The 133,975-nt window shown below is 45.4% G+C and overlaps 2 protein-coding genes and 2 long non-coding RNA genes across 7 annotated transcripts; 1 reads left to right on the top strand and 3 right to left on the bottom strand.

Moving 5' to 3' along the window:
* Positions 1 to 3,331: 3,331 nt before the first annotated feature.
* On the bottom strand, positions 3,332 to 14,537 carry LOC146180272 (uncharacterized). The gene is made up of 3 exons (XR_014700968.1): positions 14,457 to 14,537; positions 13,611 to 13,716; positions 3,332 to 3,528 (listed from the first exon to the last, which is right to left on the bottom strand). It is a non-coding gene; the product is annotated as an uncharacterized LOC146180272 (long non-coding RNA).
* Positions 14,538 to 42,784: 28,247 nt separating this feature from the next.
* On the bottom strand, positions 42,785 to 49,410 carry LOC146180271 (uncharacterized). The gene is made up of 5 exons (XM_084579480.1): positions 49,136 to 49,410; positions 48,682 to 48,810; positions 48,443 to 48,453; positions 45,566 to 45,694; positions 42,785 to 44,806 (listed from the first exon to the last, which is right to left on the bottom strand). Exons 1-5 carry the CDS (start codon positions 49,323 to 49,325, stop codon positions 42,830 to 42,832), a joined length of 2,436 nt encoding a protein of 811 aa, XP_084435606.1. The 5' UTR covers positions 49,326 to 49,410; the 3' UTR covers positions 42,785 to 42,829.
* A 2,753-nt stretch (positions 49,411 to 52,163) lies between these two features.
* LOC146180270 (uncharacterized) lies at positions 52,164 to 55,586 on the top strand. The gene is made up of 2 exons (XR_014700810.1): positions 52,164 to 52,650; positions 52,746 to 55,586. It is a non-coding gene; the product is annotated as an uncharacterized LOC146180270 (long non-coding RNA).
* Positions 55,587 to 60,683: 5,097 nt separating this feature from the next.
* On the bottom strand, positions 60,684 to 133,708 carry LOC146180269 (uncharacterized). Of its 4 annotated transcripts, none has more exons than XM_084579482.1 (7): positions 133,361 to 133,708; positions 119,806 to 119,967; positions 107,354 to 107,529; positions 106,695 to 106,772; positions 104,480 to 104,647; positions 78,910 to 79,200; positions 60,684 to 64,530 (listed from the first exon to the last, which is right to left on the bottom strand). In XM_084579482.1, the coding sequence occupies exons 1-7, from the start codon at positions 133,537 to 133,539 to the stop codon at positions 64,307 to 64,309; spliced, it is 1,278 nt and encodes a 425-aa protein (XP_084435608.1). In that variant the 5' UTR covers positions 133,540 to 133,708; the 3' UTR covers positions 60,684 to 64,306. The 4 variants fall into 4 exon arrangements, with proteins under 4 accessions (XP_084435608.1, XP_084435607.1, XP_084435609.1 ...); XM_084579481.1 differs by having other exon boundaries at positions 106,611 to 106,772; positions 133,361 to 133,706; XM_084579483.1 differs by lacking the exon at positions 133,361 to 133,708 and adding an exon at positions 133,182 to 133,343 and having other exon boundaries at positions 106,611 to 106,772.
* Between the last annotated feature and the right edge of the window lie 267 nt (positions 133,709 to 133,975).

Genomic DNA, 133,975 nt, shown 5'->3' with positions numbered 1-133,975 from the left:
ATGGCCATGTCACAAAAACGTAGCAGCCGCGGGCAAAACCAAGCACCCAACAACGCAACAGTGTCTTCTGCAGTCCCCCCCCCCCCCCCCCCCCCCCTCTTCCGCTGTGCTGGTGCAGTTGGCGTACTCGACTTCTGTGTACAAGGGTGTGGGATTCAATCCTGACTGGGGTGACTGCTTTTCGATGGGAGCGAATACTAACAAGGCGCCCGCGTGTACTGCGCGGTACGGTAAAAACCTAGCTAGATGGTCGAAATTCTCGGAGCCTTCCACTCTATACGGCGTATCTCATAGCCTGATCGAGTTGCTTCGGGACCTCATAAACCAAACCAAACCATCTTTTGCAGTGCAGTTTAATTCGTCCCCCACGTACCCACCTCGCATACACAGCATATGTAACGCGACTCATTCGAACATTTGACCTCGAGAGCTATTATTCGAACTGAAGTGGAAGCGCGAATTTTCATGTGGCACTTGATCTCAGTGCGTGGTTATGCATGTTTGTTGTGAACATAAAATATGGAAAAAGAAGTAATTTTTTTTTTACTATATATTTTGCGCGGCCGGATTTACAAACAATGGTATAACCAGCAGCCAAATGACCGTTTATATCGAACAATTTGTTCAAATTATTCCATGTTGGTCTCTAACAAATCCAGTGCGTAAAATATGCATCAGAGTGAATCGCCGAACTTTCATCCTCTGATGTGCTCTTTATTCGCTTCGCCGGTTACGCGACTGCCATAGGGCTGCGCTGTAAACTAAACTCGATAAAATATTTTATTTATGTGCTCAATTAGTAGAGATGGCTTACCTGCTTATAGTGCAATAATCAGCGAAAATTGATGGCCATTAGCAACCAAACTGGAAAGAGGGTTGAATCCGTGCCGCGGACGGCGTGGCGTCGCTAGGAGAATCGACGGCGACGATGCGCCGGCCGACAGCTGCCAGTCGATGACCAGACGCATAACATGCTTGGTTTGTAAAGGTGACCACTGCACAAGTGCTGCCAATACTTTACGTCGCAGTCAACAAGAAAGAAGTGAAAGCGATTAAGTTGACTTACGTTGCACTCCCTCTAGGCGTTTTAATTGAGCAGTAGCCCGTCCATGTTTGGTGTCAGTGCTGCGTTTTCATTTTTAGTATCAACCAAGCAGCTCGATTAGACCACTATTAATTGTGCTTGAGGGAGTATATATGACAAACACTAAGTGACGACTAGATATATCAAATTTTCTTTATTAAAGTTTATTATACCTGCAGGTATACTTAAAGCCTGATAGCATCTGGTTTAAGCACCCTTCCATATATATTTCATGGAAATCAGGTTAAGCCTAGCTGAGTCCACTTAGAAAGGTACCCTCTCGCAAAACATATGGCTTGCCAGTGCGAAAGCACGAAGGTGCTGTATAGAAACTAGCAGATGTCGTCCTTGCATGATGGAAACTGGCAGCTTGAAATATGAAATCTATGTGTGCCAGGAGGAATTCTATGTAATATTAAGCATTGCAATACTTTGCTTGAGAGCATATGCTTTTTTTTTTTTGCTCATTAGTTTCATTCACAGTGCACATATGAGGTGTCCACTCGGAGACATTTACTCTATTTTCCTTTTCCAAAAGCTTGCTTCGTCCCTGACAGAGTACTGCCAAATTTTTCACTGTTTTAAGCTAAGAAAATTTCTCACTGCAAAATTGGAAAGTGTGCCAAGTAATTAAGTAAGGCAACAATGCTATGCTTCAGAATACTCAGGCTACTGGAGGCATTAAGCTGAAAGTTTCATCATTAAAATCTTGTCAAACATGAGGATAGTCCGAAACTGAATTGATAAACTACTGATGTTAATACTGCATTTATGGTTCCAAAAATGGCTGGGATCACACGTGTATGCTGATGGTACAGTGTAGCAACTTTTGCTGCTATACGTACCTTAATTACTATTTCTCAATTTTTTGGAACGCTGTCATCTTGACAATGCTATTTTTTTAACTGCCGATTTTACTTACAATTACTGTGCCTAAAGGTTAAAGGTGTGGGAAAGGTTATACCAGAAACTGAAATACACAAATTGAGCAAATGCAACAAATATTTCGGGGGCACTTCAGCACCGCTGTTAAGGAAAACATGCCACAGCATTTACGACTCCTGTACCCTCATCCCTGTACATTTAGTTGGCTACTTGTTGACTCGCCAATCTTAGTTTGCACTTTTATCACACATACCAATTTGTAAAATTACTAATTACCACATTATGTAAATGAACTCCCAACTCACACATCTGACTTGGGATTCTGAAAGGCAATGAGTTTTTCTCATGTCAAAGGAGCTGCTTGGGTAGGCAGCTGGACCATACCATGGTCCTCACATCACACAGACCAATCCATCCGGTCATACTATCTGCCACTCATCCTTGTCGCTCAAATTGCCTTTTTTGGTAAATATGGCCTTTTAATGCAGTCACATCAAATTAGGCGAGGGCTTCAACTATTGTTACATGTAAAGAATTACTGCACACGCTTTTTTTTTATGCCCTTTTAGTATGCTGCCTCACCATCCCAGTAGCATAGAGGCACAGCAATAGTGTATTAAGCAGGTACCCAAGGTTAGATCTAATCTCATTGCTACAAGCATGTCACCTCGCTATTGAACACAATTCACTTTGAAGGGCCAAGAGTTCAATATTTTAGTAAAGTGATTAGCACTGCCAAATATTTGAGCATTACATGAGGTGACAGTATGGGTGTAAGTAAGCATTGCAATTAAGAAAGTTGCTGCTCATCTGCAAAATACTGAATTAAACCAATCTTATGCAATTCAACAAACACCGCCCACTTTGCCATTTTATCATCAGTCCCTGTCTGCAGTTCGAAACATCTTCATTGGGCTTATCTCTAAAAATTGTCTACGAAACATATCTGTGAACTTTTCTTACTTCACTGGTTTTGCGGATTATTTCCAGTCTCAAAAGGAATAACAAATACAGTGTGGTTCTATGACACATACAGTAAATACTTACCTTTCGAGGTAGGTTACAAAAGGGAAGTAATGCAGAAGGTTGGCAGTCTAAACATAAATGAGTGTGTCAGCATGGTGTTTTGGCACTGGAGTGTTTATTACTCCAATCATGTGCGTTAATAATGAATGAAAAGGCACATAAGTAGGAATACTTTATTTTGACACAGAAGCTATAGGAAGCTATGGCTTCAGCAAGATGTGTTGTCGGCCTAGTTGGTGCAGAACTTCAGACATCTTATAGTAGCGCGAAAAAACACACACAAGACAGGGTACAGGACGAGCGCTATCCTGTACCCTGTCTTGTGTGTGTTTTTTTGCGCTACTATAAGATGTCTGAAGCTATGGCCAACGTGTGTGTGTTGCCATTACGCTCGTAAGTGAAGTGCAGACTTGTGAGTACACTGTTGAGCCAGTAGCACAGGGAGCAGTCAACTTGGGCCAGGGAATGCCATGCTTTGAAAGGTGGGCAGCTGTTCTGATCTCTCGACTAGTATCAGTCACGTGCAGGATCGGCTGTCATGGGGAGAAAAAACAAAAGAATGCAAGCTCAGAACAATAACAAAACACCCAGAGAAACTCAGAGACGTACCAAATTTAAATAAAAAGATAACAGGACTGCAGACTATGCAGCAGCTCATATATTTTAATAGTGGATTTGCATATGGTCACTACACCCTCAAAAAGGAAAGAAGCACAAATGCTGAATTCATGACTCGTCAAAGGAACCAGACCAAAAGAAAAGTGTGCACCATGTAGCATAGCTCAAGAATGAGAAAAGCCAAAACAGCAAAAAGGTTACCCTAAGTAAGGCCAGTACTAGTGCTCTCTGCATGCGTGCGACAATGTATCACTGCAGTGCACATGCACAGCAGAAATGGACACCGTGGGTAATAAAGAATTGATATGAAGTTATCAACACTGGCCACAGACATCAGAACAGACAGGTGATTGTGTTTTGGTATAACGCAAGCGTGCGGGCTTTGGTAGGTTGTGAAGCATATAAATAAACGTTGAGACATCTTGAAAACCATGTGTGCACATTTTCATTTGCTGCTGCATCCAAGAAGTTTCGCTTGCACTGTTCATTAGACGACATGCGTTGCTCTCGGATTGTAGCGTTTGTCGACTACACAGCATGATTCCAGAATTGTGACTAATTCAGCTGTGGACTTTTCATTTTCTAAACTTCCGAAATCCTTCCTATGGGCTGTGAAAAAGAATGAGGAACTGTTCCACCGAAATGTAGTGGCTCACCCTCTATAATGCACATGATGGCAGCCATAAGTCATTTTGTGCCAAACAGTAATTTCCATAGAAGTAACAAGAAGTTCTCAAACTATGTGACAGGACCATAGCTATTTACTTTGAGGGTGGCCACAGCAAACAGGCAACAACCACAAGATGGCCAAATCCCTCACCGAACTACAGCACCACAACAGTTGCTACAATGCTAGCATCATAAAACCTCTGGCTGTCTTTGATATATGGCCCTCATCACAAATACACCAGTTCATGTTGTTAAGGAAGCTGTCCATGAGCATCATACTTCTCAAAGCAGCTAAAAAATGTTGCAAACAGAGACCAACACTTGATTTTAAGTGCAGTAGCAGCACTACTAACATTCAGTGTGTTAATGGAGTATAGACATCCTGAAACAAAAGACAAAAATTAAATTATAAATTATTTAGCGGTTGAAGATAAAAACCAGGTGATGATCTGTACAGAGTAATGTTTTGCATGTCGTTAACAAGCAAAATGCGACCAAAATTAGGTGCATATGTTCCTGTAAGATGAAGTGCTGCACTGGCCTAGCCCAAGCAGTGCGAGTACCTCCAGTCAAAACGCTTTCAAGTGTCATCATCCATGAGATGGTTGCCCAATAGCAATCGGAATTTTCATAATGCAGCGTTCCTTATCTTCGGCCAGCATTTTTCACTCTTCCCAATGGATGCAACCCTCCCCAAAACTCCAAATTGAAGACATCAATTCAGTCATGCAGGATTGTCAACTGAACCACAAACCAACTTGGAGAGGTGGAAGCAGGCTCGAGCACTTTGAAGCTACAAAACGGGAGTTTTGAAGCAATCAAATTGTTTTGGAGCATGTTTCTAAAGTCAAAAGATTTTATTAGCTGAATTTTTTATACCTGACATACCAAAATAACCTATTTGATTCCTTTTTATTCAAAGATCAATGCATTGCTGAAAATACAAGACTAACAGCAAAAACACGTACAGATGTTTAAAATAACACAAATGACCTTAGCAACAATTTGGAACAAACTAGCAGAAAATGCAATGCTTGTTTCTATACTTGATGCCCGAACGATAAGTTTGACTAAAAACATGACTCTTTTAGCTTGAGAAATGTGAACTATACCACTATGATGTGGTAAAGCACCACTAGACTAGTTCGGAGTTCACATCAATAAGCAGTACATTTCCACTCTCTATCTTGTGCATATCATTCTTTTTTTATCCATGCCTGTTCTGATAAAATTTCCAAGGCACTGGTCAGTAATAACTTCAGTGAGGATAGACTGCACTCAAGGATAGCCCTTTCCTCCTTCCGATGCTCTACTCCATGGCTTTCTGTCAGTGGCTTCTCATGTTTTCGCTTGAGTGGCACCGGAGCTTCCTTAATTTTAACATGTTAATGATAGGCCCTCCATGCCTGCCCAACACTTGTGACATTTCTAATGATTGACACCTTCATGGTGTCACACCCATAATACTGTATGTTTTTGTCTGACGTATGTTTGACAAGCTTATTATTAACAAAGAGGTTCAATGAAATAGATCTACGACTGCCAGAAACGAGGCTCATGCTGGTCTGGCTTATGGGATTTAATGTCCCAAAGCAACACAGGCTATGAGAGGCTCATGCTCTTCTATTTAGCAGAAAAGGAAAAATATATAAAGGCCCTGTTACGACACAGGTATGCAAACGAACAGAATGAAGTTGAGGAAAGCATATAATTAACTAATAAAACAAAATCTGCATTGGTGATGAACGGTAATTAGCAGTGTATCTACTCTCAAATGAGAAATAACTCATTGCAAACTAGGAAAACAAAACAAAAACAAGAAACATGCCACTGTTGCGAGTACGATTTTCGCAGTGACGCTGGGAACAAGTACACTGAACACGCAAACACCCAGATCAATGTTTTTGAGGGAGCGCGCAGCGCGAGTCCAACAGGGGGGCGTGGTTTTTGCCTAAGGGCGACAACAACTGCACGGCGCTAGGGGGCTGATCCGCTAGCTGAGGGAAGCGAGGGCTCGTCTGGCATGAAGTCAGTGCCACTGCACTCAGAGCGCTAACTGAGGGAAGCGAGGGTATAGCGAGGGCTCGTCTGGTGGTACACACCAGTGCCGCTACGCCAAGGTCCGCAATGCCGGACCCGCTAAGCTACTCTAACTAAGCCGCGATCCATCGGAGCAGTGAGGGCTTTTGATAGCTATCAGTGCCACAACGCTCACTCCGATAGACCACTGCAAGCTGACGGAAGGGGAGGTGTTTACTCCTACTCTCCTCGGTAGCCCCGGGCCTCGACGAACTCCTTTGGCTCCCGGCTGCCCTTCCCTATCAAACCTGCTTTACTCTCTGTGAGAGTTTCTGATAATCTCTCCTCGAGGCCTCATGTAACTTAACTGTCCTCCTATATTGCGCTACATTATTTGGTAGCGCAGGCTGAAACCTCTTTACTCTCCGAGGCTCTACTCGCCTCGTCATAACTGCCAGTCCTCATATACCCTCATATTACATAATCGTTGCGCCCAGCAAACTAAGAGATAATGTAATAATCCAAATTCAACGAATATAGCTGTGGCTCCACCTGTCGGACATCAGCGCAGCCTGCTCTCATAATTTTATTTTCAGTTAGGGCTCATAGATGGCGCTGCTGCGCTACACCACCGTTGAGGTCCGAGACCTCCACATTATGCATCCCATGCTTTACAAACTAGCTACAATAATGGCTGTGCAATCTTTTACTTTCAAGTTATTCATGTTGCATGTATCCCAACATACACAGCGTTCACCAGTGCTAAACTAAACCACAGCAGCAGACGCGGGAATGCCCTGTAAATACAGCAACAAGGTTAACGACTGGGCGAGTTGGTAATCATTCATTTTAAACCAGCCAAAAGACGAGAAACAGAGAAGCCAGCCTCATCTCGTTCGCTTCTATTCTCTGTCTCGTCTTTTGGCTGGTTTAAAATGAAATACAGCAAGTGCCAAGTAGAACATGATGTGGAGCATGGTGTCTGAAGGGTTGCGTATGAACGAGCCGCGCCGGCGCGGCACGCCACTGTTCGTAGTGTGCCCAACCTCCGACAGGCAGTGAGACTCACGGATTCGGGCAGTACGGCCAGTGTGACTCTTTCGTCTTCCCACGACAACTCTAAACTGTTAGAAATTCGCTGAAAAAGAATGTATTAGTTTAGGCTGTTTACAGTCTCCAAACACACCACGAACATGTAACCAATCTTCTAGCTGCCCAATTAGTTCAAGAGATAATGAAATTGTTCATAATTTGCAGAAATAATGAAAAATAACAGCACTACAAAAAATTCACATGGACACTTTGCTAGGTACTAGAAAGCGTAATGAATACAATGTTAGGAGCATTTTTTTATTTAACAAATATTAGCGATGTTATAGCAGTTCAGAGTTTTCAATTTTGCTCTAAATCAGACAGGAAGGCACTCACATTTGGAACAGTGAATTGCTATAACATCGCTAATATTTGTTATACCAAAGTGCGCCTAACATTATATTCGTTATGCTTTCTAGTACCTAGCAAAGTATTCATGTGAACTTTTTGTAGTGCAGTTATTTTTTCATGAACAATTTCATTTATCTTTTGAACTAATTGGCCAATTGGAAACCTAATTACATATTTGAAATCAGGGCAAGAAACTAAATCAGACTACCAGGTTTTATCAAATTTGTTGAAAAACGTAGGAAAAATAGCTTTAAAAGTCATGTCCCCCTTAAAAGCAACCAGTTTGGCCATGATTTCAATTCGTGAAATCGCATTCAATTAGACAGAAAAAAAAATTGTCATTGGACTTCTTGCGAGGATGCTTCAATATTTAGACACCGTGTGCAGCAAAATATAACTGAATAAAATCTCGAGAAAACGCAAAGTAGCCAATAGTGTGCGTATGTAGCCTTCACGCCATGCCAAAACTGCCCTTCGTCAAGCGTAGGTACCACCTCCGTCAAAGAAAGAGAAAGCCAATATTCTTCTCGATTTAATGTATCTGTGAACTGGAGGCGACGGCGGTAGACGAAAGACAAGAAGCTCAGGCGGCGTGCCCGCCCTGTGGTGTGCGAGAGGTGTCGTTATATCATAGCTCACAACAGCACCGCTGCCAGGGCCGGCACGTGTTCTGGCTGCAATGCTCTTCACTGATTCTGCATGTCGCATCTGACGACGTTATTGTAAATAGTTTGTAAACAAGTGTAAACAAATGTGTACAGTCGAGAAGGGAAGTCTTCATCTCCGCACCGCAATGTGTCGCTGAGCCACAAACGCAGCGGTGGTCACCAACACCACTCGGTACGAGCGAAGGCAGAAGAAACAGCAAGAAACACCTGCTGTATAGGGAAGCCCATCTATTCCCCACGCCTTCACCCGAAGATTTTAACTGCACCCAGCGAACCTGCGACCACCAACAGTCAACGCAGTCTCTCGGCAGCCTACGGAAATCAGAGCATCGGTATCGTCACTTACTGTTCGGTGCGGAGCGGCCCGTTCACACACTTCTAACACCACGATGTGGAGGTTGTGGGTCCGAGCCGACCAATGGCATATGGTAGCTTTTTGCTAAACAATTACCTTTCAGACAAACTCATTATGAATTATCCATTGACCCCCTGCCATTATGGGCATAGAGCAGGGGGTCTCAAACTCATATTGCTACGTGGGCTGCATTGAGAAAGCTTTTTCTCTCATGACCCAGGAGCCAGAAATTAACAAAACAACAGGAAACAAAGTACAATAAATAACAATAAAATGAACAAAAATAAGCTAACTTCGTTTTGTCAGACCAAGCCCTCCTATTATTGCAAAAGAAAAGCAATGTGTGCTCCTTTCCACTTCAATGCTGGACAAAAGCCGCTTCAGGATCGCTCGGAGAGAGGTACTGAAATGGTACACCTGTTAATAAATACTACCACACTTATATTCCTCAAAAAAAAAAAAGAAAAAAAAAAAAAGCACACTTGGAAATAAAAGAGAAGGCAAGGATGTCTGGCTCCTTGCTTTGAAGGCATAGTGATGTCAAATGAAAGTTCACGCAGATTAAGTGGTCAACGCCTTTTCAAAAATGAACACGTACTAACTGGTACAAATTCTGAGTTTATTTTAGTTGGAAATTAGGGCTGGTGGTAATGCTTTCAAAAATGTCAGCTGAAAATTTTGAGCTGGCGGACTGCATCACGCAGCTCTGCGGGCCGTGCGCCAAGGCCCCTGGCATAAAAGGATAATCTTTGATGAGCGGAAAGAAAGTGTTCGATGTTGGCGAGAAGATAGTGGATGGAGTGGAGGGGCTGCATTCCCCATTCTCAGCAGGGAAAACTAGAATGCTTCTTTGCTCGTCAAGTGAAGAGGATATACTTTAGGCAGGCATTGCCTCTGCTACGAAATGGGCACCACTGTAGGCAGTGTACACCTGGCCAATGCTTTTAAGGGCCACTATCCAGGGAAGGCCCTTTTAAGCAAAGGAGCCCAGTGTTTCGATCAGGTACCGGAGATAGTCTGTGCAAAATGCTACAGTGACACGCGAGCCGCAAAGTATCGAAAATACAATTCAAAGCTCTCTCATGCTCTCCTTTGGGAAGCTAGCTTCGCCGTTTCCTGCGCTGGCCCGACGGGCCCCAGTAATGACGTACGTACCGCGAACGACGTCCATTGGTCCGTCTCGCTGACTGACGGCAGAAGGATGGGTGTCTACTGCTCGCTGCACGCTTTTCCCTCGCCACGGCCAGACTGAATCTAGCGGCGCGCGCTCCCTCGGCCTTTTTTTCTTTCTTTTTTTCGTGCTCGCGGAGTGCCACGCCCCACCTCCCGCTAAACGCGGAGCAGGAAGGGAAATTTGTCTTGCGGAGGCTAGACGACCTCGGGCAGGAGAGTGAAAAACCTTTGCGAGGGAATGGAAGGAGAGAAGCATGACAGAATCGGGTAATTGCGGTGGCTGTAACTTCGGTATTAGTTACTCTTTTCAAAAACATATTGCGGCCTTGCGTTCTAGGGGCGAAGTCTCACAGTCACCGGGGAAGAAAATATTTTCGACCGGAGGGTGGACAGTGGGCCTTTAACAGTACCACGTGACCGTCAACTGCCCGGCGCTGCTGCGCCGGAAGATGCAGGAGTGCGAGGGCGTGCTCACAATTCTTGCTGCTGCAGTGAACCTCGTTTGCTACGCTGCTTTGATCAATGTGAAGCAACCCTGCCACAATTGGCTGGCAGGCATGTCGGTGCCCGGAGAAGCTGTGATTGCTTGCTTTTAGCCGCAATAATATCTGCATATCATGTGAATAATATCTTCAAAGTACACACATTTCCAATAAAAAATCCAACTTGCCCCATAACTCTTGCCATCAATACTTTTGAAAAATTGTTGTATCGGTACTTTCATTGCTTAAAAAAAAAAAAAAAAAAGAGAAAAGAAACCTTTGAGACAGTATCTGAAAATAGAACCAGGGACAAGTATAATATTTGGAACGTTACAAGTTTGCACAGCTTGAATCCACAAGCACATAGCAGAGCGCTCTCAGAACTACAATATGAAACTTCATTCAAGGGGTTGCTGCCAACGGAGCAGAACAGCCAAGCAGACAACACTCGCTGAAGCAGCATGATTACATCTCCCTGCTTGTTCCCTCTCCTGATTTCCCCTTTGCTTCTGCTCGGACAGTCGACGCTCGAGCGATACTGTTAAAGAATCCGCCTTTTGCGCGAGTTTTCTGCGCATGCGCGACGCCCCAGCGGCGACTGATGAAAACACACTGAGCGGCGTCGACGGCGCTTCTCGTCGCCGCACTCATAGCCAACGCACGGGGGCTGGAGGCGCGGTCACGTTCACAGCCTCGGTAAAACGATGCCAACCACCTGTGCCGCTTACGGCTGCCACTGTCGAGGCGTGCCGTGATGCAAGGCGCGTTTTGTTAGGTTTCCTTCGGCGAGCCGCGACCTGCAACGGCGTGAAGCTTGGATTAGGGCAACCAAGCGTCAAGACGTGAATGGGCGACCTTGGCAACCGACTGCGTGCTCTCGACTGTGCGAAAAACACTTCGTTACAGGTATGTATGCATCTAAAGGAAATGTGCATGATGAAAAGTATCTACCGGAATTTGCATCAAGCCTATAACCCACCAGTGATAGCCGCAATGAGCATTTGTTTGGCGCGTCTGATGGCGATGTATTTTGTCGTTTGTTTTATTTATGTGCGAAGGGCGCGGGTAGCGCAGATATCACAGGTGGCTGTGTGCGCTAGACCGTAATATTTAGCATGTTTTATCGCGACTGCCGCCTGACTAAAAAGAAGAAAAAAAGGGTGTTTGTTGTGATGCACCGCCGTTAGCGAGCCGAGTGGTTGAGCTGGTCATGAGGCTCGCGAACGGCTTTGCATTAAAACACCGTATTTTTTTTTCTTGTTAGTGAGGTGGCAGTCACGATACACCATGCTAAATATTACGGCCTAGCGCACACAGCCGCCTGTGATATCTAAGCTACCTAGCCCTTTCGCACATAAAGATAAAAAGGGACAAAATACATCGCCTTCAGGCCCCGGTGCAACTGAAGCAATCACGCACCGAAGAAATCCTCATTGCAGCTATCACTGGTGCGCTACAGCCTGGGTGAAAACTCCAGTAGGTACTTTTCATCATGCCTATTTCGCTTAGATGCATACATACCTGTAGTATCTGTGTTTTTGCCGCTCGGAGCATATGACGCACTTGACACTTGCACGACGCACAGTATTTTTTTTTTTAATTAAAGGCTTGCCTTCGTGCACGCCAAAGCATCCGGACTTTGTTCCTTTAATGTACGCAATCAGATGCACTTCGTTAGGGAGCTTGATAATCGTCGTCTTCGTCCAACCGTTTGCAACGGCAAGGAAACCGCCCGGCACAATAAATGAGTCTCCTAGAGGGTTCATGCTCGTTCACTTGCAGAGTGGATCGCTCTGGACGTAGAACAGGGTTGGTTCCTGACCGAGATGCGCATCCGATATGTAGGAGATTCACATGTGTCACCAAGTTGTTGATTCCGCAGAAATCGCGGCGGAGGCAGAAATGAACGTTGGAGATCCTTTCACAACAGAATGACCATTCTCTGCTCACCGAGTACCTTTTCACTACTGCGACCACATCCGTTCTGACTCCTGAGGCCAGAAACCGGCTACAGCTCTGAATCATCTATTGCCAGAAAAATGCAGCGCGTTTCCTGCAGGTGTGCATTCCGGCCGGGACAATGCCCTTTTCATGGGGTGTGTACATGTGACTCTCTGCCGATCTTCGTGGATGAAATCCTATAGCTGCACGGTTGTAGATGACGCGAGGAGGAAGCGACGCCCATTGCACCATGCCGGCGCCGCGGTGACCGCGTTGTGCTCAGTAACTCAAGACACCCCGCGCATATGCGCCGCTCAAAGTCACAGGAGACGATTCCACCTAGCTCTGCAGCATCAACAAACCCCTGGCTGCTTTGCCCTTTGAGATCCCTCTCTCTCTCTGCCCCCACGCTCTCCTGTCTGCCGAAAACCTGCACGCTGAGAGCGTCTCATTCTGTCACGTCGAACACTGCCCGCGCTACACGCTCTTACAATACGAAGATAGTATATGCGTACGTGCGTTATGAGTGGATTGTGAAAACGCTCTACCTTCCCCCATACTGCGTGAACATGATATGCTGCAATCACTGTCACTACTTTCCGCTCCGAGGCCAAAAAAGGGGGGAAGCTTTCGCTTTCTACCAGCGTTGGCGCCACCATTTCGTATGGTGCGTTTTCGCGTCGTCTGCTACACTGCCGCTCAATGTGTTTCCCGCCCGCTCCTCGCGCAAAAGGCGGATTGGCAGGGTGTATATTCTGTGCTGCTTGTCTTGCAAGCCATTGATGCCAATCTTGCAGACCTCATTTTATCTTTCACAGTGGTTTCCAAAGCTATAAAGTTCTTGCAGCAACATTGTCACACGCACAAAAAAGCAACACAACCAACCTGTGCAGGAATATCATTCGGTGGCAGCTTTGCCAGTTTTCCACAGCGAATTGAGAAGACAATATAGCGTGGTTTGATCTTCCATCTTGCGCAAACATTTGTTTGTTTTTGGAGCTAGTCTGCTTTTCTTAGTCTGAATCAACTGTTACATTGCACACTGTTTGCAATGCATTAGTTGCAACTGAGAAAGAAAGGCTGCAAACTACAAGCTGAACACTGCAGCTGCAGGAATGCTTGCTTGTTTGATTCATTCATGCACTCTATGCAAACTGGGGACCTGTGCCCAAGCATGTTCCCCATGTAAAACAAATGACCAGTCGTGGTGGCACAGCAATTGTTTTGAAATTAAGTACAGGGCTCACCTTGTGGCGTTAGAGCATATGCTGCCTCTGCCTTTCATAGTCCCTTGTTCAGCCTCAGCAACCAGCAAGCACATGCTAGACTCCAAAACACATATCAGGAAGGTCCCTGCGTACCAAATATTAGACGTCAGCTTATAAGCGATCTTCACACACACAAAACAAATTGAATTTAAGACAAGTACATGTTGATGCACTTTAAACACAAGGCGAAATCGCTTACCTCACCGTAATTAGAAAGCGGCCCTGCATACATTTGACAGTGTGCAGTCATAAAATGAGGTATGAAATCATTACACCGCGTCATAGCAACGAGGGCCACACAAAATGATAGTACGTCGCACAAATGGTTAGCACGTCGTGGTGCATCAAAACAAAAGCTTCCCACACAGGCCTGTGTGATCCTCGCCTTTCCTGCTTCTACGCGTTGTTTTGTCATGTCCTAGTACCTCCTAAAGTCCCTCTATCAGCTCAGAGACGTTACAATCATTAACTATTCACCCAGACAGCTGCGGAAAGCTTACCCAAGTTTCCCGCCCTTTTCAAGAGCACGCAAGACTGATAGTCAGGCGTGCTTTACATGATTGAGATTTCCGTGCGGTTGGCCTAATAAACGGTATTCAACCACATGTTCCTTAGTGTCGAACTGCGTTGAGCTTTCGATTGAAACCTTCGATAATACACCTTTGGGGCGTTCGGGCCGACTGCCGGCCAAGCAGGCTCAATGGTCGTCAACAGAACATTCGGGCGCACGGAAGCTGAAACCTAAATGTAGAACTCCAGACAGCGGGTAATGACTCAATACATGCACACTGAAGTATCTAAAGAATAGAAAAATTGCTTACGTACCGTACAACACGAGAGCACACGGCTGACACGGCGACACAGCTCTCACGGCTCCCACCATGAAGGACGACGACCAGCCATTTTGCTACTAAAAGCAACACAAAACCCACAAAACAATAGCCGGATGTGACGTTTATTCTAAACCGGATAAGACGTCATGGGTTGCAGCAAGCATTTTGCTCCTGCAACCGGTTGCAGGAAGCATTTCGCTGCTGCAACCGGGTCGCAGCAGACGGCGCCTTTTACTGCTGCTTCTGCATATTTGTGAAGTAAAGGTTATTTTATAAAACTAATGTTACTGTGACTTTTTTACTCCTTTTCTCTTGCGTCTCCAAGGAACCTCTCCACTGTGCATGCTTGCAATATACAACAATTGCAAGGTTATTATTCCTATTATCAAAGATAAATAAACACAAAGTAAAAGGAAAAACAATGTGCCGATGGTGGGAACCGAACCCACGATCTTTCCCCTAAGCACATTACATTACTAATTTATGAGATTATCAAGTAATAATTAAAAAAAAAGACAAAGTACAATCCCCAATGCTTTCCTTGGCCTCGCCGAATGTTGGCTTCTTTCCTTCATGTATTATAACGAGCACCCTCATTCTCCCCTTCATTTATCTGCTTGTAGCTTACGGGAGTCTCGGTTCTGGCAGTCTTGAAGCCATAGATAGCGTAAGAGGGTTCTAGCACAGCTTTCGCCCTCGCTCTTGATCACGTTCTACGTGACGCTGGCAGTAACAAAGGACGTTAAGGGTGGCGCTGGTGAACACTCTCAAGGTTCGTATAAAGACAACATTAATACCCAAGAAAGTAGCTGGGGGGACAGCGGCCGATGTAGATCAGTTGGAAGAGCACCGGACGCGATATTCGGAGGTCGTGGGTTCGGTTCCCACCATCGGCACATTGTTTTTCCTTCTACTTTGTGTTTATTTACCTTTCCCTTAATCAGATTACATTACTAATTTATGGGATTATCAAGTAATAATTTAAAAAAAAAGACAAAGTACAATCCCCAATGCTTTCCTTGGCCTCGTCGACTGTTGGCTTCTTTCCTTCATTTTCCTAAGCAGAGTAGACGAATTGATTGCCAAAAACTTGCAAGGGCTGGGATAGGAATCTTTCAGTAGATGATTTCCTGGTCTTTTACAAATATTGCAATAGTAGCTCAACACCTATGAATATTCTTAAAGTTTTTCAAGAGCAAGGGCTGGGACTGAGATTTACATTTGAACGAATGTCACAAGAAAATAAACTGCGTTTTCTAGACCTCATTTTGAAGTTTTGTGCCTATCATGTTTGTTGGCGGTATTCGCCAAGGAGTGCACAGCCGTTGCTAGATTATGGATCGCAACATTCTAAGCTCGTTAAAGATGGCATCGCTCTGTCCAGCCTGGGGGCAGTTCTGTCAAAATCATGCTTTCATAATATGCGAATTAGCTTTAATGAACAACTGTCTAGGCTAGCGAATGCAGGATTTGCTGTTCACGTCATATTAAGAATATGTGATAAACTAATCACAAAAGTAAACCGTCGTGCGCAGGTTCACAGGAGCAGGAGGGGGCTGGACAGAGGGATACCAAAAGATTTGTGGCCCTGCCGTATGTGCATGGGCTATCACACAATTTGAAAAATGTAGCGAGAAGGTTTAAAGTTAATGTGGTTATCTCAGCACCAAATAAACTGTCAAAAATATGTAGCATAGTTAAGAACAAAGCAGCAAAAAAAGTCCAGGAAAGAAACACGTGTCGGGTGAAGCATGAGTTTTCCTATGTTCCATGTAAAGTAGGAGTGTTATACAGGATTCCGTTTCTCAATATAACGGCTTGAGGGGCAAGTTGGTGCATCATCGTATTCAGATATGTGGCGCAAATAAACACAAACACAGGAGAAGATACACAGCACACGCGCACACTACCAACTGTAAGAAGAACCGGAAAACACTTCCTCTTCTACACTCAGGCACGTCTCAACTTCCTCTTTTTCTCATTTTCCTCTTCTTTGCCCAGGGGGAAAAAGGCACTCACTTCCTCGCAGACCTTAACCTTGTCCAAACATGGCGGTGACCAATCTCTTCTTCCTCTTCTTCTATTCTTCCTCTTCTTTCCCAAGGGAATATCGACACTTACTTCCTCTCAGCCCGAAAACATCAACCAAACATGACAGTCACAAAATCTATACTGTCTTGTAAATCCACACCTCTGCTTTGCCCAGCCTACTGTATATGTGTGGTGGTGTTTTTAGTGAATGACTTGTGATTTTGTGGTGATATTTGCCTGTCCAGCGTGGTAGGAGCTGCTGGGCAAAGCAGAGGTGTGGATTTACAAGACAGTATAGATTTTGTGACTGTCATGTTTGGTTGATGTTTTCGGGCTGAGAGGAAGTAAGTGTCGATATTCCCTTGGGAAAGAAGAGGAAGAATAGAAGAAGAGGAAGAAGAGATTGGTCACCGCCATGTTTGGACAAGGTTAAGGTCTGCGAGGAAGTGAGTGCCATTTTCCCCCTGGGCAAAGAAGAGGAAAATGAGAAAAAGATGAAGTTGAGATGTGCCTGAGTGTAGAAGAGGAAGTGTTTTCCGGTTCTTCTTACAGTTGGTAGTGTGCGCGTGTGCTGTGTATCTTCTCCTGTGTTTGTGTTTATTTGCGCCACATATCTGAGTACGAGGATTCCGTTATCTTGTGCTAAAATGTATGTGGGTCAAACGGGCAGGTGTATTAATGTTCGGTTACGAGAGCACGAGAGATCATTAGAGATTGGTAGAGGCTCTAATCTTGTACACTGTAAGGGGTGGCTGCCATCCTTTTCTAACACAGACAGGTATTTTGGATGCCCATCCTGCACAGATTAACCGGGAAATTATTGAGGCTAGACATATCATGCGATTGGGTGAAAAATGTGTTAGTGAACTGTCGATCGCTTTAACAGATAATGAGGTCGGGTTTCTTGAACGTGGTGTGTGTGTGAGGTCATCATGATTTCGTTTTTTGTTTAATGTGTGGTTTGGTGCTGCTTGGCTGGGTTATTTATACTCCGTTTTTTCAATAAACTTCAGTTGCGAGTCAGCACCTGTCCTGTTTGTTCTTGACCTCCGTCCACATCTGTAGCGCTGTTTTTCCATCATGACAATAAATTCGTGCGGGTATACGCCCGTATCTTGTAGCCATTTCATGCTGAGCAGTAGGCTCGTTTCACTCCGGGGCTCATTTCACACTGGGCCAGTTTACATTTATGCTATCTCTCAGCTGGTCAGCAACTCTCTTGTACTGCAGAACCACGTATGGGCCGCACGGATGAATACCTTACGAGTTTTTTTACAGAAGCATGACCGTTTCTGTCGGCCCAGCCACTCCATCTGCTGAAGCTGCGAAGAAGGCAATAAAACCTCCTGATCATAAACCAGCACGTTCACACTGGCGCACACCAAAATGCCTGCTACTGCACAAACAAACTAGGCCACAAACGAAGCATCTTAAAAAAAGCAAATTACAAACTTCACGTCGACTCACAAATAGTTCCACATCATCTCTAAGTCGCTGCGTATGTCCTAAAACCCCGTTGCACCCCGAAGACAACAGCAACCGGCGACCGATCGGTGCACAGCAGCAAATATGCAACAGTTGTTTCAAGCGCAAAGAAATGGGATCGACGCCATTATGCGGTCTCCTCATACCTTCGCCCGGAGACTGTCGCGTGATTACACCGCGTCAGTAATTGAGACTACTACATAGCTGCGCTGCCGTGTAAAAACTCTTTAAAAAAGCTGCAAGACGGTAGCAGAACGATGACAAATGCTTTACCTAGAGCTCGCGGGCATGTACGAAACACCATCATTCGCGTACGGCTCACCATAGTCGGAGGCTGCAGGCAGGCCAGGGACAGGACCGAAGGCTGCGCTGTTGAATTTAGGGCAACAATCCACGAACTGAATCAGATTTTCACTGAGTTTGCATCTATTGGGATGATGGCCCGCAAACTACAGCAAGCCGACGCATGAAAAGCGACCTAGGGCTCGCAAGGCGTGAGCACTTGTCCGAAAAGCGCGCCAGCTTTTGCTCGGGTGCGGTGGCTCGGGCGCTGGCTCAAGCGGTTCGGTGGGTAATTGGCATCTGGGTTTGAGGCTTATTTCCGGAAAAAGCAAATACTAAAAGTTATTTGATGTCACATCCGTCCAGATAATCAACGCATCCCCCTTTCCACTTTGATCCTGGGCGCGCATACGCTGTTCACGGAGCCGGCTCTCTGCAAGTTCAGGTCTCTAAACCCCAGAGCTTCAGGAAAAGTGACTGCGCCTGCATCGACTTCCGGATGGATACCATTATATTCGAGTATAATATTGACACGTACATTAGAGGTGAAGAAGAAGAAGGAGCGCAATCGGTAGAAGTAGAGGATGAAGTGTCGGGTCATTCCTGTTGCCCGCATTCCTGGTTCAGCTCTCTCGGTGCTCTCGTTCAGCGGTTGCAGTTATTGTTCAGTGTAACAACTGTTACACATCTGGTGGAGGTGCTGGGTGCGCTTCCCGACCTGCGTACGCCATAGCACGCGGCCAGAGCGCCGTTGTCGGCTGCTTTCGCGGGCAGCGTCGTTGAGGTAAGCTCGCGGTATCCGATGTGGCAAGCGTTACGAATTTGCCATGTGTTTTCTTGATGAGGACAAGCTAGGGCATTTTTCGACGGGCCTTAATACGCCGAGCGAACGATCTGGCGAAAACGTACGGGAGTCAACGGGGCTGTAGTATGCTGCGCCATAGGGCGATACTCGAAGGTTCTATAGAAGCGCCTTCGGAGAGTACACTAGATACTGCCTATTTTACGTGTTGATGTTGACACTTGCTTTAGTGCGCAAAGTGTATGCGTTGTTGAAACTCGTACGCGTTTCGCAGTCGAGCGCAGACGTGCGCACCTTCCGTGCCCTTTCGTAAACAAACGCCGCCGACAGTGCCGCTGACTTCGTAATCGATAGTCCTAATCAACAGGTTGGTTACAAGGCATGCAAGACAGGAATGCCGATTTAGAGGCTGCTTTCGTTTACAGCGCAGTGATATTCGCAACATTATTGAAGGCGCACCAACATTTGCATGTCAATCGCAGTTACCATACTTTGGAAATGGCATTAGCTTTGGTCGTGTAGCAGCGCGTCGAAAAAAAATGGCATTAACCTGAACAAATGTAATTCGGTGCGATTGCTTGCTTTCTGCGTCGAAAAACCACGATTCACGGCCGCCGTCATTCTCGTGAAGCATCACTGGAAACTTATACAAACGTGTTCCTGGCAAGGTTTTATGTCTGTTTGAAAAATCAACTACGCAGAAATTCTTCCCGGACATTGCTAAAGGTTGACAGCGGCGTTATATCAGTTAAACCACGACCAAAGACGAAAACGCGACGCGCGCGCATAGAGGATGACATGAACAGCGCCCGACCCGAGCCCGCCTACGCTTTGCGGCATTGGCGACAGGCGGCGTTGTCGGCGTTTTGCGCATCGCCTTGCCTCCTGTTGTGTATCGCACTGCTGCGCCGCGCCACTTCCCATGCTGTACTTTGTCTGGCCTCAGCATCGTATTTCGCTCAACACCTCATCCTCGCATCCCCGCGGCTCTTCGGTCCTAGCATGTACGAAGCTACGCGATGACACAACTCTATTTGCTCCCTCTCTCTCTCTGTCTGGACTGTCTACCCTGCTTATACGCTTTCGCTGGAATAAACAGTTTTGCCTCAGACTCCGACGAGAGAACACTTCACTGGCGACGAGGATGGGATCGCCGCGATCCCGAGTGCGCAAGTTCAGTAAATACCGCCTCAGCAAAGCTCCTGGATCCGCTCCAGCCCTGCACAGCCGTCGACATGGCAGCGCTTCTGCCTTCGGCCACGATCGGAGAATTCTCGCCCGCCGAGCCTTCCTCCTGGCCAGTTTACTTAGAACGCCTCGAGTTCTACTTTCAAGCCCACGACATCCAGTCCGATGAGAAGAAACGGGCTTTCCTCTGCAGTGTATGCGCGGTGTCGACGCGTATACCCTGCTTCGCTCGCTCTGCGCACCCAAGGCACCTTCGGAGGTTCCCTTCTCAGAAATTGTTTCCAAGCTCGACAACCACTTCATCGGGAAACCTTCCGTCACTATAAAACGCTTCCGCTTCAACAAGCGAGACCAACACCCTGGCGAATCGGTACCGGATTATCTCGCCGCTCTTGACTCTTGGCCCGCCACTGTGAGTTCGGGGATTGGCTAGATCGACTTCTTTGCGACCGCCTAGTCTGTGGCCTGCGTGAAGAGCCTATTCAAAGACGTCTCCTGGCTGAACCGGATCTAAAGCTCTCTAAGGCCATCCTACTGGCACGTGCTGCAAAGGAAGCGGCCGCCAAGACAGAAGAGGTTCCCCGCTCGAGGGTCCCCTCAGCGCCCGGACGTCAAGCCAGCCAACCATCCTCCGAGTCAGCAATATTGGTGTTGCACCGGCGAGCATGACGCTCGTACTTGCTCCTACCATTCCGTCATCTGTCACTACTGCGGAAACAAAGGGCACCTCGCGAAGGCCTGCAGGAAAAAGGCAGCAAAAGAAAAAACTTCCAAGCCTATTCAGCATCGAAAGGAGTTTTCCCGGAAAAACAAGCACTCTCGTGGACGCAACCACCAAGATGGAAAAATACAGCGCAGAGAAGGACGAGGACAAAATGAAGACACATAGGACACACGAGCGCTGACTTGCAACAGTTTATTTCGAGCCTCAGAGCCTTATTATACAGATGAAAAACCCCAACATCATACATGCGCAGTAGGCGATACATTCATCGAAGTGTCTAAAGGTACGTCCGACGGATCCATTCGATTCTCGTAAAGATACGGCGGACGTCGATATACAGGCTCATGGCTATATGCACGTCGAACGCGGCCACATTCCGCGTGCTACGCGTGAATGAATCTTATCCTCTATGATATCAGCTAGCCGCGACTCTCGATGAGGTGCTACGAAGAGTGCATCCGTTCTAACGTATATCGCATATAGCTGCAGGCGATGCTACGTACTGCACCAGCTCCACCAGCTGGCATCGCGATACGCACATTCACGAGTAGCTTTCGCTTCGCACTAAACTATCACCTCGATTTGCCCGTAATGCGAGCGAGCTATTCCTAGCATTTACACTGTCTTAGGTCCTGCATCGACCTTTGAAGATCTAGCGCCGGCACAACACACACACACCTCGCCGTGCAGAACATTCGGCAGTCCAAAGTATGTATGTGAAATGGCATTATGCTCGTTCCTCACATGCAGACCGAGAAAACAGGATGTTTTTAGCTAAATTCTTCGTTTAAATTCTACCTCAGAGCCGTGGCAGAAGACATGCCGAATCTACTAGAGGCCTGCACATCGACTCGTCGAGGTGAAGACCTACTGCACCGCACCGCAAGAGTGCACAACCGGAAAGCCGGAAGCGTGAATGATCCGAATTCCCTGTGAACAGCAATGTTCTTTGGTATATAGGGGATTACTAGACTAAAGTGCTTAGGCTGCATCTTTTTCTTGTCGCTGAAGTTTGCGTACATGTAGTTTAAACCCCCGCATGCTCGAGGTTAGCGTGACCCGACTGAACGGCCGCGCAGCTTTGAAACGATCGGGATCGATATGCATGCATCGCCGGGCTTAGGTACGCGGTAGAAAATGTGCGCTGCACATTTCGTTGAAGAAGCTGACTCTTGGAATTTTGCAGAGTGTACCATGCAAGCGATCGTTGCTACAAGCACGCATCCATGTTCCCACGGCTGGCCTACCCCGAGGCGCATAAATGTTCAACCGTGGACGTATCAATGATCGAAGAGAGGACAGATTTTCACAATATTGGGCGCGAAATCGATAGCTACCAGTGCTCAGTGTTAGAGAAATTCTGCCTTGATCATGCGCAATTCAGTGTTTCAGGTGTGGTCAGTAGCTATATAAGTTTGAACAGTTCGCCTTTCAAGTCAGCGGCGCCAGCGATGGATCGGCGGAGCGATTTTCCACGCTACACCGCTGTCTTGCTAGAAAGCCTATCTAGGCGGCGTTTGACATTCACCTGCATTTTGTTGGCCCCGTAATTGAAAGCAACGCCTTCAGAAACGCGTTAAATGTTCAAAAATGTATTCTCTTCAACAGTTTCACTCCAGGCTGTCAAAGCAGGCGGACGTTGATAAAACAGTTGAGCACTCCAGTCTTTAGAAATCTGTACAATCACCTTCAGTTTGTAAAATTATTGGAATAGGTCACTTTCCGATCGCTGGGACATAGGCCCTCATGACAGCGCTGTCATGTGAATAAGGACCACACCAGGCCGAAAGCTTGTCTCATATAACATAGCTAACCAAGGTATACCTTACAGCATTGTGTTGATTTTTATGGTGCCTAAGCGACTAATGCTGCCATGCACCAAGAACAAGGTTTAATGTATTTATTTTGTGTGTAATGACTAAAATGTTCTTTAGGATGTAGCTTGTTTAGGAACATTTTAGGAAACCAAAAATGCAGGAAATTTGCACGTCTCTCCTAGGATCATGCTGGGATGGAAATGGATCTGTTGGAAATTGTACAAAATGTTTCCTCTTTTCTCGACTCTGGCGCATGTGTAAGATATGGTTTATTGTTAGTTCATCTCCACACTCCTTGCATATTGGTTTGTCCTCTTTCATAAGTATGAAGCTGTGTGTGAGGTTTGGGTATGTGTTTTGTGAAGATGACCTAAAATGTCCTCCATGTTGTGTTTTTGATTACTGCATGATTTCCATTCCTTAATGACAGGTTTGACAAGTATAGTTTGTAGTTTATTTCAATGTTTCAAAAATCCTGCCATTTCACTCTCACTTTTCTTTGTACAAGCTTCTTGGTATCTTCATGCAGCATATTCACCCTCTGTAATTTAGCATTGCGTCAAGGTAACCTGGTTATTTCTTTTCATCACCTTTCAAGACTACTTTCCCGATTTCATAAAGTTTCTGACGACAGGAACTCCTTGGAAGTCATAGAAATAAATTAGATCCACAATCATGAGCTATCTAGGGTATGCATATACATGTCCATCGCTCAGTGGAATGGCGTCAGTACGCTGTTAGAACAGGTCTTGAGATAACAACAACCATTGTCTGAGGTGGTCCTTTAATGGGCATTGAAATGCTATGTAACTACAGGTACTGATAGAACTCTTGATCATGTTATGTGATGATGCGATCCTTGCATGAATATAGGTATACATTTCAGAATCTGCAGTGCACCACTTACTTGACCATTTGCCACCAGTTTGTGTGAAAATGTATTTTTCATGCATGTTAACCAGTGTTTAACAGATGACCCCTGTGCACAAGCCAAAAGTGCCACGAGCCAAATGTCACGAGGCCACACGACATGGCAGGAGCTGTTAAGCCAAGCTTACAAAGTTATATTTGAAATATTTCAGCTTCAACGTTTCAGCTCCAATTAAGAAAGGTTGAGGCTTACAGAGGTCTATGCCAGGTTGTCTATCACCTAACAGGGCAGCCTACGACCGTATGCTAATGAGTATATCTGAGATAACAGACATGAATTAAGGAATTAGTAGTAATGTTTGTAGCAAAGGGCATGTAAATTAACGAGAATCCACAGTGGGATCTGCAGACAAGAACCATTAACGCTGGCACACCATACCCTTACAGGTGGAGATTAGGAGTCTCCCTAATTTTTTGTCTGCTCAAAGCTTGTCATTTCCTTCGTTCTTCCAGATGAGGAAGATGTGAAAATGATAGCATCTAAAATGCCAGAGACCATCGTTAACAAGGATGCTGATCCCAACAGCGTAAAAAGGAATTTCAGAAAAGATGGGTGACTAGTAATGCTGGCAACAGTTGAAACTAAGTGGAAAGGCATGAAATTGAAATGCAACATATGCAGAGATATGTTGCGAGACGACCAGTCTGTGGTGTGCGACATCTGTCTCCGTTAGTTCCATCAAGTGATTGGCCAAAGCAGATGGGGCTTGTGGTTTTGTGATAAGCACAGTGTAGTAGCATAGATGCAACCTTGCCCATTAATAGTTCGAGTGGAGTAAGTGCATTGTTTTGTTTTGTTCATGGTTTCCATGAAAACATTATGAGAAATTTTTTCCTAGAGAATGTTTGCTGAAATGTGAATATAATGTGCAATAAAACTAGTGTTTTCTTGCTGTTTACTTTTCCTTGTATACATTAGTTCTGTGAAGAAAACCACAGGCTAGAAAGAAATGTAATGGCATGCATTTTGATACTTGGCCCCGTTGTGCTGGCTCAGTAGTTAGAGTGCTTGGCTGCTGAACCCAAAGATGCAGATTTGGTTCCAGCCACAGCAGGGACATTTTAATAGAGGCGAAACAATAGGCCGTCATGCACCGTGCGGTGTCAGTGCATGTAAAAGAACCCCATATGGTCGAAATTATACCGGAGCCCTCAACTATTGTGTTCCTCATAGCCGTAATTATTTTGGGATGCTAAACCAGATATATATCACATCATACTCTGAGTAAGATGCTATTCATGGTCAGTTAATCATACACTAAATGATCAATTTTTTTTCTGCGTGGTACAGCAGCTGTTGTACAATTTTACTTTAGCCTTCATGAAGAATATCACACTGGCTCCACATGGCCTTCTGTTGACCCTTGATATGCGTCACAATCACACACCCGAGTATGTATTTGTCTAAAGGCACCTATGCATGCAAGGAGGGGACCGTTACTTTCCACTTGTCAGAACTGAAATGCATGATCCAGATCATTTCTGTAATTCAACTGCTTGCTATTTGAACTGTCCAGCATTGATGCAAGTTTCAAAGAACTGCAATTAGCAAATTAATCTAAGCAGCAAACCATGCCAAGAACTGCTTCGGTTTCATCTTTAGCAACTGTTTGGGAACTAAAATTAGCCAAATGTTGCAAAACATAGATGAGAGGTTACAAAATCTAAAAAACAATGCAGCCTACCTGTGGCATGTAGGGTTTCACATCCTAAAGTGACATATGTAGCTATGAAGAATACCGTAGTGGAGAGCTCCAGACTAATTTGACTGCCTGGGCTTTGTACTTTGAATTGACATCTTGCAGAAAACAGAAGCATTTGCATTTCACCTGCACCAAAGTGCGACTGCCATCACTGGTATTAAACATCACGACCTTGGGGCAAGTAGCCTAACGTGCCACTAAGATGTCGCAGCGTGTACGTACATGCTATACATGTCAACCTTTCTAGCATTAAAGCTGTCACATGCATGGCAGATATTCATGTTCAGCTTTGGACTGACAAGTTTAAAAGTGTACTATTTGTGTTTGTCTAGCATGAAAAACAAAGGAAACTAAGGAAAAACGAAAAAAAAAAAATGAACATAATATGTTGAAAAAGCATTAGTCATTAACACATAAAGCATATTCGTTCCTTTATTAATGATAAAGTGGCCTTCAACAATAGTACAAAGCCTGAACATTTAGAAAGGTGCTGTGCCAGGCAGCTATTTTACAGAAACCTGAACCATTTCACCTGTAGTAATACGCATCCCGGCGGTGTGGGCTGGGCACTTATTTTTCGGTCCACTCCAACATGCGAAAACTGCATCGTGCATTCCCATTTTCCGAGTTTTGAGCTCTGTAGTACAGGCTAACAAATTGTCGATGACTTATTTTCGTCTGATTGTTGCACAGCGCGTGTAAATAAATTACCACTGCACCTAATAAACACTGACATGCACGTGCAACATCGCCGATCATAAACGGACACACTGATGTCCGTCCGGACATCGGCGCACTCATCACAGCACTCTTCGTAGTCTCACACAGCACTCTAGTAGGACGTAATCCGTAATCACAGCATCTCACGGTAAGCACAAACCACGCCTCCAGTTGTACAACAAACACGAATGACGCGATGCTTGGGCTAGAGACACGCCGGCGGTGCCCAGCTTTTTCAGCGCCGCTTGTACTACGTAGAACTTGCAGCATCAAACCTCAATGCGAGCAGAAAGCGATGCGTTACGTGACGAATCTCATCACAGATGGAAGTGAGGAAACTTTGAAGAATCAAAACTACATAATTACATAACGACCGTCGTAGACGTTAATCCACATAATAACGAGGACCAAATGAGCGGGCGTGCGGGCCGCGGGCTGGCCGTCAACACCGCGATTACATGCGCTTGCGCTCTGGTCGTGCTTGCCACCCTGCCGCGGTCCAACTCACGTAAACCTATCATCATGACATCACGTAGTATATCACCCATTCTAGGCACTATTCTTGCCACTGTACTATTCTTTGTAATTTCACATTTCACGCATGCAGTATGTAGTACGTACTTCTTACACCTCGCACGTACACCTCATACCAACTTCGATTTGGCTACATATGGCTACCATGTTGTTGCTACAACCACATCTGAGTCCGGCTTTCCCGACGGATCCCAAGGCCCATATCGGAGAAAAATGCGTTGGGTCCGTCGGAAGAACCCTACCGATCGGGTCCGTCCGCCGTACCTCTGAAAAATATTTCCCGGATCCGTAGGACGGATCCCGAAGAAAAACGCACCGGGTCCGTCGGACGTACCTTTAAGACCATTGATCGGGTCCGTCCGACGTACCTTTAGCCACAGCCTACATTCATATCTTGTCTTAAGTATATCAACTCCTTACGAGTAAGAGCGATAGAAGGCTTGGCTACGCAAGACTCACCCAACCGATCTATCATTTCAGCTTCTATAATCTCACGAGTCAGTTGACATCGGTTTTTTGCGATAACATGGCATTGTTGGTAGTCAGGATAGCACACGGACATTTCATCTGGATCGTGTTGGTTTACAGTTTCGTCATTACAGTTTAGCTTACATTTCCTGCAGTGTACATCCAAAAACCCTCCTCGCTTTTCAGACACATTGTTACAATGTTCCCGGAGGCGGTCATTCAAGCACCTACCGCTTTGCCCTACATAGCTTTTCCCACATTTCAAAGGGATGCTGTAAACCACTGAACACGAACATTCTACAAACTTTGTGCGATGGTTCTTCTTGCAATTAGGGTTTCTTGAACCACCGGGCCTTGTCAATCTGCACAACTTCTGCAGCTTATCAGGGGCAGAAAAGACAACTTTCACATTCCCCCGTTCACCGATCTTTTTCAGGCGATGAGACAGGCCATGAATGTACGGGATCACAGCAATCCGCTTGTTAGTAGGCGGCAGTGATTAGTAGGCGGCAGTTAGTAGGCGGCAGGTAAAAACTCAAGCAAAAAAGCTCTGTACCAGGCTGAAGCTAGAAAACGTTGTTAAGAGCATAGAAGCTTGTCACCGAGATTATCTAGATGTCTTTTTTAGCGTCAAAACGCACAAGGCTGACACTCCCTTCAGGACAATTGTCTCAGAAGACGGCACTTGGCAAAAATGCATTGCCCTTTTTCTTCAGAAAAAGCTCAACCTTTTGCGCATTGACGACCCTTTCCTAGTTAAGAATTCTGACGCCGTTTTGAATTACCTAGAGTGTTTTCCGCATAAAAATCTCAGAGCATTCTCAGTAGGCATTAAGGATCTGTTCTACTCGTTGCCTCAGTCAAGTTTGCTCACTTGTGTCCAGGACTGCATCGACACATTTGGAAATGTAGCTTTTATGAATGAGACCGGGATGTCCAGCAGTGGCTTCTTGGAACTCCTTAGTTTTTATCTCCGGTCAACTTTTATCCAATGGGAGGGGCAACCTTATCTGCAGAAGGAAGGAATTTGCATTGGTTCCTGTATAGCCCCAGTTCTTAGTGATTTATTTTTAGCTGATCTTGACAGAGCCCTTTGTAGCCGTCTACCAAATTTTGACATAACCAAGATTCTTAGGTATGTTGACGATTTCTTAATTTTCCTTGACTGCAGTTCGGACTCATTTGAAGAACTAGCTGCTAACACATTAACCTTTTTACGCGCAGGTTTTTCGCCTCTAGAATTAACACATGAGATGCCTTCTGACGACAGCATTAGATTTCTGGATATCAGACTTTTATTCCGTAACGAACAGATTTACTGGAAGTATGAACCTCGCTCCAATAAGCCACTGCTCCCATTTGGGTCTGCACATTCCAAACTTGTAAAGAGGGGTATTGCGGGACTGTGCTTAAGGAATTCCCTGTGTAAATCTTGTCCTGAACTTATGGCTGCCAGCTTCAATGAACAGATCCTTCGTCTCCGAGCTGCGGGATATCCCACACATGTCATTATCAGTGTCGCCGAAACCCTACTTAAGCGCTTGTGCTCAAAAGAAACTAGTAAATCACTGCCGCCTACAAGCGGATTGCTGTGATCCCGTACATTCATGGCCTGTCTCATCGCCTGAAAAAGATCGGTGAACGGGGGAATGTGAAAGTTGTCTTTTCTGCCCCTGATAAGCTGCAGAAGTTGTGCAGATTGACAAGGCCCGGTGGTTCAAGAAACCCTAATTGCAAGAAGAACCATCGCACAAAGTTTGTAGAATGTTCGTGTTCAGTGGTTTACAGCATCCCTTTGAAATGTGGGAAAAGCTATGTAGGGCAAAGCGGTAGGTGCTTGAATGACCGCCTCCGGGAACATTGTAACAATGTGTCTGAAAAGCGAGGAGGGTTTTTGGATGTACACTGCAGGAAATGTAAGCTAAACTGTAATGACGAAACTGTAAACCAACACGATCCAGATGAAATGTCCGTGTGCTATCCTGACTACCAACAATGCCATGTTATCGCAAAAAACCGATGTCAACTGACTCGTGAGATTATAGAAGCTGAAATGATAGATCGGTTGGGTGAGTCTTGCGTAGCCAAGCCTTCTATCGCTCTTACTCGTAAGGAGTTGATATACTTAAGACAAGATATGAATGTATCGCCTACTGCGCATGTATGATGTTGGGGTTTTTCATCTGTATAATAAGGCTCTGAGGCTCGAAATAAACTGTTGCAAGTCAGCGCTCGTGTGTCCTATGTGTCTTCATTTTGTCCTCGTCCTTCTCTGCGCTGTATTTTTCCATCATGAATAACCAACACGCCCAGACTGCTACGGTATGCAACCACCAAATCTTGCAATCAGCTGATCCGGCTCAAGACAAATTCTACGACTACGGTTAGTTTTCATCGCGAAATTCAAGACCAGAAGTCTACGGGTAGTGCCAACAACGTCACTTCTTCGGCAGTCTGTGTGGACGTCTTGATGAACAGTAGGCCTCTGACTATGGAAGTTGATTCCGGGGCCGCCTGCAGCATCATCAGCGAAAACACCATGCAGAAACTTCGGCTGTCAAGGCAAGACCTAAATGCCATCTTCTCTACAGCTGCGCTTTTATACACGGGAATGCTTAGAGATTGCGGGATCATTGGAAGTCACTTGTCTCATACAGAACGAAGAGCGCTCGCCTACACCTTCTCGTTGTTCGAGGAAATGGCACCAGCCTTTTAGGGAGAGACTGGTTTTCGGCGTTGGGCATTTCACTCTGCGGGATAATCCACGCGTCTCAAATCGAAGTTCCGATAACCTTGTTGAACGCTGTCTCAATACCCAGAAGTCTTCGCTGAAGGACTAGGGAAGAGCAATTGGGACCATCCGTTCGCATCGAGCTCAAGGCTGAAATCAGTCCCATCTTCATGAAAGCACGTCAAGTTCCGGTGGCTCTACTGCCCAGAGTGGACGAAGCCATCGATTTTCTCGTACAGGAAGGCGTCTACCAGCCCGTGCGATCCTCCAGATGGGCGACACCGGTATTCTGCGTTGTTAAGAACGGCAAGATCAGGCTTTGTGGTGATTACAAAAGCACCGTTAACCAAGCAATCAACATGGAAACGTATCCTCTTCCAACCATCGATCAGCTTTTTTCGAACCTTGCTGGATGCACTGTATTTTCACAACTAGACCTCAATCAAGCCCATCAGCAGCTTGCCGTGGACAATGAAACATCATCATCATCAGCCTGACTATACCCACTGCAGGGCGAAGGCCTCTCCCATATTTCTCCACTTAACTCGGTTCTGTGCTAGCTGCATCCACTTGACTCCCGCGAACTTCTTAACCTCATCCACCCACCCAACTTCCTGCCGCCCCTTGCTACGCTTTCCTTGTATTGGAATCCAGTTTGTTACCCTAAGCGACCATCGGTTATCCTCTCTTCGCACTACATGTCCTGCCTATGCCCATTTCTTCTTAATTTCCACTAGAATGTCGGTAACCTGAGTTATTTCTCTGACCCACTCTGCACGCTTCCTATCTCTTAATGTTACCCCTACCATTTTTCGTTCCATAGCCCTCTAGGCTGTCCTCAACTGGACAATGAAACAGCCGATCTCCTAACAGTCAATACGCACCAGGGACTGTTCAAAGTTACTCGCCTGCCGTTCGGAGTGTCACCCGCCGTAGCCATATTTCAGCGCTACATGGAAGAGCTCCTCTTGGGACTACCTGAGTCCACGTGTACTTGAGCGATATTATAGTGGTAGGTCAAGATGCCTACGAGCACCACAATCAGCTGCGAGCTGTGCTGAAACGCATAAGGGACGACAACATTCGTCTGAGCCGAGAGAAATGCACATTCGGCACGCTGGAAGTCACCTTCCTTGGATACCGCATTGACGCCGCCGGTATTCATTCGACCGAAGAAAAGGTCGAAGCACTTAAAGAAGCTCCTAGTCCAAAGAACAAGCAGCAACTTCAGTCTTTTCTCGGACTGCTAAACTTCTACAAGATTCTTGCACGGTGCAGCTCACACCATCGAGCCTCTATACTGCCTGCTTGCAAATGATCAGACGTGAAGATGGCGCCAAGAAGCCGACGCTTTCAAGCGCGCCAAGGAGCTCATACAGACATCCGATGTCTTAGTCCATTACGACATGCACAAGCCGCTCACGCTTGCCTGCGACGCATCTGCCTACGGCATATGATTTGTCCTTTGTCACGAGGACACTACCGGACACGAATCTCCTATTGCCTTCGGTTCCCGTACTCTCAGTTCGACCGAAAGGAACTATTCTCAGACAGACCGAGAAGCTCTGGCTGTCGTTTCCGGCGTCAAGAAGTTCCATCAATAGCTTTATGGAAGGCATTTCAAGGTCTACACGGACCACAAGCCTCTGCTGGGTTTGCTGCATCACATTCGTCCAATACCTTGCGTGCTTTCACCGAGGATGCTTCGATGGAATTTGCTCCTTGCACAGTACGACTATGAGCTGATCTATCGACCAGGGTGTCAAATGGGCAACGCTGATTCACTCAGCCATCTTCCGTTGCCCTCGACAAATGCTGAAAGTCCCACTATGGCAGACGTCCTGCTGCTTGAAAACCCACAAGAAGCCTTCGCGGATGCATCCAAGATTGCTCAGCTGACAAAAAAAGGATTGTGTGTTGTCGCGAGTACTCAAGTGGATTCGTACTGGATGGCCAACAAAAGTAGAGAACCAGTTCCAACCTTACTTCGTGCGCCGCGACGAACTCTCCGCTTATCGTGATTGCATTCTGTGGGGCTCCCAGGTCGTGATTCCACCGCAACTCCACATGGGGGTGCATCTACTTCACTCATCACATCCAGGAATCGTTCGCATGAAGGGACTCGCGCGAGGATACGTGTGGTGGCCGAAACTCGTGGAGAGCACCGTACGTGCGTGTGAGACCTGCCAAAAATCCAGGAACGCTCCACCACGCGCTGCAGTCCATCCCTGGGAGCAGACTACGCGTGGTCTAGGCTGCACGTGGACTTCGCTGGACCAGTCCAGGGCAAGATATTTCTTATTGTCGTGGACTCGTTCTCGAAATGGCTAGAGGTCGTTGTGGTGAACACTACTTCAGCTGCAGTCGTTATCCGAGAACTCAGAAGGCTGTTCGCCACACACGGACTTCCTGACGTCGTCGTGTCCGACAACGGTTCTGCATTCACCTCAGCTGAATTCCGACAGTTCCTCGCCAGGAACAATGTTCGTCAAGATTTAGTCGCGCCATACCATCCATCTTCTAATGGACAGGCCGAGCGCTTCGTTCAGGAAACAAAGAAAGCCCTTAAATGACTGAAAGGAGGCGACATCGTTTCCTGTTCCAGCAGCACTTGCTGCCCTGCACGACTACAGGAAGAAGCCCGGCGGAGCTACTGTTCTCACGTCAGCTAAAGTATGACCTAGACTACTTGCACCATGATTCCCAGGAGGGTGACCCGCGACGTGACCAGCTGTCACAGAAGTTCCGCCCCTAGCAAAAAAGACCAATAGGGAGCGTTATTGGTTCTATAAGAATCGGTGTTGGTTCTGTAGGTATTCTATGTGTTGTATCTGCATTTCTATGGGACTTATGCTGAAACTCACAATTCTTATAGACTGGTACATATTTGTCCTATAGGCAATAGTATTGGTTTCATAGGTTTATCTGTGGGTTGTATAAGAAAAGTATCAGACCAGTGCAGAAGCCCATACATCTAATAGACTGATACATGCTTGTCTTATAGACCACTACATATTGGTTCATGTGTCTGATACATCAGTATGCCTTTGTTTATGGGTCTTACATGCAGGATCAGTCAGTTGGAGATTTTAGGTCTTTTTCATTGTTTGCTTTTCCATCTCGGACACATCAACAAAACTCACGCATTCATCCCGTTTATTGAGTGTTGCCGTAACGTACAATATTAGCCGCAATAACAATTGAGAACGCCGCGACACAAAATATTCTCACTTAATTCTGCGCGAGGTCTCAACAAACTACGTACGGTTGGAGCCGCAAGACGCCCGACGCTTGGATCACTGAATGGAGATGGGAAAGCACGCGGATATAGCACGGTTCTGTCGGGGCCCAGCTGAGTCACAATCACCTACATGTGCAGAGCAGAGGGCGGTGAAATGGATTGAGAGGCGCGCGTCCAAGCAACTGCAACCGCCGCCGAAGCGAGAGGAGTCGACATCGAGCACACGACGAATACGGCTCGAGCTGCCGCCGCGGTAGCGCGATGCCGGCTGTGCTTCGCAGCAGAGAGGTAGGTATAGAGGTTTCCTTTCTCTCACTCCTAATCCCGCGCAAGCGTTCCCGTCCACAGAAAACAAGTGAGACAGTTACCGCGCCTTTCCCTAGCCTCTCTCATCCTCCTTTCCACCTCTCCTCTGGGCGCGCATGCGCAGCTCCCCTAGAGGCATTGGCGCTGGCGCGATCGTTGATGGGTCTGGCGGCACTTTGCCTGTGTTTATAAGTTTTCGCCGTTTTTTGGGGTGCTTCTCGACGATATCAACGTTCCAGCGCAAGTTCAGCTTTTGACCAGGTGCGTGTGCATCACTTGCAACTTCGGGCTGACGTTTATACTTTGTCAGTGTATGATGTGGCTTTGCGTTGTAGAATGCCGTTGCCTGCACGCCAACAAAGGAATTTGAATCGCGCGGTGTGATATAACGCAGCGCCGAGTTTGAAAGTTGTAGGCACGATTTTTTGAAAGTATTGATGGAACTTTTTAGCGTTAATCTGTTTTTGAATGTCATCCCCTATCTGCATCCGCATGAATACGCGCGCAATCGCGGTTATATATGTGCGCCGATTTTTTGAAGTCATATGGTGGTGTCGCGCTCTTGAAATCGCTTATTTTTCAAGCTGTACCGCAATTTTTTATTTCTTTCAGGTGCATTAGTATTGGAGAGACTACATCATCGGGCCGAAGTCCGCAATCTTGGAATCGAGGGCTACCTGGATGCAGTCAATGTTTGGATTATATGCCAGTATGCGTTGCCGCTGTCATTGTGGAATAAAATGTGTATACATGCGCCTGCTGCGTAACTCATCCCTAGGAAATGGAAAATAGCTGCCCTCTCCCTTCAAGTGTCCGCGGAGAGGTAAACACACGCAGGTACTCGATGAGACCAATATTCCATAGGGCCTACAAAATCAATAGTAAGCCTACTGGTTTTGTAGGTCTATCAGATTATTGACAGCTATGGGTGTACTAGCATTACAGACCTATCTGTTTTACCAGATGCTATAGGACCGATAAAACCATAACCTATACGAACAGTAAACAATTGACCTATAAAACCAATACTCCAGCAGACCTGTAAAACCAATAGGCTAGAATACCCATACGACCAATATTCTGGCAGACCGATAAAACCAATATCAATAATCTGATAGACTATTAGTTTTCTATTGGATTTTTTGCTAGGGCGCTATGCCTAAGCGCCTAAACGGTTTCACATCAAAGCCGTAGCTGGAAGCGCTTTGGAAATAGTAATTTTTTTTATTCCTTCATCAAATTAGGCGCTTATTATCCATAATTAACAGATCATGCGTTTCTGAAGGTGACGAAAGAAATTCGCCGTGTCGGCAACTCGGCGCCGACAGACCGCGGCAGCAGGAGCGACCTGTTCCGCCCGCGCTGGGTGCGGTGGCTACGGATTAGCTGGCAGCAATGGGTGCCAGTTTTTTTTCTTTTTTTTTACGATGGTATTTGGCATATTTCACAAACATGACAAGCTGCACAATTATAGGATCACAGTAGCATTTATTGCAGGTGGCATGTTTGTAGTTTATTTTGGGTGTATCTTCTCATCGAGTCTCTGGAGTCGAGATAACACATTTCCTCGTTGATCGCAATCGGATGAGTACCTCACACTCATTCGATACCCAAGGTCGTTTTCATCGAATGTCATTATATTTTCTCGGGTAGCAGCAAACAAATATCATTTTGAACGAACGTCATTCGATGGAAAAGGTACTAAATTTACCGTGTGGCAGGGCTGAGTGATAACTATTGATAACTATGTTTTTAGTGTTTTCTGCTTGTCATTGCACCTTCCATGAATACTTCTTGTTTAAATTTGGTTGACTCCGCTACCGGGAATATACAATACGCATTAGATTTGTTAAATGCTTAGCCAGACGATCTTTAGCGTGCATTGACATCGCACAGCACACGTCATTTTGCGTTTCGCCTCCACTTAAACGTGGGCGGCGCGGTCGACTTCGGCCCCGTTAACTCGATCTTCCTCAGTAGCCTGAGCTGCTGCGGCAGGTTATTGAACAGACAATTTCCAATATGCGTTTTGAAACTTGCCATGCAATTACTTTGAAGACCAGAGCCAGTGTTCTTGTTGGCTGGCAAGATTACGAAAACATAACATGTCGCTGTACTTGATATTCAATCTAAATGTTCTAGAGCTTGTTATAAAGCGCGCTGTAATTCTGCAGTTGGGCGCGAGGGTGATACAAATGAAATCAACATGATATTACAATAATAAAATAGGATATAAAGTTTAAATCTAATATGCTCTTGGCTAACCTGTGATGCGGCTTTTCAGATATGCTGATATCTCATTCCCCCATGAAATTATCTACCCGATCTGCCTTTTTGACGACGGAATACGTGAAATCCATGCCGTACAGGCAGTGGTAAAGCGCAAGCATGAAACATCTGAACTCTTGCTACAGGAGCCCAATATGCGCTATTTATCTGATGCTCAGAATTTGCAAGCTCGCTGGCTTTTCCTGCGGTCGCACCGCTACGAAACCACTCACAGTTTCGAAGACGCTACCTAGTTTTCTGTAGCAATTTATTGCATGTAAACGAAGCAAGCGTGTACCATGAAGCAAAGAAAGAGCATTGGTTCATAGGTCAAGGAATGAACGAATTAGGGTGGCGTTGTAATGAAAGCGGGGCACCCAAAATGAGCTGCACTTCGTATATATACGCAACCTTGTTTACGCCAGTCTGCAGGAGACACTTGATGCATATGGAGGCGATGCAGTTTCAGACGGCCGTGATATTAAACACATGTCCGCTATTATAAAAGGCGATCCCCTTGCGCACACTGTCACCGCGGAAGTGCCCGCGAGACGCGCACAAACGGCAGATCGCACGCGTGCGCCACGGCCAGGCTTGCCGCATGAGGCCCGCCTCGGGTTCCGACGGCCGCCGCTAGGCGGCTTTCAGTGGCGCCCCTATAGGCGCTGCGCATGGCGAGCACGTTTGGGGCCGCTGTTTCTTTGATGCCGCTAGGGAGTGATGCAGTCGTTTTACGTGACCTAATCAGGTCGATCGTCAGGGAGGAATTACAAGTCCTCCAGCTGCCTCCCAGCGTGCCGTCTCCCTGGTAGCACAATATGTTTCTGTAACATTGCAGCAACATTGTCAATGTTGTACAATGTTGCGATAACATTGGACTACATTTATCCAACATAATGCGAAAACTTTCAACATTCGATAACGTTGCTGCAATGTTAGCAAGTAACATGCTGGCAATGTTGCTCTAAAGTGGTCTTTCCACATTGCAGCAATATTGTCAAATGATGTATAAATGTTGAACCACATATATACGATGACATTACTATAACATTTACTTTATTGGCTAACTGTCGTTCTTTCAGACTATTTCTGCAGCCCAAACAGAAAAGCCGGTATTAGGTCACTCCAAATTGACCTTGTCACTTCCCCGTATGACAATGTTTATTTATTTTTTAGTTTGAATGTAACCTTGCATGTCATGTGCATGCGATGAACAGTACAAGTGAACTGAACTTTGTTACACTGAGATAGAAATAATATATATTTATATGCAATTAATTTAGACTGCTGAGATTGCATTATTTTTCAATTAAACATGCAGACTAAAATTATAACTGCTGAAGAAATTTAGTTCTGTTTTCACTAATGCCCCGCAGCCTAATGGCCATGAAGATCGTCGCGAATCCAAATCAAGTCGAAATCGCGGCCGCGCCGAGAGCCATTCCTGCCAAACCGCGTGTAAGCGGCGATCGCGGCAAATTCTTCACGTGCATGGAGCATTTTCCTTCCTCCATGGCTCACGTGTGTTTCCCTTATTCTAGCATAGTTTTCTTGTGGTCGCCGTGTTCTTGCTGCTGTGTTGCATTGCGGCTTCATAAGAATTCAGCTGAAATGACGGAGGCCTGCACAGAGGATAACATCAGTGGTGAGTGATTTCTAACCTACGTTGTTGAGCTGTGACACGTGTTGCCTGGCACAAAGCCAGTAGTGCATATATGCATGTGTTACTCATGCCCTTCGTGATAGTTTGGTAAAGTGCTACATTCATTGTATCATGAAGAGAGTGAAGTGTTCGCTAAGCGAAGTGTCGATCCGGCAACGACGCCGAAGAATAGCAGAGGCTGTTAACGGCAACTAGAAAACTGTTCGGCAGATGTCAGTCCTGATAATGGTCGTGACAGCTGTCCATGTCTGTGTTCATAGAGCAGCGTAAAATTTTTGTAATTAGAGATGTGCCCACCAAGATGCTTAGCTTAGCAATTCGATTTTTATTTTTTATTTTTTTTTTCAGGGATGCAGCTTCACTTGTGTCAGCATCATGGTTTGGAAGAGACCCTCATCGTGACCAGCTGGAGGCTACCAGGGCACAAGCATTTTTAGACATGCTAAATTGTTCAGTCAAATGCTGACAATACTTGTTTGCAGTTTTTCAGTGCAATGGCGCATGTCCAAAGAAGGAAGGATTAAACTAGTTGTAATGACTCTATTCTGAATACCGAACTAGGTTGTACTCCTACTTTGTATATTTGTGTCAAGTTTCTGCACAAAATAGTGCTACACTGTGTTATAGTGTTTGCGTAAATAGTTTACTGAAGTGTTTTATATTTGTAAATGCAAGTTGAGGGGTGGTGGGTGCATTTTCATGCTATGCTATTGTGCCCAGTAACTGTTCAAAACATTATCTCTGGTTCTTGTTCCTGAGTAGCCTGTGTGTTGTTTTGTAGCTTTGTTGTAAGTTACTTTATAAAGTAATTAAATAAAATAAATCTTGTCTGTGAAATGTAGGCCCATGTGGCACATTTTTCAATCTATGCCAATGTGCCTGTGTAAATGTTCAGTATGTTATATATCTGCTTCCTTTTTCTGAATAGGCAGTACTGCTGTTTTATATTTTGTTGCAAGTTTCTGCAATTAATAATTTACTAAAGTGTCATGTTTGTAAAACTCAAGTTGAGGGACATGCACATTTTAAAGCTATGCTGATGTGCTTAGTAACTGTTGACATTATTTGTGCTTCCTGTTCTTGAGTAGCCAAATCGGCTGTGTGCTATGTATGATTGTTGCAAGTTTCTGCATAAAACGATTGTCTTGAAGTAAATGTCTTACATTTGTGAAACTAGCTGCTGTATGTCAAGCTAATGAGTATACTGGAATCAAGCTTGCTGTTAGGCTAATTGAATAAATTCTTGACAAATAAAATAGCGCTAAAAAACAAATGATGGTTATTTGTAATGCACATGCATATATATAAATCATTCTAATTGCCAGAATAACCACTTTCAGTGCCATTTTCAGGTCACAGCAGCTTATAGCATCTAAATGAGCACTGGTACAGAGCTGATGAATATTACATTTAAGGTCTCATTCAGAGCAAGCGGCTTGAAAAGTGGGGAAAAGCTGTGTTGTCCAGTGCAGCCTTTTAGGTATTCGTACTCCTCTGCACCGCACTGCCGTGTTGCAACGAGTAATGTTCAGTTGCTCATTCTTGCGACCTTAAGCTACCATAACCATTGTGGTACAGCGATACCATTGCACATGGTTTAGCCTTTCACAAGATAAATTTATTGAACAGCAAGCATCGATAGCTAGTGGCCATCAATGCGGCGGAATATTTCAGTAGCTTGGAATGCTGCCTGAAAGTTTCTGAAACATTACAGTAACTTTGCAGCAATATTGCACTAATGTTGTCATGGGAATGTTGCATGTGTGCAAATAAAAAGTTGTACCAATATTAAGAAAATGTTGCAGCCGTGTTGCATTAATATCGTCTTCAGAAGTGGCTTAAACATTGACTAAAGGTTGTTGTAACATTGGTGCAATGTTGCTTCAATGTTGTCTTATGTATGTTGCATCAACGTGGCAAAAAAAGGACACTAGCCACGTTAAGGCAATGTTGAAAGCAAACATTGCGGCCACATTGAGGCAATAAAGTGTGCTACTAGCTGTTACATCGCTGTCTGAAGTCGTCCGGGACAAGGTGCGCCTGGCATCGCAGCAGTTAACTCTCTGAGATTCTTATATTGGGGTTCAGTCTCTTACGCCTTTGGTGGCTAACCTTCGGCTAGGCTTCTGCCCGTCTCCTGTGTAGCTTATCATTATTGGTGGCTGTGATTTAGACAGACTGAGGTCAGACCTACTTATGCATCTGTCCTCTGTCGGGCGCCAGCACCAGTCTTCGACGTGAATACCGTGACTCAAGCAGTGCAGCAGTCTCTTCTTTCACTGCATGCTCGACCAGTCTATCAGCGGCCACGGAAATGTGATGTGTGGCGTGCACCGGACCGGCGGCCACTCTGCTACCACTGTGGTGAGGCGGGTCATCTTTACAGGGCATGCCCGTACCGCCGAGTTGGTCTGCGTGGTTTCTCGCCTGATGACCCTTGCCCATTGAACGGCGAATGACCACTAGAAATAGAAGCTCATCTGTCGGCCCGTCAGAGGCCTTTGACACAACCTGAATACGGCCGCTATGACTCTAGATCGTCATCTCCGCTGCGGTACCGTTCCCCAAGTTCTCGCTGAGACGGCAGCTATCCTGAGCGGCGCATTCTCCCAGTCCACGCCAGGAAAACTAATTCCAGCGGTCTCCAGAGGCAAGGCCACTGCTGTCGGGAAAACTGAAGATCCTCCGCCGCCGATACATCAATACGCTGATTTCTCACAAGGGCAGGGTAGCGACAGCATCCGACGCGCTACTTTTGATTTGTTTACGAGAATTGATGGAACTGACACGGTCACTTTACCTGATACTGGTGCAGACTATTCAGTGATGAGCCACACCCTCGCCCAGGAATTGAGCAGTTTTGACGCCATGGTTGGGCCCTAGCATTCGAGTCACCTCATTAGCCCGGCCGGAAGGTGCAGCCCGAATCGGCGTCCGCGGTTTTAACGCGGTAGCGTTAAGGAGCTCGTGTCGCAGAAAAGCCGGTGTCGTCGGCGGCGTTGGCCGTGAGCGATAAATCCCGGCATGCACTTCATAAATGGCAAACACAGAAGAACCCCTCCTCGCAATGTGCGGCGCTGCCCCGACACGTGGCGCGCCACTGGGTGATGCTATATTCACACCAAATCGGTCTAGGGGCGGGGCCTCCGCTTTTCACGTGACTAATGACGTCATAGCGTCGGAAAAAAAAAAAAAAAAAGAAAAAGAAACTCCGGCGCGGCGGCCGCGTGGAAAGCGTCGCCAGAGTCCTTCAATGCTGGCGTCGCCAAGGTATACGTCAGCTGCTTCTACTTTAGAGCTATAACGGCCGCTTGTGTACCCTGCACTTGTTGTGGCAAGCCAGCAGCGGATACTTAAAATTCCTTACGAACATAATCAGTCTGTCCAGCTATTTATTTACCTTATTTTCTATGTCTTGACCGAAAGAGCGCGCGAATCTCGTTCAGCTTCACAGCTGGGGCAATAGAAATGTGAGTGATGATGATACAAACTTATTATGTGCACTTCATGTGAGTGTTGTTGCACGATACCTTTAAGTGGCGTTTCGTCGGCACTTACCTAGATCATGCACAAAACGGTCGTCATTGAAATCACCAGCTGGCACGTACATATATATCCATTTTACTCTCGGGAAATTAATTTATTCATTTTGTACCCCTTGTCCGTTCTTATGCTGTTGATCCTGTCCATCATATATTTTCTTCTAGTTACAACTCAGGTACGTTTCATGTATTCTTCAATATCATATGGCGGGGCTTTTGCTTCCACTTAACAATATTAATTAAACCGTTAAGAAAAAGAAATAAATAAAATTAAACTGAGCTGATAAGCTAATTATAAAAGAAATGTTTACCATGTCTCTCACAGCAGCATTCATCAAAGATGCCTGCTCTAATTCGATCATACTGAATGTAATTTAAACAATTAATTTTTTTTTAAACCGGACAAAACTCTTGACCAGCTAGTGAAGCTCTTGGGGCTATTCTAGACCTAACTGGCTCAAGCTGGAACCAACTGAGGATTTTTTCATAAACTATACCCTAACTGGTGGAGATTTCTGCCTGATATATATAGTTAAAAAAAATCTCAGAACTGAAAGCATAACACCATAGCCTTCATAAGTTTAGCAGATAATACAGTACCTGTAGCTTTCACACCATGCATCAACTTTTCTATGCAAGTAAAAACAATCGATGCACTCTTCTTCAAGACGGCATGATATATGCAGAGAAGACTTCGAAGTCATTGAAAATTCAAATTTATTTACTATGTGGATTATATTTACATTGGAATATGCAATTTCATTACAAAGAGTACAAAACATGAAGCCATGCACAGAAATTAAAAGACAAACAGATATGCACTATGCATGCAATAAAAAATACATGAGAAACTTGCTGTAATTTCCAGATATATAGCCTGCACTGTCTGTAAAAACCAGCCTAAAGAAAGGATAATCCGCACATGGTATACAGTACTTGTGACTAAGGTGTATGCATGGTATAACACTCTTCTTTTTGGAAGTATTATATGCGTGTTTTTCAATTTGCACACCATTGCCATCACCTTGACCGCACCCACAGCAGGGCAAAGGCCTATGCTATATATGTACTTTCAATAAATTAACCATGTCTTGTGCCAGCTGCACCCACTTTAGTCCTTACAAACTTCTTGATCTCATCTGCTCACCTTTCTGCCTCCCTCTGTGACATTTACCTTCTCTTGAAATCCAGTCAGTTACCCTATAGCGATCATCGGCTAGCTTGCCTGAATATTAAATGCCCTATCATGTTTATTTCTTCTTGGTTTCGACTAGAATATTGATAACTCACGTTTATTCCTGGCCACTCTCTCTGCTCAGTTCCTGTCTCTTAGTGCTAAACCTATCATTTTCTATGCCAAGCTGTCTGCACTGTCTAAAAGTTACGCTGAACCCTTTTTATTAGCCTCCTTATTGCTGCCCAATTGGTGAGTACCGAAAAGATACAGCTATCATATATGCTATTTACTTTTTTTGAGGGATACTACTAGTCAGCTGCCATTCATGATCTGAGAGCTAGTACCTGCCAATTGTTCTTCAAGTCAATTTTATTTTTCAAGTTATTTGACTGCCATCGAAGCGACAGGCGGTTGCTATACCTGTAGTAAGAAGCCATATTTCCTAACTACTTCCAGGTCCTTGCTACCTATCATAAACTCCTGTTTGATACCCTAGCCTGTTAAGTGTTACTTTCATTTTCTCCATATAAAATTTTAGTCCTATTATTCTATCTTGCCTGTCTAAATTCGTCCCCTGAGTTACTTTGCAAGGCACCATTATCAGAATCACAGGTTACTAAGGCATCGTCCTATGTCCTTCAGTAAAAAAAAAAAAAAAAAAAAAAAAAAAAAAAAAAAAAAATTGCTCAATTATTTGGTGAAATGAGAGACAGGGCACGACTGTGCCTTTCTGAGCCAATAACTGTAATGGTGTTATTTGTCGTGTAGCCGCCTTCGTTTAGGGAGAGGTTTCAGAGATGAACATCCTTTTACCGGTGAACTTCGGACATGCAAGCCAGAACTCTCTGGCACAGAACTGGCTAGCCTTCTGAAAGCATAGTCAAAAAAATCATTCATTTCGGAGAGAACTTCCTCATCATGACAATGATAGAGGATCGAACTGCACTTTTCCCAACCTTCCACAATTTTTTTATGCATTTCTGAAGGCCCTGTACGAACTGCTGGCTCAGACACTGTAGTCCCAGAGGTTTCTGTTAAGTTTTCATCTGCCTCAGCATCACTGCAGGACGATGAAAGTGTTGGTGTAGAATGGTCCAAAGTAATATGTGGCCCATTCAGGTAGGCATGAGGCAATGACAAAAAAGAATACCCATCAGCAAATTTAAAAATGGCACAGAAATGTTTACAGGGGTACTTATGTTTACGGAAGTCAAGGCAAGTGCAAGTGGGCTTGCTAAAGTCAACAGTGTGAGAAATGTTCCCACTTCTCTCAGAACGGACACAAAATGTTCTTTCAGTAGGCAACGCAACTATATCAGCTTGTGTGTATTCTTCTGCATTTACAATCCTCCTCAACATATGCTTGATAAAGTTGTGAGGTCGTCCATGAAGGTATGCGGGGACATTCTCGCTGTATTGTCTGTAAAGTGCAGACTGCCTCATTTCTGCTTCCACAAATTTTTTTTCACAGTCTGGAAGGTATGAATGTATCAGCACAGTAACAAGGGAAGTGAGAGATCGCTTCCCACTTGCACTTTTCACGTAGTGTGCCTTTAGTACTCTATTTTGCGCCTCAATGCCATTGTTTGTTGTGAGAACAACATCATATTCAAGGCGGTAGAAAAGAACCCAAAGCTCCTTCACATCAAGCCAAACTGTTTCAAAATAATGTTGAAACTTTTCGTTCTTCCAATACTCCGAACACATAAGTTCTTCCAATGCTGTTTGAAATTCACCTGCATTACAAGCATTGCCTACACGTTTCATAAGGTTCAGAGCTTCGCCAGGATGTGAAACACCATTTTCTGTTCTGCGGAGCCACCTATGCCATGCCTGACACCTGTGAAAATCACAGATTGATATTTTACTTTCAGGAAATGTTTGCCGTATGGCGTTCATCTCGGCTTGACAGTAGTCCACCATCCAATATTGTGGTGAAAGATGACCAGCCCATTTTCTGAAAACATTCAAAGCTTCAGCAATGCAAGCAGCAGTTTCAAAGTGCACAATAAATGCACCAGCAGTTGTGTAGCCTGATGGTGTTTTCACAACGAGAAGAAAAAGGGGGAGGGCATAATCACTTGTTTTGTGTGTAGAATCTAAGCAGATAACTGCACTTCCATATTTTGAAAGCATATTTTTCATAAATTTTGATTGATAACAAAAAAGCAGTGTCTGCTCACACTCACTTGCAACACTCTCTTCCATATTATCAGACATGCAACTACTTTCACTCTTGTTTACAGCATATGGCCGGAAAAGTACTGAACTTTCAGGTTGCTCATTTTGAATTCTTGTGACCAGATTCAGTGCATTTGTTTGGTCAACAGTGCTGAAGCGGTCTTTCCGAAGAGTGTTTTGGATGTGGTTGCTAATGTCCTTAGCAGTAGGGAAAAATGCTCTGCTACTGCTGTCAGGTTTCTCTTTGCCTGGAAAAAGCACATCATGCACATGGTAATGAAGGCACTTTTTCATGTCAGAAACAGATGTGATGCCTTCCCTCACCAGCACACCTATTCGCTCAACTAAACTCTTATCTACAGTCTGGCTGAAACCCTCCATTTCATTGAAGCCATGATTACAATGAGAAGAGCAGTCAGCAATAGCAACATATACTCTCTCCTCAGTGGCCACAGCTCTTGCTTCTTGAAGTGCTTCTTGGAGGTTGTTAATCTTTTCTGATTTTAGTCCGTTTGCCTTAATGCGACCACACGGTTGGGGTATGTCCACCTAGAAAAATATTATCAGGAATCAATTTACGAATTAAGCCATGAGTAAAAATTGTAGGAGACAACATAGGATAATGCGACCAGTGCACATCTCCCAGGTTTTGCTATGCGAGGGAAGAAGGGAATCAAGCAAGTAGTTAACGTCTTCAGGATACGACTTGGCTACAGAAAATTACTGAGCAGCTTAAGTGAAGAGGCATGCTCTGTGGTATGCTTGAACTCACATACATTAAAAATAAAAGGTTAAAGGTCGAATGACTATTGCTGGCTGCACACAATTAACTGGCTTTAAATGGACAGACATCCGGACACATGGGAATGTGCAGGGAGTAGAGCATATGCCACATGGCAATTTGCAACTGTTACTTGATGCAAAAGAAATGCACATCTTGTAAGAGCTGCTAGCTAAATGTAAAATTTGCTTTCATTTCATTCTATGTTTCGAGCTTTAATTAGAGCACAAGAATAATGGTTAGTTTTTACTGTTTGATTGCTGCCAAAAAAAAAAACTGTTACAATGAGAAGAGTAGCAAGCAATCGCGACATAGATTCTCTTCTCAGTGGCCAAATCTCTTGTCTCTTGAAATGCTTTGTGGAAGTGGGCAATGGCTTCTGCGCAGTAAATATGCTAATGGATAATGGACACAGAACTTGGCCCACATACTATAGTGTGTGAATGCAAATGGACAGCATAAGAATACAGATAAGTTCTAGAGATCTTGCTCCTTAGCCTGTCTAGTACATATTGCTGTAAATATACCTTGAAGTCAGGAAAAACTTGAATCCACTTCAGACTCAAGGTTGCTGGGCATCCTTTCTTTTTTGTTCCTTGGATGTTGAGCCGTTTCTTTTCAAAGGTTTCCTTTGTCCAGTCTTCTGGAGCCGGGCTCTGAAATGTATATACAATTTGTGGAAATCAGTATTGCATCCTCTTGTAAAACTGTACGAATACGTGAAGACCGGTGACAAATCCTGTCGGTGCACTTATAATGAAAAAGAAAGCAAAGTATTACATGGCCTAGCGCTTTGACACACTATTACGAACTATCATTTGATAACTGATTATCAACAGTTGAAGTCATTAATTTATGAAAGAAATGTGCAGTAAGAATGTTGTGACTGACAAAATTAGGGTAATTCGATGGTTACTATCTTGTGGTGAATTGAAAAGAAGTGCTCTAGCTGATGATGGTTTAGGGAATTTTGTTCATGCACATGAAAATCACAAAATCAGCATCTGCATTAAATTATTGAGATAATGCAAAGCAAATATACCACTAAGTCAGCGTATCTACAGTGAGAATACAAACTGTTACAGTGGCCTACTTTCAATAGACCTTTTCACTGCACGCACACACACACACACACACACACACACACACACACACACACACACACACACACACACACACACACACACACACACACACACACACACACACACACACACACACACACACACACACATATATGTATATGTATATATATATATATATATATATATATATATATAGTAAGCTCAGATATAGTAAAGTGAATCTGCAGTCTCATTTTTCCTGCCAGAAAACGACTTATTTTTGTTTGCAGTGAACATACCTCAATTTTGTTACAGGAAAGAGCGCCTGGCCATGACCAGGCACTCGGAGGCAAATATGTAATTACATGAGGCAAATACATGAATTACATGAGGCAAATAAGTAATTCGGAGGCAAAAATATGTATACCGGCCAGAAACGATTCAATAGCACCCAGCAGAATGGCCTAACCACAGAGCTTGTGAGTAGCGAGGAGAAGCCAACTTTTGAAAATCAGTGCGGGTGGGAATCGGCAAAGCGGTCGTGGGAATAACGCTAAAGGAAGGCGCCACGGGCCGTTGAGGATGTAAATGACAATAAAAATGGAGTAAACATTTGGGAATGAAAGAAAGTGGGGGAACAATAATAATAATTGGTTCAGAGGAAGGTTAAGATGCAGTATCTGTCACACTTGTTTCTGCGGGCACCTGAACCGCGCCACGTTTACAAGTATGAAACATAGTATTAAGGCAGCGATGACACAGTGTGCGGGCCGCAGTGTTACGGGCTCGCCAATGTGCATGATCACGCAAATATATATATATATATATATATATATATATATATATATATATATATATATATATATATATATATATATATATATATATATATATATATATATTTCACATAGAATAAAACTGATATTTCTAGCCGTTTTGTATATATGCAAGTAACTGACCTCAATGGATGTGACAACATTAATGGTGGTAACTGAAAAATAAGGTATACATATTTAGGGGATCGAGAATTAAGTTGTTTAATTCTAGTGCTCTGAGAAAACGACACAGTTCAATAAGTATATAGACAATTAATTACCACGCAGCGCGAGCTTTGAGATATGCCATCATGTATTAGATATATAAACCCTGTGCGTGCAATTTGACTGCATGATTATTTCATACCATAAGGCCACTCGAACCATGCAGCAAAGATCTTTACTGAATATATATGTGTGTATATATATATATATATATATATATATATATATATATATATATATATATACATATGTGTGTGTGTGTGTGTGTGTGTGTGTGTGTGTGTGTGTGTGTGTGTGTGTGTGTGTGTGTGTGTGTGTGTGTGTGTGTGTGTGTGTGTGTGTGTGTGTGTGTGTGTGTGTGTGTGTGTGTGTGTGTGTGTGTGTGTGTGTGTGTGTGTGTGTGTGTGTGTGTGTGTGTGTGTGTGTGTGTGTGTGTGTGTGTGTGTGTGTGTGTGTGTGTGTGTGTGTGTGTGTGTGTGTGTGTGTGTGTGTGTGTGTGTGTGTGTGTGTGTGTGTGTGTGTGTGTGTGTGTGTGTGTGTGTGTGTGTGTGTGAAAGATCGATATCGCGATGATGGCCGGACAGTTTCATATATCACTAAGCCCGCGCGCGTCGATCTCTAACAACGCCGGAGGCCATCAACAAGCAGCCGACGAATTCGTCTATTCCGGCTGCTTGTGAAGGAAGGAAAGGTGTGCGCGGAGCCCCCGAGGAATTCCGAGCAGTGAACGATCGTTGACCTCGTGCTGAAGGCAGCACACTGATTGCTAGCCCAGTTACAGCTAGGACCGGCGGCCCCTCGATCGCGTTTCCAGTTACCACGAAAGCCAGCCAACGGCCTGCACTGAGCACAGGAAATCACCTACGCCATCAAGCTGATGGGCGCCTGGCTCCTGTCAGCAAACTGAAGCGGTGTACACAATGCATCCGGCACCCCGCGGCCGACGGCGAGAACTCACTTAAAAAAAAAAAAAAAGCAGAGGGTTGGGGGTCTTTACTATCTATGGTCATGGAATGTTGGCGCGGTCGATGCCCTGGCATCAAGCTCTTCTCGTTGTACTATCGGGGGCGAAACTTTTCAGGACGCGTCATGGAATCGAAGACCAATGCATATTACTGGTGTCAAACAGATACAAGTAGACCCGCATATATGCTGTGACATACATGCGGAACTTAACAGAAAAAAAATTATTTTCTCGTGACCTGCATTTCTGCAGCCGACTAATTTATATGCATAATACCGCTTTTACTACATATATATGTAATAATAAATGCAATTAACATCATTGAGCTGCTGCCACACATTTTTTATCTTTTCTCCCCGCGCGCTTTACCTAAGAAATATATATATATATATATATATATATATATATATATATATATATATATATATATATATATATATGCACGCAGATTTGTGCATATTTACAGGCAGTTAGAGGCACACAGGTGAAAGGCTAAATTTCGAATGCTAGTTGAATTAAAAAAAAAAAAAGAAAATCACCTAGGTATAACCATCATCAATTTCAAAATCTTGCACGTACCGCTTTGTCACTCTTCCAGTATTCTTCGCCGAGGATGCAGACTTTTACAACTTCTCTCTCTACCCGGAAAGGCACATCCATAAGAATTTTTCGGCCATGATGAATCATGGAGAACATATATCGTGCTGAAAATAGGCATGCATTTATCAGGTTCGTATAAATGACTCCCGACGCGCGCACGCACACACAAACACTCTCTCTCTCTGTCTCGCGCGCGCGCACACACACGCAAATAAATTTTGCTCAATCCTTGCTACAAACGAAAAGCGAAATTATTGTTCTTATATGTACTGTATAAAGTTCACATTACAGCATTACACAGCTCGCCTTAATTCTAGCCTTCTGCTGTCGTGCTGCAGCTAAATGGCTAAAGAAAAATAGAGTGATGCTTGCATGCGTACACATACATATATTACTGGCTAGAAGTCCGTTACTGTGAAAGGAACTTACCTTTAGATGACGCATCAAACTCTCGTGAAGTCCGCACAGCATACTTTACGTTGCCAGCCGCTAGAGATCTCTCCAACTTCTTTAAATCATCTTCGCATTTCAGGTATCCATGCCAGTAGCCTCCTTCCTCATGTATGTCGCTAAGATAGCGTCGCAGAATGAGCTCCTGACGTTCAGGAGCATCACTCATGGTCGCGAGGAAACAGTGGAACGGATAGAGAAGATCGAGAAGAGCGCGCGCGGATGAACAGCCGAAAAGAGCGCGCGGAGCGCGCTTTTTTTATTTTATGTTTTTTTCTTGCCGAAGCCATGACGTCAGTGGTCACGTGAAAAGCAGAAGCCCCGCCCTTAGCGCTTTTTTATTTTGTTTTTTTTTTCATAGTCATGACGTCAGTGGTCACGTGAAAAGCGGAGGCCCCGCCCCTAGACCGATTTGGTGTGAATATAGCATCACCCCGCGCCACTTGCCCCTGACGTTTCGCCGTGCACCCTCACGGGTTGTAAAATCAAGCGTCTTTCCTTTCTTTAGATCACTATCTTCACTCACCCGCTTCTCCCCTTCGGGCCGCGCGGGTACCGGTGCGAGGATGCCCCAATACCCTTGCGTTTAATAAGTTTTCTCGCTCTCTCCCCTTCCAACATCCAGCGTGCGTCACTCGAACAGTGGTGTTTAGGCGACGCGGCTCCTCTTTCCGCTCACAGCGCGATTGCTAGGTGCAGCGTCTGACGCCGGACGCCTCTGATGTGACCGCTGCGCCGTAGCGCTTCTGCTGGGAAATCGTCCCCTGCGATATGGTGGCTAGAAGGAGAGGTGTCAGCATCGGCGCGCCGGAGAGGGAGCGAGAATTCATCCCGATGCGGCGGCGCTGCCGTCGGCTCCGAGACGCCCGCCGCACGCGCGCTCGCGCGTAGCAGCCGTAGCAGCCGCTTTCCGTTGCAGCTATTTCACGATACCGTACGGATTACAACAAAGGCTAGTTGGCACGCTTTTCTCACGGTTCGCAGCAAAGCATGTATTGGCACTGAAAACTATGTTTGAACTTGCTTCCCTGCATATTAGCTGCGTGCGCCGCTGGCACCCCGAAGCGCTGCAAGATGGTGAATCAAATGAAATGACTTGCCGTGAGCTTGTCACCAAAACAACGTCCGTGCAGTTTTTGCTTTGACGCCGCAGTGTTCTCCATGACGTCCCAATTCAGGTAGAAGCATCAGCAAATAACCATACCTGAATGCTTTGTTTTGATGACTTGCACATCAAAAAGCTAGGTTTATATCGTACAAGCTTTAATAAGAAATACATTTTTTTTTATTTGACGCACTCAAATGAACAGAAAATATGCATCAGTGTAGGGTAGAACTGCAAGTTATACAAAAACTGCGCTCAAGGAAATAAATAAGGCAAGTAAAAAGGAGTTAATATATGCAATGCTAAAATGGGCATACACACATATGGCATTGAGGTTTGATTGGCAAACACAGATGCATTCATAAACGAATTTACGAAACACAACCAGGTAATGGGACCTTTGTAACTATGTGAAGGAGACATTGCAAAAAATTCACAACAGACGTGTGGGTAGCGTACAATAACATGAAAAAAAAAAACTTGTTGGCTGTGTTAACATTATGAATTTAAGTAGTACGCCTCAACTTCAAGAACTTCATCTTTTCTCTCTTTTTTTGATTGGATGCATTTTCTCCAGCAACAAGAAAATGCATCCTTGTCAGTGTGAAGAAGCGAATGATTTGATTTGTCACTTCCGCTTTGTGCTGCTCACAGCCGACCACATTTAATCTCTTCACAGACAGGCAAGAGATGAGGTCCATGATGCTATCCGTTTTCAACTTATTGAAACTGAACCAATAGGTAAGAGAGCCAAGAGAGACGCCTTCTTCCCTTGTTTGCGGGCCGAAACATAGCCCGCTTGCATCCAGGTGCAAAACAGTGTTTTTGCTATTTAGACATCACTGTGGCATGGCCACGTCGGTACGTAGCGATCCCAAATTTAAGAAAAACACCGCAGACATTGCGAAAACACGTGCCAGTACCTGTCTGTAGGGGACGAAACGTGCGGCGACAGCGGTCGGCGGGTGCTCTCGACGCATCTCGGTAGCGACGTGCGCGCCGCCCCGCGGTGGCATGAAACACCAGCACGCCTCTGAACACGGCTCGCCCGCGACGATGCTCACACCTCCCCTTCTAGCCACCATACCTGCGATGTGTGCCGAGCTGCTTCCGATGAATCATGCTTCTGCGTGGTGCTCTCAAGCGAGATAGAGGACGATCCCATCAAGGCGTCAGCCCCATGATCGCGTCCGCCTTCATGGCGCGTCGCTGCCCGGCTTTCTCCCTCCGAGACACCGAGTTCTTTGGTTCGTTCCGCTTGCTCAGGTGCACGTTTCGTTGCCGCGCCGAACATTGCGTGACTCAAGAGCATACCGAGCGAATGAGGGTGCGAACGAGGCGCAATAACGCTATCGCGTTCCACTCTTGAAGGCGAAGCTTAAGCGTCCTCCAAATTTTGGTCTAGTCGGTGAATTCGTAGTCTTGCGCGAGTGTTTGAGAGATTTGATCCTGGGCCTCGACTTTCTACAGGCAAACGGTGCAGCGATCAACCTACATGAGGCGCGAGTCTGATTTTCGACCAAGCAAGCCGTGGCGCACAGTGACACAGAATTCCAGGAGTCAACGCTCTACGTATTGTTGAAGACGACGTAATGCTGCCACCATGGTCCAGTGTGCTGGTGTTGGTGGGCAACGACTCGTTTCACGACTACGAAGGTATTGCGGACAGTAACTCATCGATGTTGCCCGAGAAGGGAGTGGCTATCGCGCGCGGTCTTGTCGAACTGAATGATGGCTGTGCGAGTTTTACTGATGAATTTCACCAATGAAATTCAGCACCTCGCCAAGGGAACGGCCGTCGCCTTCCTCCACGACGTAGATGGGTTGCCGAATCTGCTCCGTGGAGATGAATCTTCGCGATGTTGCCGCACCAGGTAACGCCCTTCAGAAGGTTAAAATCAACGAAGTGTCTAAAGGTACGTCCGACGGATCCATTCGATTCTCGTAAAGATACGGCGGACGTCGATATACAGGCTCATGGCTATATGCACGTCGAACGCGGCCCCATTCCGCTTGCTACGCGTGAATGGATCTCATCCTCTATGATATCAGCTAGCCGCGACTCTCGATGAGGTGCTACGAAGAGTGCATCCGTTCTAACATAGATCACGGTCTTCACTTAGGGTTGTGTACGGCAAACATCGCTGTCAAGCACATAGCTGCAGGCGATATGCTACGTACTGCACCAGCTCCACCAGCTGGCATCGAGATACGCACATTCACGAGCAGCTTTCGCTTCGCACTAAACTATCACCTCGATCTGCCCGTAATGCGAGCGAGCTATTCCTAGCATTTACGCTGTCTTAGGTCCTGCATCGACCTCTGAAGATCTAGCGCCGGCACAACACACACACACCTCGTCGTGCAGCTGAACATTCGGCAGTCCAAAGTATGTATGTGAAATGGCATTATGCTCGTTCCTCACATGCAGACCGAGGAAACAGGATGTTTTTAGCTAAATTCTTCGTTTAAATTCTACCTCAGAGCCGTGGCAGAAGACATGCCGAATCTACTAGAGGCCTGCACATCGACTCGTCGAGGCGAAGACCTACTGGACCGCACCGCAAGAGTGCACAACCGGAAAGCCGGAAGCGTGAATGATCCGAATTCCCTGTGAACAGCAGTGTTCTTTGGTATATAGGGGATTACTAGACTAAAGTGCTTAGGCTGCATCTTTTTCTTGTCGTTGAAGTTTGCGTACATGTAGTTTAAACCCCCGCATGCTCGAGGTTAGCGTGACCCGACTGAACGGCCGCGCAGCTTTGAAACGATCGGGATCGATATGCATGCATCGCCGGGCTTAGGTACGCGGTAGAAAATGTGCGCTGCACATTTCGTTGAGGAAGCTGACTCTTGGAATTTTGCAGAGTGCGCCATGCAAGCGATCGTTGCTACAACCACGCATCCATGTTCCCACGGCTGGCCTACCCCGAGGCGCATAAATGTTCAACCGTGGACGTATCAATGATCGAAGAGAGGACAGATTTTCACAATATTGGGCGCGAAATCGATAGCTACCAGTGCTCAGTGTTAGAGAAATTCTGCCTTAATCATGCGCAATTCAGTGTTTCAGGTGTGATCAGTAGCTATATAAGTTTGAACAGTTCGCCTTTCAAGTCAGCGGCGCCAGCGATGGATCGGCGGAGCGATTTTCCACGCTACACCGCTGTCTTGCTAGAAAGCCTATCTAGGCGGCGTTTGACATTCACCTGCTTTTTGTTGGCCCCGTAATTGAAAGCAACGCCTTCAGAAACGCGTTAAATGTTCAAAAATGTATTCTCTTCAACAGTTTCACTCCAGGCTGTCAAAGCAGGCGGACGTTGATAAAACAGTTGAGCACTCCAGTCTTTAGAAATCTGTACAATCACCTTCAGTTTGTAAAATTATTGGAATAGGTCACTTTCCGATCGCTGGGACATAGACCCTCATGACAGCGCTGTCACGTGAATAAGGACCACACCAGGCCGAAAGCTTGTCTCATATAACATAGCTAACCAAGGTATACCTTACAGCATTGTGTTGATTTTTATGGTGCCTAAGCGACTAATGCTGCCATGCACCAAGAACAAGGTTTAATGTATTTATTTTGTGTGTAATGACTAAAATGTTCTTTAGGATGTAGCTTGTTTAGGAACATTTTAGGAAACCAAAAATGCAGGAAATTTGCACGTCTCTCCTAGGATCATGCTGGGATGGAAATGGATCTGTTGGAAATTGTACAAAATGTTTCCTCTTTTCTCGACTCTGGCGCATGTGTAAGATATGGTTTATTGTTAGTTCATCTCCACACTCCTTGCATATTGGTTTGTCCTCTTTCATAAGTATGAAGCTGTGTGTGAGGTTTGGGTATGTGTTTTGTGAAGATGACCTAAAATGTCCTCCATGTTGTGTTTTTGATTACTGCATGATTTCCATTCCTTAATGACAGGTTTGACAAGTATAGTTTGTAGTTTATTTCAATGTTTCAAAAATCCTGCCATTTCACTCTCACTTTTCTTTGTACAAGCTTCTTGGTATCTGCATGCAGCATATTCACCCTCTGTAATTTAGCATTGCATCAAGGTAACCTGGTTATTTCTTTTCATCACCTTTCAAGACTACTGTCCCGATTTCATAAAGTTTCTGACGACAGGAACTCCTTGGAAGTCATAGAAATAAATGAGATCCACAATCATGAGCTATCTAGGGTATGCATATACATGTCCATCGCTCAGTGGAATGGCGTCAGTACGCTGTTAGAACAGGTCTTGAGATAACAACAACCATTGTCTGAGGTGGTCCTTTAATGGGCATTGAAATGCTATGTAACTACAGGTACTGATAGAACTCTTGATCATGTTATGTGATGATGCGATCCTTGTATGAATATAGGTATACATTTCAGAATCTGCAGTGCACCACTTGACCATTTGCCACCAGTTTGTGTGAAAATGTATTTTTCATGCATGTTAACCAGTGTTTAACAGATGACCCCTGTGCACAAGCCAAAAGTGCCACGAGCCAAATGTCACGAGGCCACACGACATGGCAGGAGCTGTTAAGCCAAGCTTACAAAGTTATATTTGAAATATTTCAGCTTCAACGTTTCAGCTCCAATTAAGAAAGGTTGAGGCTTACAGAGGTCTATGCCAGGTTGTCTATCACCTAACAGGGCAGCCTACGACCGTATGCTAATGAGTATATCTGAGATAACAGAGACATGAATTAAGGAATTAGTAGTAATGTTTGTAGCAAAGGGCATGTAAATTAACGAGAATCCACAGTGGGATCTGCAGACAAGAACCATTAACGCTGGCACACCATACCCTTACAGGTGGAGATTAGGAGTCTCCCTAATTTTTTGTCTGCTCAAAGCTTGTCATTTCCTTCGTTCTTCCAGATGAGGAAGATGTGAAAATGATAGCATCTAAAATGCCAGAGACCATCGTTAACAAGGATGCTGATCCCAACAGCGTAAAAAGGAATTTCAGAAAAGATGGGTGACTAGTAATGCTGGCAACAGTTGAAACTAAGTGGAAAGGCATGAAATTGAAATGCAACATATGCAGAGATATGTTGCGAGACGACCAGTCTGTGGTGTGCGACATCTGTCTCCGTTAGTTCCATCAAGTGATTGGCCAAAGCAGATGGGGCTTGTGGTTTTGTGATAAGCGCAGTGTAGTAGCATAGATGCAACCTTGCCCATTAATAATTCGAGTGGAGTAAGTGCATTGTTTTGTTTTGTTCATGGTTTCCATGAAAACATTATGAGAAATTTTTTCCTAGAGAATGTTTGCTGAAATGTGAATATAATGTGCAATAAAACTAGTGTTTTCTTGCTGTTTACTTTTCCTTGTATACATTAGTTCTGTGAAGAAAACCACAGGCTAGAAAGAAATGTAATGGCATGCATTTTGATACTTGGCCCCGTTGTGCTGGCTCAGTAGTTAGAGTGCTTGGCTGCTGAACCCAAAGATGCAGATTTGGTTCCAGCCACAGCAGGGACATTTTAATAGAAGCGAAACAATAGGCCGTCATGCACCGTGCGGTGTCAGTGCATGTAAAAGAACCCCAGATGGTCGAAATTATACCGGAGCCCTCAACTATTGTGTTCCTCATAGCCGTAGTTATTTTGGGATGCTAAACCAGATATATATCACATCATACTCTGAGTAAGATGCTATTCATGGTCAGTTAATCATACACTAAATGATCAATTTTTTTTCTGCATGGTACAGCAGCTGTTGTACAATTTTACTTTAGCCTTCATGAAGAATATCACACTGGCTCCACATGGCCTTCTGTTGACCCTTGATATGCGTCACAATCACACACCCGAGTATGTATTTGTCTAAAGGCACCTATGCATGCAAGGAGGGGACCGTTACTTTCCACTTGTCAGAACTGAAATGCATGATCCACATCATTTCTGTAATTCAACTGCTTGCTATTTGAACTGTCCAGCATTGATGCAAGTTTCAAAGAACTGCAATTAGCAAATTAATCTAAGCAGCAAACCATGCCAAGAACTGCTTCGGTTTCATCTTTAGCAACTGTTTGGGAACTAAAATTAGCCAAATGTTGCAAAACATAGATGAGAGGTTACAAAATCTAAAAAACAATGCAGCCTACCTGTGGCATGTAGGGTTTCACATCCTAAAGTGACATATGTAGCTATGAAGAATACCGTAGTGGAGAGCTCCAGACTAATTTGACTGCCTGGGCTTTGTACTTTGAATTGACATCTTGCAGAAAACAGAAGCATTTGCATTTCACCTGCACCAAAGTGCGACTGCCATCACTGGTATTGAACATCACGACCTTGGGGCAAGTAGCCTAACGTGCCACTAAGATGTTGCAGCGTGTACGTACATGCTATACATGTCAACCTTTCTAGCATTAAAGCTGTCACATGCATGGCAGATATTCATGTTCAGCTTTGGACTGACAAGTTTAAAAGTGTACTATTTGTGTTTGTCTAGCATGAAAAACAAAGGAAACTAAGGAAAAACGAAAAAAAAAATGAACATAATATGTTGAAAAAGCATTAGTCATTAACACATAAAGCATATTCGTTCCTTTATTAATGATAAAGTGGCCTTCAACAATAGTACAAAGCCTGAACATTTAGAAAGGTGCTGTGCCAGGCAGCTATTTTACAGAAACCTGAACCATTTCACCTGTAGTAATACGCATCCCGGCGGTGTGGGCTGGGCACTTATTTTTCGGTCCACTCCAACATGCGAAAACTGCATCGTGCATTCCCATTTTCCGAGTTTTGAGCTCTGTAGTACAGGCTAACAAATTGTCGATGACTTATTTTCGTCTGATTGTTGCACAGCGCGTGTAAATAAATTACCACCGCACCTAATAAACACTGACATGCACGTGCAACATCGCCGATCATAAACGGACACACTGATGTCCGTCCGGACATCGGCACACTCATCACAGCACTCTTCGTAGTCTCACACAGCACTCTAGTAGGACGTAATCCGTAATCACAGCATCTCACGGTAAGCACAAACCACACCTCCAGTTGTACAACAAACACGAATGACGCGATGCTTGGGCTAGAGACACGCCGGCGGTGCCCAGCTTTTTCAGCGCCGCTTGTACTACGTAGAACTTGCAGCACCAAACCTCAATGCGAGCAGAAAGCGATGCGTTACGTGACGCATCTCATCACAGATGGAAGTGAGGAAACTTTGAAGAATCAAAACTACATAATTACATAACGACCGTCGTAGACGTTAATCCACATAATAACGAGGACCAAATGAGCGGGCGTGCGGGCCGCGGGCTGGCCGTCAACACCGCGATTACATGCGCTTGCGCTCTGGTCGTGCTTGCCACCCTGCCGCGGTCCAACTCACGTAAACCTATCATCATGCCATCACGTAGTATATCACCCATTCTAGGCACTATTCTTGCCACTGTACTATTCTTTGTAATTTCACATTTCACGCATACAGTATGTAGTACATACTTCTTACACCTCGCACGTACACCTCATACCAACTTCGATTTGGCTACATATGGCTACCATGTTGTTGCTACAACCACATCTGAGTCCGGCTTTCCCGACGGATCCCAAGGCCCATATCGGAGAAAAATGCGTTGGGTCCGTCGGAAGAACCCTACCGATCGGGTCCGTCCGCCGTACCTCTGAAAAATATTTCCCGGATCCGTCGGACGGATCCCGAAGAAAAACGCACCGGGTCCGTCGGACGTACCTTTAAGACCATTGATCGGGTCCGTCCGACGTACCTTTAGCCACAGCCTAAAATCAACCCGGGGTTGTCACCTCATCAGAACCTTCTGTCGTCGCTGCTGCTTGATTTTAAAGATTGCTTCGTGACGAGCTCTAAGGTCGGGCATACGCCGGTAGCCAAGCATCGCATCGTCACAGATTCGGCCGCGCCATCAGTCTGTCAGCGTCCATACCGTGCTTCGCCAAAAGAGTGGGAGGCTATTAGAACGCAAGTCGATGAAATACTTGCAGACGATGTTATACAGCTGTCAACAAGTTCGTGGGCGTCGCCGGTGGTCCTGGTGAAAAAGAAGTGATTCTGCATTGATTACAGGAAACTGAATAATGTAACCAAAAAGGACGTATGTCCACTCCCCAGGACCGATGATGCGCTTCATCATCATCAGCCTGATTATACCCACTGCAGGGCGAAGGCCTCTCCTATATTTCTCCACTTAACCCGGTGCGCTTGATCTGCACACCGCTTGATCTGCGCTTGATCTGCACACCGCTTGATCTGCGCTTGATATGCGGTGATGATGCGCTTGATCGACTCCAAGACGCCAGGTTCTTCTCTTCCTTAGATCTGAAAAGGGGATATTGGCAGATCGAAGTGGATGAGCGAGACCGCGAGAAAACGGCTTTCGTGACACCCGAAGGTCTGTACGAATTTAAGGTGGTCCCGTTCGGACTTTGCTCCACTTCAGCCACATTTCAACGCATGATGGACACTATTTTAGCTGGTCTGAAGTGGAAGTCGTGCCTTGTGTACCTAGACAACGTGGTCATCTTTTCGTCTAGCTTCGAACAACATTTGCAGCGACTGCACATTGTCCTTCAAGCTCTCTAGTCTGGACAACTAACTATCAAGCCAGAGAAATTTCATTTCGCCTTCAAGGAGCTCCGTTTCATAGGACATGTTGTCAGCGCACAAGGTCTTCTCCCAGACCCCGACAAGGCTTCCGCCGTCTCCAGTTTCCCACGCCCAACCGACAAGAAGGCCTTCCGACGTTTTTTGGGCCTCTCCTCATATTATCGTCGCTTTTTTAAAGATTTTTTTTGCCTAACTGCGCCAGTGACAGCCTTGACTCGAGATGACGCCCTTCGTATGGGGAAGTGCCCAAGATGAAGCCTTCGAGGAACTCCGCCACCGCATTCAAAGTCCACCAATACTAGCTCATTTTGACGAGAATGCAGAGACTGATGTCTACACTGAAGCTAGCAATGCCGGCCTAGGAGCAATCCTCATACAGTGGCAGGACGGCGCAGAACAAGTAATCGCCTACGCGAGCCACACATTTTTTCGATCAGAACGGAACTATTCGACGACAGAAAAAGAGTGTCTGATCGTCATCTGGGCTCTGAGTAAGTTCCAACCATACATCGATCCACCCAGTTAGTGTCGGCTAACTGAGCGGCATAGTCGGCAGCCTTTTGGGTGAGTTCAATGATGCGGTGTCATGTTGTTATGTTTCTGTTTTTTCCATCGTTTGGCAAGACTGTGGCGGGCCTCATGGAGAAGATGGTTGTCTACTTCTGGGGTAACACTGCTGCGCGCCAGATGTCTGGTTGTAATATGTGGCGTTTGTTTCATGCACTTATAGAGCCCTCTCAAACACGTGCAGAAACGATGTGGCATCTCCACCGTGTCATTCATAACTTTCCCGGTACTACAACACAGTTGGCCCGAACACTGTGTGTCAGATATCTTTGTATCACAATAGACCCTCGTCTTTCCCAATGCTCATACGCAGGCCAAGCAAATCTGGAGCTAGATGTCCCATTCCAGCTCCATGATTTGAAGGAGGCCCTAGCCAAAATGAAGCGTGGTACTGCACCGGGCCGGGACAAGGTTACCGTCAATCTTCTCGCGAACCTTCTGGATGCAGTGTACCATACCCTCCTTGAATTTACCAACCAAATCTGGCTGGGAGAGATTCCTTTCCCCCAGGATTGGAAGACAGTTCTAGTCACATTTATTCCTATGGCAGGCAAGCCAATTGATGTGGAAAACCTGCGCCCTATCTCCCTCACATCTTGTGTTGGCAAATTGATGGAGACTATGGTGCGAGACAGGTTGTCCACTTACCTCGAAACACATCACACTTTTGCGAACACTATGTTTGGTTTCTGACCACAGAAATCCGCACAAGATATCCTTCTACAAGTTCATCAGAGCCTAAAGAACTCCCTCACAATGGCAAGCTAGTTCTGGCCTTAGATTTGAAAGGAGCCTTTGATAACGTCAAACGACCAAATGACACCACATTGAAGGGCTCCAGATAATCTCCACCATCCCAAGTTGTTTAAAGTGCACTGACACCGGACCGGAAGTACACGGACATATTGCCCTCACTGAAATGCGGCCACAACACCCAAAATCGAAGCCAGGTCCCCTTGTTCAGTAGATGGCTGCCCAAACCACAAAGCCACTGTGACAAGGTTAAATTAGATAAATTGAGAAGATACTGCGTATAACTGTCATTAAACCTTCCCATATCTGTTTCTGAATATGAATGCTACCGATAACTTTGTTGACGACACTGGAAGTTATCACGAGAAGGCAGTCAAGAGTATTGCAAGCCGCATGCTCCCATGTCCCTATCAACTTGCAGGTCTGTAAATTGCAAACAGAATGTCAATGAAGTGAAATCTTGGCAGCAAATAGTAAAAATACTTCATTGCAAATATTTGCTTCAACACATTTTTATTGTGCTGTAGAGAGAGCTCCCTGCAAGATATAAGCATGTTCTTTAGCCCCAAATGGATAAAGGGAGATTCTAAGATGCTTTCAGTGCAGCTAAGGTGATAACCTGTATGCACATCACAATAGCCCACATTGCAGACCTCTTTTGGAAATTCAAGGGGAAAAGGAGCGCATTACAGTTACGGGCATCTATAAAAAATAACTCACACAATCTGAATGGAAGTAGCAGTAAAATGGCATATACCCATCACACGCTGTGCCAAGCATATGCCAAACATGATTTAAGCATCAGACATACTTTCGTGGTTTCCTTTCACAACTATTTAACACTTCGCATGAAATCCAGGAATGCTAGCTCTGCCAACAAGCAACAGCACACTTGTTACAGCTGCAGAGGTGTTCAGCATTTACCAAGTCCGAGGTAGCTCACAGTTCATTCGAAGGGAATTATATCATTCACTATGCAATAAAAGTAAAAGAACAAATAAGCACTCAGTGCTAACAAGCAGAGCACAGCAGTTCTTTTCCGAAAAGAGCAGAGTATTTTTCTAAGCAGCCACACCTTCAACTCTGCAAAATGATGGTCCGAACAAACGTGCAGTTCAACAGACTGTGTGCTCACAGGGGTGCAACATCAGTACAGTGGCACTCGCATATAAATTTGTGCTGCTGTGGTAAAACCAATGTTCTTGGATATAGACAGTTGGAAAACTTCCCAGTGCGAAGTGGGCCACAATTATCGCCGATCTGGCATGAGCTGATCGCAAAGCGGCTGCAGTGCCCCTCTCCCCTGCCGCGGTAGATGGTTGAGGCCTAATACACAGGCGGAAATTTTAAAATACTACTAACCCTCTTCTTTCAGCAGTGCAACAGAAGATAAAATTGCATTTGCGTTTTTAAACACATCTTTGTACAGGTGAAATGCCACCGCGTTTGAGACATCTCAAGCGGGCAGGTAGCAGACGAAACTTGAGCCGTGCTTCTGTGACCTCTTTTTTATCTCGCCTCAGTAGACGCGGTGGCTTTCATATGCGTGCAAAATGTGCTTAAAAACGCAAACGCAATTTTATTTTCCGTTGCTTTGCTGAAAGAAAAGGGTTAGCAGTGTTTTAAAATTTCCGCCTCACCCAATTATCGCAGCGGGGGAGAGGGGCGCTGCGGTCGCTTTGTGATCAACCCATGCAGAATCGGCGATTGTTTGATGCCACTTCGCAGCGCAGTGCGCCAGCACATTTTTCCAACTGTTTATATCTAGTAACGTTGGGTAAAACTGTCTAAAGGCTGCATCTTGTAAAGGTAGGAAAATTCCCAAATATATATCCTGCTTGAAACACTGGCCTGCAGTAGCACCCTTTCAAATGCCGCAGAACACAGTATACCAACCGCCAAATTTCATACACAGCCTCCTATAAAGAACAAAGTGTTTATTTACAAGCCTACCTCCATGATGCAATGACTTCTACCATGCATGACAAAAACCCAATCTTAAACAAAAGCATGTTTCTCACACCAAGAAGGCAGGAAACCTAGATTTGAATTTAGTCATCACAATCGCAAGACTAGCTTGCTCTGATAGCCTTGCTCATGAAATTGTAGCTACTCCTTGCCACTTAGATTGGCTAAATGGAGAACATTTTACGGAGCTTTGGTCCCAGTCTTGTGCAGGCAAATGAAGTTGGAAAAAAAAAGAAAGGACTCGCAGGTATCATAAATGTGCTTGGTACATACACGCACACATAAGAGGCAGCAATGCAAAAAAATGGCAATGGCGTTACAGAGCATATAGTGCAGGGAACATTGAGAAGAGCACATTTCAGTGCACACGGATGGAAACTGAATTATGTTATTTTTGTTATCCCAGACATGACAACAATCTGCATTAGCAGTATTACTGCCTTTGATAGAAGTAGGAACATATTTGTTCTTTTAAGAGAAACGGTGAAGTGAAAAAGAAAAGGACTTGTATTAGGGTTCTCTACGGAACTTAATAGCTGCACATAAAATTAGCCTATAAGAATCGTATATAATATGTGCTTTCAAGGACCACAAGCGGAAGTAACTAGAGATTGCTGAGAGGTAGCTGATGCTAGTCTAATAAATTTGTAAATTTGATGCAAATATACGAAAATATGTGAGAAACTTTCAAATGCAGCTTGCATACAGATCATTCACATTTGTACTATGCACACACCATGTGTCTCCATAAAGGTAGCAGGTTTACAGAATCAACTGTACATCTGAACACGATGTCAGCAGTGGGTACAAGATGGCAACATAAACAAAAAAGCTTTATTATATGCTAACAAGCTCTAGTGCACATGACAACCACATTCATATTAAGCAGCTACATCGAGAGCACAGTAAATCATGGTGCCGTGCTATTTGGTTTAACATCTTTTAAAATTGGGAAAACATCCTAGCGTTGTCCCCTCGTCGCTCTTTCATGTGTGTTAATTTTTTGCGTCAGGGTGTTTTCCCAATTTTAAAAGATACATTCACTAGAGTGAAAATAACAAGTCACACAGCACATGGGAACGTGCACAAATACATTTGGCCATCAGCTTTCACTGCAAATATCTACTTATCATGGACGGAAAAATTCTAGAGGGCACTTTGGACCAATAAGTGCGATGAGGCGAAAGCCATTACAGCGCAGTAGATCGTAGCCCAGGGACTGAGGCTTCCAGGGACTGATGTTTGTGTCATTTCAAAAGTGTCATTTTCTTTCAGCTTCACATAGGTTGATCAGGCCTTGAAATACTTGCAGCTTCTCAGGTGATAAGTGTAATGAAACATGCAACGATACAGAGGTTTGATAATTTCCAGCTTATCACACTTTGTGATGTTCTGGAAGCTGTGTAAGTAGTACACCTGCAAAAGTCTGCAATGTGTCCACCAGCGGTGGACTACTGTGTGGCTGCAGTTATATAGGCACACCGGCTCTCTAGGCCATAGTTTCAGCCAACGTTAGAACGAAAATGTAAGCAGTGAAAACAAAGTGCACGATGCCATTTGTCACAACAGAAAAGATACTACTTGTCTTTACTTTTGCCTTAGGGAAAACCACTTTGGGGGCATGAACATAGCCTGCACAAAGAGGCACGCTAGCTTTGCCAGCATTGCATGAAACGTGAAAGGAATACAGAACAGCCTTACAACAACTCACTCCAGGCATGCCAAGCGAGATAAAGCAGCTTTACAAATAACGTGCCGTTTTTTGCAAAAACAACATATAAAGGGGGTGCATTTTGCCAGAAAAGAAGGTCTCAAGTGGGCAAATTTCACCTAGCAAGGAGGTGGAATGTGTCACTGGACACATTATCCTCCCAAAAAGTTCTTGAACCCACTTGGCAGCGAAAGGCAGTTTCCAAGTTTATGGATGACACCGGCCTTTTGGAATAACAGAAAGAGACTGAATTCTTTCTGATCTACAGTATCTATTGCAAATGTCTGACACTGAGCACACCACAGGTACCAGGGTCACTAGCTGTAATGAACATCAAACCCAACACATTAAACAGTCTACATACTTGAAAAGTGTTGAGGAATGAGAGGCGTTCCAGAAGGGGGAAATGTATTGCGTAAAGAAAAATACGCAGATGAAGCTCAGAGAATTGCACAGCATTCGTCACTGCGAATCTCTGGCACAGGAGGCATTACTTCTGGCAGTGGTTCCGGGCGGGCACCGTCCAGGTAGACATGCAACACATATATCCGGTACTTGTTGTGCTTGCCGGGGTTGACAGTGAAGCTTTTCTCAATACCGGCATAGATGTCGCCACCAATGGACAGTCGCGCAGCGACAGTCTCGCAACTCAGCACCCGGGCACCTGCGCATCGTATGGCAAAGTTAAATGTGAGCCAGAATAGACAAAGCCCATTAAGTTTGAACTGCTCTTAAGAGATTTTCCTTGGGATTTAAGCCAACACTGTTTGTTGCAAGTGCTGCAACAACACCATGATTTCAAATGTTTTCTGTCAATGTCTTCATATCTTAACAAACCACACTTTACTACAGTGTGTTGTAACCAAAAAGTTCTGCATTCAGCTCGATTTTAATTAAACTCTGATATAATATGATATGCACTTGTGCTTGATAGGGTGAAGAGGTCAGGAAATGTTTCCACTTTCCCCTTGAATAACCCAAACTACATTAAAGGATTCAACACAGCGATTTGCTGGTTACAGGTGCGTTTCTATCATTTTGTGTACGAAAAGCACCAATAGAAAAGAACGAGAAGTGTGGAAAGCACAAAACAGAGGCAGCATTGAAAACAAAATTACTGCACATGGCTGGCGATCAACTAATGATAGCAACCTGAGAAGTCTGAATGCCAGTCACAAGGCTCACCTTGATGGCCTGCCCAGCCAAGTGGAAACTGCGTTGGCTGCAAAATCAGAATTCTGCCTATTGCGCTGCTGCAAGACAACGCACAGACTGCAGACAGTCTATGTCACACTAGTGTGTGACGGGCATTGCGCACCAATCAATCAAGGCTGAGATCAGACACCAGCTGATGGTTTTCAGGCAATGTGCCAGTTCTCATCAGGTTTTTTAGGTCTAAGCGGCTCTACTTCTGCGAAAGTGAGCATCAAGATCCTAGAAGTCGTGGGGAGGTGCACCTTAATTGGGAGGCCAATGTGCTGCGACTCGCACTGAGGGTTCTGTGTGGTCGTAGATTGTGGTAGCTTCATCGCTGGATCCTCACACCATAGTCAAGGTTCCAAGACAAGGCCATTACTACAAACACTTACTGCATCCCTAAAATGGCTTGTCTGTAGGAAGGCTCTCAGCCAGAAGTATATATTGAGGGCTCAGAAAGTGGCTTCGCAAGATCTATATGCACAGTGCACTTTGCAAAGAAATAAGAACCACATCGTTCTGTGTCTTCCGACACAATGAACACAGTTCATGAGACCATCAGGTTTGTAATAAGTGGGCTCGACTGTACTTCTAGTTTTCGCCCACACATATACAAACTTATTATAGTTCAAATACTAGCTTGTGTTGCCATCACTTGGGGCCTATTTATACAACGTAACTTAAGTAGAACTGGAAGTACTTCAAAGTGAAGTCCTTTGATTCACCCACAGTGCTTACCGAAAAGCATCTGTAACTTCGATACTAGCTAGAGAAGACTTATAATTCTTCGTTCAAAGAAATAGTGTGTTGTGCATTAAATCTTTAGTTGTTCGTAAATAAAGTAATCAAGAGATAGAGAAAGTTAGATTTTTAACATTACAGCTTTTTCCTCTGGGTAGGCTACAAGTCAGCATCATAATCTGAAAACAACCCCTCTTTTCTTTCAGAAATGACTCCTTTTAGTACCTGTTTCTTTTATTATGCTTTCCCAATCAAAAAATATTAAAAAATAATGAAATATTGTTACGTGGTGACGACAAGGTCGATGACACAAATGAAGAGTCGGTGGTTGCACTGAAGAAACTCTTTATTGGACTGGCTTTCGCCTGCAAAATAACTAAGCAGCTTGGCGGCGGTGATAGCAACAAACGTGCTCGTCGATTGTCGAACAAAGAATGCCCGTCACACTCGCCAACGCTCAATTTAAAGGCTGCTCAGAACAATCTAGATAACGTCGCAAACTGCTACTAGTACAACCTGGAACATTGTAGAAACATAAGCAAGTGATCGGAATCTTCGTCACAGATCTCGGCGCATCATTCGCGACAAAGAAAATGATAATGCGTCGTATCGCGACAACGAGCATGAACAAACACGTGATACAGAATTGATACGCTTGCCAGAATCACAGTGAAAAGGCCGCATGCCAGCGGCTGTTAAAAAACAACAAATACAGTTTTGAAGGTTTCGCGGCATTACTCCCCCCTTAAAAAACATTGCCTCGATGTTCCAAAACAAAGCAACTTAAACATAAACAATACAAAGTTTAAACACCACAGATTCTTTAATGCACATAATAAAGCTTCAGACGAACAACATGTACAATTTTTGGCCGCGCGCGCCGCGCCGCCGTTGTGCTGCTGTCGTACCGTCGGGAATGACTTCATAGTCCAGTTGTCCGACGCGGCGAAGGCTTTTGTATGGCCCAAAGTATCGACGCAGCTGCTTTTCACTTAGTCCACGGCGGCGAATTGGAGTCCAAACCCATACTTGGTCTCCTGGATTGTACTCTGCGTGGCGTCGCCGTAAGTTGTATCATCGGGTGTCGGTGCGCTGTTGGTCTTTAATACGTAGCTGTGCTTCCTCTGCCCGCTGCAGGTAGGCGGCGACGTCAAAGTTGTCCTCATTGTTTACATGCGGCAGCATTGCGTAAAGCGTCATCGTGGGCTCCCTGCCGTACACAAGCTTGAATGGGGTCGCTCTGGTCGTCTCCTGGACTGCCGTGTTATACGCGAAGATCATGTATGGCAAGATAGTGTCCCAGGTCTTGTGGTCATCGTCAACATACATGGCGATCATGTCCGCAATCATTTTGTTCAGGCGCTCTGTAAGACCATTGGTCTGGGGATGGTATGCAATTGTTCGTCGATGGCTTGTATGACTGTATTCCAGGATGGCTTTCGTCAACTCTGCCATAAACGCCGTTCCCCTGTCTATCTCTCTCCAGGTTATCCTCATCGTGTGGCAGAATTGCGTCAAGCATCATCGTGGGCTCCCTGCCGTACCCAAGGCTGAACGGGGTCGACCTGGTTGTCTCCTGGATAAGCGAAGAAGACGTAGGGTAGAATGGCGTCCCATGTCATGTGCTCGGCATGGACATACATTGCAATCATATCCGCAATAGTTTTGTTGAGACGCTCCGTAAGTATATTTGTCTCGGGATGGTACGCAGTAGTTTGTCGATGACTTGTATGACTGTATTCTAGGATAGCTTGCGTCAGCTCTGCCGTAAATGCCATTCCCCTGTCCGTGATGAGCATTTCTGGGGCGCCGTGTCGCAAGAGAATTTGCTCGATAAAATATTTGGCAACTTCTGCCGCGGTACCACTGGGCAGTGCTTTTGCTTCGACATAATGGGTGTCTCAGTGGTCACAATGATCCACTTGTTACCCATAGACGAAGCTGGAAAGGGGCCGAGGAGATCCATCCCAATTTGTTGAAAGGGCAGGTCTGGGGGCGGAATCGGGTTTAGTAGTCCTGCTGGTTTGATCAGCGGTGTCTTGCGTCGTTGGCACTCACGACATGTCTTCACGTAGTGGGCAACTTCGGCAGGCAGTCGCGGCCACTAGTGCTTATCCTGGATTCGACGCAATGTGCGTGCAAACCCGAGATGGCTTGCTGTGGGCTCATCATGCAACGCCTGCAGAATTTCCTGCTGGAGGTTTTTAGGCACAACAAGAAGCTGCGCGGTCCTGTTGGGTGCGAAGTTCTTAACGGGCAGGCCATTGCTTAACGCAACCGATGATAAATGTCGCCTGAACACAGCAGGAGGGGAAGCGGTCTTTTCTTCTAAGTAATCGGCTAGCGCTTCAGCTCAGGGTCTGATCGCTGTTGTTCTGCGAAACTGCTGGTGCTTGCTGGTCACAAAAAGGCGTCTTCATCTTCTTTCGCCAGCGCATCAACGGGGGCCAGTGACAAGCAGTCTGCATCGCAGTGCTTGCGGCCTGACTTATAGACAACTGTGGTGTCGAATTCATGAAGACGTAGGCTCCATCGGACAAGGCGGCCGGAGGGGTCCTTCGAATTTTCCAGCCAGCAGAGCACGTGGTGATCGCTTACCACCTTAAAAGTCGGCCGTATATGTACGGGCGGAACTTTGAAGTGGCCCAGATGATCGCAAGGCACTCCTTCTCGGTGGTCGAGTAATTCGCTTCGGCTTTCGAGAGGGACCTGCTAGCGTAGACGATTACTCTCTCCCATCTGGCACTCTGCACGAGAACGGTGCCTAGGCCCAGACTGCTCGCTTTGGTATGTATCTCAGTCTCGGCGTTCTCATCAAAGTGGCCTAGCACAGGAGGAGACTGTAGGCGGCGCTTTAGTTCCTCAAAGGCTTCCACTTGCAGTGCTTCCCATTGAAATGGCGCGTCTGCCTTTGTAAGCTGCGTCAAAGGTTCGGCGAGGTGCAAAAAGTTCTAGACGAATCGTCGGTAATATGCACACAGTCCGAGAAATCTGCACACAGCTTTCTTGTCACCTGGCTGTGGAAACTGTGCGATTGTGTTTTCTGGGGGTCGGGGCGAACTCCTTCCTTGCTGACAATATGACCAAGAAACATCTCGTTGCAGGCGAATTGACATTTCTCTGCTTTCAAAGTTAAACCTGAGGACTTCATCGCGTCGAGTACTGTTTGAAGCCTTCTCAGATGGTCTTCAAAGTTTGACGAGAGCACAACGACGTCGTCCAAGTATACCAAACAGATCTGCCACTTTAAGCCCGCCAGGACAGTGTCCATTACACGTTGAAATGTGGCTGGTGCGGAGTACAAGCCAAATGGCATTACCTTGAATTCGAAGAGGCTGTCCGGTGTTATGAACGCCGTCTTCTCGCGGTCTCTTTCATCGACCTCAATTTGCCAGTACCCGCTCTTGATCAGGTCCATCGACGAGAAGTACTTAGTGTTATAGAGCCGGTCCAGAGTGTCGTTGATGCGGGGAAGCGGGTAGACATCCTTCTTAGTTATGCCATTCAAGCGGCTGTAATCAACGCAGAAGCGAAGTGTGCCGTCTTTCTTCTTCATCAAAACGACTGGTGCCGCCCAGGGGCTGTTGGATGGCTGGATCACTTCATCACGCAGCATTTCCTCAACTTGATCGCGTATGGCCTCGCATTCTCGCGGCGATACACGGTAGGGGCTTTGACGTTGCGGTCGAGCGTTTTCGTGCGTGCTGATGCGATGCTTTGCCAACGGAGTTTGCCACACCTTCGACGCTAAAGAAAAGCGCTGGTTGTAGTTTTCAAGGAGAGTGCGAACCCGGTCTTGTCTGTCTCGGGGGAGCGCTGGGTTAATGTCGAAATCGGGCTGCTTGGCTCGGTTGGGTGCATAGTCTTCAAGTTGGCTGGGGAGGGCGAAGACTTCTCGAATGTCCGCTAGCTCGCCAAGGAAAGCAAGTGTCATGCCCTTGTTCAGGTGCCGGTATTCGTCGGTGAAGTTCGTGACGAGCACAACATCAGCTTGTCCATGACGGAAACGGCGATGCTTCTTGCGATGCCAAGTCCTCTATCCAGTAACAACTGAGTGTTTCCTTCGACAACCCCTTCCGTGATTTCGACTTCTGTTGTAACAACTGGGACGATGACGCTTGATAGGGGCGGTACGGTCAATTCTTCGTCGAGAGCGACGTGATGTGTCGAAGTTTGTTCTAGTAGCAGGTATAGCTTCGTCGGTTGAGAGCTTGATGAGTTTGGATCGGAGGTCGATGATCGCTCGGTGTTTGTTCAGAAAATCCATGCCCAGAATCACATCGTGGGAACAGTGCTGTAGGATGACGAAGCTGTTAGGGTAGGTACGTCCATTTACTGTAACCCTTGCGGTGCATCGCTCTGACGGTGTAATAAGGTTACCACCAGCGGTGCAGATTAGCGGGCCATCCCAAATAGTCGTCACTTTCTTGAGCTAGGCGGCGAAAGCTCCACTGATGACAGAGTAGTCGGCACCGGTGTCCACTAGGGTGGTAACCCTGTGTCCGGGCGGTAACCGTGTGTCCGGTAACGGCTTGGTGGCGCAATCTCACTGCTATGCAGATAGTTGTCGATTTCTTGCGGTCGTTCACCTGGGCGTGGTCGTGGAGCGTCGACTGCAATTCCGCGGAGACCGATTCGTCGGTACAGGCAGTGGTGCAGAATGTGGTTGGCCTCACCGCAGTGGAAGCATAATGGCCGGTTGTTCGCTGTCCTCCAGGTGTCGCACTTCCTGGGGCTTGGGGGTCGTTGGCAGGCTTGGCGGGCGGGGGTCAAGGGCGGCTTTCAGGAACAGGACGGTAGCGGCAAGGGCTTGTAAAGTTATCACGTCGGGGTGCAGGGCGACGTAATGCAGCAGCGTAGTGCACCGCTGTTGCCTCTCGTGCTGGAACTGTCGCAGTCGTCGCTTTAGGAACGCCCAGCGCCTGCTGGACTTCTTCACAGACGACGTCCGCGAGCGTCGCCACCTGGGGTTGTTGCGACGATAGCAGCAATCGGCGGAGCTCCTCTCGCACGATCTCACGGATGAGATCTCGAAGGTTCTCTCCACTTGCAGATGCGCTGGGGTAGTGGCTTGAGTTGTCTGGTTGAAGTGGTCGCTCGTAGTGGCGCATCCGGGTGTTCAGCATCTTCTCGATGGTCGATGCTTCACTTTCAAATTCGTCCAGTTTTCGGTGGGTTCTGGACAAGCCCTGCAAAAAGCGACTCTTTAACGCCTCGCATTAAAAATTTCACTCTCTCAACTTCGATCATGTTAGGGTCGGCGCGACGAAACAGGCGCTTCCTCTCCTCTACGTAAACCAGGACGGGCTCATTTGGGAGCTGAATTCTTGATTGAAGGAGGGCCTGAACTTTCTTTTTGGACAGAAATTGCAAAGGCCATCAAAAACTGTACTTTGAATATCTCCCAATCCTTTAAAGAAGTCTGGTGATTTTCGAACCAAACTCAGGCATGTCCTTGAAGAACAAAGTAGACTTGCCTGAGTTTCGCAGTGTCGTTCCAGCCGTGAATTCTGCCACATGGTCGAAAAGGTCCATCCAGTCTTTCGCATCTTTGTTCGGTCGTCCATGGAAGCAGGGGAGCTCACGGGGTCGGACGAAAGCAACCGGTGCTGTAGGCTGGGCCATTGTCAGCGTCGATGCCTTCCGAGATCGAATGGGGTCCGGCAGCAGACCGTGTTCAGGTGGAGCCCTTGAGGCGGGCGACTGGTTTGATGGCCTGTTGGCTGGCCCTCCAGGGTAACAGGAATAAGGCTGGGGTCTTCGCTGAAGGATCAAAGGCAGCACCTCCACCAGATGTCACGTGGTGGTGACAAGGTCGATGACACAAATGAAGAGTCGGTGGTTGCACTGAAGAAACTCATTGGGCTGACTTGCGCTCACAAAAGAACTAAGCAACTCGGCGGCGGCAATAGCAACAAACATGCTCGTCGATCGTCGAACAAAGAATGCCCGTCAGACTTGCCAATGCTCAATTTAAAGGCTACTCAGAACAGTCTAGATAACGTCGCAAACTGCTACTAGTACAACCTGGAACATTGTAGAAACATAAGCAAGTGATCGGCATCTTCGAGACAGATCTCGGCGCATCGTTTGCGACGAGCATGAACAAGCACAGGATACAGAATTGATACGCGTGCCAGAATCACAATGACAAAACCGCATGCCAGTGGCTGTTAAAAAACAAAAATACAGTTCTGAAGGTTTCGCGGCTATATCATAGTCATAGTGAGATTGTAGTGTAGAACAGGACAGGACACAAGAAGAAACTAACAACACGAGCGGTAACTTCCAACAAATTTTATTCGAAGTGTCTAAAGATACGTCCGACGTATCCATTCGATTCTCATAAAGATACGGCGGACGTCGATATACAGGCTCATGGCTATATGCACGTCGAACGCGTATGTCCTTATTACGCTATGATCCAGCTAGCCGCGGCTCTCGATGAGATGCTATGAAGAGTTTGCCCATTCTAACATACATCACAGTCTTCACTCAGGATTGTGTGCGGCAAGCATCGCTTGTCATGCACATAACTACAGGCGATGCGACCTCCTGCACCAGCTCCACCAGCTGGCACCGAGACGCGCACATTCACGAGTTTTCGCTTCAAACTAAACTGTCACCAATTGATCTGCCCGTAATGCAAGCAAGCTATTCCTAGCATTTACGCTGTCTTAGATCCTGCATCGACCTCCGAAGATCTAGCGCCGGCACAACACACACAGCTCGCCGTGCAGAACATTCGGCCATACGAAGTGTGTATACGCGTCTTGTATGTCAAATGCCATTATGCTCCTTCCTTACATGCAGACAGAAATAAGATGTTTCTTGTTAAATCCTTCCTTTAGATTTTACCTCAGAGCCGTGGAAAAAGACATGCCGAATCTACTAGAGGCCTACGCTGCTACAGCGGCGAGCTGCACGTCGACTCGTCAAGGCAAAGACCCGCTTCACCACAATACATGAGTGCACAACCGGAAAGCCAGAAGAGCGAATGATCCACTTCCCTACAAACAGCAATGTTTTTTGGTATTTAGGAGAAGTCTAGACAAGTACTCAGCTTGCATCTTTTGTCTCGCCGTTGAAGCTTGCGTACATGTAGTTTAAACACCCGCATGCTCGAGGTTAGCGTGACCCGATTGAACGGCTGCAGCTTTGAAACAAGCGCAGGAGATATGCATGCGTCGCCGGACTTCGGCACGCGGTAGCAAATGTGCGCTGCACACTTCGTTGCAGATGCTGATTCTTGGAATTGTGCAGAGAGTGTCATGCAAGCGATCGTTGCTACAATCACGCATCCGTGTTTCCACGGCTGGCCTACCCTGATGCGCAAATGCGGACGGATTTTCATAATATTGGGCGCGAAATCGATAGCTACCAGTGCTCAATGGAAAAATTCTGCCTATACTATGCACAACTCGGCATTTCAGGTGTAGTCAGTAGCTAAAAGTTCGAACAGTTCGCCTTTCAAGTCCGCGGTCAGCGCTGGTCCGGCGGAGCGATTTTCCACCCTACACCGCTGTCTTGCTAGAAAACCTACCTTGGTGGCGTTTGACATTCAACTGCTTTTTGTGGGCCCAGTAATGTAAAGCAACGCCTTCAGAAACGCACTGTTCAAAAATGTCTTCTCTGTAACACTTTCCAACAAACAAAGCAGGTGGACGCTGATAAAGCACTTGAGTACTCCAGTTGAAACCAAACACCCGCGCGTCTTTAAAGATCTGTAGAATCGCCTTCACAGTTTTTAAATTTATGCCAGCATTTGGAAAAGGTCACTTTCTGATCACTGAGACATTAGACCCACATGACAGCGCTGTCGTGAATAAGGACCACACCAGACCGAAAGCTCATAAGCGTTGTGTTGATTTTTATGGTGCATAAGCGACTAATGCTGTTATGCATCAAGAATAAGGATTAATGTAATTATTTTGTGTGTAGTGACTAGTGATCTTTAGGATGTGGCTTGTTCAGGAACAGTGCTTCATTTTAGGAAATTAAAAATGCAGGGAATTTGGACTAGTGCAGTCTCTTCTAGGATCATGCTGGGATGGAAAGGGCTGTTGCAAAATTGTACAAAATGTTTTCCTCTTCTTTTCTCGAGTCTGGCACACATGTAAGTAAGACATGATTTATTGTTAGTTCATATCCACACTCCTTGCATATTGCAATTCAAATGCGTCACTTCTGCGGTCAGCCTTCTTCACAGTCCAACTCTCGCATCCATACATCACAACTGGATAGACCATAGCACGAGTTATACGGATCTTGGTTGGCAGACTAATGTCTCTGCTCTTTACTAGGCGGTCAAGGCTAACCATGGCTCTCTTTCCCAGGAGCAGGCGTCTCCTAATTTCATGGCTGCAGTCTCCTTCCGGGGTAATCTTGGAGCCCAAGAAGAGAAAATCTGTCACAGCTTCCTCTTCTTGTCCCTTGATGCTCCAGGACTTGATAGGGCAAGATGCCATGATCTTTGTCTTTTTAATTTTTTAATGTTCAGTTTAAGCCCAAACTTCTCACTCTCTTCTTGTATGCGCATCAGAAGCCTCTTGAGTTCCACTTCACTTTCTACCATTAAAGTGGGGTCATCCGCATATCTAAGGTTGTTGATACGTTTTCCAGCAATCTTCACTCCAGCTGAAGACTCGTCCGGACCGGCCTTCCTCATGATGCACTTTGCTTATAGGTTAAATAGGTAGGGTGACAGAATGCAGCCTTGTCTCACTCCTTTCACAATCGGAAACCGATCAGTAAGACCATGCCCAGTTCTGACTGTGGCCTCTTTCCCTTCATACAGGTTCCCGAGCAGACAGATGAGGTGAATTGGAACTCCCACCTCTTGGAGAATTTGCCACAATCTGCTGTGATCTACGCAGTCAAACGCTTTCGCATAATCAATAAAGCGGAAGTATATGGGTTTCTGGAACTCTCTTGCTTTTTCCATGATCCAGCGAAGGTTGGCAATCTGGTCTCTAGTTCCTCTGCCCTTGCGAAACCCAGCTTGCACGTCCGGAAGCTCCCGATCCACATACTGCTGCGCCTATCTTGGAGGATTTTCAACATCACCTTGCTAGCATGCGAAATAAGCGTGATCGTGCGGTAGTTGGAACCTTTGGCACTGCCTTTCTTTGGAATGGGGATGTAAACTGACCTCCTCCAATCCTGTGGCCACTGCAGGGTTGTCCAAATCTTCTGACATAATGTATGCAGAGTGTTAACAGCGTCATGGTTGAGGTTTTGAAGCAACTCAGCTGCAATGCCATCAATTCCGCTAGCTTTGTTCTTAGCAAGGCTGGCTAAGGCCCATTCAACTTCACTCTTCAGGATGCCCGGCTCGAGATCAGTAATCACAACCGTCTTATGTTGGGTTTGCACATTCAGGTCCTTCTTGTACAGTTCTTCTGTGTATTCCTGCCACCTCTTCTTTATCTCTGAGGCTTCAGTGAGGTCCTTGCCTCATTTGTCCTTTATCATGCCCAGCTTAGCACAGAAGCTTCCTTTGATATCTTTGATTGTCTTATACAGAGCTCTTGTGTTCCTTAATTGGCTGTTGTCCTCAACTGCTTGGCACTGCATGTTCAGGAAGGCATTCTTATCTCTCCTTGCTATTTTCTGAAAATCTGCATTGAGAACCTTGTATCTTTCTCTTTCCCTCATAACTTTTGCCATCCTCCTTTCCTCAGCTATTTGCAAAGCCTCTTCAGATAACCAGTTTGCTTTCTCGCATTTCTTTTGCTTTGGAACTACCTTAGTAGCAACTTCTTGTATTATATCACAAACATCAGTCCACATCTCTTCAGGCTCTCTGTCTTCTAGATCTAATTCTTGAAAACGATTCCTCACTTCCACAGCATATTCTCATGGAATTTGATCCAGGTCATACCTGAAAGGCCGTTTAGTTTTCTGCGTTTTCCTCAATCGAAGCTTAAATTTGGCAACAGGAAGCTGATGATCAGTGCCACAATCGGCCCCAGGCCTTGTTTTTACTGCTTGTATAGCGCTTTTCCATCTCTGCAGGCAAAGAATATAATCAATCTGATTCCTGTACAGACCGTCCAGTGAAGTCCATGTGTACAGGTGCCTCTTGTGCTGTTGAAAATGAGTATTCGCTATGGTAGGTTGTTTTCTTGACAAAACTCTACTAGCCTCTGCCCAGCTTCATTTGGCTCACCAAGACCGAACTTGCCTGTAATTCCGAATATTTCTTCACTCCCGACCTTAGCATTCCAGTCTCCTATGAGAAAAAGGACGTCTGATGATGGAGTGCGGTCTAAAAGGCATTGCAGATCAGCATAAAATCTCTCAACGTCAGCAGTAGTGGTTGGTGCATAGACTTGGATAACTGTTATGTTGAAAGGGTCACCTTGGATCCAAAGTGAAATCATTCGGTCGTTTTTGGGGTTGTACCCTAGCACTGCTTTGCCCATTCTTCTGTTTACTATGAGAGCGACCCCCATTCCTTCTCGATTCGTTCCCACTATAAAATACATAATGATCTCCTTGCATCGTCGGACTTTCCATTCGCTTCGCAACACATCCACAACTGAGCGTCCTTTTGGCTTTAGCCCAGCCGCTTCATTCGTCCTGGAGGATCTATATTACTTATTGCCAAATGACAAGGTACTCTGCTGCGTTGAGGAGTGCATTGAAGATTTCAGGTGTGTTGTCTTCCAAAACACAGCGGATATATCAGTGGACAGCTTCTTAGAGCTTATGGCATTTTACTTGAAATCAACGTTTATAATCCGGAAAGGGAAACCATACCTTCAGAAGGACGGGGTATGTATCGGGTCAAGCCTAGCCCCTGTTTTAAGTAAGGCGAGAGACTTGTCTGCGTGCAGCTCCACTTCCATGAACCCATCTCTTCTGCTGATTGTGCTAGCCATTACAGTCGGCAACATTCGCTGTGGTTGGTGTTGTTGAACTTGTTACCATCATGTGCTGTGGAAAGGCGTAAGTTCGGTTCGAAGACGATGGTTCTTCCAGGAAGGGTAGTGTAAATTTTCAATCATATATTTTCATTATGTATAGCACAGTGACATGTGATTACTTGCAATTTGTATACTAGAACACATGTATTTCTGCACTGCTTTGTTGGTATGGAATGCATAGAATGAATATGTGTATCATTTATTTCATTTCATATCAACTGTGCACATGCTGACACAAGCAGTGCCGGCAAACTGGGTTCTTTTGTATTGATAAAGCAAGCATGCAAGATTACAATGTTAGCGCAGAACACTACTGTAAACTTTTGGCTATGTAAAATGTGTGTTGTGATTGATACCCCGTCGCATCTTCATTTTCTGTTTCACGTGCAGTTAACAAAAAAAAAGGGAAATGATATCTGCTGTTCTCTGTGCTATTTATTGCCGTGGTCGAGTGCGCTTGCTTGCGAGCACCTGCACCCTCAAGAGCGCTATGCTTGTGGTTTTTCTTTCTGTCACATTGTTCCTGCTGCGAGCCGGTCGCGCCACAACAGGAACGGTAAGGTGAGGTAGAAAATCCGCGGGCAGAGCGGTGCGCCCACGCCACCCACACTGCTTGAAGCAACCTACCGACACCCCTCAGCGCGCCGGTTTTTTATCCTGCTCCGCTATACGGCCTCCCCCGCCAAGTCCATTTTTTACAAGCCCCCTCCCGCTACGATGGGGAATTTGGCGCTAGTGTCTGTAATTCGTGGCCGCTGGGAGGTATAGAAAGTTTCACACCCCTGCTCAAGGCTGCTACAGCATGGGCCTCGTACACCTCGTCAAAGAAAGCTTTAATGGTACATGGTTACCTGTTCATCGAAGAAGCATCAAACACTGTGGCACCATCTAACTGACAGAAGCATTGCTTTTAACTGAAGTGCGCACTAGAAAGTGTGCAAAACAATAAAACATGATGACCACACCTGAAAGTAACTAGTGCACAAAATCAGTGATATTTTCCCAAGTTGGCGTCATGTGGCGGGCTACATTGATAATGGCAGTGTTTCGCTACAGGACAGCACTTGTTTGATTTGTGCAATTCACAATTACAAATTAATATTATAAGCCCTCATTCCTTAGATACTGAACTGGTCGTCTGCACAATATAAGGCAAGATCTTTTCTACCATGATGTCACAACATGTTTTGGTCAATGTGTGTCGGCTATGAGGGTAGTGGAGGAACCACCTGTGTGGTTCGCCTCCATCGAAACATGGCCAGGATCTAACTCATATCCTCAGGATCAGCAGCTGAGTGCCCACACTTCTCAGCCTACACAGCAGGGTATGCTGCATTCTTTTTACTTTAACTGCGTTGCAACTTGTAAGTTTCCTACCATAGTTTGTATTTTTCTTTTTGCATTCCCACCTAGGCAAAATTCCTTCATGAGACTTAGATAACAGCTGTACCACACCCCCACATGTGGGACATGGCTTATATTAACCTCTAAAGCACTCTCTCTAGGATGTACAGTTGAAGGTTTCAGCCAGAGCCCATGAAATCCATGCCATTTAAAGCAGTAATGTAAGGAAACTGTTCCTTGTGCAGCTATCACTAGAACTAAGGTGGATTCTCTGAAAACACAGTCCTTTGAATCTCCTTTCCAAGCTGGCATTATCTAATGGCATACTCAGCCAGGCAGGCACACTGCTGCTCAGGCAAACAGCTTATCTTCTTTCCTTAATGCACACATTTCAATATTACTAGGACTCTGTAAGCAATGTTTTCCTATACTAAAAGAACCACAAAAGATAGAGGGCAAATAAAATAAACAGCTGTTGCCAACAAGAGTGTATATAAGGCTGCAAAAAGAGTAAACATCAAACAAAAGTGCTAATTCAGGCAACTCTCAAATTCCGAGTTTCAAGTTTTCTTGCACGGCAGTTAAAATGGCTACAGGGCAAGCAATGGTAAAAAGTTCCCAATTAATCTCAATCCTTACAGTAAGGAGCAGTCATGATGAACAATTCTTGCATTTGTCCTCCATCGCAGTAGGGCCGCGCTCAGCTCTAGCGCATTATGCATATCCACTGCAGTGGGTATCCCTGTGGTGCCGGGGTAGGCAGGATCCCTTCGACCATGACAAGAAACAAGTGACTGCCACAAAAATAGCGAGCGAGAGGAAGGACTGACCGGTGGCCTTAACCCAGGCTTCAACACGCTTCTTGGTTGCCGACAGGCTCTCAAACTCGGGCACAAAGACACTCCGTGTTAGCTGCATTGGCATGAAGGTCTTGCAATGCAGCGACAGGGGTGGTGATGGGGGAAGGCCGCACTGCTGGGTTACGAGCGCCTTGCTGTAGGCCACTCGCAGCACTCGCACAAAGAAAGTGGCTATCTTGGCATGCTTCGTGTATGACAAACACTGAGTGTCCACCACGGTGTGCTCCCTTACGCTCTCAGTGGGAGGGCCAAGTGCTGGATCTAATGTGAAAGAGAAGAAAAGGGGGGGGGGGGGAACACGCATGGGCTGCTTTCAATTTCAGTAGAAAGAACAAGCTACAGCAATGTAAGCTCACTAAGTGACATTGTTACGCCCTCTCCACCCAAGCAGTTTTTAAAAATAATTCCTGCGATCTGCTGCTGCCTGAGGAGCAGGCATTAAAGATGCAGAGCTAAGATGGCTGCCCTAGTACATTAATCAGCGAAAGCTGTGGAAGCTTTGCTCTAGCCAATCAGCCCTGAAGTTTAACATGACCGCGTTAAACACCACATTCTCGAGAAAAGCTGGCACTGATGTCTGCATTGTGAGTGAAAAGTCATGGGCATTGCAGGAGGTAGCTGGTGGCTCGCATGGCACTGATTAGGCGGACACTTGTCTAACATGGTGCGACCACAAAAGGTGGCCGATTTGTCAGGATATGCAAAAGGGAGTTATATTAGAGGAACAAATTAAGAGGTCAGTAATTGGATGAGTAGCAAAATCCATGTACCTGAACAAGGACTCACACAGGGAGCCATTAATGCTGTCACATCATGCCTTTAAAAGTGGAGCTTAAGTGTCCCCTCAAATTTTTGCCGCCAACTGTACATTTGGCAAACAGTTACTACGGTGGCTATATAACCGTATGTTGTTGGTCCTGCCGTGCCCATGGCGTTATAGGCGCATTGCATATGAACGTTTAATTGTGTGCAAACTACTCCTATGTGGTGATGTAGAAAGCAACCCTGGTCCCCCTCTTCAGGGGGACCAGGTGTTATGGTACCAGGACTCACTTTTGGAAATGCAGTCCTGTGCATGAAATCAGAAGTACAGTCAGGCCTTGAAATCAGACAGAGAAAGGTAGGTAGATTGGCATTGGGAGCACATGGCAACACACCTAAAGAAGGAGTCCAGGGAGATATGGGCTGGGCATCATTTGAGGTTAGAGAGGCAAATAGCAAACTAAAATATGATCAGAGACTAACCGAAATGGAGGAATCAAGGTGGGCACGAAAAATGTACAAGCACCTCTTCATGAAAAGCCTGAATACGAAATGGACTAACAGAACCCGAAAGCTCAGATTTAAGTACCTAGAGTTTGGAGATGCACCGCAGCAAAACAGCAGCATTGAAAAGCAGGTAAAGGAAGCAGAAAGGAAAATGTGGGAGGAAAGAATGCAAGGAAAATCAGCATTGGGTATGTATAGAACTCGAAAACAGGATATAAAGAAAGAAAGTTTATTCGACAACTCACGAGGGAGCTCATTGCTGTTTGAGGCTAGGACAGGGGCCCTCAGAACAAAAACGTACAGGAAAAAATTTCAGGAAGTAGATATATTATGCGTGGCGTGCGGAACTGAGGAGGAAACAACGGAACATGTTGTTCTAAGGTGCCAAAAACTTCGTCCTGCCCTTCCCGCGGGAAAAGCGGCAGATCTGGAGAGAGCGCTGGGATTTGCTGGGGAAGATGGACGAATGGATGAGGAACGCGTTTTGATAACAAAAGAGAGGTTAGAGGATTGGTGGAAAAAGTCAAGAGAATAAAGAGAGGAAAAAAAGGGAGGGGGGCAGATACGGGCGAATTAGAAGCTAAAAATGGAGAACAGATAAATATATTTCTTTTAATTTTTTGGCTAGGCGGCGCAAGCTGCCGTCCGATACAAAGAGCAGAGCCACTATCATCCATCATCCATCCATCCAGATGTTCGATAAAATCATGGAATCCCAAACCATCATACAGCAGGAAATTTCGGAATTGAAAGCATTTCAGAGTAAGCTAGATATACTTCTCAGCTCCTTAGCAACTAGACTAGATCACATAGAACATCTGTTTAGTGACTTCAAGGCCGGTATTGAACCACTTGCTCCAATCGAACAGCATATGAATTCGCTAAAGCAGTCATTTTCTAAGCAACACCAAAAGCTCACTGACTTGGAGGATCGGAGCCGTCTCTCGAATTTGATTATACACGGCATAATGGAAGATACCTCTGAAACGGAAGAGGAACTTAAGAATAAGGTGATATCTGAGGTCCTTGAAAAACATCTTGGTGTCTCAACGTCATCCACTGCCCGTATACATATAGTAGGAAAAGCAAATAGTAACACAAACCGTCCTGTAATCGCATTCTTGCAAAATTTTAATGAAAAAAAAAGGCTTTGTATGCAAACGGTAGTAAACTTAAAGATTCAGCTTTTTCCATACAAAATGATTATTCCAAGGAGACATTAAGAAAATGAAAATTGCTCAGGGAATCTTACAAAATGGAAAGGAAGGATGGAAAGAAGGCTTATCTTGTTCATGACAAGCTCAAAATCGGCAACAGCATGTACGCTTGGAACGATTCAACTGAAAAGCGGATAAGCCTTCCTCCTATCTCTTCTATAAACTCAGATTGACAGACCACCTTAAATAACTCAGCTCTTCGTGACCTTGTTATCTTAAACATAAATGCCCAGAGCATAGTGAACAAGTCAACTGCCCTTGAGATCGCTCTGTTTACCCACAGTCCCGACATAGCTGTTATAACCGAGACTTGGCTTCACTGTGATATCACAAACGATTGCATCTTTCCTCCACCATACACTGTATTTAGGCGTGACAGGGGGTCTCGGGGAGGTGGCGTAGCCATTTTACTAAAACGAAACTTCTCCGCTACAGTTCTCAATTCACCAGAAAACCACGAAAGCCTTGCTCTGAAAATCACGTATCTTAATTGGTTACACTTTTATCTTATGTGCACTTTATAGGCCCCCTAATTCAGACCTGGACTATCTGCATAAGCTACAGGATTTTTTGTTCAACTACAGAAATAAGAATTTGATACTTGCAAGGGATTTTAATCTGCCAACCATCAACAGGTCTAACAAAAACCTTGGATGCTCTGAAAATGCTGACACAATCTATGATATAATGTTGTCCCATAACCTTCAGCAAATAGTCAACGAACCAACTAGAATAAACGGTTCTACTGAGTCAATTTTAGATCTAGTATTCATAAAACGGTTTATTTGTGATTACACAGTGTCTGTTCATGATGGCATATCTGATCAAAAGTTAGTAGTCGCAACTCTATCTGCAGTTCACGGCCGTAAAGAAAAGGCAAGGCATAAGAACGTAAAAGATGATACAAAAGCACTAGATGATTCCATCCTTGACTACTTGGAACTGGCTTATGAAAGCTTTGAGGGAACGAGTGTTACACAGTTATGGAACACGTTCAAGAAACACTAAATATTGTATCAATACCTTCATACCCAATAAAAAGAAGCGCTTAAAGAAAGCAAATCCCTGGAAAATCAGCACATTATTCACCTAAAGCGAAGGCTAAACGGCTGAAAAAAACTAAGAATGCCAGGTCTAGTCTCTTAATTAGCAGAAGAGCTTTCTTCGAACATTAAATCAGCAAAAAAACATTACTTTACAGAGAGAGTCTTCGAAAATTTATACAAAATGATCCCCGCAAATTTTGGGATCATCTTCGAACTTCACACAAGCAAATAAATCAAATCACTGTGCATAACAATATAATTACGGGTCCTCAATCAATTGCTACGCATTTTAATACATACTTTCATTCTTTATTTTTTGAGGAAAGTGCCAATGAATATGTTTTTGACTTTCAACCTGAACAACAAATCATTGTATCCTACGAAGGCGTTGTTGAATCTCTACTCCGGTTAGATGCTAAAAGTTCGCATGGTCCAGATGACATACCGAACGCCTTCTTATGCCGTTATGCTGAATCATTAGCTCATTTCTTAACAAAAATTTTGTTTATCTTTATCATCTTTCTCCTTGCCCCCTGACTGGCTAACAGCCAGAGTTGTGCCTGTGCATAAAAAGAGAGATTGGGCGTGTTTAAACAATTACCGTCCGATTTCTTTCACGAGTACCTGTTGCAAACTAATCGAACACATTATCGCTAACCACATACGTACTTGATATATTAAACTCAAACGAATGCTTGTCTCCATTCCAACACGGCTTCAGGAAAGGATTTTCTACTATCACGCAATTGGTTACCGCTATCCATAACTTTAGTTCCGTATTGGATAAATCAGGACAACTAGACATAATTTTTTTAGACTTCAGCAAAGCATTTGACAAAGTTCCCTACAATAAACTTCTTGGAGGACTCAAATTAATAGGTGTGCCCTTGGCCTTGGTAAACTGGATTGCTTCCTACCTACGAAATAGAACTCAGTGTGTAGATATTGGTGGTATTTCTTCTGCGTCACTTCCAGTGACATCTGGCGTTCCCCAAGGAAGCGTACTAGGACTGTTGTTACTTTTGATTTATATAAATGACATTGCATGTTCCATTCATAGAAATGTTAAAACTGCTTTATTTGCCGATGACTGCATGCTGTACATCCCAATAAGTTCTGTGGCTAACCAAAACTTACTGAATGATGCTTTCCGCGAAATTGTGGCCTGGTGTGACAAATCAGAAATGCCCTTCAATCCTGATAAGACAGTGCTCTTGCGCATGGCAAGAAAGAAACATCCTATGCACTTTAGCTACTCTGCTTGCAGCACTACTATTTCGGAAGTCAAAAATTACAAATATTTAGGTGTCTTAATAAATTTGCAGCTTAACTGGAGCGACCATGTTGATTCCATCTCTTCATCTGCGTTGAAAAAACTTGAACTTTTGAAACACAAGCTCAAAGGAGCATCTAGTCACGTTCAGTCGTGTCCGACTCTTCGTGACCCTATGGACCATGTCACACCACGCTTTCCGGTCTCTCACTATCTTCCTAACATCACATAACTTCATCTGCAGAGCCTCAAGGATGCCATCTAACCATCACGTTTGCTGCCTACCCCTTCTCCGGCAACCCTCAACCTTTCCCAACATCAAATCTTTCTCCAGCGACTCCACTCTTCTCATCAGATGACAAAAGTAGCTGAGCTTTAACTTTAGAATTTGACCCTCCAATGAGCAGGCAGGGTTTATGGTCGACAATATCGACTGATTTGATCTTCTGGCAGTCCAATGAACTCTCAAGAGTCTCCGCCAGCACCACAATTCAAACGCGTCAATTCTTCAGCGGTCAGCCTTCTTCATAGTCCAACTCTCTCATCCATACACCACAACTGGAAAGACAATAGCACGAGTTATAGGGATCTTGGTTGGCAGACTAATGTCTCTGCTCTTTACTAGGCAGTCAAGGCTAACCATGGCTCTCTTTCCCAGAAGCAGGCATTAATCTTGGAGCCCAAGAATAGAAAATCTGTCACAGCTTCCACTTCTCGTCCCTTGATGCTCCAGTACTTGATAGGGCAAGACGCCATGATCTTTGTCTTTTTAATGTTCAGTTTAAGCCCAAACTTCTCACTCTCTTCTTGTACGCGCATCAGAAGTCTCTTGAGTTCCACTTCACTTTCTGCCATTAAAGTGGTATCATCCGCATATCTAAGGTTGTTGATACATTTTCCAGCAATCTTCACTCCAGCTGAAGACTCGTCCAGACCAGCCTTCCTCATGATGCACTCTGCATATAGGTTGAAAAGGTAGGGTGACAGTATGCAGCCTTCTCTCACTCCTTTCTCAATCGGAAACCAATCAGTAAGACAATGCCCAGTTCTGACTGTGGGCTCTTGCCCTTCATACAGGTTCCTGAGGAGACAGATGAGGTGAATTGGAACTCCCATCTCTTGGAGAATTTGCCACAATCTGCTGTGATCTACGCAGTCAAACGCTTTCGCATAATCAATAAAGCGGAAGTAGATGGGTTTCTGGAACTCTCTTGCTTTTTCCATGATCCAGCGAAGGTTGGCAATCTGGTCTCTAGTTCCTCTGCCCTTGCGAAACCCAGCTTGCACGTCCGGAAGCTCCCGATCCACATACTGCTGCAGCCTACTTTGGAGGATTTTCAACATCACCTTGCTAGCATGCGAAATAAGCCCGATTGTGCGGTAGTTGGAACAATCTTTGGCACTGCCTTTCTTTGGAATGGGGATGTAAACTGACCTCCTCCAATCCTGTGGCCACTGCAGGGTTGTCCAAATCTTCTGACATAATGTATGCACAATGTTAACAGCGTCATGGTTGAGGTTTTGAAGCAACTCAGCTGGAATGCCATTAATTCCACTAGCTTTGTTCTTAGCAAGGCTGGCTAAGGCCCATTCAACTTCACTCTTCAGGATGCCCGGCTCGAGATCAGTAATCACAACCGTCTTATGTTGGGTTTGCACATTCAGGTCCTTCTTGTACAATTCTTCTGTGTATTCTTGCCACCTCTTCTTTATCTCTGAGGCTTCAGTGAGGTCCTTGTCTTGTTTGTCCTTTATCACGCACAGCTTAGCACAGAAGCTTCCTTTGATATCTTTGATTGTCTTATACAGAGCTCTTGTGTTCCTTAATTGGCTGTTGTCCTCAACTGCTTGGCACTGTATGTTCAGGAAGGCATTCTTATCTCTCCTTGCTATTTTCTAAAAATCCGCATTGAGAACCTTGTATCTTTCTCTTTCCCTCATAACTTTTGCCATCCTCCTTTCCTCAGCTATTTGCAAAGCCTCTTCAGATAACCAGTTTGCTTTCTTGCATTTCTTTTGCTTTGGGACTACCTTAGTAGCAACTTCTTGTATTATATCACGAACATCAGTCCACATCTCTTCAGGCTCTCTGTCTTCTAGATCTAATTCTTGAAATCGATTCCTCACTTCCACAGCATATTCTGATGAAATTTGATCCAGATCATACCTAAAAGGCCATCTAGTTTTCTGCGTTTTCCTCAATCGAAGCTTAAATTTGGCTGCAAGAAGCTGATGATCGGTGCCACAATCGGCCCCAGGCCTTGTTTTTACTGCTTGTATAGCGCTTTTCCGTCTCTGCCGGCAAAGAATATAATCAATCTGATTCCTGTACAGACCGTCCGGTGAAGTCCATGTGTACAGGCGCCTCTTGTGCTGTTGAAAATGAGTATTCGCTATGGTCAGGTTGTTTTCTTGACAAAACTCTACTAGCCTCTGCCCAGCTTCATTTGGCTCACCAAGACCAAACTTTCCATTAATAACCTTAGCATTCCAGTCTCCTATGAGAAAAAGGACGCCTGATGATGGAGTGCAGTCTAAAAGGCATTGCAGGTCCGCATAAAATCTCTCAACGTCAGCTTCTTTAGCAGTAGTGGTTGGTACAAATTTTTAAAGAATATGTAAAACAACTTTTGAGTTCAAAATCAGTTCGCTGCTAGAGGTCACGTGATCATGTGATCAAAGAAGCCTGCAAAGCTGCTCCTCAGTCAGACGTCTGTTCGGTTGATTTCGTTGTGTATTTTTGGGGGGGAAGGGGGCAGGGCTCCTCTTTTTTATTAATTAACTTACAGAAAAACAAAGAAATTACTAAGGTCAAAAACATATCGAATGCATCCAACATTCCAGTCACAGCCTCAGTTGGTGTCCGGTAAAAATTATAATAATATAACGTATATTCCTCACTTCTACGCGCCCATAGTGCTGCTTAAGTCCTCTGCTATTGTGATGTGGGCTTCAACTTTCTGTGAGTCAGCAACAATTATCAAACAGCACAACTTCATTGATTTCAGCTGTTAATACAACCTCGTACTGTGAAAATATTAAATATGAAGCAGCCCAGTGTCATGCGATAAACATGAACACTAATTCTCATAAATTTATTTTAGACATCTCCAGTGATCAACAACAAAGCGACGGTACCTAAGAATACTCAGTTCAAAAGGGCAGCTATTCAACTGTTGTAACTTAATTGTAAGTTTAGAGGTTCCATGTTGTGCACATTCTTAAGGCACAGTTGTTCTTTAAAGCCTCCAGTGCACGTATACTCCTATGAAAATTTGTCTCTCACTGTGTCGTCTTCATACGTGCTACTTCTCACGCTCAGGAAATTTGATAGCCGATCAGATGTTCTTTGGTCGATTAATGGAGATTTTTCTTCAAATGGCCTGCGGATGAACTTATACACTCAATGTCGTGCCTGTCTCTTGCAGAGCTGAAGACAAAAGTAGGACTGATTAAGCTGACCCTCTTCAGCTGCCTGTAGCCCAAACAACCATTTGCATGGCACATATGTCGCCCACTGCAGATTGGTTTCTTGAAAATAGATGGCAAACACATGCGGTTTCGAACAATGCAGCTACCGCTGAGAGGTGCACGCAGAAGGCATCGCGGCAGGAAGGGGAAAAAGAATGGAAACGAGTCCTTTGACAGCGACCCTTCGTAGGGCAGCCCTTGACAATAAGTGCTTCCAAAAGCTCGGTGATGGCCGCGAACACGGACAACAGGAGGAATAAAACCTCAAAACAGACAGCCCGTGTCGTGCATTCTATGCAGAGGACCGAATGCACTTTAAAAGCTGAGCGAGCTTCACATATGTATTTGCTGTTTTATTTGCATTTATTTGTTTGCTTTTTTAAATGTTTTTATTTGCTCTTTACTTCCCTAACACATTATAAGCATTAATGTGGATTAAAATATTTTTGGAGTCTGGAAACAGTCCTGAACTGCTACTTATATTTACCTGGCACTGCCTTCACCTGTTGACTACATAAAAGAAAAGCAGTGGGCTAAACTAGCCGGTCATTCGCAGGCCCGAACTTGGCCCATCCTTTCACAGACCCCACGGATTTAAAGCCCGGTCCAGGTCCGCCAATAAAGTGCCCAGGCTTTCAGGTAAGCTCGTTCAGTGCTTTAGCGAAAACTTGCATTGAATCGTGTGTGACTTGTGGGCCACCCACAAAGTCAGCGCTGTCAACTGGAGTACGTAGGTGCGGGACATCTTATACCATGCATGTTTACTTTATCAAGACTGAAGCCACTGCCTTGTCTGGCATTTCTAAATGCAGGTCGCGGCTGCCCTTTCTAGCAGCCTCAATTACTTTGGCGGCAGCTTGTCGAATTGTCTTTTGTTTAGCGGGCACCTTTCTTCACAGGTAAGCAGGAACGTCAGCAGGACAGAGGCAAGGAATCTATCGTCAGTCTATGGGAATCTAGCGTGACTATGGGAAGCAAACAGTGTTGCTTTTGTAGTGTAATAACCTTCATCATCATAGCCACTGGCATGAATCGCGTGCTGGTGCACTCGAGGACGAAGAAGTTGGTCGCTGTCTTGGTGATTTTGCTACGCCTGACGCTCCGCTGCGAGTTCATCCTGAGCGGCTGGATCCATCTGGGTTGACTGAATAAACACACCTCTACAATTGGTGGGGGTGCGGGGTACATCCCCATCCACCCTGGAACTAAGAAGCCGCACATTGCCCTCTGCTTCCACCATGCCGGACGAGACCACCTCGACATCGGCGCACATTCCAACCACAGTCCTGTGTTCTGGCGTTCTATGGCAGCCTGATTCATGCCTCTTCAGTGGCACGGCCGACCAAGACGTCGACGATTGTTTGTCGGCGTATGAGCGTGTCAGTAGCTATAACAGATGCTCCAGCCCCCCATGCTCTAGCCCAGCCCTGTGCTGCCGCACAGCCCTGTGCAGGCGCAAGTAACGGCACCACTGACGTACACACAAGTTGAAGCCAGGCCGCTAATGCCAACCGCTTCCGTTTCCTACCAGGCTGCCCTTTCCAACCATCCTTCGCCCTTTGCCTGGGTCTGTATTCCATGTCCCTATTCCAATGGTACGCCAACGCCCTACAGACCCTTGGCGTACCGCAGACAACCGGCCAATCTGCTACTCTTGCGGGCTGCCGGGCCATGTTGCACGCCTTTGCCGCCAACGCCTTCTCTCTTCTCACCCTGACCTCTGGAACTACTCGTACGACACCGACGAGCGCTCACCGAGACCTCCACCCGGTTCCAATTTTGTATCTCGGAACAATCAAATGTATACCACTCACCGATCATCTTCCCCTCATCGCCGTTCACCGTCCCCACTTCTTCGATGTTCTACTGGCACTGCTGAGGAAACTAACAGTCACAGTTCCCGGGGCAAGAACTGCACTTCGTTCGAACTCTTCAAGTCCTCCGTCTTCTCCCGCTAACGTAATACAAGTGCTTGCGGACGGCGTCGCAGTACTCGCCCCTTGTTGGCACGGGCGCTGCCGTATCCATCATTAGTGAAACTCTTTGCCGTCGACTTCGCACTGCACTGTCGACTTTTTGCACTGAACCGCCTCATCCCAGCGCATTCATCCCTCAGCGGCGTGCACGGCCCGTGTTCTCATCCAGTTTATTGTACTGGCTCACTGCTCACACGACATCATTCTGGGCTACGATTTCCTTTCCACTCATCGTGCCGTTATTGACTGCGCCAGCGCGGAAGTTGCCTTTTTTCCCTGTTTGGGATACTGTCTTGTGTGACGTCCTTACCCGGTCTGCAAAACTCCTTGACGCCAATGACACAGACATTCCTCCATTTTCTGCTGCCCTCATTCCACTCTCCTGTGAAAGTGTTACTACTTCGACTGTCTTCTTCACACCTTCCGATGCCGCTTCACGCCACCCCTGCCTCCTGCTTCCATTTGCTGTTCTCAAGTTCGAAGATGGCCTTAGTGCACTGTACGTCTCGAAACCATTTTCGTGCCCGTTCGTCCTGCTACGCAGCGAGTGTCTTGGTCGTAATGAAGAACTTGATCCCGCGTTTGTAAATACTCTTCCTGCGACGCCTACATCACTAGACGTTAATGTTCTCAGCTCTTGCGATATAGCGACCACTTCGACGCCACCCAATGTTTTTCAACAAGCTATTGACACAGATATTCCACCTGCACAATGTGATCAACTCGCTGCTCTTCTACAGAGCTTCACTTCTGCCTTCGACCTTCCTCACACTGCTCTGGGTCGCACGTCTGTCGTTATGCACACAATCGACACTGGTACAAACGCACCTTTACGACAGTGTCCTTATCGCATGTCGGCCTCTGAGCGCCAAGTCATTACTGATAACGTGGATGATATGCTTCGCCGGGGCGTCATACAGCCATCTAACAGTCCATGGGCTTCTCCGGTTGTTTCGGTCACCAAGAAAGATGGTTCCATCCGGTTTTGCGTCGATTACCGTAGGCTAAACAAGATCACGTGCAAAGACGTCTATACTCTGCCACGAATCGACGACGCCTTGGACTGTTTACAGAGAGCCGAGTATTTCTCCTCTTTGGATTTGTGCTCTAGCTACTTGCAGGTGCTGATGGCTGACGATAACCACTCGAAAACTGCCTTTATAACACCGGACAGCTCATACGAGTTCAACGTTATGCCCTTTGGCCTTTGTAATGCCCCGGCTACTTTCGATCGCCTGATGGACACTGTTCTTCGTGGAGACCTGTCTTTGTTATCCGGATGACATCGCAGTTTTTTTCTACCGAATTTTCTTCTCACCTTCTCCGCCTAAAGCATGTCCTCACGTGTCTCGCCGAAGCTTGGCTTCAGTTGAATTTGAAGAAGTACCACTTTGCTGCTCAAAAACTCACAATTTTAAGCCATGTAATTTCTAAGGACAGCATTCTTCCCAACCCCACCAAACTTTGCGCAGTTGCAGAGTTTCCGAAGCCAACCTCCCTGAAGCAGCTCCGAAGCTTTATCGGCCTCTGCTCCTACTTTCGAAGTTTCATTTTGAACTTCACCTCTATCATCGCTCCTCTGACCCACTCCTTGCCGGCAGCTCTGACCTTTCCGCCTTGACTCCAGCCTGCGATAAAGCCTTCGACACTTTACGCCGCCTTTTGGTTTCGCCTCCTATTCTACGCCACTTTGATCTGACTGCACCTAAGGAGATTCACACTGATACCAGCGGTATTGGGCTCGGTGCCGTCCTTACCCAACGTAAGCTGGTTTCAGTGAGTATGTTGTGTCATACGACAGCCGACATTGACGAAAGCAGAGTCTAACTATTCAGTAAAAGAAAGAGAATGTTTGGCCATTATTTGGGCCATAGAAAAATTTCGTCCCTATGCGTATGGCCGACCGTTTTATGTCATGACCAATCACCACGTTTTGTGCTGGCTGGCCTCTCTAAAAGACCCATCCGGTCGCCTTGCTCGCTGGGCTCTCCATCTGCAGGAATATGACATTCATGTCATTTATCGATCAGGTCTGAAGCATACGGACGCGGACGCTCTTTCCCGCTCACCATTGCTTAGTGATTCCTCGTTTGACCACGTCAGTGCTTACGATTTGGCGACTCTTGCCACTGTCGACATGGCCACCGAGCAGCGGAATGACTCATGGATCAGCACACTTTTGGATTCCTTTCAAGTCCTACTCCCGGTCATGCATTCAAATCACTTGTCCCACAAGCCCTCCACTTCTCCATTCGTGACGGTCTTCTCTATCACCGCAATTATTTGCTTCACGGACAGAAATGGCTTCTAGTCATCCCATGTCATCTCCGCGCCGAAATTTGCGCTGCGTTCCATGGTGACCCACAGTGTGCCCACAGTGCTGTATTAAAGACCTACACGCGCCTACGTCTGCGATTTTACTGGCGTGGAATGTACCGCTTTGTACAACATTTCGTGCGCGCTTGCGAATCTTGTCAAAGCCGAAAAACTCCTCAGACGTCCCCTGTTTCGTTGCAGCCCTGTCCTGCTTGTTCATTTGACCACGTTGGCATAGATCTCTATGGCCCTCTTCCTACTACTGCCGCTGGAAACTGGTGGATTATCGTGGCAGTAGACCATCTTACTCGCTACACTGAAGCATCACCGTTACCTTCTGCCTCCGCACGAGACGTTTGTTTCTTCTCAAGAGCTTGATTTCTTCGACACGGGGCTCCGAAAGAACTATTCAGTGACTGTGGATGCGTTTTCTTGTCTGACGCTCTTGAGGCCCTACTGAAAGAATGTCGCATAATTCACCGCAACGCTACTTACCACCCTCAGACGAATGGCCTGACAGAACGCTTCAACCGTATTCTGAGTGACACATGCTGGCCATGTACGTCAACGACGCTCATTCCAACTGGGACCAGGTTCTTCCCTTCGTAACCTATGCGTACGACACTGCGACACAAATCACCACTGGATTCTCTCTCTTTCTTTTTTACGGGCGCGAGCCAACCTGCACAATGGACGCGCTTTTTCCCTACCGCTGTGATGTCTCTGAATCGATGCCACTCTCGGACGCAGCCCAGTACGCAGAAGAATGCCTTCAGCTCGCTCGTTCACTTACAACGGAAAACCAGTGGCAACAAAAACACTACCGGGACACCGGCGAGGCTTCTTCATATGCACCTAACTTCCTGGTGTGGCTCTGGGTCCCTGCCACAACCGCCAGCCTTTCAAAGAAGCTTCTTGCTCGATATCACGGTCCATACCGAATCCTCCAACAAGCATCTCCTGTCAACTAGGTAGTTGAGCCTGTTACACTCTCTGCGAACTTGCATCGCCGTGGACGCAAAACAGTTCATGTGAACCGAATCAAGCCCTACTATGATCCGTCTGTCCTTTCTGCGTCATAAGTCGCCAAGATGGCTCCTTCTCTACCCGTGGGGAAACTGTAGTGTGATAATCTTCGTAATCATAGCCACGGGCATAAATCGTGTGCTGGCGCACTCGAGGACGAAGAAGTTGGTCGCTGTCTTGGTGACTTTGCTACGCCTGACGCTCTGCTGAGAGTTCATCCTGAGCAGCTGGATCCATCTGGGTTGACACTTTCTATTATAGTGTACTAGAACATGTGCTTCTATGACACATTTGAAGTCCTGTTCGATGAACTGTCTGCAGAAATGGCACTTGCACCACATATATTGCGGCTGCAACCTCTGGTCGGCACACTGAAGAGTAAGCTCCCACCTTTTGAACAATTCAGGATCTTGCGGCATAGCAAGCAGAAACTTTCAGTCCTTCACTCATTGACTTGTAGCGAGATTTGCAGAATGTCGCGTGTTTTTTATGTCTTCACTCCGATCACTCCTCTGAGAAAGCGCAGAGTCTGCTTCGTTACGGTGCTTGCGTACGATCGAACTATGACAGAGGGCAAGCAGATGACAAAAAAGGTCAAATGTCATCTGTTTATAGCTTCAGTGCCACACCACAAGAGCATGACTTCTAAATAATATTTAGTAGGAATGGGCCTGCAATAAACACAACTGAAGTTAGCAAAACGCCCAACATATTTGCGACAAGTAGCAAACGATTAGCTGGCGAGCACTGGGCAGAGAACAGCAGCCAGGTTTGTCGTCATGAAGTGGAAGCACAAGGAACTGTGCTTTGTACCTTGCCGATTGGCACACCTCATCTAGCTACCGTACGGTTACCATGGGTGACTGCCTTCAACAGTGGCCCAACCCCTAGCCTCTCCCTCTCTTTCACATCACATCACATCACAAGTGGAGAGGGGGAATTTCCTTCTCTTCATTTTGACATCGGCCAATAATGAGAAAATTAATTTAAATGAACCTAAATTTATTTCAACTGATTGAAATTAACCCATCTAAATAATTCATTATGGAATTACACAATTAATAAGGCCTTATATCTCACGCTGTGGGCTCCAGAGTAGGATGCAATGTTATGGGGCTGCTCCAATGCTATAATAACTTTAGCTATGAAAACAAACCTTACCTAGCAAATTTGCTCGTTTCATGTATTAGTATACCCAGCCAGAAAGTGTGTTTCCGCAGGTTGAGCCAAAAGGTATGACAAAAAGGCAACATGCTGTTTTAGTACACAGTTGCCAGACAACACGACCATTGCTCAAAGTTTGTTCTTTCCAACCTCTTGACAATGGGTTGTCATAACTGCTTTTCAGAAAACATTTCAGTGAAGATTGTACTGAATATGCGGGTTTGTACTCGATCGATATCAATATACGAGAGGTGTTCAATACAGGTCTCCTCTGGCCAACTTCTGTTGGTTACAGGATGTTGAAACGGTGTATGTGTAATGATGGGTATCTAAATATGAACTAAGAATGGTCTCTTTTTGCCGAGGCCAAAGTGGAGCAATGTGTGATAATGGACCGTGTGGTGTACAGAGCAGCCATCAAGTATTCTACTTGAAAGGCTGAGAGCTTTGATGAGATAAAAGAAAATTATGGGCAGGGTTCTCCATCATACAATATACAGTAAAATACCGCTCGAACGAATTTCATTTAAACGAACCCCCCATTGTAGCGCCATTGAACCCAATGCAAACGCCCTTCAGTTTAACGAAATTCAGTGCAGTGCACATTTCAGTTCTAGGAACAGTTTCCGAGGCACCATCCCAAGTCTCCTAGGTCATATTGAGCACTTTAACAAGTACAACCCACCCTTTTTGCCGTGCTTTTTTGCGTTTAGTACCGCGCCGATCGTGCTCGATTACCGTGTTACGAAAAGTGGCCATTTAGCTTTGAACTGGATTGAATACCTAAGTTCGTAGCCAGCCGAAGCCATTGCTGGCTGTTTTTTTTCCATGTTTAGTGCATTTAGTTTGCTCTACACCCATACCTAGTCATAGCCACAGCTAGCCATAGCCACAGCTTCAGCCCTACTAGGGCTAGTCATCCTAGCCAGGGTTGCCACTGGTGGCAACTTTTCGCCAAATTGGCGAATTTCAGAGGCCCGTGGCGACCAAATGTTATATTGGCGACATGGCGAACTTTTGGCGATTTTCAATGAGGTTTCACGATGTGGGTTCTAAGCCTGATAACGAGCAATAATGTTCTCTTTGCGTTTTTAGGACAGTAGAATACGCTTGTGGGGTCAGATATGTATCGTGAATGGTTCGACTCCATGTACTCAGCCGACTCAGTGGCACTTGTGCAGTTTCTACACACTCATGCGCTGCCACGAGTTTGGCTGGCCACCACTCCTGCAGTGCCGTACGTTCAGCTGCGACGTGTTTGAGACAAGTTCCACCGTGGCTGCCTCGCGGTGGAGCGTGGTAAAATCCCTTTGTGTAGCGAATGCTGAAAGATGCACTTTTCAGTGCAGCGGTATTTCCCCCTTAGTGACTGGAAACAAACTACGACAAAGATTGAGAAAAAAAGAAAAGAGACGAAGCATGTTAATTGGCACATTCGAAAGAAATGTTGAATGTGATATCAATCGTAGTACAGTCAATCCCGGATATATCGAACCCGGATATATCGAATTTTGGTTATATCGAACTCACGGAATATCCCCTTGAAAATCCCATGTAAAAGAATAGGAAAGCCGCGTCATATATTGAACTCAATTTCACCGGTCCGGCGTTCGATATGTCGAACTCCACACCACGCACTGGAAGATGTGCCTCTCCCAAAGACGTGCGCATCATCCTCGGCCGTTTGCCGCGTCACGTTTTCAAGCCACGCGCGGAAGTAATGAGAGGGAACAGTTCGGCTAGGGTAGCGCCACGCCCATTCCCGAAAGGCGCGCGCATCTGCAGTTATCGTTTCCCGCGTGCCAGCACGTGACGTTTGCAAGCCATGTGCGTGAATGAACCAGACAAAACCAGTGGGAACGAGAGGGGAAAAACGCAGCAGAGCAATGCGCAAGGGTGTGCCCATTCTTTTGCCGAGCTATCTCTCTTTCCTCTTTCCCGGCCTTCATTCGCAGTAGCACGTGCTAAGCATGCGCCAAGCCAGCTCAGTCCGTTTTCAGACAGAACGTCGGACGCTTTCTCCAGCGTGTGTTGCGAACTCTCTGCGCGCAGCGGCTGACATGGCCATGGCGCCTGCGGAAGTTAAGAAGCAGCAGATCTTTTCTTTTCTTTTTTTGCGAGATTCATATATTTTTATTGTTGTGCTGTACGCGCGGCGTAGCGTAAGATATGGCGTTACGAGGCGGCATTTTTTTTTTTTGTGGGAGTCTTTTATCTTTGTATATATGAATCAACGAAAGCACGAGGTCAGCTGCGATCCTGACACCGGCTTTTAGCATTTTTCGCTTCAAACAGCATTTGCAGCTACTATATCATGCTTTCCAATGATTTTGTGGCAGTGGACTACGCCCTCCCCAAGCGCGGCGTGGTAAATCGAACCAGGCTTGTGCAATTAAGCCATCACGGGCAGTCTGCCAAGTTTGCTCCCCGCCGCCGCAGGAGCTATCAAAGATAAACACGCCGTGACGTTATCGCTGCGCAGCATCTTGGCACGCTGCCAAGAAATGAGCTGTGTATGAGACGACCGAAATGAAGTGCGACATGCAAGCGAAAACGCAGAAACCTTGTTTTGAGCTGCCATGGTGGCTTGAACGGCAGAGGGACGCAGTTTCAAAGTTGGAAATTTTTTGCTCTGTCGCTGCCGCTCGTCGCTGGAGCGAGCTGGCCTTAACGCTTTCCTTCTTTTTTTTTTTTTCAGATTCTCGAGTGCAGAAGTGGAGGGTGGGGTCATTATGGAGTGAGTTAATTACACGACAAATATGGTATCGTTTTTTCACATCGTAAGTGCCATCCCAAGCCGATTTTTGTATATCGAATTATCGATATATCAAACTATTTCGCGATCCCCTTCGAGTTTGATATATCCGGCTTTGATTGTACCAATTTATTTGTGCTGGTGTGGTTCGCTACAAAGCTGAACCGCCACAATCATAACATTTCGCGAGCATGCGCTGTCGTCCCTCGTTGCCAACCATTTGTATGAAGATAAGATAGTCTCAGAGACCTGCCGATACTCCAAGGCCCCGGAAAAAAAAGCAGAAATATTAACGGCGCGAGTGTTTCTCACGTTCGTCTGACTCGTATAAGGCCGTTCTACAAATGCCTCGTTTGACATACACTACTTCCTGTACATTGACGCGGAGACGTGTGCCTCAGGAGCCGTGCACCTCAGCTACGGTGCATTTCAGCCAAAGAAATGTACCATCAAATGCTCTCTCTGCATTATATTTCTAGAGTTAGATAAAAAACAAGTCTGCAGCAAACACCACACTCAATTCCCACATCGAAAAAAATGGTTCGCTGTTTAACCTTTTCTGGCTACCTAAGTACAAAGCTAATCATCAGACGAAATTATAAGCTCGGGATTTTGCATGCATGGTACAGTCAAATATCAAGGAACTGGTTTTGTTTACTGCTCAGAGGAGTAATACACATGCCGCGTACAATTTTCCATAGTCAGCAACTGCTCTAACCTTACGTTTATAGTGTGGCAACATTTCTGGTGAAATTTCAATGAAAAATGGCTACTTTTGGTGACATTTTACCCGCCATCTGGCGACATTGACCCAAAACTCAGTGGCAACCCTGATCCTAGCTCGAAGAAGTGTAAGCGTGCTAGATAACCATAAGCGGCAAACGAAAGCGCCTGACTATTGATGAAAAAAATTAGTTGGGTTCAAATCTACTGAACCGAATAAGTAGTGAAAGCATTAGCTGCGGGTGACCAAGCCTTATGGCAAGCTTGCGTAGAAAAAAAAAAAGCCTTCATCTTCTTCTTCCTCTTCTCCTTCGCAATTAGACACGGCTCTCGCGCATGCACATAACGGGTCGGGCACAATCACGCGAAACTCTACTCTGACCTGCATAGTGTAGCTTTACGATACAAAAGGGACATTTTTTGTAGGCTGGATTCCGGGCAGCGTGAAGTTGACATTGCGAAGACATTTGGGATCCTCCATCAATCACCGTTGTCTACGATTAAAAGCCGGCGCCAATCAATCGCGGCCTAATCAGAAAGTGCGCAGTTCGGCCCCCTCCCGCAAAAGACTGTGCACAAGATATAGCATGAAAGTTGACGACGCTGTTTCCACATGGGTAAATGATTTACGGCCCAGGAACACTCCGGTTACAGGACCCATGATTCAAGAGAAGGCCATGGAATTCGCCACGCCTTTCGACATCAGTGGATTTGACGCAAGCAGTGGATGGCTGCATCGCATTCGGGCGCACTATGGAATTGTATAGAAGCAAGTCTGCGGTGAAGCCAGCAGCGCGGACACCGCTGCTGCAAGCACATGGCACGAAGAAAAACTATGCGACGTCATCAGCGACTATAGCCCGGACGATGTGTACAATGCGGAAGAGACTGGGGTATTTTACCAACTGCTTCCAAATAAAACCATGTGCTACAAAGACGACGCGTGCAAAGGTGGAAAGCACTTGAAGGTCAGGATCACAGCATTGTTTTGCTGCAATGCATTGGGTATGAATAAGATGAAAGAGTTAATCATCGGTCGCTACGCCCGCCCAGAGTGTTTTAAAGGGGTTACATCGCTCCCATACGAGTACACCCATAACTCAAAGGCCTGAAAGTCGCATGAAGTGTTCACAAAGTGGATCGTAGCGTGAATGATGAGATGGCGAGAAAAAATCGCAAGATTTTGTTAATTTTGGACAACTGCTCGGCACACTTAGTCAACACACGTCTCAGTAACATCGGAATCGAATTTCTGCCACCCAACTGCACGTCAGTCCTGCAGCCTCTTGATCTAGGCATCATAAAGAATGTAAAGTACACTACAGAAAGTGACATATGCAGCGCATTCCGGTAAATTTAAGAATGCAGAAGCCTAAAGCGATTAATGTGCAACAGGCAGCAGAAATGCCTATGGGAGCTTGGTGGAGTGTGAAACCAGCAACGATAGTGAATTGCTGGCAAAAAGCAGGCCTGGACACCAATCTTGAAGCAGAGGACCATGGCATCTGATGAAGGGAACAGTGAGCCAAGTGGCTGGCTGGAATTGTCAGAATGACTAAATGTGGATAGCCCTTTGTCTTTTGAGGAATATGCTGCCTGTGACTCCCTGGTGGAGACATGCACCGCACTCACTACTGATATTGTAGCCAGTGACTAGATTCTACCGAGGAAGATTCTACCGTTGATGGCGAAGTGCAAAAGATATCTGCCAAATAAGCACTTATCGCCCTGGAAAAACTTAGCCTCTGCTGCCCAGCAGACTGCTGTGCCAGAGAAGGTCCATGAGTGCTTAGATAAATGACTGAGTTCACAACGGCTGCAGTCCTAAGTGCAAAAGTGCAGAAAAAGATTACAGCGTTCTTTGCAAGGTGCTAGTTAGCAGAACTTAAGCAAAGTGGCACACACAGAAGCTGTCACTTACTAATTTCAGTTAAATCAACTTTCACTTTAACAAACTCTTCCCTGGGTTACCTTGAAGTTCGGTCAAGCGAAGTTTCACTGCATAGTGACTAACTGGCATCGCCAGTTCAAACGCGATTGGACTTTGTGGAAATTGCTCCAACTGTAGGACAACTCCCCTCCTCTATTGATGAACAAACCATCCAGCAAATCGAAGCCACCATTTTGAAAAACCACTATGTAACCATTCAAGACCTAGTCCAACACGTCAAGATATTCCACAAGGAGTCTGCGGAATAAATCATTCACGGCTACCTGTATGCATAAGGAGTCAGCTCCTCAAGGTTTCCTGTCTACTCATACTTTTCGAGAACCAGGAACGAGTTTAATATTCCCAGGCTCTTTTACAGTGTGTCACGAAAACCAGGAGCAGTTTTGCAACAGACTGATTACACAGGATGAAAGCTGGGACTAAACTGCAGTGGATGCAGTGGAAGCATCCGGAGTCACTGCCTCCAAAGAAGGCACGTGCCCAGCCATCAGCTGGCAAGGTCATGCTCACAGTCATTTGGGACCAGCACAGAGTATTCTTTATGGGCTTCCTAGCAAGGGGAACCATGATTACTGGAGATTACTTCACTTCTACAAAAATTATAAATGGTCATCAAAAACAAGAGACATGGCATGCTCACCAAACGTGTCCGCCTTCTGCACGACAATGCCTCAGTTTACAACTGACATGTTGCACAGATGGAAGCACGCAGCTGTAAATTTGAAATTCTGCCGCATCCTCCTTGTTCACCTGATCTCGCACTATCAGACCTCTTTCCAGCTATGAAGTCATTTTTGAAAGGAAATCATATTCCAGATGGCAAGGCTCCGATTTCTTAACATGGCCTTTAGGATAACCTGTTAACCCCAACAAATTAGTTATCTAGAGTTACATACAGAAGAAGAAGTGTGTGCCCAAGATGGCGGCCATGCAGTGCTAAAGTGTGGGGTGTTTACGTGAGCCTTCTTCTGTGAGTGAACTACTTTGTGCGCTCTAAGTGCGTGCTCTGTTTCAGACTCTGACCCTGTGCATAAGGCATCGTCCACAAGTGTCCCTTCCTAGCTCCTGAAAGTTTAAAAAGGAGCCACCAAGAACCCAAGGCAGTCCGCACAGCCCGCTCCTCGGAAGGAAACCCGAGCTGCCGCGTACCGCCGGGGGGTTCCCGAACTGCCGCCGCCAGCACCGCATCTACGGACAGCAAGCTGCCTTGGAAGGATCATCGCCTTCGAGGGCCGCCCGTCTGTGTCGTCCCAGTGATGGACTGTCGCCGCGTTCCCCAGTCAACTGTATTTTCTACCCTGCTCTGAATTTTCTTTCCTTTCTGTATACTTGGACTGTTACTTTCATCCTGAAAAAGCATGTTTAACTCTATGTATACGTAATTCAGTCACCAGCGGCTGCGGAACAACTGACCACGGCGGCGGTCAGACCTGTGACGCAGCAGGGGGTGCTAAGAATGCCTGGCTCCGCTGGACAGGCCGCCATTGGAAACTGACCCTGGCAACGTTTAACGCTACAACCCTAGCTAGTGAAGCTAGTTTAGCAGTGCTCTTACAGGAGCTAGAGGGTATGAAATGGAATGTCATAGGGCTTAGTGAGGTTAGGAGGCCGAATGAGGCATATACTGTACTGAAGGATGGGCATGTACTGTGTTATCGAGGTTTACCGGAGAGGCGACAACTAGGAGTAGGTTTCCTTGTCAATAGGCATATAGCGGGTAATATAGATGAATTCTATAGTATTAATGAGAGGGTGGCAGGCATCGTAATTAGGCTTAATAAGCGGTATAAACTGAAGGTTGTACAGGCCTATGCACCTACATGTAGTTATGATGACCACGCAGTTGAAAGCTTCTACGAAGATGTAGAATCGGCAATGCGAAAAGTAAAGACGCAGTATACTGTACTAATGGGCGACTTCAATGCCAAGGTAGGGAAAAAGCAAGCAGGAGACAAGGCAGTAGGTGACTATGGCATTGGTTCTAGGAATAGCAGGGGGGAGTTACTAGTTGAGTTTGCAGAGCGCAATAACTTACGAATCATGAATACCTTCTTCAGCAAATGGAAGAACCGGAAATGGACATGGAAAAGTCAGAACGGGGAGACTAGAAATGAAATCGACCTCATAATGTGTTCAACCCCCGCCATTATGCAAGATGTAGAGGTAATCGGGAAAGTGCGATGCAGTGACCACAGGATGGTGAGGTCCCGAATAGCCTAAATCTGAAGAAGGAACGCAACAGATTAGTAAGAAAGAAACCCATCAACGAATTAGCGGTGAGGGGTAGGGCAGAAGAGTTCAGGATCTCGCTACAGAATAGGTATTCAGCTCTAACCGAGGATGGCGACATTACCCTAGAAGCAAGGAACAATAATTTCAGAGATATCATTACTGAGTGCGCGGTAGAAGTAGGTGGTAGGATAGTTAGAGAGAATACCGGTAAGCTGTCTAAGGAGACGAAAGATTTGATTAAGAAATGCCAGAGTATGAAAGTTTCCAATCCAACAGACCGGATCGAATTGGCAGAGATATCAAAACTAATCAATAAGTGCAAGGTGGCCGATATAAGGAAGTATAATATGGAGAAATTTGAGCATGCTGTAAAGAATGGGGGAAGCCTTAAAGCGGTAAAGAAGAAATTGGGCATAGGCAAAAACCAGGTGTATGCGATAAGGGACAAGGCGGGCAACGTCATTATGAATATGGATAAGATAGTCAAAGTAGCCAAGGAGTTCTATACAAATCTCTACAGTAGCCAAAGTAGTCAGGACCGTAATGAGATTGGCGGTAAGGAAAAACAGTCAGCCGTTCCACCAGTGACGAAGGACGAGGTCAAGAAAGCATTAGAAATTATTAAAAGGGGGAAATCAGCTGGAGAGGATCAGATAACTACAGATTTGCTGAAGGACGGAGGGGATATCGTGCTAGAAAAACTGGCCACCCTGTACACGCAGTGCCTGGTGTCATCGACGGTACCGGAACCATGGAAGAATGAAAACATTATCCTCATTCATAAGAAAGGGGACTCTAAGGACCTTAAAAATTACAGACCAATCAGCTTACTGTCTATTATATATAAGGTATCTACTAAGGTAATCGCTAAAAGAATCAGGACAACCTTAGACTTCAATCAAGCAAAGGATCAAGCAGGGTTTCGGAAACGGTACTCTACTATCGATCATATCCATACCATCAATCAGGTGATAGAAAAATTCTCAGAATATAACCAGCCCTTATACATAGCATTCATTGATTACGAAAAAGCATTCGACTCAGTTGAAACCTTGGCGGTGATGCAGGCATTGCGAAACCAGGGGGTAGACGAGCCGTACGTGAAAATGCTGGAAGATATATATAGTGGCTGCACAGCAACCATAGTTCTGCATAAAGAAAGTAACAAAATTCCCATAAAGAAAGGTGTTAGGCAAGGAGACACAATCTCCCCAGTACTATTCACAGCTTGCTTAGAGGAAGTATTCAGAGACTTGGAATGGGAGCAGTTAGGGATAAGGGTAGATGGAGAATACCTCAATAATCTGCGATTTGCTGATGACATTGCCTTGCTAAGCAACTCGGGGGATGAACTGCAAATAATCATTGATGACCTAGATAGGAAAAGTAGAAAGGTAGGCTTGAAAATCAATATGCAGAAGACTAAGGTAATGTTCAACAGCCTCGGGAAGGAACAGCAGTTTACATTAGGTAGCGAAGTACTGGAAGTAGTAGGCGAATATGTCTACTTAGGACAGGTAGTAACCGCAGATCTGGACCATGAAAAGGAAATAACAAGAAGAATAAGATTAGGATGGTGCGCATTTGGCAAGCACTCGCAGATTATGACTAGCAGCTTACCGGTATCGCTAAAGAGGGAAGTATATAACAGTTGCATCTTACCAGTACTCACCTATGGCGCTGAAACGTGCAGGCTAACCAAGAGAGTTCTACTTAAGTTGAGGACAACCCAGAGGGCTATGGAACGAAAAATGGTAGGGGTAACATTAAGAGATAGGAAGCATGCAGAGTGGGTCAGAGAAATAACTCAAGTTACTGACATTCTAGTGGAAATTAAGAAGAAGAAATGGACATGGGCAGGACATGTAGTGCGAAGAGAGGATAACCGATGGTCGCTTAGGGTAACAAACTGGATTTCAAGGGAAGGAAAGTGTAGCAGGGGGCGGCAGAAAGTTAGGTGGGCGGATGAGATTAAGAAGTTCGCAGGGGTCACGTAGATGCAGTTAGCACAGGACCGGGTTAAGTGGAGAAATATGGGAGAGGCCTTCGCCCTGCAGTGGGTATAGTCAGGCTGCTGATGATGATGAAACGTAATTGATAATGTTCACTTCGACTCTTTGCTTCACTCGTGTCGTTGCCTTTAAGAATGTTAATTGTGGTCTACTAAATGCTTTGTGTATTCCTCGTTCTGAGTCTATAAACGTCTTGCTCTTGTTGCTTCAGATTAACACGTCTTCGTCTCATTCTCCACGTTTGCTTAACAGCTACGCCGGGCATCAAATGACCACCCCCCTTTTGTCATGTCTCGGTGATAACCTCCGGTGATTACCGAGCGCGTGACAACATTGTACAGCAGTTCACAGAATCACCAATTTTTGTTTAAAGAAGTCTCTGCCACAAAATGATGGAAAAAATATGCAGATGTACCAATATGTTGGGCCTTTGAAAGTGTGGACAAAACCCACTGACATTGCCCTCTGAAGACCACCCACACTAAGGTTTGCAATATGAACAGCATTATGCAGTGTTCTTTTCATATATGTGCATATATATTTTTGTTTTCTTCGTAGTTGTGTACACCTAAAGGAAAAAAAAGAAATAATCCTTGCAGTATGCCATGCTGCCATGTAATTCAGGGTCATGGACCTAATCAAGCCTATTCAGAGGCCCTAAGCATCACTGATGTTGGAATAAAGGTTTGATTTGAACATGCCATATGGGCATCATACAAAGCCAGCTCACTCTACACTGTTTCTTGTGGCTTCGGATAATACAAAGTAATCTGCACACATTGCTACTTAGCACTGCAGCAAAACATACAATAAAATACTAATAGGCTGCAAGCACATGCACTCAGCAGAAACGCACCAATGTATTTCTGGCACTCTTTTACCAGGCCGCTAGAGTTCTACTGGGGTCAAATGCACAACATCTCGTTATAATTATGTCTTGGAGAATGTGACTGCCTAAACTGTCACTGAGATGACGAGCATAATCCACTTCCATTCTCCGCATGGAAGATGCAGCACAATGACTTCTGAAGGCAGTTCCTGGATGCAAGTGTCAGCCAGCCTGGCCAACCTGAAACTCAGCCATTTGAGGTCACAGACGCACAGCTCACCTGACTTGAGCTTAATCTCGAGGGACTGGGCATTGCAGAAGTGCAGTGAGCTGTGTTGGGAACACCACTGGGCTGCTCGGGCAATGACGTTGCTGAAAGGCTCGTACACTGGCATCGAACCCACGCTGCTGCGCGCTGAATGTCGCACTGGCACAAAATCTGCCACACCTGCGCACAATAGAAAGAGTGAACAACTATTTTCAGTGTTTGTTTTCCTTTTCAGCTGGCTAAGGTGAAAAAATTTGTTTTTTACTATGATGACGATGAGAAGATGATGGTGCATAAAGGTGGCTAAGCAATGAGTGTAGTAGTAATAGTAATGTAGTAAAAGAGTTATCATCGCAGGCCGGGCCTGTTCACTGTTCACACCTTCAGTGCAAAGCTAGTCAAGCCAGGAATGGCGATGTAAAGAAATGGAAGCGTGGAGATACAAACCTATACTCCGTTTCATACATCAGGTGCAACGCAGCGAAAGCTACGCAAGTAGTCCGCAAGAAAAAATACAGGAGGCGTATCACTACGCGCTCGTTCTGTAGCCAAGCGGTTCCTGCGGAAACGGGCTCTATTCCGAGCATACACGTTTTCAATAACATGCTTCGCATGCCTAGACATCTTCGCAGAGCGGATCTTATAAAAAAAATGCGCACCAAAAACCCATTTTCTCAAAAAGAGATGCGCAGCGATGAGGGCACAGCCAGCGCCATCTAGTGGCACAGCTGGCAAGGTTGCGGGGCAGTGAAAACGCGGCACGAACAAAAACGACATAAAAACATACAAATTCGCCAAATCCGACCCTTTCTCCCTAAAAAAAGGTGATTTTTATGAAGTTGATGGCAAATGTAAAATGTATTAAGCTTGCAGACAAAGCAACTATTATTTTCTCTCGTCAAGAGCAGGCACTATTTTCCATCGCGGATGTGGAGAGCGCAAACAAGAGTTGTAGCTTTGGTAGTGTTGCACTTGATGTATGAAACGGAGTATAGCTGCTCAGCAGCCAGGCAGTAAAAAAAGACAATGGTGTGAATCAGCCCAGGAAGAGGGGCAGCTGGAAAGGAGAGGTTGAATCAATACCAAAATAAGTGTGTGCATGAACTTAGCGTCAGCAAATTAGAAAATATTCCTCCACTGCTGTACTGCATTTCACACTAGCAGGTACTATGATCATTCTCTAGCTTTTGTTGATGACCCACTGCAGACATGAAAGGTGTGGAGACACCAAATTTTTGGATGCACGTTTTTACTTTAGAACAGTGCACAAGACAATAGCGTACACGCATAAGACATGACATTAAATTCATTTATGCCAGGCAAACAATCTATAACAAAATATTTTCTTATGCAGTTTCGGTTTCAACTACTATGACATCACAAAAAAGCTTTGGTCACGTGAGTCATGAAAAAGCTGCCATTTATAATCGCTGCTTATTCAATTTTTTTTTATCCAGCTTATGAGCAGGTGTTGGAATCACAACTGCACAAGAGAAGGAATTCAGTTATATAAATTATTTATCACTTTTTCTCGCAATCCACATGGATGTTCATGTTGTTTAATGCCCTACAGATCATTTTAAATAGAGAATACAGAATAAAAATTTGATGTATCTACTCTTATAAGAGAGAAAGAGTAATGAAGTCTCACCTCCTGAAGATCCTTTCTACTGGCTATAAGCATACAGTAAGCAATAGGTCTCTTTTTCCTTCAGTTTAGGAACACTAAGCAGATGCATGTGCAGGCCTAGCTAGTACATGTGTTGTTCTCTCAGAAGGCAGATGAAAGGCTCAGGAGCTTTTAGGCCAAGATGAATACAAAGAGCAATACTTCATCACATTCTACACAGAAGCCAGAAGAAATGACAACATGAGCGACAGTAAACGACTGTGGATGACCAAAATTAATGAGCGACAGGCAAAGTGCCCTCATGAATTGTTGTGTTGACATCTTCTAAACAATGCAAGAAGAAAAAATTGCAGTTGTTAAACACTGGTGCCACATCACAGGCAGCATAAAGCAGCCTGTGTAATTCTCACAAAAACCTGTTATTTAAACAGCAGTTTAGATGCCGCTGTGTGGAAAGGCTGAAACTGGAGCCAAGATTCTCTTCTGTCACGATAGGGCTATAATTCAGCTCACCAATTTCCTCGCGCACCGTAGAGCCCACCTCGTAGAAAACACGAACAATGAAGACAAAGTGTTGGCTGCGACGGCCATGCTCACACCAGTAGGACTGGTCGGGGTCAAAGTCCGAGAAGCTGTGGACGTTCGTCTCCTGAGTCTCCACAGCCAGAACACAACCTGTTAATGTGAAAATGAAGCATGTGGGTGTTACTAAGGACAGCAATGTCACAAGTGTATCACGGCAGCTCAAATGACGAAGGCAACAATCTCTTCATGCTCAGCTACATTTTAAATTTCCTGGCATGCACTTTAGCAGTTGCGTGGTTTTCTTACACCACTGAGTGCTTAAAACCAGCATCTGGTCAGAAATATGTGCGTGGAAGCCTCTTTTTTTAGAGTGCATAAATATTTTTTTAACAAAAGCCACTTTTATTTTCTTAACAAAGATCATCCAAGAAATCAAATTTGAAACAATAACTGCCTTCCCGGCAAGGGTTGGCATAATTTTCTTCCGTGTAACCAGTTGCGTAGAATACAATAAGCAGTGACCTTGCATTTGAAGCATGAAATGTCACCGGTTACAAACAAGTGTTATTACATTAGCAGGAAACAGCGACTGTTTTGATAGGATGGGTTGTTTTCATAACATTCTCACCTAATCATCAGTACAGCAACGAACATGGCCTATGGCACACATGTGTGTCAGAAGTCAGGACTTGTACCGCCTTGATCAAGCAGCACACGCTACTTGTGCCTACCAGGTGCTGGCTGGTGTGTGAGCTGCTTGTTGTAACGCTCCAAGAGCTCCTGCAGTGTCTCCAACATGGGCATCCCAAACGGCCCGGCAGAAAGGGTCATCTGCTGTGGGACGAGATTGTGGTACTCCAGCTGCTGGGCAGGCCGGCCCTGGTCCAGTCGTGGCACCAACCACAGCCTGTGCCATACCCAAGCCAGTCAAGGTTAGCAGAAAAGCCCAGCATCTGTATATTCCATTTCAAAGATGGAGAAGGGGATTAACACAGTCACTAACTATAGAGCTCTATGCTAATTTCCTCTTCCAAAAGTTAAAATTCATGTCATGACGCCTTCTTCACACTCCCCTTTTTTTTGGCTGCTGTGGCTAATTTTATGGCTAAGTTTGGCTACTCAACCGATAAAAAATTGGAGAAAAGGCATATCACACTCAAGGGTGTATGACTCCTATTTCTTATTTATTTATTTATGGCGCTGAGTTTGCCACACGGCATAAAAGGTGGTGGTATAGCGACTCCTATTTCTGCAGGTGTCTCTTTTCACAACCACTAAAAGCTTTTTAGGATTCTTGAACCAACTGTACCATTGTAAAGTGAAGCCCAATCCCATTCTAAATAAAAGGCATCAATCTTCACTGCAAACAAAAAAGACAGAGGACCGTTGTTGGAATATGTTGCAATTTTTTAAGACCCATTCACTTGAAATAGTTAAAAAGTAAGCTCTAAATGCACTGTCACAGCTGAAGATAGGGCTGCCTACAGTTTGCATACATACATATTCATAAATTTGCATATTCGCGCACATAAATTTTTCGAACAGTAGAACAGAATCCTCTCACATGAAGCTTCATTATCTTTCTTTTTGCTTTCATGATGCTTTAGGGGAACCTTGAATTTCACACCTAACAGAAAAACTGTGCCTTCCTCAGCTGCAACAACTGTCGGCACCTCAGGTTATTCTTCATCCAGAGCTTAATTCAGATCCGCAGCGATTGTGATAAAGTATAATGTGGATTGCTTATAAAACAGAAGTTACTTGTAGCTTTGAAATGCAGTTTTTACTGAAGCCTACAAATAGAAATGTGATCACTGCAGTCAATGACAAACTCAGTATTTAGGCGAGATCCACTTATGAGCAATGCATAGTACCATCGTGCTACCAAGGTCAAGAAACATTTCTCTTAAAGACCAGCTTTTGTCATGCTATAAATTAAGCTCTTTAGTTCTCAAAACAATAAATTCTAACAACCTTCAAGCACCGACACACCTTTGACAGCAGTCCAAAATTCAAAACATGTTAAACGCCTGCAGTATTTACAAAACAAAACGGAAAAATGTGCTAACAGATGAAGGACAGGAAAAAAGAGGACACAAAACTGCGCTGACTAACAACTTTTGTTCCAAAAACAGCTGAACTGCGCCTTATGTACAGCAAAAAAATAACGAGGGATCGATGCGCATCCACCCAACAAAGGCTATAACTAGCTTATCAATGGCAACCAAGAAGAGACGCTGCCAGAAAGCGAACCGATGGACAACGGAAGCAGAACAAACACACCAAAAAACAAAACAAAAGCAAAAACCACAGAGGGATATATAAAACACGTGTAAAAGATGTAGGTGAAAGGCCAACAACCAACCCGGCTAAAGGAAGACAAAGAAAGAACAAACCGAGAAAGCATTAAAAACTGCAGCAACGCGGCAGAGTGAAGGAACAGTCAAGAGGCACCGTGACTAAAATCATCAATTAGCATCATCATCATCATCATCATCGGCCAGACTATACCCACAGTAGGGCGAAGGCAATGTTTATAGACCCTTTTCTGTTCCGCATCTCCTCAGCGCGGGAGCAGGCGGCCCGCCACTGCTCCCGCCACCGCGGCGCTAGTGTCGACCTTTGCTTCAGGCAAGAGCGTCATCTGCTACAGAAGCACCGCGCTCCACTCTGCTTTCCGAACTGCTCTGAAGCGTTGCTCGCGCTCTGTGGCGTCATTATCGCGCTTTATAGGTTTATGGACTTGAGTGCCGTGACAGGACGATTGCTGGTTACGAAAAGAATGGGCGTCTGCGATAATAGGTGACTGCAGAGCAGTCACCTTTTTTGCGTGTGCATTTCGCCATTTGGTTTTAATGCCTGCATACGTATACATGTGCGTATAAGTGCAAACAATGACAGGTACTACCGCATGCTCCAACACTTAACAGTGACTCAATCTGCCAGTCGCATTAGATGTTAAGTGATAGGTTAAGGAAATTAAGAAGAAGAAATGGGCATGGGCAGGACATATAGTGCGAAGAGAGGATAACCGATGGTCACTTAGGGTAACAAACTGGATTCCAAGGGAAGGAAAGCGTAGCAGGGGGCGGCAGAAAGTTAGGTGGGCGGATGAGGTTAAGAAGTTCGCAGGGGTCAAGTGGATGCAGCTAGCACAGAACCGGGTTAATTGGAGAAATATGGGAAAGGCCTTTGCCCTGCAGTGGGTATAGTCAGGCTGATGATGATGATGATGACGATAGGTTATGCAAGTACTCCGGTAGAAAATTCGCCAGCGTAGTAGTTGTAGTCCGCACTGCACTTCGGAAATAATAGGGGGCCTGAGTAAAAGAAATCATACCGTAGTAATCCTTATAGTTCTAGTGATTGATGACCGATTGGTTTGTGACAGATGATAGCGAGTTAACGAAATCACTGAAGCTAGCTGAACGAGGAATAAAAAAATATGAAAAAAGGGGGTTAAATGGTGTCAGGATCTCAGAATGGAAGCCAATGCTCTATGATGCTAATTGAGTAAATTTTAGAGTGTGCAATTCATCAATTAAATAATTGAAATAGTTAAAAAATGAAAATGCATTAAGAGATGTACTGCTCAGAATGGAAGGAGAATGTTAGCAGATGCTAAGTATCGGTGAGTAAAAATTGTAAAAATAAAAAAATGAAACATGACAAGCATTGTCTGTATGTGCAAAACGCTATAGCGAAGCATCAGTGTCACCCTTATTTTTAGATTTTCCGACGTGATCTAGGTAGGTTGCCTTGGAAGCGAGTGCGTGCTCGCTGTGCTCACTCCTTTTTCATCGCGTTCCGTACAAATTAACTAGGGGTGTGCGAATATTCGAAATTTTCGAATATCGAATCGAATATCATAATATTCGATTCGTTAAACGAATCAAATAGTGGAAATTGAGAATTATTCGAAACTGTTCGAATATCTTCGCAAATTTTCGAATAATTTTCGAATACTTTTCGAATAACTGGCACGAATTAACGTCTCAATTACCTCCGACCATTCTCGCGAAGGCAGCGTCAGCTCCGAGCAGGCACAGCTTGCTGCCGCAATAAACCTACGCGAGAAGCAGAGATCACCGTTTAGGGAGCCTACATGCTTCAGCGTGGCCGCAACACGGTCCATTCGCATGGAAACATTCTTAAAGATTGGACATATCACGAATCGCGGAGGCAACTTCTCGTAGTCGTGTCATAGTTCACACGTCTCTAATCTGCCGAGAAGTAACGCTACATGTTTATTCTCTAAAAATTTCATTCACTTTCATCATCAATAGTTGAGGTTAAGTTTATTATGTGAGTGGCGCATCACATGAGAGTTGCATGAATGTTGTCAGCTCATGCTCATACAACTCTCCACTATATATCTCAGGTCGCCTAGCGCCAGTTGTAATCGCCTAGCGCCAGCTAGAGGGGAGCACGCGAGCTAATTGAGAAAGAATGAAAGCAACGAAAGTCACTGAAAAGAAGAGGAAGATGAGGAGATCACGCGCTCGGTGATAACTAGTTCGAAGAGCCAACAGCAGGGGAAGCGCAACTCTATGGCCTCGGGTTACTCGGACGCAAGTCGGACGAAAGCGTCGCTCAGCCATTCGTAATCTCTGATATATTGTATCATGCAATCTAGTTCACTAAATAAACTCGTTCAAACGTAATTGTTGTAGATAAAAACAACCAGCAACTGACAATGTGCGTAGAGATTAATAGTTGCGCCCCCTAGAGGAGATCAGCGTTTTCCCGTCAGATCTATTACTCCACGAGTTATAGCGCTCTACCGCAGCGCTATAACAGCGCTATAACGAATAGTAGAGCGCTCTATAGCGCTCTACTATTCGATTCGTATTCGATTCGCTGCTTTCACTATTCGATTAGTATTCGATTCGCTTTTTAGCTACATTATTCGTATTCGATTCGATAGCAAGAGTGCACTATTTGTATTCGATTCGGTTTGGAAAAAGTACTATTCGCACACCCCTAAAATTAATGTTTTCATAATCATTATGGTTTTGAGCAATAGCAGACACGCCACCAGGAAAAATTTTTGTGAGGCGCACATGTGAAGCCTCTGACAGTTGATGCCATCTGAACCCGAGGCTTGAGGCGATTAAAGGACTGCCTAATAAAGGAATGACACACCTCCTGTTATTGAGATATATTTTAACCTGACAGGTCTTGTATATTTTCATAATAGCCTTTGGCGCTTTCTTCGCCCCTTTCCCAAGTTGTTTAATTTGTTTCTGTTTTCTCTGCTGGCTAAAACGGCACGAATTAGCCAGCCTCTTCAAATTACGGCTGCGAAGCGCACTTTTTTCATGGGTTAATGTAGTGCACATTATGTTTTCTGAACCATTCTTTTCAAAAGCTTTACACCCCTTTTATCGTTAAAAAGAAATTTGTCCTGTTTGTAGCAGACAGACCCTCCGCTGTTAAAGGTCCAACGAGCCTTGGATAGTTTTCAAAACGTGCACAATCGTATCTACATCTTTTAGCGAAATGGTTGTCAGATCCATATGGTCAACGTCGACATCAGTTGTCCGAGGTTAGATATTCTGTAACTAATGATCATCTCCGCGGACTGCGCCACCAGCTTTTAGTAATATGCCTGCATGAAAAAAAAAATCAGCCTATGATCAATGCACATTTTCATCCACAGCTGCCGATCTCTATGTAACCATAAAGCGCAAATTTTTTTCTCATTCAGTTGATTAAATTTCACTCGTCTGATTTGCTCGGTATCTTTTGCACATCGCTTTACATTGTGTCACTGAGTGCAACTTTGGTGGCTCTTAGTTTTAGATTTTTGCCGTTCCTGATGTAGACAAATGTATGATTAGGCCATATGCTAGGAAATGTATGACGCCAGAGGGACCGTGCCGGTAGCTAAATTTTGATCACTTCTTCGGTGAATGCATGTTTGTAGAGTGTAGGAATATAACCTCTTCCCAGAACTGTGTGTTGCACACGCTTCATGTTGTTCGCAACAATTTGGCTCTCCAGGGTACCGTTGTCTCCCAGTTGCATGACAAACGGCCATTTGGCGGCGGAGAGAACTGTCTCTTCTCCCAGTTACGCCGGTGCCTGCTGAAATATTATGGCTCAAAACGCATTATAATATGTTTCCTCAGTCCTTACACATTCTGAGAAAGATAACTGAAAGTCGCCACCTACCCTCTGAATGATTATTTTCAAACTTTTGCGCTCGATAAATGTCCGGCAGAGCGTGGTTCTTGTAAATCGATTAATAATTCATGGCCAATGCCGGCGCCCACATTGAACTGCAGGGTAACATGTGCAGTACAGCTGAGGATTTGCAGACACTAATACAGAAAAACAAGATATTTGTCTGAAAAAAAAAAAAGAAGCAAAAACACTAAATTAGTGCATGCCTGCTACCGCAGCATCGGCCGCGCTGCCGTATCGGCGTGTAGTCGGTGTGGAGCAAACTTCGACCGCAGCGCCATTTCAGTGCCTAGGCGCAAAGCGCGGCCGCTTTTGGAGGCGCAGTTTCAGAACTAAAAAGGATCTATGAATGATTGGCGAAGGCCTCTCTCATATTTATCCAATTAATATCGTCCTGTGCTAACCACATCCACTTGACTTCTGCGAACTTTTTAAACTCATCCTCCAAAAAAACAGCGCGAACAAACCGGGACGAAAAGAAGAAACCACAGGAACAAGTGCTGTTCCTGTGGTTTCTTCTTTTCATCCCCGTTTGTTCGCGCTGTTTTTTTGGATAATGTATCACCAACTCACCCGCTTAACTATTTTGTTAAACTCATCCACCCAACCAACTTTCTGCCGCCCCTTGCTACGCTTTCCTTTCCTTGGGATCCAGTTTGTTACACTAAGCGACCATCGGTTATCCTCTCTTCGCATTACATGTCCTATCCATGCCCATTTCTTCTTCTTCATTTCCACTACAATGTCAGTAACTTGAGTTATTTCTCTGACCCACTCTGCACACTTCCTATCTTTTAAGATTATGCCTACCATTTTGCATTCCATAGCTCTCTGCATTGTCCTCAACTTAAGTAGAACCCTTTTTGTAAGCTTCCATGCACTTGTTATATATTTTCCTCTTTAGTGATACCGGTAAGCTGCTAGTCATAATCTGCAAGTACCTACCAAATGAGCTCCATCCCAATTTTATTCTTGTTATTTCCTTTTCATGGTCCGGATCTGCGGTTACTACCTGTCCTAAGTAGACATATTCGTCTACTACTTCCAGTGCTTTGCTACCTAACGTAAACTGCTGTTCCTTCCCGAGGCTGCTGAACATTATCTATAGTCTTGTGCATATTGATTTTCAGGCTTACCTTTCTACTGTCACCGTCTAGGTCACCAATTATTCTTTGCAGTTCATCTCCTGAGTTAGTTAGCAAGGCAATGTCATCAGCAAATCGCACATTACTGAGGTAGTCTCCATCTACTCTTATCTCTAACTGCTCCCATTCTAAGTCTCTGAATACTTCTTCTAAGCAAGCTGTGAACAGTACTGGGGAGATCGTGTCTCTTTGCCTAACACCTTCGTTTTGTTACTTTCTTTATGCAGAACTACGATTGCTGTGCAGCCATTGTATATATCTTCCAGCACTTCCACGTACGGCTCGTCTACACCCTGATTTCACAATGCCTGCATCACGGCCTAAAATACTGGCGGAGAAATAGGCACTAAGACCAGTCAAAGGTAAAAAAATTAATGAATGAAAAGCCAACAACCAACGCAGCTAAAAGAAAGATAAAAAGCTCGACACAATGAAGACACTAAAACAAACACCATAGCGACAGCTATGGGGCAAGTGAACAGAACACCGCAGATAAAACCGTGACAAGGAAAAAAGGAAGCTGAAATTAATGAAGGGTAAAAAATACGTCAGTGACCATCGAGAACACACAGAGAACATGAGCAAACCCTAAGGACAAAGGCAATTAAAGACCCAAAAAATATGTTGGCAGAAACTAAGACGTACGAGAGCACAAGAGGGGAGCGTACAATGAGGCAGCAATTCATTACGGACAAGCAAAAGGATGTGTAAGGATCAATGCAAGGCGGAGAGGAAAGACAGCTTTTTCTAGCAGGGCAACTGAGGGTGCACTAACACATTCATTGTTTTGCTTGTTGATAGCGGCAGCTTCTATAATTTCTTGGGTTTGTCAATATTTGTGCTTGGCCAGAATTTCTGTTTACACGAAGCTTGGTGAGAGGTGACGGCAGGGACTGCAGTCCCGACAGTGAGTAGCCAGATTGCCAGACATTCGTCATTAGCATTGCCTTTGCGCTCTAGTAGCCTCTTGTTTAAGCACCTACCTGTCTGGTCAATATACTTTTGCCGCAAGGTAATGGGTAATGCTGCCTGTACTCACCTATGGGGCTGAAACGTGGAGGCTAACCAAGAGAGTTCTACTTAAATTGAGGACAACCCAGAGGGCTATGGAACGAAAAATGGTAGGGTAACATTAAGAGATAGAAAGCGTGCAGAGTGGGTCAGGGAAATAACTCAAGTTACCGACATTCTAGTGGAAGTTAAGAAGAAGAAATGGACATGGGCAGGACATGTAGTGTGAAGAGAGGATAACCGATGGTCGCTGAGGGTAACAAACTGGATTCCAAGGGAAGGAAAGCGTAGCAGGGGGCGGCAGAAAGTTAGGTGGGCGGATGAGATTAAAAAGTTCGCAGGGGTCACGTGGATGCAGCTAGCACAGAACCGGGTTAAGTGGAGAAATATGGGAGAGGCCTTCGCCCTGCAGTGGGTATAATCAGGCTGATGATGATGAATGGGATTGAATAAACGACATCCGAAGAACATGACACAGATGGACCCTGGTTCTTTGTAGCGCATTCTGGAATTTTCTCGCCGGAACCATTAACCTGCTTACAAAGTCTAGAGAGGCGTAAGGGGGTGAAGAAGACAACCTCTACTCCTGCCTTTTTTCCTATTCTTTTAAGATTATGTGAAATTTGGTGGATGTAAGGTATAACAGTCAGCTTTTTGTTGCGAACTCAGTCACTCCTAGGGGATCGGTTATTTTCTTGCACAACTCTAGCGCCAGAGCCAGCAAGCCACCCTTGTCTTCTGAGTCGACACATCCCAAATTAGTAAAAAGAAATATAATCCAGGCCATCTTCCACAACGCTTTATGCAAATCCTGTGAGCATTGTCTAGGGCGGAGCTTTGTCAACATAGCACAAATATTACTAAAATTTGGGTACCCAGCCTTACTACTGTCTTTAGTGGCAGAAAAAATGCTAAGAGTTAATAACCAATCCCCTAGGAATGACTGGGTTCACAACAAAAAGCTGGCGATTATAACCTACATCCACCAAATTTCACATAATCTTAAAAGAATAGGAAAAAAAGGCAGGAGTAGAAGTTGTCTTCTCTGCCCCCTTATGCCTCTCTAGACTTTGTAAGCACGTTAATGATTCCGGCGAGAAAATTCCAAAATGCGCTACAAAGCATCGTGATCCGTTCGTGGCATGTTCTTCGGGCGTCGTTTATTCGTATATTATTCGCCGTATATTACCTTGCGGGAAAAAGTATATTGGCCAGATCGGCAGATGCTTAAATAAGAGGCTACTAGAGCACAAAGGCAATGCTAATGACAAAAGGCCTGGCAATCTGGCTACTCTTTGTCGGGAGTGCAGTTCCTACCGTCGCCTCTCACCGAACTTCATGCAAACAGAAATTCTGGCCAAGCAAAAAAATTGACAAACCCGAGAAATCATAGAAGCTGCCGCTATCAACAAGCAAAACGATGAATGTGTTAGCACACCGTCAGTTACCCTGCTAGAAAAAGAGCTGTCATTCCTCTCCGCCTTGCATTGATCCTTACACATTCTTTTGCTTGCCCGTAATGAATTGCTGCCTCATTGTACGCTCCCCTCTTGTGCTCTCGTACGTCTTAGTTTCTGCCAACATATTTTTTGGGTCTTTAATTGCCTTTGTCCTTAGGGTTTGCTCCTGTTCTCTGTGTGTTCTCGATGGTCACTGACGTGTTTTTTACCCTTCATTAATTTCAGCATCCTTTTTTCCTTGTCATGGTTTTATCTGCGGTGTTCTGTTCACTTACCGCATAGCTGTCGTTATGGTGTTTGTTTAAGTATCCTCATTGTGTCAAACTTTTTGTCATTCTTTTAGCCGCGTTGGTTGTTGGCTTTTCATTCATTCATTTTTTTTACTTTTTACTGGTCTTAGTGCCTATTTCCCCGCCAGTATTTCAATTGCGGTGCCTCATGACCGTTCTTTCACACTGCCGCGTTGCTGCAGTTTTTAATGTTTTCTCAGTTTGTTCTTTCTTTGTCTTCTTTTAGCTGTGTTGGTTGTAGGCTTTTCATTCATTCATTTTTTTACTTTTTACTAGCCTTAGTGCCTATTTCCCCGCCAGTATTTTAACTGCGGTGCCTCATGACCATTCTTTCACACTGCCGCGTTGCTGCAGTTTTTAATAATTTCTCAGTTTGTTCTTTCTTTGTCTTCTTTTAGCCGGGTTGGTTGTTGGCCTTTCATCTACATATTTTACACGCATTTTATATACGCCCCGTGGTTTCTGCTTTTTCTTTTGGTGTGTTTTTTCCTGCTTCTTTTATCCATCTGTTCACTTTCAGGCAGCGCCTGAAAGCTGGTTATGGATAAGCTGGTTATGGATAAGCTGGTTATGGATTTTGTTAGGCGGATGCCGCGACTAGCTGTTTGAGATGAGTGCATGCGCATCAATCCCTCGTTCTTCTGGTTGTATATAAGGCGCGGTTCAACTTGTTTCCGGAATATAGGTCGTTAGTCAGTGCAGTTGTGTGTCCTCTTTTTTCTTGTCCTTCGTCTGCTAGCACTGTTTTCCATTACGATCTACCAACTCGCCCAGCAACATACATTGCTCAAGTGTAATTACAAAAGAAAAATTGTACACTTCACAGTGTACCTCACACGGCCGGTTCCAACTCCCCAGACAGCCTGTACTCCACATCTAAAGAGTGCTGGCTTCATTTTCAAAAATGAAAGCTAATGTAGATAGTACAAGGCTGGAGTGGGCACACGTCTACATAGAAAACAGTATTTATTCATAAATCTCAATAAAAATCTGGCTTGTTTGGTTTGTGCACTCACCAACATCAGCTAGTCAAGACTGACTCTACTAAGGCCTCACATTCTACTGGTGTTCACTGCGACACTTGCAAGAACCTTTGGTGTATATGGTTAAGAATGCCGATTTGAGAGAGATAAACACCAACCAGTTTTTTTCATCCAGTGGGCAAGTTGCAGCTTGGTTTTGGAAGCCCTTCTATAGTTGACCACTGTGTCAATGACAAGTTATGGGTGTAGGAAGAGGAAAAAGTCCCAGGAAAGCAGGTAGAATTCTTTGTATCGATTGACTCAGCCATTTAGTACATCTAGTGTCATGGTACATTCAGCATACGTGAGGAAATGTTAATTGATTCCTCAGAACCCTCCCCACTTCCACACCCATGGTGTGAACAATGTTCCTTGTTTAAAAAGCATGTTTAAAAAAGCTAGGCAGTAATCGCCTCATCTTGATGAAGAAACTGAGTAAGATTAGAAACATCATGTTTTCCTGGTTTTTGCATGCATTTCCTTTTTTTTTAAAAAAATTATTACCAGTCCTGCACATTACATGCCCTGCCCATGACTCCTTTTCAATTTCAGCTAAAATATTCTCAACTCACATATGTTCTCTAATTCACACTGCTTTCTTTCTAGGTGTGGGAGGCGCACAGAGAAATAAATCAGTTCTTCTTGCCACCCCTAGCCACTTTGCCCAAGAGTGGCCCACAGATCCACCCCCGTTTCTTTCCATTTCCTAATGTTACATGTGAAAATTCCGCTTCCACTGGGCACTGTTCTGCTCTCAGCCTCACTGCTAGCATCCTTGTCGAACCCCACAGACCAGATCTACGACACACGATACATCAGTTTACATTTTCCTTTTTTGTGTAATGTATCATGGCAAACCAACGGTTTGTTAGGATAGAGGAAAGAACTTGTAAGGAAGCATAGCAGGGAAAGGCAAAAAGTCAGGTAGGGTGACGAGGCCGGGAAACTTGTGTGGAGGGCAGGCAGAGCTTGCACAGATCAAGAAAAATGGGAAGTCAGTCTGAGAAGAATCTGTGCTGCAGTGAACGTAGCCAGGCTAGCTACAACAATGACAGCAATGACCAGGAGCATATGGGCATAGATGGGGGAGGGGGTTCGGAGTCACAATACTGTCCGAAATTTTCTGAGCGCTGCATCCCTCCCTCACTTAGGTATTTTTTTTTTTTTTTTTTAGCGAGAGCTACATTGGCTGCAAAGTCGCATTTTCATTGTGGCGGTGGCAGAGCCGTGGTCGCATCACTCCTACACCACATCTGGCGAGCTACATCAGTGGTGTAGTACTAATGACTGATGGCTAACTAGTCACTAACCAGTGCTAATTAATGAATAACTAGTCACTAACCAGTACTAGCTAGTGAATAATTAGTCATGACTAAATAGTCATGAGTAATGACAATGACAGGCTATGACGTCATCACATGGTGACGTCATCACGACATCACATCTGGTCATGTCTAATAACCAAAAGTGATGTCATCATGACGTCACATCTGACTATGACGTAACCAGGCGATTCACGCATATATGAAGTTGACTCTGCCGAACGTTCAATCCAGGCGTCCGTGCGGCACCATTCATTTGCGCTTCCTCGAACGCTGAACTACACAGCATATAGAAGCAGAGTCAGTGCAGCAGGCATCAGCGGTGTTTCAAATTGTTTTACAGGAAAGAAAAGGCGCGGTATCTGTCACAATTCTCCACGGACACATTAACCCAGTTGTAAAGAAAAAGAGGAAGGTGGGAGTCAAAGAGGTCCCGTAGTGGAGGGCTTCAGACCAATCGCGCCTCATCGCACTTTAGTGGTCCAAAGTGCCCTCATGGCATAAATAAAACTGTCTCTCATTGCTAAACATGAATGACCACAAGTTCAGTCAGGGAAACGTACCTCACGCTACTTATATCTTGGCATAGCTGAGCTAAGCCACTGCCAATTTTTTTATCATCCATTTCTTTCGACCGACGGCATATAACACCACCAAAAAATCATTTCTGGCTATGCCACTGACAATGGCAAATGAATTTTTCACCATAAATAAATGGACGAAATAACCGGAGTGTACACATACCTAAGACCACGCACATAGCTAGTGCTCCACTTGCCGTATTCACAGTAGGTCATGCGTTCGGTGTCAGTAGACTTGGATGTCTTGAACTTGACACTCTCGCATGTCTTCAACTCCCACATGCAGTTCTCTTTTAGCCAGTTGTTGGCACGCTGCACCAGCACCCTGCATGGCCAAAATTCCATATTAAGTTTTATCATTTGAGGCAGATAAACAGATAAAAACGAACAAGATAGATTGCTTGTTTGTGGCAATGACTCTGCTCCTCAAATTCAAAGATTAGAACTGATACAAATAAAAACAATAAAGTAACCCTGATTTGTGGTACCTGCAGTACATTTCTGCAGAAACATGCAGAAAGACAAAAATAAATAAAACAAAACAGATCTTTACTTCCCGCACCAGAACAGGATTTGGCCACCTTGGTGTAGTAATTGGCCATAACCTCCTATGAACAGAAGGTTGTGGCCAATGAATACTCCTATGAATACTCTAACAAACTCCCAGCCCTCAATCCCCAGTGGCTGTGAAGCAACTGATCACGGCAGCAGTCAGACCTGCAATGCAACAAAGGGTGCTAAGAATCTGTGCTGTTAGAGGGACTAGAGGGTATGAAATGGGATGATAGGGTTTAGTGAGGTTAGAAGGCCAAAGGGCGGACATGTTTAGTGTTATCAAGGTTTACCGGAGAGACGAGAACTAATAGTAGGTTTCCTTGTCAATAAGGATATAGCTGGTAATATAGATGAATTCTATATATTAGTAATGAAAGGGTGGCAGGCATCATAATTAGGCCTAATAAGCGGTATAAACGGAAGGTTGTACAGGCCTATGCACTTACATGTAGTTATGATGACCAGGCAGTTGAAAGCTTCTACGAAGATGTAGAATCGGGAATGCGAAAAGTAAAAACGCAATATACTGTACAAATGGGCGACTTCAATGCAAGGTAGGGAAAAAGCAGGCAGGAGACCAGGCAGTAGGTGGGAGTTACTAGTTGAGTTTGCAGAGCGCAATAACTTAAGAATCATGAATACCTTCTTCAGCAAACGAATCGGAAATGGACATGAAAAAGTCCTAAAGGGGAGACTAAAAATGAAATTGACTTCATACTGTGTTCAACCCCCGCCATTATGCAAGATGTAGAGGTAATCTGGAAAGTGCGATGCAGTGACCACAGGATGGCGAGGTCCCGAATTAGCCTAAATCTGAAGGAACTCAGCAGATTAGTAAGAAAGCAGTCCATCAACGAATTAGCAGTGAGGTGGAGGGCGGAAGAGTTTAGGATCTCGCTACAGAATAGATATTTAGCACTAACCGAGGAGGGATGGCGACATTATCCTATAAGCAATGAACAATAATTTCAGAGATATTATTACTGAGTGCGTAGTAGAAGTAGGCGGTCGGATAGTTAGAGAAGATACCAGGAAGATGTCTAAGGAGACGAAAGATTTGATTAAGAAATGCCAAAGTATGAAAGCTTCCAACCCAACAGACCAGATAGAACTGACCGAAATATCAAAGCTAATCAATGAGCGTAAAGTAGCCAACATAATAAAGTATAGAAGCGTGATTTGCTGGGTGAGTTGGTACTTGTTCAAAAGAAAAAAAGCCAGTGAAAAAGGATGCAGGACCAGCAGGAGACACACACTGTGGCCGGACTTACAGCTGTTTATTATCAGCTCAACCGCATATTTAAAGCCACATTCTTTGCGCAAGTGCACAAACAGTTGCATGTATCACAGTCCGGACGTCAATGCAAACCAGATAAAAAAATGTCACTCATTTTCTCTTTTCCATGATAATAACAGACGAAACACTCATACAATCATGTTCGTTCTTTTATATTAAAAACGCTTCACGCAATTCCTGCTCGTACCTGAACTTCCCGCGTCCAATGACAGTAGTCTTGTGAAATAACGCTGAGCAGTTCTAGCACTCTCTTACATGTATGGCCAGGTTGCTCCTTGTGCCAGAATGCAACGTCCTGCCATGTTCTCTTAGGCGCTCGTTCAAGCGCTGCCCCATCTGCCCTATTTAAAGTTTTCCGCGGGAGGTAGGAATAGAATACACTACCCTCACAGCACACTTTGTGAACTGTGTTTGGTGCTTTGTTTTGCAGGCAGGCTCTTGCTGAGAGCCGGAGATGCGGATACACAGATAGATAATATGGGGAAAACTGGGCACGCTTTAAAGAATGGGGGCACCCTTAATGCTGTCAAGAGGAAATTTAGCAGAGGCAAATATCAGATGTATACTTTAAAGGACACGGTGGGCAATGTCACCACTAATTTAAACAAGATGGTCAAAGTAGCCGAGGAGTTCTATACTGATATCTACTGCAGCCGAAGTAGTGAGGAAAATAATGAGATTGGCAGTAGTGAAAAGCAGTCAGACATTCCGCCAGTGACGAAGGACAAGGTTAAGAAAGCTTTAGAAACTATGAAAAGAGGGAAAGCAACTGGGGAGGATCAGGTAACTAAAGATTTGCTGAAGGACGGGGGAGATATTGTGCTAGGAAAACTGGCCACCCTGTATATGCAATGCCTGGTGTCATCGACGGTACTGGAATCATGGAAGAACGCTAACATTATCAAATTCATGAGAAAGTAAGGGGGCGCTAAGGACTTGAAAAATTACAGACCAATCAGCTTACTGTCTGTTACGCATAAGGTATTTACCAAGGTAATCGCTAACAGAATCAGGACAATCATAGACTTCAATCAAGCAAAAGGTCAAGCAGGTTTTCGGAAATGGTACTCTACTATCGATTATATCCATACCATCAACCAGGTGATAGAAAAATGCTCGGAATATAACTAGCCCTTATAACTAGCCCTTATACATAGAATTCATTGATTACGAAAAAGCATTTGACTCAGTAGAAACCTCAGCAGTCATGCAGGCATTGCGAAATTAGGGTGTGCACGAGCCGTATGTGAAATTACTGAAAGATATCTATAGTGACTGCACAACAACCATAGTCCTGCATAAAGAATGTAACAAAATCCCCATAAAGAAAGGCGTTAGGCAAGGAGACACAATCTCCCCAGTACTATTCACAGCTTGCTTAGAGGAAGTATTGAGAGGCTTAGAATGGGAGCAGTTAGGGATAAGGGTAGATGGAGAATACCTCAGTAATGTGCGATTCGCTGATGACATTGCCCTGCTAAGTAACTCAGGGGATAAACTGCAAAGAATGATTGATGGCCTAGACAGTAATAGCAGGAAGGTAGGCTTGAAAGTCAATATCATATTGTGAAAGAAGGCTAGGTTGAGACGGCAAGGTCGTGACGGCAAGGTCAGCGATGCCTTGTCTAGCGTTTTAATCCGGTGACAAAACCCAGGCACGTGCCGGAGCCGGTGCCGCGGGACGATGATAATGGTATGTACAAATGAAAGAGGAAGATCATGGCATGTACAAATTAAAGAACATCCACGGAAGGCTCACACAATCTGCCCGGGGGGTCGGAAGCGGCCAGCCTGGCCGCTCCTACCTAACCGATGCATCGCGGCGCACAAACGGTTTCAGGCGAGGCACATGAACAATTTCAGTTCCACGGTGGCGTCGATCAGCTGGAGGATCAAAAGGCGTCACTTTGTAGTTCATTGGAGAAGTTTGGCTTATGACCTCATAGGGACCTACATAGCGGTGGTGGAATTTGTCACTAAGGCCAGGGCTGCGCAATGGTGTGTAAAGCAGTACTTCGTCACCAGGACGAAAAGAGACCACTCGATGTGTAGAATCATAGCGAGTTTTGCGGGCTTCCTGGCACGCTGCCGTGTTGAGGCGGGCAAGATGACGGCATCTGGCCACACGAGATAAAAAATGGGTAGGTACTGATGTGGAGTAGTCGGGCGTAGAAAAGAAGGAAGCGTCGAGAATTGTAGTGGGAGGACGGCCGTAAACAAGGAAAAATGGAGAGTAACCGGTAGTTCGCTGTACTGCTGTATTATAGGCGAATGTGACGAATGGTAGAATAGTGTCCCAATTTCGATGATCTGGTGTGATGTACATTGATATCATGTCCGACAAGGTGCGATGAAATCGCTCAGTCAGACCGTTAGTCTGGGGATGGTAGCTTGAGGTTGTCTTATGAAGGGTGGATGAGGCGTGAAGAACTTCGGCAACGACTTTCGAGGTTGTCTTATGAAGGGTGGATGAGGCGTGAAGAACTTCGGCAACGACTTTCGATAAGAAGGCTGTACCGCGGTCACTTAGGAGCACTCGAGGAGCGCCATGACGCAATACAATTGATCGCAAAAAGAAATTTGCTACTTCTTCAGCGGAACCAGTCGGTACAGGTGCTGTCTCAGCGTAGCGTGTGAGGTGGTCGACAGCTGTTATAATCCAATGGTTACCCCCACAGGAGAGAGGTAGGGGACCATATAAGTCGATGCCGACTACGTCGAATGGCGTGGTGGGACAAGGAAGAGGTTGTAGAAGGCCAGCGGGCAAAGAAGTCAGCCGTTTGCGACGTTGGCACAGAGGGCAGGATGCGACGTATTTGGCAACGGTGGAAGATAAGCCAGGCCAAAAGAATCGTTTTCTCACGCGGTCGTAGGTTTTGTCAAAACCAAGGTGACCTGCAGTAGCGTCATCGTGGAGAGCCGCCAGTATACGTGGGCGAAGCACACGCGGCGACTGGGATCCAGCGAGTTCCATCAGGACAATACACGTAGCGGAGTAAGATGCCATCTTCGAGCTTGAAATTGCGAAGCTGTCGGCGAAGCCTAGCATTGGGAGGGCCCGAAGCGCCGATAAGGCGGTCGATGATAGGACGGCAGTAGGCATCGGCTAATTGCTGTGAGCGGAGAGCATGCTTGTTCTCAGAGTCGTCAAAACAAACGGTTGTGATATAAGTCAGGCAAAGAGATGGTCGGCTCTGGTCAGAGGTGGAAATGAATTGGGAAGAAAAGCAGCAAGTGGGTTCCGTAAGGGGACAGCGAGAGAGAGCATCGGCGTCTTGGTGTTGGCGACCAGATTTATAAGTGACGTCGAAATGGTATTCTTGCAGGCGTAGAATCCAGCGGCCAAGTCGGCCTGTCAAATTTTTGAGTGAAGACAACCAGCAAAGAGCATGGTAGTCGGTCACAACTGTGAAGTGCCGACCGTATAGGTAAGGGCGAAATTTTTGGACTGCCCAGACGACAGCAAGACACTCCTGCTCGGTAATGGTGTAGTTTTTCTCAGCTGGAGTGAGAGTCCGACTGGCAAAGGCAATCACTTTCTCACGCGATGTTGCATCCCACTGCAGAAGTACAGCGCCAAGACCGTGACCACTGGCATCGGTGTGCAGGATAGTTGGAGCGCTGTCACTGAAGTGGCCAAGAACAGGATCTGATGTGAGGGCGTGCTTGAGGTCATTAAAAGCAGTTTTGCACTGCTCAGTCCACACGAAAGGGCTGCGTGCTTTTAGTAGCTCATGAAGTGGTGCAGCAGTAGTTGCAAAATGCCTTATAAAACGCCGGAAATAGGACGCGAGGCCGAGGAAACTGCGCAAATCTGTAGTCCGTTGTGGACGAGCAAAGTTCAAGACCGCGATTATTTTTTCAGGATCTGGGCGAATGCCGTCATGGCTGACCAGATGTCCCAATATTCTAATTTCCTTCTGTGCAAAGTGGCACTTCTTGGTGTTGAGCTGAAGGCCTGCCGAAGCGAGATAGGTGAGGACTTCATTCAGGCGCGTGAGATGGTCATTAAAGGTTGCCGAAAAGATAACAATGTCGTCCAAGTAACACAAACAGGTTCTCCATTTTAGGCCATGAAGTACAATGTCGATCATTCTTTCAAATGTCGCTGGTGCGTTACGAAGTCCGAAAGGCATAACATTAAATTCGTAAAGGCCATCGGGTGTTGCGAAAGCGGTTTTTTCTTTGTCATCCTCGTGCATAGGTATTTGCCAATAACCTGAGCGAAGGTCCAAGGTCGAGAAATATTCGGAGCCTTGGAGGGAGTCAAGGGCGTCATCAATTCGCAGGATCGGATATACATCTTTGCGGGTAATTTTGTTGAGTGCGCGGTAATCAACACAAAAGCGTACCGAGCCGTCCTTTTTTTTAACTAGCACTACTGGGGAGGACCATTGGCTTGTTGAAGGACGAATTATATTGCGATGGAGCATGTCATTTACATTTTCTTCAATTACTTTTCGTTCAGAGAGGGAAACCCGATAAGGCCGTCGGCGAATGATAGAGTTACCTTCAGTAATGATGCGATGGTGCGCAACACTAGTCCGTCCCAGAGGTGTGGAAGTGGCACCAAAAATGGCTTGGTGGTGTCGAAGCAATGTCAGCAGTTCTTGGCGTTGGTTCGGCGGGAGTTTAGGGTTAATAGTCTTTGCGAGAACAGAAAGAGAGACGTCTGACGAAACACGTTGCTGAGGCGGAGGGGCGGTGAGCACCATCAGGGAAAAAGGTTGAACATCCACCATACAATTCAGAGAAGTTCTTTTTGGGAGCACAAGGGATTCACGTGAAGTGTTAGTGGCCACTACTGTCGCAGAGCCGTTGTGGAACCGGACAAGACTTGACGGGAAGGCGATGCCGCGTGGAAGATGACTATATGATGGTGCAATGAGTACGTCCCCGTCAGTGATGTGGTCAGAAACAACAGTAAGCAGTTTTTCGCACTGAGGAGGCAAAACAGTATCAGCGGCGGCAACGAGGGGATGATGTCGTTCAGAAAAGTCAGATGAAAAATCGCTGTCTGTCATATGGATAACACGGTCACCACAAGAAATTAACGCTGAAGCGGTTGACAAAAAAATCCCATCCGAAAATCTTGAGATGCGCACAAGGTGAGAGCACAGCACACTGCACATGATGGCGGATGCCGTCGATAACAACTCGTACGGTGCACTTCGCTGAAGGGCGCAAAGGGACGTCATTGGCTACACGGAGTTCAGGCCCATCATATGGGGTTGTCACTTTTCGCAAACGGTAGCACAAATCAGCGTGAATGACAGAAATTGCAGCCCCTGTATCAATCAAAGCTTCAACCGGTAAACCTTCAGCGATAACAGCAATCACGTTATACGGGCGATCGGGAGGACTTTTAGTAAGTTCGCAGAGTGCAGTTTGACCTCCGGAAACTGCAACACTTAGTTTTTCGGATGGCGGACAGGGAGAACAGTTGCAGGGCGGAGAGGGGAAACTGAGCGGCGGTATGGGGATGTGGACCGGCATCGGGATACATGGTTCCCACGAGGCTCAGAGGAAGATACTGGAGGTGGGGAGGATCGTCGAGGTGGGCTTGGAATAGACCGGCGTTGATAATGTGAGATTGAAGGCATGTCGCATTCGAAGGTGTCGTAACCACGGCGCTCGTTCTGAAGGCGGCGACAACAGAAGCGGGATATATGGCCTCTAATACCACAGTAATAGCAGACTGGTCGGGGGGGGACGCCAAGGTGCGTAATTGGGTTGTGTAGGTTGAGCCATCGCCATTGCATTGACGTGGTTATATGTTGGTGCTGGTTGGGGCGGGGGAACCAAAGAAGGGGGGGATGCAGCGACGTGCGCGTAGGTCGGCGCTGGGCGGATTGCAGAAGGTTCGGATGTCATAGGGCGGCTGATGGTAGCTAACTCTTCTTTAATCATATTGCGGAGAATGGCGTCATTAGGAGGTGCGGAAGAATGATCGCAGCCATGTCGACAGAAAGGATTGAGGGCTTGAAGCTCCTCGCGGATGATTGCTCGAATCATTGCCCGCAGATCAAGGTCAGCAGAGGTCGGACCAGTTGCGAAGCCGGGCTGTAATCGAGAGGACTGCAGCTGGTCGAGGCGTTGACAGGTCGTAATAATTGAGTCAACACTTGAAGGATTCTGGGCAACTAAGGTGTGATATGCCATAGCATTGATCCCTTTTAAGACGTGGTGCACACGTTCATGCCATAGCATTGATCCCTTTTAAGACGTGGTGCACACGTTCAGGTTCCGTCATGGTGGGACTAATGCACCGACAAAGTGCAAGAACAGCCTCTATGTAAGACGCATATGATTCATCGGGACCTTGAAGGCGGGAAGCGAGCTTGTTTCTCACGATCTCAGTCCGAACTGCCGGGTCAGCGAAGTATTGGCGGAATTGCTGTTTGAAAGTGGTCCAGTTAGTGGTGTGGGGTTCGCGATTAATGAACCAGTTTCTGGCGACCTCAATTAGATAGAACGAAACGTTGAGAAATTTTAAAGCATCGTCCCACCGGGTATAGGCACTGTAGCGTTCATATGTGTCAAGCCAGTCATCCACGTCTTTGTCACGACGACCAGCGAACAGCGGTGGGTCGCGTTGACGTGTGGGCAGAGTCGGAGGCATCGGTGCAGCTCAGGTAGAGGGTCCGGCCGGGTCGGGATTGCTCTCGGTGGACATGATTATGGTGGTAGTTGCCAAACGGCGACCGGAACGTAGCTCCAGCGAGAGGCAGCAAGGGGATCGAATTCGACCTCCACCACTTGTGAAAGAAGGCTCGGTTGAGACGGCAAGGTCGTGACGGCAAGGTCAGCGATGCCTTGTCTAGCGTTTTAATCCGGTGACAAAACCCAGGCGCGTGCCGGAGCCGGTGCCGCGGGATGAAGATCATGGCATGTACAAATTAAAGAACATCCACGGAAGGCTCACAATATCAACAGCCTCGGGAAGGAACAGCAGTTCGCAATAGGCAGCGAAGCACTGGAAGTGGTAGGCAGATATGTCTACTTAGGACAGGTAATAACCGCAGATCCAAACTATGAAAGGGATGTTAATAGGAGAATAAGTTTGGGATGGAGTGGATTTGGCAAGTATTCACAGTCTATGACTAGCAGCTTACCTGTATCGCTCAAGAGGAAAGTATACAACAGCTGTATCTTACCTGCATTCACTTGTGGGGCTTAAATGTGGAGGCCGATGAAGAGGGTTCTACTTAAGTTGAGGACAACACAGAGAGCTTTAGAACGAAAAATGGTAGGTGTAACATTAGTATATATGAAGTGTGCAGGGAGGGTCAGAGAAATAATTCGAGTTGGCATTCTAGTGGACATCAAGAAGAAGAAATGGGCGTGGGCAGGGCATGGAGTGCGTAGAGAAGACAACCGATAGTCGCTTAAAGTAAGAAATTGAATTCCAAGGGAACAAAAGCATAGCAGGGGGCATTAGGTAGGCAGATGAGGTTAAGAAGTTCGCAGGGGTCAAGTGGATGCAGCTAGCACAGAACCGGGTTAATTGGAGGAATATGGGAGAGGCCTTCGCCCAGCAGTGGATATAGTCTGGCTGATGCTGATGATGATCTTTACCAAGTATTGGAGAGACATCATCAAATTTTTAATTATTAAATTCATGGTGATGCATAGTTAATCTTAGGTTCCTTTCATTTGCAAAGTTCTATAGAATGGTCACATCTGTAGTTTGAATGCTTCTCAAAACTTACAGCCACATCCTCTTCTTTTTTTAACTATATTGCTGTCCATTGCCTTGTTTTAATAAGATTGTCTTCCTTGTGCATATGAGTTTTCTTAATTGTTACATGTCCCAGCCAGCCCTGTAGCATGAATCGATGCAAAGAGTAAAATTTTCTACCTAACAGCACTGAATGCAAGCAACAGAAAGTAACTTTCATAACATGAAAGCTGAAAAGAAGTTCTCATTAGAGCCAGCTTGAAATTCTGTAGAATTAAAGAAGTGGCTTGTCGAAGCTTTTAATTTTATTTAGCTTGATTTTGGTGGCAGACAGTCAACGACTTTTGTGAACACTGTGAAGGCAGCAGCATGTGAAATGACACTTAGAATAAGTATAATTCTACAAGACCGAGCACATATGTTGGTATAATTTCTGATGCATATCATATCCTAATGAAACATCCCCAATGCAGCATTGTTGTTAACTGCCAATCCAACAGTAACGCCTGTCCTGTCTATATCTGTGTCGTTCTTGTCTTTATTGGAGCCATGTATTCAAGAAACAACTAATGTTCTCGCATTATATAGTAGCTACTTAGCCCTCAGCATGTTGCCATTTCCATTGATTTTATTCACTGAAATGCCCCCAAAGCTTCATATAATGAAAAAAAAAAAAAAAGAGAGAAAAATAAATGCACAAAGAAAATACAACAGCAGTTATGACTCTCAGCTCTTTATCGAATGTCAATGCTGATGGTAAGCTTGCACAGCATTTACCAGCTTGCCGAGCTAGTTGCACTGCTTACCCCGAACAGCTCTATGCTAAAATATATTATAACGAGAGAACAGGAGTAAGCATAGGGAAGGAACTATTTAAAATCGATCATCTGTAAGACAGCCTCCAAATAAGGAATGCAATTCAGTACAAATAACAAATGCACAACACACAATTACACAAGAAAAAACATAAGCAAATCTAGTAAGCAGTGTACAAAATGAAGCCACCCTGGGCTCTGATTCGTTCAAACTTTACTTGAACTGAAGCTCTCATCCCATCAGTATTATACCTCTGTCACACGAACACTCCTGATCTTCATTGAACTCGATCTGCATTGGGGCGTCCAAGAAGGATTGAAGCGCGCTGCACGGCCATTTTGAAAATTGAAAAAAAATATACAGGAAATGGGCTTCGGGCGAAAAGCTACAACGATAGCTTGAGAGATGCCCGAGGCCCAGTAATGGCAGAGCAACAGGACGTGTGACATTAAGGTGAAGATATGCATATATAACATGAAAATTATGAAGCACAGAAAGAGCCCATATGTATACAAATGAAACAGCAAGTTAAAAACCAGCCCAGTAAATTAACGGCCCACAATAATGTAACAGTATGAAGTGACTATATTCTTGTAATAATGTTTAAAGGCCCACTGTCCACCCTCCAGTCGAAAATATTTTCTTCCCCGGTGACTGTGAGACTTCGCCCCTGGAACGCAAGGCCGCAAAATGTTTTTGAAAAGAGTAACTAATAACGCAGTTACAGCCACCGCAATCACCCGATTCTATCCTGCCTCTCTCCTTCCGTTCCCTCGCAAAGGTTTTTCACTCTCCTGCCCGAGGTCGTCTAGCCTCCGCAATACAAATTCCCCTTCCTCCTCCGCGTTTGGCGGGAGGTGGGGCGTGGCTCTCCGCGAGCGCAAAAAAAAAAAAAAAACGATCGAGGGAGCGCGCGCCGCTGGATTCAGTGTGGCCGTGGCGAGGGAAAAGCGCGCTGCGAGCGGTAGACACCCATCCTTCTCCCGTCAGTCAGCGAGGCGGACCAATGGACGTCGTTCCCGGTACGTACGTCATTATCGGGGCCCGTCGGGCCAGCGCAGGAAGCGGTGAAGCTGGCTTCTCAAAGGAGAGCATGAGGGAGCTTTGAATTGTATTTTCGATGCTTTGCGGCGCGCGTGTCGCTGTAGAATTTTGCACAGACTATCTCCGGTACCTGATCGAAACACTGGGCTCCTTTTCTTAAAAGGGCCTTCCCTGGACAGTGGACCTTTAAGGCAAGGAACGGAAAGTAAAGAGATACAGTGCGGAATTGATAAAATATAGCTTAAAGTCCTTAATTGAGGCGGTAAAGATGTTTGGGTTGTGTATGCTATAATGATTTAATATGCATGGTAAAGTAAAACGAAGGCTCTGGTTACCGTATAACTTCCTCGTTCGAGGAACGTCCCATATTTCTTTACTTCTGGTGTGAATGAATGACCACTGAGAAGTTTTGTGTACGCTGGGTGACGTCAAAGGCGGCGATGCCCCCTCTCGAATGTGCTTGAGAACTCGAGAGCAATTGAGGGAGCGGCTTCGAGCCAAGCAGGCTCAGGCTTGATTGCCTTTGAAAGTTGCCATGTGACAACCTCGATCTGCATTGAGTTGAGTGCAGATTGAGTTCAATGAGAATTGAAAGTGTTCGTATGACAGAGAGGTTCCAATTAATATGAAAAAGCTTGAATTAAGGAGAGAGAGAGAAACATATATGGGATCACAGGCACCCAGATGTGAATGTCGGGCTAGCTGATGAGCCAGCTCATTTCCTGTGATCCCTGCATGGCCAGGGACCCACTGTATAGTGACTGACGATGGAGCCAAGGAATGTAAGGCGTGGTGTAGTTCTGTTGTTAGGTCAGAAGGAATTAGCTGGTGCTGCAGCATGCCACCATGGAGTCGGAGTAAATTGTGTACGAAGAAGTGCAGGAAGCCCAGAGAAGGACATGATGGCATGAATGATAAACACAATCTCTAAAGTAGCGATGGGGGGAGAATTACTGTATGGGCCGCATGTATGAAAGGAAGGGTCCGTCTGCAAGGAGGTGAAGATTACATATGCCGCCGAACCAGTGTCCGATATGGTGGCGTTTGTGTATGCTACGGTCTGTGTGGATAAGGGAGGACTGCAGTGAGCTGCCTGCGCTTCCCTGAAACCCTTATTCATAGCAGGGGCCATATAGGGCAGGGACGAGGTAGAGGGCGAAGCGCATGCTGGTGGGAAGGGTGAATTAAGGATGATTGCACACATATATATGTATGCAAGGTCACCAGAAATTTTGCTGGCATGTTAACTAGCAATGAGCGACAGAAGGTTGTTCCATTCACTGATAGTGTTAGGTATGAATTATCGCACATATAAAGGTATGAATGTCACATTCATGCAGTTTCAGTGTTTTACTTATAACATGCATGTCTTCAAATTCTTACACTTTTCAATGAATATTGTATTCATTGTTACCTGCATGAACTCCTTATATATGTATGCTGTCATATATATCTTGAATGCTTAATGACATTGACAGTCATATAGAAATGCATATAAACATGGGAACAAGAGCATCCATGAGTTGCAGCAGCAGGTGGCACGTTGCTTGTATGTTTTCGACATTCTAAGCGGTATAGTCTGCTTAATCTTTCGCTGTGGCGTATGTACATTTCACAGAATGTGCTCAACGGCTGCATGCACTTCAACTTAACTGCAGACTAGCAGCTCTTCGTATATATATATATATATATATATATATATATATATATATATATATATATATATATATATATATATATATATATATATATATATATATATTCACGTATGTTAACAGAATCTGAAATGCGCGCGCGCATATTCAATTAACTGTTCTGCGCATCAGAATGGGCAGTAGCGCAGCTGCGCAAGCCCGCAAGCTCCGCGCGCACGAGCTCTTAATTTGTTTTGACTCGACTTAGAAAGTACAGCTGCCCACGGCAATTAATTGCTAACATTAATCAACTGAGAAACAACAAAGGCCGCGGCCTCACGACAGCTCAAGGAAGTTTCCATTGCTTTGGCGACCTCTAGTTAAAAAACCAGTTGATACGCGTAGAAACAAGCTGCACGGACATCAATCAAACATCTTGATGCACGCGCTTGATTTCTATTTGCAACTGCTATGAATTACCAATAACACTGTAGTAAATATTATGTACTTACTTGGTTGGCCGCACTGGTTTATGAACAAATATTGACGCACAAACAATATGGCATAGCTAAACACAGGTCTCAACTACAAACGCAGATATGCGCCCTTCGATTTCGCTCGGCGCGTTGCGAAACAACACGATCGCATAGCGCTAGCTAGTGTGCATAAAAGCGATTGCGGAGCGCTTCACCTAAATGGCTCGAACGTCGGCAAGTTGGAGACAGCACCCGGATTGATGCAGCACGGCAAAAAGTCCACAAAAGTGAGTGTCTCATCCAAATACGCGACTTGCTGGCGATGAGACGACGGTAAAGACGAGAGATCTGAGCATTCCACAAGTGTACTGATATTAGTGTCTGCTCTTCTCATTGCCAAGCTCCGACCCTATAATGACAGTGACTATTGACGAACGACACGCAACAGCATCCACTGCCGAGTCATACAGCACTCGTGACATGCCACACGTGCCACACCACGAAAACACCAACAAAACGTTGATTTGTTAAACGTGACTTGGATATTACAAGCCGGATTCTCGCGCGGTTGGTTCCGACAGGTCACGTGCCGTGACGTGATGGAGAAGCGGGTATTTTTGACTTCATTGAGACAGTGCCGATGTCTCGACCGAATTTCTCGATGGTGTGTACTCACTGCGGAAACTGTCGTGAAACTCATCTGCCAAGAAGTGTGTGAGAAGTAGTGTGGCGCTTACGCCAAGGCTTTCGCCAAACCAAGGATGGCATAATGGCAAAGTATTCACATTCCCGATTTTTTATCGCAATACCATCAACTGGCGCCTCGCGTT

The sequence above is a fragment of the Amblyomma maculatum genome, chromosome 9 (assembly GCF_055883805.1).
Source record: "Amblyomma maculatum isolate TAMU_Amacu chromosome 9, ASM5588380v1, whole genome shotgun sequence".
In the NCBI taxonomy this organism is placed as follows: Eukaryota; Metazoa; Arthropoda; class Arachnida; order Ixodida; family Ixodidae; genus Amblyomma; species Amblyomma maculatum.
This window is presented reverse-complemented; position numbering and strand designations above follow the sequence as displayed.

Coding starts and splice junctions, on each gene's coding strand:
- LOC146180271 (XM_084579480.1), bottom strand. CDS start 49,325: ATGAGTGATGCTCCTGAACGTCAGGAGCTCATTCTGCGACGCTATCTT. Junction 48,811..49,135: donor GTTTGATGCGTCATCTAAAG/GTAAGTTCCTTT, acceptor GCCTATTTTCAG/CACGATATATGTTCTCCATG. Junction 44,807..45,565: donor AAGTTTTTCCTGACTTCAAG/GTATATTTACAG, acceptor ATATTTTTCTAG/GTGGACATACCCCAACCGTG.
- LOC146180269 (XM_084579481.1), bottom strand. CDS start 133,539: ATGAGAAGAGCAGACACTAATATCAGTACACTTGTGGAATGCTCAGAT. Junction 106,773..107,353: donor CACACACCAGCCAGCACCTG/GTAGGCACAAGT, acceptor TCACATTAACAG/GTTGTGTTCTGGCTGTGGAG. Junction 104,648..106,610: donor TACGGTGCGCGAGGAAATTG/GTGAGCTGAATT, acceptor TATTGTGCGCAG/GTGTGGCAGATTTTGTGCCA.